The following is a 144,179-nucleotide window of genomic DNA, read 5'->3' as shown; positions in this document are numbered from 1 at the left end:
GGAATAGATAAGTAGTTACCTGTCAGAAAAGACAGGTTCAATTGTTTGCTCAACAGAGATTTTGTGTGTTCTCATTTGTCCTCTTCAGTTCCTTGTCTCTAAAATAGAGATGACTGTATTTTTTTACACATCACAGAGATGTGGGGTCCTTAAAAACAATATTAATAGTATTGGTATAAATATCTTTCTTAGACTTTGGGGAGGTTTTTAATTGCAATTGTTTTTCCACAAAGAATGCTGTTGTTTCAATATGAAGATGCTCCAATTTTCAAAGTGCTGACAGTATTTTGATTAGTAGGATTGTATTTTCTTGCCCTTGTTTCCATCAGCATGATTTTTAGATAAGACACAATTGGTCCCTTGTCTCCAAACATTGCATTTCCATAAATAATTTTATGAATTCAGAGACAAATAGTTTGAGAAGGCCGTCTGCTTTCATTTGCATCATTCTCCATGTGCTCTCTGCTCTGAGGTACGTAATGCTTAGCAGCTGCTTAAATACTAATCCCAAGACTGAATTATCTCTGTTTCTTTAAAGAAGGATAAGAACGGTTTTTATTATGAAACATACTATCTGTTGCAATGCAGGAGAGTGGCAGATATAGGCAAGATGTGGGGGTGAGCTTGCATTATTGTTCAAAGGTTTAGGGAGTTATTTTCACATTTAAAGAAACTACATGTGCAAAGTAACCCTGTCAGAGTACTGCAATAATCAAGATTTCTAAGTCAAATTTTAAAGAATGGAATATTAGCTAAGAAAACTCAGACCAAAGCTTCAAAGAGAGCATGCAGTATTTATTTAATGTTGAAGACAGGTTTAATAAAATCACAGAATCATAGAATCGTAAAATGGTTTGGGTTGGAAAGTACCTTAAATATCACCTAGTTCCAACCCTCTTGCCCTGGGCAGGGACACCTTCTAGTAGACCAGGTTGCTCAAAGCCCTGGCCAATATCCCTTGAACACTTCCAGGGATGGGGCATCCACAACTTCTCTGGGCAACCTGGTCCAGTGCTTCACCACCCTCATATTCCCAGCCACCAAACAAAACTCCTGTTGAAAAAGCAAGGAAATAAAGTTAATAAATTGAAGAATATTTATACAATACATTGATTGTCAGGGGACAACAAACTGACTAAAACCCCTACATTACAACAATATTGAAAAATATAAAGCATTTCCTGTTGCTAAAATCAGGAGAGTCTGCTGCTGGGCCTAGTATTAGTCACAGCTGTGTATGCTGGTGGTACTAAACTCCAATGACTTAAGGACCTGAAGAGGAATTTCCAATCTTAAATCCCTTTGTGAATTCTAGTTCTGCTAATGTGATGTGTAAGGAGCCCTTGGACTGTCTGCTGAGAAGGCCCACCAGAAAGCTCAGCCCTGTACCACAGAAGGCTGTCTGGCTTCTTTGGTTGCTTTGGAGTTGTGCTATGGAGCAGAGTGCTAGGGCATTATGTTCTTGGTGGCTAGTACCATTAAAAGAGATTGCTGGGATTTACATCAGCTAAAGCTGTTTTTCATCTCAGCATGTGCATTAGACAGTACATTGAGGAGTTAATCTGCCCTGGATGTTATGAAGATTTTGAATTGCTGTGACTGTCTTCAATCAACAATCAAGAGGCATAGCCTTCTCAGAGACAGTTTTCTCTTAAACACCACTGAAAGTAGCTGTGTTTGTGTCACTCTCACAGATGACTTTTCACTGATTTAAGCAACAGAAAATGCTTTATATTTTTCAATATTGTTGTATAGAGATAGAATACTGGCCACTTTTGTCATCCAAAAGTCCCTAGGGCCAGATGTATGGCTCTCACTTCTGCAGACTAACTTGATTCGCCTTTTCCTTCAGTGGCTTCTTTGACCCATTGTGTGAGACTCCAGACAGCAGCTTCTTTCCTCTTCTGATGGTTTCGCACAACACAACAGGATCCATCAGTAAACACAGCACGTTGCTTCTCATGTAGTGGGGCCTCTTGGCACAAGTTACCTCCTTGGGCTCTGAAATATTTTTCTGGACTGTCCAAGATCTTTTCCAGGACTCCTAGATAGTTGGGGTTGCCCATTTTGGCCTGTTGCATGATCAGCACTACCCACCTACTCCACGTAGCTTTGGTTGCGTGATGTGTAGAGGGGACCCTCCCTTTGAACATCCAGTGCAGCACAGGCAATTGCGATGCCAAAAGGAACTGTTCTTCTGTACCATCTGCTTTCAAAGAGACTCAAACCCCTTCATATGCTCCTAATATCTCCTTTTTAGACAGATGTATTTTGAATGACATTCGCATGAAATATAACTTAATTTATAAATCATTTCTCATTAAATACATGTTAAATACATATAATGAAAATATATTTCAAATATATTTACTGAAATGGCACTATATAACCTAGTTTACATATGTAATAAATAGGTACCTTTTCAGAAGTAATTCTTACCCCTCATTAACTTTTGCAGGTTTGGGGAGAATTAATCGCTTATGTCTGTCATGTAGGTGGCCTGGTTTTGCCTCAGTCATGCAACATCTACTAATAATGCAGCATTAACATAACACAGAAATATGTTCAGATTCTTTCTCAAACCAGGAGAATTAGTGGTCCTAAAACAAAAACACAAGTGTATTTAACCTAATATGTAGCTAGCTAATACACAATCTGAAGTAGAATTCAGTTTTATAAACAGTTGCATCAGTGAATTAGATGACTCACTGCTACAGCATTTTCTTATTATATGATTTATATTGAGTTTTGGTAAATTATTTTTTGCAGCATGTTTAATTTTCGTTTTTAAAAGTTGAATTACTGTATCATTCACAGCATGACAGATATAAAATACAGCTTTTTGTTTTTGAGAAAAAAATCAATCCCTGTGGTATAGGACTTTAAATAATTAAGAATAAATACTTTGGAGGAGGCAAATTCTGTGCACTTCACTGAGTAAAATATAATCCAATTCAAAGGCTCCAACATAAACATATGAGACCTATGTGCTTGAACTCTTTTTTTAAATCTATATTTATGTTGTTGAATATACCATTAGTTGATAACCTAGGACAAGCAGCAGTGTCATCTGAAAAAGTAAAGAGCTTGCTTTCCTAGGAAAGGAAGGCTGAAACAAAGTTAGTAACATTGGGCTCTATGCCTTTGTGAGGAAGAGCATCCCAAAGAGCTGGCAGTTTCAGCTGAAACAAATAACAACTGATGAGTGGGAAACAGATGAAATTTGAGGGCAAGGATGGATCTGAATGTCATCAGAGATCTTTGGGGGCTTCTGCCTCGTGAAACTGAGATTGGGTTTTCCCAGGCACGTAGTTGAAAAATAATGTCCCTTTTCTAGGAAATCAAAAATCTGAGCAAAGCAGAGAAATGTAGCAACTGATAGAGCCTCACCCTTTCACAGCCACTGCTGGAATACTGTTAAATTAGATTTGTTTAAGAGCCTGTGTGAAATTTCCTAGCTTCTGGCTGCAGTTCAACAAGTCAAAAACACTTCTTGCCAGAAAAGAAAGTAAAACTATGTTTTGCCAATATAAATCAACTACAATTTGAAAACTTGTTCCTGCTAAAAATTCAAAGAGATGGTAGAAGTGAGATAACCTAAGAACCCTACCATTGGAAATAGGCAGAACCGAGGAATCTAATTTGTAAATCCTGACAGCAAGAGATTTGCACACTTAGAAATCTAAAGTATTTTCTACAACTGCTTTAGAATACATTGTAGTCATCTGTTGGGAGATTTTGGTTAATCGTTCCCACTTTCAGCTGGAATCGGGAAGGACAATAGCGGTGATCCTGATTTCTCTGTGCTGAGTCTCCGGTGAGGCACAGGCAGGCAATGGGCTTATTTACTGCTTGCCACCCACTTAGCATGCAGTACAGAAACTCACTCAGAAACTCAGTAAGGAATGCTCTAATACTATGCAATTCATAGTATTTCAAGATAAATGCAGCATTACAACTGATCTCTCTCTTTCAAAGAAAAGATGATTTTACCTCTTTCTGTCCTGAGCAGGTTGCCAAGAGGCTGGGGTCTTGTGAGTTATTTTAAATGGAGGTAAACTGGCAGAGGCCAGCATATCTTAGATACAAATTAGTTTATTACAGAAAGTGTTTAAAGTCACCTTTCCTGGGTGCAAGAGAAATTAAATGGCAAGGGCAAGTTTCTCAGCACACAGGTCACCATCCCTTTCTGAACAACACTTAGATGAAAAATTCTCCCTCCGTTTTCACTCATGCCTGTTTCTAACTGCCTCTCATAGACTTTTCTCTCAGCTATTTCAGTCATTCTGCATCCCAGAGATCTGAAATCCATCATATAGCAAACGGCATTCATGCTGTGTCTTTATTTTAGGTGGAAGCTGTTTTCATTTCAGCTCTCTGAATACCTACAGAAGGATAACCATTTCTTACCTAATCCGTCACAACAACCTATTGTTAAACCCAGAAGCTTTTAATGACCTTTAGCCAACTATAACAACATCTTGGTTTTGAACACTTAGCAACAGCTACAAAATTCCTCACTGCTGCGAACAGCAGCCATATATGGCCCTGTGTCCCAAAATTTATCTTCAGCAAATGATGGATAAAGACAGATTATCCTAGTCTTTGGAGATAAAGAAATGGCAGCATAATAGTTCTTATACATTTCAGTGCTTCAGCTTCACAATGGTGTGGTGATAAACAAGGCATTGACTCAGAGTGGCCACGGGCAGACAGCAGGACCAGACAACGCGGGTGCTGGAGGAAGGCGAGCTCACTGATAGTGCGTCTTTGGAAATCCTGTCAATGGTTGGCTGTTATAAAATATACAACAAATAGTAGTATTGACTCATGCTTAGCAAAACCTTGAAACGTGATATTACTTGTCTTTCACAGCGCATTGCTGGAATACTGTTTTCTTTGTTCTGTAATAGAAAAAAAAAAAGAAAAAAAAAGCTTTTCCCAATTTATCTTATCTGAGAAGGGAATCCACTGCTCCCTCTAGATGTCTTGTGAGTATGTTTGCAGCGCATGTGAATATCTCGAAGTCTCAATCTTAAAGTGAAATCTGCACAGATGCACCTGTGGAGAGGGTCGTGATACAGTCAAGGCCAAAATATAAACTAGTTCTGACAAATGCTGCAAAACTTCAGTTCAGGCTTGGCACAGTCTTGGAAAAAGAACATTTTCAAATCACCATTTGAAAACATTCACTTCCAGTAGCCAACAAACAAGCTATGTATTTTTGGGTTGGTTTTTTTTTAACCAAGATATGTAATATTTACAAAAAAAAATATTTTGAAATATAAAATAAAATCCATGAAGGATTTTGAAGCAATGTTTATAATTGATTTGGATAAGCTCAGCTTTTAGGATTACTTTCTGCTTCTTTTTAAAATAACTGGATTATCTAAAGGATGAAGAAATCTTTGACCTATATATTCTAGTCACTGTCTTTCTTTCTTCCATTTACTTGTCTTTAAAGCATATTACAACAAGCTAACCCATATAAATGTCTTGTGGGATATATGATCCAATTTTAGTCATGCAAAAAGTACCTGTGTACCAAAGGAAGACAGATGGACAGATTCTTGTTTTAGCACACATTGCATGGCAGAAGGAAACCAGTGGAAAGCAGGACTTATATTTCTCTCTACTCCAGAAAATTACAATCACAGAATTATTCCAGAAAATTATAATTAAATAAGCAAGAGACCAAACACAAAAATAAACAGAAACCTTCACATTGCTTATCCTGATACCTCTCATATCAGCTTTGGTTACAAAGCTCATCAAAGCTATGAACATATTATCAAGGAGAAAGGAAAGTCTGGGATTTAGCAGCTTAATTTAGCAGTGAATTCCACTTCCTGTAGGGAGGATGTGACAGGCAACTGAGAGAGTAACATATGGGGAAATTGTTCTTTACTAGGAAGGAAATTAGAAGGATGCTGTGTAAGTAAACTTTATTGCAGCGCTTGTGCAAGGATGTGAAGTGACAATCCTTTTGCAACCAAGGACCAGAGCTAGTTCAGATAGCCACTCCCCAAGTCTAAGGAAATCGGAATCTCTAGACTGTGCATCTTGCCCTTGCGTGGGACTGGCACACAGTGAGGCTGCAGGGATGCACTCCTGGGGTGGCAGACAGCCAGCGGAGATGGTACGCAGGCTGTCCACAGTGCCAGTGAAGCCATCTTAAAGTCCCAGTGAGGTGAGTCTCCTGCATATGCAAACACAACAGATCCTGTGGTGGTTTAGCCCGAATCACCACACAGTTTCTTATTCACCCTCCCCCTACCCAGTGGGACGGGGGAGAGAAATTGGGAAGAAAGGAAAACTCGTGGGTTGAGATAAAAACAGTTTACTAAAAATAATAAAAACTACAAAGCTAACAGGATATAAGGATATTAATATATACAAAATATACAAAATGAACAATGTACAATTTCTTACCACCCTATGTCCGAATGACTGATACAGCCCGTCCTGAGCAGCGATCACAGGAACAACACCGAGCAGCAAGCAAAGTGGGGGGAGAGCAAGCTAGCAAGGTAGAGGGAACGATGACAGCAAGCAAGAGAGAAGAAAAGGATGCCAAGCGTGCCCAAACGGATACCCAACAAGAATGCCAGAAAAGGAATACCCCCTCCCATGGGCAACCCTCACTTATATACTGAGCATGACGTTTATGGCATGGAATACTCTCTTTGGCCAGTTTGGATCAATTATTCTGTCTGTCTTTCGCCCAGCTTCCCACATCTGCATGTTAACGAGACTTTAACGAGACTTGGAAAGCCAGACAGTGTCCTTGGTCTCATTAACAACAAATCGTATCATCAGAGTGTTTTTATCAACATTCTTCACACACAAAATCCAAAACACACCGGCTACTGAGAAGAAAATTAACTCCATCCCTGCTGAAACCAGGACAGATCCTTTTCTTCATTCTCCTGTATCTTGCCTCCACCACTCTTACGTTTCTTCCTTCTTTGATTAATGCATTGATTTAGATAGCACACTTAGCACACCCATCCTCTCTTTCATCCACATGAAATGCACAGCATGTTCAATGCTAGATGACCCAGATGGAAGAATTTCTGACTGGCCTGGAGAGTGGTGAGCTTAACTGTTAACTGGAACTTTTTTTCCACTTGCCATTCTCTGACATATTTCACTAAGAAGTCACTATTGTTATAAGCACTGGGGGAAAAAAAAAAGTGCAAAATAGAAAGAGAGCACACGCATGCTCCTTTAGTGCTCTTTGATTTCTCGTCCTCCAAATGAATTAAATGCTCCGTTCCCCACTTCTGAAACAAATACATTGAATTTAGGGAGAAAACAGACAACAGTAATATTTCATTTTAGGAATAAAGTCACAATTTTATTTTCTTAAGGACATATGAGCATTTTCCCTGCCAGATGTAGGTATTTCCAAACTGAGACAGGGGAGGGCACTCAAGAGTTACACATGGATCTGAAAGAGGAAGAAATGCTTAGTCCAACATGTAATTGTCTGAAATTATTTCAGGCTCATCATTCTTTCTTGAATGAAAAAGAAGCTCTGATACAGCCTGTTTTAGTTGACTGAGCTACTTCCTTAATCTTTGGGAAAAGCTGCTGAATCCAAGCCTTGCTTTTGTGTTTTATCATCTTTCAGCCAAGTGAAAAAAAAAAAAAAATACAACCCTTGTCAATAGTTTTCTAAGAGCACGTTAATCTCTGAGAGAAGTAGAGACATGGTGTGAACCTGACTGTAGTATTTACGCATTACTTTTATTTGTCTCCAATCAAATTAAGTTTTAGTGTCAAAAAAAATACGTTTCTGAGGTCCCTGCTATAACTGGGCTAATACGCCTAAAGAACTGACACATTTAGATAATGGATTCAAAGCCTCTTTGCACTTCCAAGAAATCTCCTGTAAGGTTATTTGCAAATTTACTAGACTTGCTCAGGACTTGGCTCCTTACGGGTAGCAACGATTCATCTTCATGCGCAAAGGGAGTGTGTTTTGTCAACAGAAATGAACAACACACATCTATTTACATAATTAATTACCATCAAGCTCACAGTAGCATAAGAAGCTGAGACAATTCTTCCCATTTTTCTGCCTGTCAGAGTGTACTGTCACAACTGAGAACACACACTGAGGTCCTTCTTTGTATAAGGACATCTGAATGGAGACTTTGTTTTAATTATAGCAACTTTTTTTGAAGCAGTGGATAATTCTGTAACCAGTGGTAATATTTGTAATGATGCAGGCTATAATCAGATCTCATGCATTAATAGAAATGCAGAGAACAAGAAGTCTTTATGAATAGATATTCATGCACCAAGTTCTGTATTTTTTTTGGAGACCTTTTACACTATCTTTCATACCACACAGCATGTAATAAAGATGGAGTAAACCTGGGTGTGCAGGTCAGTCACAGGATAGTTATGAGGCAATGGTATGCAGTGCCAGTTAGTTTTAGGACATATGAGGAAAAACATTTCTAACAGAGATGGAGAGGCCTGAATGATGCTTTACAGGCCACAGATACAGTTCTGGTCCTCCATCCTGGTCAGCCCTGATCAAAAAAAAAAGATGAGATGAAAGCAGAGCAGATCAGAGGAAGGCTATCAAGGAGCCCTGAAACACTTAAGCTGCTGAATGTCTTGCATGCAACGAATGCATACGTACTCCATCCTTAGGCCTAATCTTGATGTGCATCCAACTCTTCTCCACATCATCATTTTCTCTAAAAAGAAACCCATGTGCATAGGCTAGACAAGAATCACATTAAATGGTGCTTCAGGAAGAGGTTGGCTTCTTGGAGGTCTCCAAGAGAAGTCCAGGAAGAAGTGATTGCCTCCTATAAACACAAGAGAGGCTAAATACTGGAAAAGGAAAACAATAATTTAACTTATGTGACAATGTTGTCACAAAAACTTATGGTAAAAAAAACTGATGATAAAGAAAATGTGGCTGCAAATTAGAGTAGAGTTTCTGATAATGCTCAGAGGTGTTCAACATGAGATCTCAACTCCCAACACAACTGTGTGACAGCAAAACCAGATACCCTAGGGTAGACGGGGTTCCTCCTAGCCACCCAGATGACATCCTCCTTGTTGATGTTTTAGAAGGAATATTGCATGCAGCAGAAATGGAGCTAGGGAACAAAGTGAGGCATGGAGGAGCATGCTTGGCTGGGGAGTTCTAGAAGATTCCAGCCCATGCAAAGGTGTGGTGGAACACAGTCCAACAGCAAGTCCAAGAGCTCACTGCCCCACAGCTAAGCTCTGCTCTGGTTTCCAGAAGAGTACAAGGTTGCTGCCAGCCTTCACAGTACAGACAGACAAGTCCCCTAATGGCTCACAAAACTTGTTTCTCTCCATGATCGCAGTTTCCCATGACAACCGCGTTTCTCCGTAGGGACACTGTGCCTGGCTGCCAAGAGATGGATGTTTGTGAGTGCAGAGATTTCACTGGAGCTGGACCTGCCCCAGCAGATGAGAATGGTTCGGGTGTTGGTGGTGTCCAAAGTATGTACAAAGCCTTCACTTTCCCCAGTCCATTTTTCTGCTTTTGAAAGAAGCAACATCCAAGACTCATTGGAAACAGAAAAATTAAACATCTTTTGAATTTCAAAACAGAACAAACAAGCTATCACTTTCTCTTAAGATAATATCAGAAGCCTGCAAAAACAAGGACGAGCTGTGCCCATCTTGACTTTGTGGGTGGAACAGAAAACTGGAATCACAAGCGCACACCCTGTGTTACAATAATTTTTTTGAAAGAAATCTGGCTGCTCTGCTACCTTATCAACACAGACTCCCCAAAATCAATTGTAAAGACATCGCCATGAAAAACAGGAACGAGGGAAGCATTCCAGCCAGTTGGCCTCCCCAGGAGCCATAGCGGGTTCGGCAGCCGAGCCACCCCTCGGCGCTGCGGGGGGACTGCGGGTTATTTCCTCATCACACTGCCGCCCTGCCCTGGCCTGCTCCTTCCGATTACACACCCTGCTTTTGTGCATCCCGGCTTGCGGGGGGGAGAGAGCCGTGCGTGTTTGGCGGTTTTGTTCCCTTCATTACCATGCAGACAATATTCGGCTGTTCTCAAGGAAGGTCTGGGATCCCTGTTCTTTTCCCAGGCTTTCTTCTCGTCCATGAAAAGAGGAAAAACAACGAGGAGCCTGTTTGGCTCCGTCTGGCCAAGCTGTGGGCTGACGGTGATGTAACGCCGAGCCCGGCAGTGACTGGCTGCAGCCAAACTGGTCATGCTCTGTCCACACATGGTGCGGCCATCGGCTGCCGGCCGCCTCACACCTCGGCCCCCACCACCGCACAAAGGCTCCGAGGGGGGAGCATTCAAGGGTGAACAAAGCGCCAGCCAAGCATGAAGCTGAAGGAGATCTCCTTCCTCAGCAAAGAGGTGGCTCCCAGCCCTTTACCCAAACTCCTGTGCAGAGCTTGCACCCTTCCTGGCTCAGGCAGGGGCTGTGGAAATGACGGTGGTGATTCTTCTAAGGTGGTGGAACAGGATTTTGTGAAATTTGGGCTGGTGTGGGGAAGCAAGCACAGAAAGAAGAAAAGAAAAGAAGAAAACCAACTTTGTTTCTGTTTCCCAGGATAGAAAGCTGGATCTCAGCTGATGTAAATCAGCATGGTCTCCTTGCCTTCAGTGGCAGACATATTCAAGCATGGATCGGCACAAAAGGTGGCCCCTGACGTCAGATAACTGAAGGCAGTTTACCTCTACAACTGTTGCACAGTTCCCTGTTGGAAAGTTAGTACACGAAATGTCCACTAACATCTATTTTAAAAGAAACATATAGGCAGTGGGTTTAAAACTAGTTTGCAGGTTTTTGTCATCTTATGACATTTCATTTTGCCTAAAAAGTATTCCTTATTCTCAAATGAAAAAAAAAAAAATCCTTACTCAATCCTTTGGTGATTGCTTATGATCGACTTTTAATTTTAATTTTGAAAATTAGTTGCATTCTTATAACTGAAGATAGGTTACCACAGAAAGACACTTGATAATCCTCATGCTCATTGTGTGATCTTGCCAGACGTCTGACAGGAAGGTGCTATTAGATATTTGAGGTTCTCTCAGAGTAGAAGGTAGTAAATACAGGATTTATGTTTGTAACTAACTGGTAGCTAACGCTACTTTTTCAGTCTTTATTCTGCCTTCACTCAGCCCATCAAAGACTGACTCCCGTGGTGACACATCCAAACATTTTGTTGCTCACAATAGTTACAGCCTTTTGACAGATCCAGGGGGAATGAAAAGCAATGGAAGCTTGCAGCTTGTTTTCAGAGGGGCAAGACAATGAAAGCACATAACCAGATTTTTCTAAGAAAATATTAAACCTTAAGTGAAAGGGGAGGAGGATGAGTGGAAAGGATTAAGCACTCCATGTTATCTGAAATATCTCTCACCTTAAAACTGGATCAACTTCAGAAGTACCAGTCAGCTTACCTTTCCCAAGACATGGTATCATTTAAACCTGCATAATAGGTGTCTGACAGCATGCAGTTTCATCCTTTTAAATGCCTTCCAGAGTACTGAGTTTGAAACATGCTGTCTTTAAATTCAGTCTAATTAAAGGTTGGAAATTAATTCATTAATTGTTAATTATAATGGAAATAAGTGCCCAGATACTTGATCTGCATGCCTTTATACTCATTAAAATATAGAGTCAAAGTACAAATAAACAGTAAAGCCCTGCGAAGTAAACCCATGCTTATCACCCAGCAACACAAATATTCATTAAAAAACGCCCTCCCCTCAAGTTTTTCATCAGCCTTTTAAAGTGCTTTGAAATACATTTGTAAGCTTCTTTCTATTACAGGCCATTTCTCAAGAGTATGTAGGTGCTGCCTATTTCTGCAGCTCAATGACATAAAGTGCATGCTCATAAAGTGTAATGAACGTTTTCATTCAGGAGATCAGAAGTTGCCTTCTGGGCAGTTCAGTCTCTCATTTCCAGGTATTGGCATTTGGAGGCTGACATATAAAAAATGATGAAGCCGCAACTGAGACAGCAAACCCATGCGTCCACTATACATTCAGGGTCTGTCTCCCTGTACCTTAGTACATCTCACACGTGCACACACACGTTTACGACAGCAGGGAAAGTATGCAGCAGAGGGGCTACGACTGCACTAGTAAAACCAGAAATTAGAAGTGCTTGAAAAATGGAAAGGATTTCTCTATTAAAAAGTAAAACTAAAAATAAAATAGCCAGAGAATTTCCTGAGCCTGTCACTGTCTGGTTTTACGCAAAATGGAGCTGGGGACAGGGATGTTTGGGGTTGATTTGGTATTGAAAGGAAATTTAAAAAAAAAAACCAACCTAGAAAATTGAGAAGTCTTCCCCCAAGCAGTTTTCTTTGCTAATTATTTTGTCTTCATCATTAGACCTTTTTTCTTTTCCTATAATAACAAGCTATGTTACACAACCTCTCCCTTTTTGTTCACAGTACTTTTAATCTCCGGGCTTTGCTCTCACTGCTGCCAGCTAGCAAAGACTACAATTAGCACAAGGTGTTACCTGCAGCCCTGTGCTGTCAGGATTCTCATTAAGACTTAGTAATTCACAGTTCAACCCGATTTTACCTTACTGCCAGTAATTCCTTGCCAAAGCCACTTTCCAACCATGAAATCTGCAAACTTAACAGTGACTTCTTCAGCACTTGAACCTCTAGTCCTGTTCTGGGGATTAACCAAAGCAACAGCATCTCTTGTATCTCTTCCACCACCCCTGGTTTTTCACTGGGTCCTGTATTTACAAAGTCAGTAATTGCTTGAGCTATAATTTTTAACAACTAAACACTTCAAGCAACATATAGAAAATGTGCAGGGTGAGACCTGTGAGCTACCACTTGCCCTTGTTTTTATCTACTTTGTTATTGTGCTTACCATTGTCTTCTGTATTGTAACAATATTTCCTATGCAAAAGCTACCCAGTTTTGATTCTGATAGTGACTGAAGAGCAACAGAACAAACTGAAGATCTTGAGAACAGATTACATTCGAACTAATCACAAAAGACTTAAATAGGGCACTATGCACTTGTGAATCCTGTTTTGCTGTGGTAAAATTTGCAAATGGTTAAAAAAGAAAAAAAAAAGAAAGAAAGAGGTAAAACCTTCGTAGGCCTCCAGAGAAAAAAAAGCAGCATCTATCTGTACTTATACAAATACATGTTTGGTTGGTTTTGGCAGCAGTGTGCTCTCTTGCCAGGGAATAAACATTTCCAGTTCCAGAGAGGAAAACTTCACACTTCAGAAAGGCAGAAGGAAGCAGAGGCTTTTCATTCTGCTGCGAGATGCTGGGTTTTACACTTGTTTTGTGTGTGGGGACCCAAGCTTTCATGCTGATGGGGAAGTAAAATAGTTCTTTACGGAGTATTTTATAAAGGACTATCAATCATTCCAGTATGAGTCTGAAGTAGAAGGGGAGCAAAGGAGGGGTCATGCACACAAAAGGTTGTGTTCCAAGCCACGCAAGGAATGGAGATTTGACTGTGGGAAAGGAGATTCACATTCATGCAGACCCTGAACTTGGCCGTACAGTGCAGATAAGTGCTGCTTGGGCCCGTCATGTCCTCTCACCGAGGTCCAAATCCTGTAATGAAAGCAGATCACCTCATAATGCAGTCCTGGAAGGGGCTGATTCATCTAATATCGCTTGCTTACAAATGTACCGCGGGGTTACCATAGTTCAGGCAGCCTCATTAAAAGCAGTGCAAAACACGCCGAGCCTGAATGGCGATGAAATAAAAGCCCTATAGACGGCTGTTACACGTAATCCATTTGTTACTATGCTTCGGGCAAACAAAGGGGCACATTGTTTATCGAGCCACTTGCTGCCAGCAGCAGGACAAATTCTTATATGATTGTAGTGAGTATTTTACAACATGCAACAAAACGAAGAGCGTGCCTTCTTTGTAACGCTAGTAATTCATAACTGGGAGAGGGATGAAGGCAGAAGAGAGAGGGTGAGAGCTAAAAAGTGAAATCAGGTAATTAGTAACATCTGTACAGGGCAACATAAATTCTTCCTGATGCCGAGCACCTGGAGACCTGCAATGGAAAAGAGAAGGAATGTTTTCATGATTTTACATGCATTGCATAGAGTATATACAAAGTTTAGGATCTATTCTCTAACCACTAAATTCAAGTGGTTTACAATTTTGCATACCAGCAGGCGACAAAGTCTCACTAAGTTTGGATAGATAAAAATAGCAGGATATTCTTGAAATAAAAGTTGGTCAGATGCTGAAAACCACAATGGCAGGCACTGAATGAAGCAATGAATTTAACAAGTACAGGACCTGTCTAGTTACACAATGAAAAAGTTCAAAATAAAATTGCTATCTCTAGCTCTACATTTGGCATATATGTGAAGGCTTTTTTTCACCTAACAAATGAATGGAAAACATAGTTCACAGTCTATGTATTATTTGCTTTCTCATGCCCTGGGTTAAATAATGTAGATGCAGACTTCACAGTGACCTCACTGGACTTGCACCAGATTCTAAGCATGCCAACCTAGGTGTCAGCCTAGCCACTTAGCACCAGTTAATTCACATTTTTCACCACACCTTGCTTTCTTTTCCAGCAACTATGTCTTCAGGAATACACTCTTGTCGCTCATATATGTGAACAAAACAAAATTCCTGAAGTTGGATTTCTGAAAAGACACTAAACACTCCTTACGTTGGCATAAACAGAGAGGTGGGTTTTTTCCCTAAACGAAGGAAATGTGTGGAGATTCTTCTTCAGGCTGAACATGCAATACACTACACAGAGCCAAAACCTTTGCAATTTAAGGATAGGCCACTGGTCTGTCACCCCACCTACAATCATACAAGGTATTAGAAAAATGAAAACAAATTTAAGAAGGGGGTTCAGAAACACAGTCAAAAAAAAACCCCTATCATGAAGTTTTGTTTAGAAGCAGTATAAAATCAGTCAGCTAACTTCAGCTGAAGAAAGAGCTTTTCACTTCCCCTGGTCATGATATGACTTACCCCAGTTTAAAGGTGATGGGGCAGGGTCTCTCTCAAACAGCCCTAGCTCTCCTTCGGGAGGGAAAGCAAAGCAAACCTGAATGCAGTTTGGGGCCTCAAAAGGGAATCAACATATCCACAAAGGAAACGGCACACTATGAGATCCCAGCTGTTAATCCTACCTTTGTCCCATGAAGAGAAGTGGTGGCAAAACATGGCCTGGTGTAAAGACAGTACTAGGGCAGATATGCAAATTTCTGTGGGAAAACATCCCCTCAGAGGCATTGAGAAGCACTGACATGTTTTCACATAAATCATTAGGTAAGACTGGATCCTATTTTCCATCCAAATGGCACTCCAGAAGATAAGGGGGAGCTGAGGGCCACCTCTCTTCCATACACAATGACTTTTGCCTCTACCTTGCTGATCACACAGCAATTGCTTTTCTATATAATTATATGAAAGTAACAAATATGATTAGGGTATAGAAATACTTTTGTGTTCTAAAGGCATTTATTCTTTGTGTATCTGGGGTAAATACTGACAGTCAGGATTCAGATTTCCTAATTATTCATTTTTCTGGACTTTTAAGTTCCACAAGGTATTTGAGGCGCTGTTTGTGTCGCAGGTGGCTAACATATTCAAGAATACAAACTCCAGTGGGCTGGATTTCTGCTGCACCTGGGAGGTCCTATGGACTGAGTGAGTAAATGCAGTGAGTGAGTGGGAACTTTCTGACTGTTTTGATGGGTCAAAGCTTAATTACTGGCATATTCTGAATTATAGACTCCACTGAAAACTTGTTTTGAACTGATACTATGCAAAAAAACAATAGCTGACATTTAGCAATTAAATAAAAGAAGAAATATGATTTGGTGACAGGGAAAAACATTGGGTCTTCCAGGGGTAACTTAAAAATCCTAAGTAGAGAGATGGGCTGAGGAGAGGGGTGGTGGCTGCCCAGTGAGCTGCTAGGAGCGGGGAGATTGCGTTACTGAATCAAGCAGGGGCCCAGCACACGCACTCGGTGGAAAACCACCCGGATGCACACCCTACTGAGCCCTCTAAAGGTCTTCTGCTCTCCCCCGCTGCCTCCAACCCACTCCCCAGGCAAAATCCCTGCTCCTGCTCCTCCTTCCTCTGACTGGACTGAAGAGACAACTCCTCTCTCCTAGTAATAGCAATCCCTCCATCCATCCCTTGAGCCTCACACAGCCACATACGCTACGAATAACACACTCCACTTCCCCCATGGGTCGCTCTGAGGGGAGCGCTTCACCCATACAAATATTTAGCAGCAGTTTTCAGCAGAAAATTCCCAGAATCACATTGGATGAGACTGTGGGCTGAGAGTAATGTAAGTGATTAATGAGTCCCCTGCAGAACAAAACCTCCTCAGCTCTGTCACAAGATAGTTGCTATGGTTTTTTGACACCGCTTAGCAGAAATTTGCTTTGGATGGGGGGACTGGAGGAGGGGAGAAACTCAAAAAAATACTATAGAAAAGTCCTTCATTGTACACTGGCAATTATTCTGAGCAAAATCCTGTGCCTGTCTAGAATTTCAAGCTCTGTATAAATACTTTCAATTAGATTTAAAAAAAAAAAAAACAAATACAAAAAAACAAATGAGGAGACTTTATTAAGAACAGGCAGCTTGAAACATGTCTTGTTAGCTATCAACAAAGTCTGTTAGAAATGTTGGAAGGTTTCAGCTAGGTTGATGTAAAAACAACATCAAATATCCCCTCCTGTGAGACTAAGTTAAACGTTCTTTGCAGTGACTCAATTAAGGCTAGGTAAAATACACGCTTCATTGCGATCAGCTGCAACAACTTCAGAATCTTTTAGCGGGATATTTTAACCAAGTCTCAAGTTTCAACTGGTTTCAAAATGCTTTGTGGCAGATGGCAGTTTTCATAGGTGTAAAATATTCTAATATACAGGATAAGTTCTGCCTGAAACATCCAACAAAACAGGAATGAGAAGTTAGCCAGGGAAGGCTTTTCAAAGTGTCTAAAAATGGTTGCTTCCCATTTTATAATGCATAAAAAAGCCAGAGCAGCATGCAAGAGTTTTAAGGTACTCTGCCCATCTGGAAGAAGAGTCTTTCCGCATGTATTTTGTGCTTTTATCACCACTCCCACTTGAAGGAAGATCCTGCTAGACTGAACACTGGAGATGTTGAGCTCAATGCTTATACAAGGGCCTAGAGAAATTGCCATCCTTTAGCAGCTTCAGGCATTTCTGAATTGTCTTATAAACTCCAAAATCTGTAAGATGCAGAGTGCCTCACCTCCCAGAAACACTATGTAAGGGTTGTCCATCTATAGTCAATAAACATCAAACCAGAAGACCTGGAAGCACAATTCATTTGGGCTTGTACACTTAAGTCTGTCAATATGTATTTACGTGCCATAAATCAATGTGATATAGCAAACATCCAGGTTAGCTTGGAAAGGGAAGCAGGATAGCTGTGTTATCACATCACTCTGGGCTACAGGGGGAATTATTCCAGGAAAAGCAGTATACTGATACAGCTACTGTCCTACTGCTACCCGATGTCTGCTTGTTCAGTTCCAAGTGGGACTGCATTATGTCACAGTGAAATATTTTTTAGGTATTTTTTCAAAACCAATTTCTGAATCTCAAGTAGGATTATTCATTACTTTATTAATTAATTCATCACTTCACTAATTTCAGTGCTCCAAAGTATTTTTTTACCACCTGATGATCTGGCCCACACAAACGATGAAAAATCATAGATTATACAGATAGACAAAAAAAGCTGCGGTAGTGTATCCATTGGCATGTACGGTGTTGGATAGGCAAGGTGTCAAGCTTTATAGCATGTGGGAGTTCTTGAGAACTGCTTAACCGTTTTCAGTGGAAAATGCTGTGTCAATATCAGAATTTTTTATATAAATGTAACAGTTCCAATGAAAATTTTAATTTACAAAGATGTACAGTTCCAGGGTAGAAGGAGAAAGCATAGTCAACACCACAACAGATGCACAGCAAGTGCTCGAGGGGGAAGGTGGCAGGCTCAGGTGCAAATCCCCACGTTGCGTATCTTCCTGCCTAAAACCTCAACAAAGTCTTGGTTATATTTCAGTCAGAAATATTGAAATCTCAGGATGCTCTGCAGGATGGGAAAAACTTGGGTTTTTTTCCCAGCTCCACATATAAAACTTCTCCAGCTTAATTATTCCTGATGTCTGAGTGGATGCTTTAAAATCCAACTAAGAGTTTATAGGGTACAAGAACAGAGTATTCAATTTTCTTACCCAATGCAAGCTGGAAGACATGATGGAGGAATATTTCAGCAATTAGCTGTAACACATTTGAAAGGCAGATTCAGATCACAACTCAATAGAAATGCAGGTAATAAGAGGACTTTTCCAGACAGTCTTTCAATATAGCTCTACCACTGAAGGCAATGTTAAGTTGCACTTGAAAAGCTATAATTTGGCCACATCTATGCTCTCTTTCCACTGCTTCCCTAAGTGCTTGAGGCTGAGGTTTGCCACTTTTCCAGTGGTTTTGCTTTCAACATTTTTGGTTTTAAGCAATTCCCTTATTATGATTTCAGTCATCCCCTTACTGCATGTTCCATCCTACTTGTGACCACTCTTCCTATACCTACTTCTGCAAGAGTTGATGTACGGTGTTCAGCAGCACACTAGCAATATTCATTCAGTACAGTGCCTTCACCATTCCCACAACCATCAGAAACCAATTCAGCATACATAGTTAACATTTTTTGTTATTTTTTTCTCTGTGTGCTTTCTTTGAATTTCTACCATTGTGATATTTCACAGACAGTATGAAAACAACATTCATTTTACACTGGTTTCTCTGCAGACCAACAGGTAACAAAACTGGTAGAATTCCTAGGTAAGGTGTTCCTTCAGTAGAACAAGAAAGCTGGGGCTGACAGATGACAAGTGAATTATTTAAAACAGTATTTTTTTTTTTGTTTAAAGCTGTTGTGGTAAGCAGTTAAAAGCTGGTCTTCAGCTTTTAGAAAACAAGGAAGGAAAGCAACTGATCTTGTTTAAACAATTACAGTCCCTTATCTTGACTGGGTATGAGAGGGTCTTCCAAGAAGCTTTATTCTTGGACCCATGTAACACCTCACCTTCCTGAGACTGCTGTTTCCACAGAGGGAACTTACATGACAGTGTTAAACTAGATACTTATCCTTGAAGACACTACCTGCTCATCATTTGTCCACACAGGGAATGGACGACAAGGGACTACATGTACTTAGTTACCTATTTCTGTCTTTAGACAACTTAAAAGCTCATCACTGCAATTTTACTAACAATATGTTCACTCACTACCCTTCTCCTCCAGACATTTCAATTTCTTCAGGTTGGCAACTGAAAAACAATAGAAATTATGAGATCACATCCAGACATTACTGAGTGTCCCAATTTAAAGCAATTAACGTTTGCCTCTGGGTGCACCTTCACTTTAGGTTGGATCAGGAGCACACCTTCGAACAGAGTTTACTGATCATCCCCACTTACTGTGCATTTATCCATGTTGCAGAGTGCTCTTGAAGAGCGCTCTTTCAGATGCAATGCAGCTGACAGCTGCACTTCAAGGACACATCTGAGGTCCTCCAACTGTGTGGAGCAGTCATATCAGCTCCTCAGCACCCACTCTCCTATTAAAGAAGACAGTCCTATCAGGCTGCAGCACCTGCTAATGCTGATGTAACTCAGTTAACTACAGGAGAGAATTAAAGCACAGAAACTAATTAGAAGGAGACACCAGCCTACTTAGAGATAGATCTTTGGTTTCTGTCACATCCCTCTTCTGCTGGCTAACTGAGCTGAACTCTGAGAATCCCTTCTGTAGGCACCAGTTCTTACCTGGATGTGGGTTGAGACCTGCACATACCACCGGGGTTCAGGATCATGAAGTGACGTGGCCTCTAGGAGCCAGCAAGCATTTAATAACCAGAGAAAGTCTGCTACCTGCCAGTACTGCTACAAACAGGAGCAGTACTTCCTTCAAAAACTACTTACCTTCAAAAACTAGAAGTTAAATCCTAGAATATTTGAGAACTCTCCTTGTTTACATGCTTCAAGTTTAATTGTAGATAAATTAAAAGCTTTTTACTCCACTAGGTGGTGTAATTTGTCTTTCTGCCAAAAGTGGCCTTACAAATATTCCCCCTAACCCTTCATTCAAGATGGGGCCACAAAACGCTTCTGTCAGGAAAGGGGAACTTAACCTTTAGAACATTCCTAGATCCACGAAGGAATAAAGTAGAAACCTGAAACAAAAATATCATGGTCGCTCTATATTTCCCCTTACACCGAGGTGCCATCTAAGCTGTTCATGAGATTTATCTCATGTTTTTTATACTGCAACACTCCTAGCAGCTCTCTCCTTGGTTTATGTCTTGAATTACAAGACAATGCAGTCAAACATACTCCTGGATCTTTCCTGGCCAGTTATGCTTGCACTTGCACGAGTATAGTTACACAGAAGAAAAGCAGAGAATGCTAGCCTGCATAACAGGGTGTATCTTGGAGGATATACCCTGGCTAAATGTAACCTTGGTGGATATAGCCCTCTGGCTGAAACAAAAACCACCTCCTTGGCTGATGCCATCCAACTCTTGGCTTCAAGTGAAGTCCAGATTTTTAAAAATTATGTCTGGATCATAGCTTGCTATTTAGACATTTTTAGGCATTTATTTATTCATGCTCACTAAATAACATCTATTGACACACATAAAAATATAAAGAAATCTAGGAAGCAAAATGCCCAACAACCCATCAGCAGCATAACACTCTTCCTCGAGTTCTGTAGCTGCTAATCTGCCACATGGTTCAGCTCTCCCTAAAGTTCCACAATAAGGAAGCTCTTACTGGAATAATACCATTAGATAATTTTTATAGTGTTTCCAGGATGTCTTGTAGGTATTAAGCTTAAAGAGAAGTCACAGAACTCACAGAAACAAACTAGTATGAGAAAAGAGTCAGTTGTTCAAAGCACAGGACTGAACAGAACAAAACCCATCTGGCAAATTGGAGGAAGCTCAGCTATCCTATCAGCTGCAACTGCCCTTATGCTATCCGCCCACAACTTTGCTTGCCTGCTCTTGGAGAACAGATGCTGGTAACATAGGCATTTTTTAATGAACAAACCCATAAGAATTGCAACCAAGAAACACATCCAACACAGAGGGAATCATCAGCTTTCAGCACTGCAACTTTCTGGTACTTCCTCACAGTCACAGTCTGCCCAGAACCCCTGTTAATTCAGGTTATTTACATAACCAGATACATTCAAGATCAGCCAGAGCAGATAGCTCTAAAGTTCACATGCCCACCATACCCTCTCCAAGCACAGAATTTAAAACACAGGACTGCCTACTGTGCATTACTAATGGCATTTCTAAACATAAATGCCACTGGAGGATTTGTTTCTGAATGCAAATTTAACAAACCAACCATTTCCTCTGTGGATGACTGATGCATAACAAATCTGAGGTATTTGTGTCTACAAGTTGTGAATACTACAGACTTAGAAAATTTGTCCAGAAATATTCTGCAAAATATTTCAAGCTTGAATGGAAACAAAACCAGAAAGTTCCTCAACAGCTACAGTAAAGGCTTTAATCTCATAAAAATAAACAACTAGCAATTCGATTTGTCTCATAACCACTTCTACACCTCCAGTTACACGGGTATAATACTATCTAGAGTAGGGTCTGTATGGTCTTACATTGACCAAAGGTTCCGGAAGTATAGCTCTTGATGTGATAGAAAAATGGAGAAACATCCTTCTTGGTTATACACACCAGATAAACAGCCTTCTTAGTATTATCACCTTGTGCACACATTTACTCATGAGAAGTCATCTGTGCAACTGTAAATTCATACATGTGACAATCTTCAAATTGAGTACTAGAGTGCTCTACGAAAAAGAAACCTGAGAAACACCATGACAAGTGCGTGTTTACCTCTGCTGCACAGAGAATGCATATGCTATGTCTAATTAGTGATGTTGATCAATTTAAACCTGATTTATGGTCTGCTGAAAAATCTCATACCAGGAGACTGCTTAATAGCAGTACCAATATACATAGCTCCATCGTAAGAAAAAGGCACTTTGTGCTAGGCAAACACACACATTCTGAAAAAATGTATTAAGTATTTACAGGATGGAGGTTTCTGTTCCATTAAGTCACTTTCATGCTGTCGTTAGACTATGCCTCTAAACAGAGGTGGGTTTAAAGGCTTAAGAAGGAAAAGGAAAATTGGCATAAGGAGATACCCAATATTGGCACTGCATCAACAACATAACTGCACTCCAGTCTTAGCAAACGCGGGTTTTGCAGATTTCAATTTGCAAATTGTGACAGCAGATGGTTCAAACCTGCCCCCATACAAATCCCATCCCTGAAATGGCATTGCCTACGTTTACACACCCTGAGAAGAGAGACTTGGATTTCCAGAGAACTGAGTGAGTAACTTCTATTCTGGAATGCCTGTTACAGAGAGCACAGGACACTTGAAACAACAGCAAAGCATCTGGCCACTATTACCTAGCCAATAAAATTTTATTTAAATCTGGAAGGAAAACATGTTTACAAGAAGAAAGATCTAGGGAGATTTATTGCTCCCCTGAAATTCAAAGAAGTCCCACAGGCTCTCTGTCAGCATATCAGTGCTTGAGCAGAAGGACGAGCAAGATCTTTAAATCATAGGCTAAAGTCCATATCAGCATAAATTGCACAGAGTGCTTCATCTCCACGTTGCTTCCCGATTGATACAATCTGTGTATGAGGAGTAATCCAAATATTGGATTGCACATATTTGGCAGATCTTGCACCCCTCTTCACAGACAATGGTTTTGTCATAACTCACAATGAAGTTACTGTAATACTGTTCAAACAGTGTGCTGTGTGGCACAGACAACCGCTTGGCCATTTCATAGAGGCTTTCTGGCTTCAAGTCTTCAATGCTGTAAGCTTTAGTCAGGATGTATTCTAATTTCCAATTCGATTCATTTTTCTTATTGGCATCTCTGAGGTCCAAGTAAAACTGCCAAAGATCCTACAGTTAAAAAAAAAAAAAGGAAAGAAAGAAAAAATAAGCATGGCTGTATTGCTTTCTTCCCTGCTTCATTAAGTCTCTAGAGTGATATATTGATTAGGAAGCTGTCACTCCTCATTATTCACAACTGAATAGAAGGTCACGTCCCACCCCAAGAGCTGGGCTTATACCCAAAGCTGGTACTTGAAACGCAGTAATGGCAGGGGGATGGGGAGGAGAGGAAAAAGGAGCCACAAAAGGCAGCAGTGGCAGCGTTAAGAGGTCTCTCCCGTCCAAACTGTAAACCAAACTCGACTACACTCATGTCTGCTTTAGGAGTGAGGCAAAAGGGAGAGAATCAGAAGTTTATTTTCTGTAGGCACTGCTTGAGGGGCAGAATGCACAGAGAAAGAATGGCCCAGAGAGAATTTAAGAGAAAAGGAAAGACAGAGATACAGGAGTGAAATCTGCACAAGAAAGAAGCAGCCTGTATTAGCACAGGTCTCCAGGCACAGTCTGAGAGAAATCCCAGGCACAGTCAAGCTGCAGGATGCAGTGTCACCTAACTCAGCGAGGGCAAGATTTTACCTTGAATTACAGAGAATATCCGAGTCACTCAGAGCCAAAATAATTATACAGGATTCACTTTATCTCCAAAAATCACATGAGACTACAGAATAGAAGTATTCTACTTTTTTCCTTCTAAATTGATCTATGATTTCCTATTAAAAGTATAAACTCTGTATAGGAAGGTGCATGATTATGAAAGACAACACATAGTTTGAAGTGCTTTTCTTCATCTGCTTTTCTACACCCTTCAGAAGCATTTCAGAGACTGCAACCCAGAGCTTAGGCTATCACCAACAAACAACACTGGTATGTAAACAAGCCTAGGATTCAGGCAAACCTTTAACACCATTGCAGAGCTCCCTGCAAATAGTTTTAGGATTCTGCCCAGAAAACTTCTGACTATCTTTCATTCTACATCGTAAGAATATTCCATAGAGAAGAAGTAGTACTGGGTAGTCCTGCAGGCACAGAAAGACTGACCAAGTTCTCTTTCAGACTTCCCAGGAAGAAAAACAAGAGTAAGGACCAAAGTTCCACCAATAGCCATAATACTACAAAGGCTGACATCTCGCTGTTTAAAGTCCTAAACAATGCTTTAAAATCTTTACTTACCAGCAAGCTATAATCAAAAAGATCATATTGATACAATCTGACACCAGGGTTATTGGACTCCATTTGCCATACATTCTTCACTGGGGTTACAGCAGGTGCCACAAACAAGGAACTTACTGGCTTTTCTACAGGAAGAGGGAAGGTGAGGAAACAGTTTCTTTTCAATAATTTCCTTCATAAACACATGTTTTTGTAGAGAACTAACACAGCAAGAACCAGAGTGACTAGTTTAGATACATTAGCTTCCCCCCTCAACCCTGGGATTAGCTATATCACTGTGAACTCTTTCTATACTTCCCCTGGATAGACCAAAATCTGTGCAAAATACCACAGCACACAGTCCAGCATGTACCAATTAAGTTTTTCTATACTAGAGGCTTCCCACCAATTCAACTACCTGGGCAAAACGGTCTTGCCTATATGGAAGGTCTCTGTATTTTGCATATTTCTACTGAAGAAATATTCAAAACTTTTAGTTGCTGTCTCCATGCTGTATTTTACATGTTGCTTTATATATTTTTTGCTTTATGTATTTATGATGTTATTAGAAACACCAGAGTATTATCACCTGACCTCGAATTCACTCATCCAGACTAGCCCAGCACCTAGTATGTGAAGACTGATTTTCATAGCAACCAAAACATGAGGATGTACACGAGATTTAATTACACAGACTATGCTGGTAAGTATATTAAGAGGTTCTCCATGGAACAAAAAAAGAAGCCCTAACTATTTATTTCACTACACAAGGCCAGTCTCCACATATGAGCAGAAACTTTGAAAGCTTGCAAATCAGTAGACTCTTCACATTACATTTATCTTGAATTCTCTGGAATTTTGTCAAGAGGAAAACAGCATGAATAGAAGACAGCCTAAAACTCTACAGATAAACATAAACTGTATTTAGCTACATGCAATTTCATTGTTTACATTTTGTCAAAAGATGCAATATTATTAAAATAATTTAGAAACAGTTACTTGAGCGTGCAAACTGTAATGACAAGGCACCAAGATCAGTCTGTCCTCAGTGGAATATGCAGTAGAGGTGATGATTTTATGCACAAATGGGACAAGACATAAAAAATACGTAGGGATAAGACTGCCTTGAATACCATTTAAAAAAATATAAAAAGCCACTTCTTTCAGTAGGGCTGGGTTCCTTTTTACTGGAGATTAATTCCATTATAATGCCATGTAAAAAGATAAATTATTTAGAACACCATTACTCCAGACAGTATTTTGGGCATTGAATACGAGTTCATATAAAACATAGATAAAAGAGCCAATTAATATTTGGGGATTTTACATAAACCAAACCAATGGACCTTACACTGTTCTACGGTACAGACACAAACATTCAACCAGTTACTTGTCAGAGATCTTCTGTTAGAGACGTTAGAGTTCTCCATACGGCCATGCCCATGCTTAAAACTAAGGGATTTCAAAGCAGTAAACAAAATTTTCAAACCTGGGTGCATTTCTTGAAGGGAAATTAGCTGATCTAAGAGATGCAACAGGCAGAGACTTTATTTCCCCTGCCTCCTGCTTACCCTTATCTTAATTAACTTTGAAGCAGCAGGGAACTCAGCAGAGAGGCACAGTAATGATGCAGGAAACACAAGAACATAGAGCATGTCTAGCTGGCCTGAGAACATTCCCTTTGACGCATTACACAAAAGCAACTGGCTAGTGTAATTTGCCCTTGTCACTGAGAGAGTGGTGAGGAAAGACTAGAAATTCTTGTCTAGGCACAAGCATTCATTAAAAAAAAAAAAAAAAAAAAAAGAAAAAGGAAGCTTAGGGTGTCTCTTCTGACTTCAACAAAAAAAGACAGTCTGCCTTCCAGGGTTCTCTTTGGAAAAAAATTGGGAGCGTGTGAGGCTTGAACACTTGTAGATAAACCACAGTATTTCCCAATATCCTTTTTCAATTATTTATAACAGAGGCTAACTACTAAGAACATGCAAGAAAACATTAATTTGCTTTTAATCAAGACAAAAAAAGATGAAGGATTCAACAAGCATCATTACCTTCTTCATCCAGGAGGACCATGATACTATCTCTATGTGTATGTCCAAAAAACTGCCCCACGATAACACTACTGTATTTGCGAAAAATCTTTACCAGTTTCTCATTGTAATGCTCCCTGATAGCTGTAGTATTCCTCACATATGGCAAATATCCTATTGGTACATGTCCTATTATATATACCTAAGGAATTAGATACAGAAAGCACAATTAGCACCTTCATTTGAAACTTACACTTTTAGCTGTAACACAAAAATAGTTACCACAATTTCATAATAATGCCATCTTAGAAATGGCATTCTGAAAGCTATAAATCATGACAGTTTTGTTATACAAAATACAAACAGTAAGAATGTTTAAATTCATTATGAGGAAAAATAAACACTTTTTTTTTTAGTGAATTCAGTATATTATTGGGACAAAAGTTCCAATAATCTTTGTGTGATTTCAGGCCAAAGGAAAATTTGATCAATTATTTCAAATGAAAAAATAAGTTACTAGGGCAAGACTTAGGATTTGGCATATCAAATGGATAGTAAGAAAAACTTGTGTTAGAATATTACAGAGCCTGCATTGCCAGAAAGTCACCAGAAACATGGAAGAACTAGTTTAAACCCCTCTATCCGAGGGGTTTTTAACTTGGTTCCAACTGCACACACCAACGATAGGGTCTTATGAGGAAGGAAAATCTCTCCTTTCTCACAACTGTAATACAGTATTTTCAAAATTACAACACCATAGCAGAACGTAAACATGTTTCAAATAAAACACTTTTTCTGGTCAGATGATGAACCGATCCTAGCATCAATCAATCAAACACGAGTCAACAATTTATAACCACACTTTAAAACCTAAGTATTATAAGACAGTCTATTGTAACACTCAAATCATAGCAACTGCTGCAGCTTAGCTAAGTTTTGTAGTTGACAAACTCCTTTCTATTTTTGATACTTGTCATTACATAAAAATGTAAATGAAATATGCTAAGTGTGCACATCTTAAAATTAAGGGATAAGAGTAAAAAGAGAAACAAAAGGGAAACTATTAAGTATTCTCACCCTAGCTCCTGCAGTATTTTACGTAGCAAAGAAAAGGTATTTTACTGTCTAATTTCAGAAAATGCATTCAACGATTTTATTAAATGTTGTAGTATAATGTGCATATTTAAGGAAGAACTATTAAAAAAAAGAAATTTTGATTTTGCAGTATCTTTGGCAGCATTAATATTTTTCTAGAAGCGTGTTTATATTTTCATTGTCTCTACTTCTTTTTTTTTTTTCTTTTCAAAGTTTAAACACACAATGCTGATGGGTTCTGTTCACAACTCCTACCTTTTCTTTCTTTTGTGAAGAGGTTTCTAGTACTCCCTCCAGCCAGGCAAACTGGTTGGCTGGGTCAGTGATATTCACAGTTACACTGTTGGGGCTGTAATATAAATTCGTGTTCAGACTGATTATCCTGAGGGGTTGAGAGCTATCACTAGATTCAAACAGCTGTGTGTAGAAGCCACCTGTGAAAACAAGACCAACTTCATCTGAAAAACAAAAGGCTTCAAAGCACAACTTTAGAATAAAAGTTCAGCACTGACAAAATATCCAGCCTTACTCTTTCTAATAAAATAGAATATGGCATGTTTATTCATGCTATGCATCACCTTATCACAACAGAACATCTTAAAAATCTGTTTTTAGCAGCATTTTAGTAGAAGTTGACACTGACTTTTTTATGAATTCTTGTCTGTAATTGCCTTTGTGTTTATTTGACAGTTTTCAGATGCAATTATCCAACTGACACACAGGAAGTGCCCTGTAGCATTTCTTCCACAGTGAGAAATGCACATTTATTGAAATACTGTAAACATATAGGTTCCTCCAGGAAGAACTGTTTTGAGTTTAGTAGCCTTGTACTCTGAAAGTCATTTAACTTCAGACTGGAGTATGATGAAAAGTAAAGACCAAAGTCTTTCAATCCAAGCTCCTAAAAGTCTCCATGGCAAACAGAGCTGCTTCAATGGGTGCAATTTCATAGTTCATGGACTTCAATGGAGCCATGGCAATAGAGCTATAACAATATACCTTAACTTAAGGTCTGCCCCTTTGAGTTTTATTTTTCCTATTAGAGTTTCTACTTCCACTCTTACCCAGAGTTCCTTCTCATTCAGGACACAAAAACACAAACTAAACTTTGAAATCCCTAATGTCTGAGTGGATTGGAAACTGGGCTGAACTTTTCAGTTATTTGCTAAGAACAGAAATCATAATTAGGATATCAATATTCTCCCAGTTAAGTAAGTTGGACACAAATCCTTCTCTCTAAACTGGAGAAACAAGGGTTTGATGGACGGACCACTCGGTGGATAAGGAGTTGGCTGAATGGCTGCACTCAGAGAGTGGTGGTCAACAGCTCAATGTCCATGTGGAGACCGGTCACAAGTGGCATCCCTCAGGGGTCCGTGTTGGGCCCGGCCCTGTTCAACATCTTTGTTGGCGACATGGACAGTGGGATAGAGTGCACCCTCAGCAAGTTCGCCGATGACACCAAGCTGTGTGGTGCCGTCGACATTGGAAGGGAGGGATGCCATCCAGAGGGACCTTGACAGGCTGGAGAGGTGGGCCCGTGCCAACCTCATGAAGTTCAACCAGGCCAAGTGCAAGGTCCTGCACCTGGGTCTGGGCAATCCCAGGCACAAATACAGGCTGGGCGGGGAATGGATGGAGAGCAGCCCTGAGGAGCAGGACTTGGGAGTGCTGGTGGATGAGAAGCTCAGCATGAGCCAGCAATGTGCCCTTGCGGCCCAGAAGGCCAACCGCATCCTGGGCTGCATCAAGAGAAGCGTGGCCAGCAGGTCAAGGGAGGTGATTCTCCCCCTCTACTCTGCCCTGGTGAGACCCCACCTGGAGCACTGTGTCCAGTTCTGGAGCCCCCAACATAAGAAAGACATGGACCAGTTGGAGAGTGTCCAGAGGAGGGCCACAAAGATTATAAGAGGGCTGGAGCACCCTTCCTATGAGGACAGGCTGAGAGAGTTGGGGCTGTTCAGCCTGCAGAAGAGGAGGCTCTGGGGAGACCTTATAGCGGTCTTCCAGTACCTCAAGGGCCCACAGGAAAGATGGGGAGAGACTGTTCAGTAGGGCCTCTTGTGACAGGACTAGGGGTAATGGTTTCAAAATAGAGGGAGGTAGATTTACATTAGATATTAGGAAAAGATTTTTTACAATGAAGGTTATAGAACACTGGAACCGGTTGCCCAGAGAGGTGGTGGATGCCCCATCCCTGGAAATGTTCAAGGCCAGGTTGCATGAGGCTCTGAGCAACCTGATCTAGTCGAAGATGTCCCTGCTCCTTGCAGGGGGGTTGGACTAGATGACCTTGAAGGTCCCTTCTAACCTTAACCATTCTATGATTCTATAAATATGATCCAATTAACAGTATAATCACCAAGACTGTGATGACTTGAAAAAATATGTGCCTATTTATTATGCTCTGAAATACACATAGCATCAAAACTGAAACATTTAATCAATTTTTTTACAACGAAATTTAAGTCTTCTTGTGCATCATATGCTTTTATCTGAAAAATATTATGAGATCTCGAAGGCAACAAGATATTTCACATGCATTGGTACAAAGCCAATGATACTGTACATGTTACAAGAAGCAAGCAATAATTATTGCATCAGAAGAGAATAAATGTACCCTGAAGATAAGCATCACTATCCAAAAAGACAAGTAACTTGTCCTAGCAGAAGCATTACAGATAATTCACTGTGCTGATTCATCCCGCAAGACTTAGCTGAACAAACAGGACAAATCTATAGAAACATTAGTTCTCTAAGCCCTACCTTCACAATGCATTAGTGGCATATTTTACCTTTTCTGAAGGTATTGATTGCTTCATCAGTTAGCCACGGTTTCCAGAAATCTGCTACAGCATTGTAAACTTCACTGGTAGTTACAGGAAGCTGATCCTGTGAGAGAGCAGAACCTGGCTAAGTCTTAGCATTCAGACACGTAGACCAAAAAAATCACTCAATTATCCCACCTGACCTCTCACATAACATGTAAGCATATCCAGTCATCTCCAGGAGGAACTCAAGAAAGGGAGAAACTTCTGAACATCCAATACTGCTGATCAGGAACAAATGCCACAACTTAAGTCAGCACTGACTGCATGGCCTTGTTAATGTATTGATAAACTAATGTCAGAAAAATTTCAAACCTTAGGAGCATAGCAGAGTGGAAAACTATACATTCTGCAAAATTAATAAATATGTAAACTGAATAGTCAAAGTCTAAAAAGCAAGTCTCCTGGAGGAAAAGCTTGAACATAAGCTTCTTTTACAGAAGGTGAATTTTTCAAGCAACTTGGGGTTTATAGCAGCTCCCCAAAACTTCACTATAGCCCTCAGAAACATTCTGGTGAAATTCATACATATTTCCATGATATCTTGTAGTTCTAGTAACAAAGCACTTAAAATGTAAATTAAAAGTTTTGTCAATGTTTTCTCCCACTGGCTCTGATTAGGACTGTAGCACTTTTCAATCTGAGCCAAGCAATGCCCATGCACCACAGCCTGGTAAGAGCCATGCTCTCATCTAACCCTGACAGGAAGATCCCAGCCTGGCCTTGCGTTTCCTGAAATGTCTGCTTGGATTCTTGGTGCTAGAAGAAACAAACACATCGAAAACTAGGAACAGTATTACAGTGCATGTTTTCTTAAACACAAAATTTGACCTAAGATCTTTGAAACTAAACCTGCATTATTAGAGGCTTAGGCACTAAGTCTCTGTCTAGGAGTAGTGCAATCAGAAGTCTGTTCAGACATTTGTTGCTTGCAGCACACACATACCAGTTATTAAGAAAGCTTTGAGCCATACCAGTTCAGCCAGAGCTAACAGTCACTAACAGACGTAGCAAAACCAGATCTCAGATAAGAGGTCACATTATGGACTGAAGGTGGTTTGGACCCAGGCAAGTCAGCGCTCTGTGAACTTGTGGATTAGACAGCAGTTTGGGAATTTGTTTTAAGAAGGGACAAGGATCTGAAACAAATAAGACTATGCAGAAAGACTGAGGTCACAATATACGATCCGAAAGGTACTCCAATGCTCGATTAACTTGAGTAGTGTTTTTAATAGGCTCTGCAAGAAAAATCACCTAAGACCGTTAAATTGTTAAGACAGACAGGTCAGAACACAATACAGAGCAATAAAATTCTTTGGTGCATGGTGAGCGCGCAGCTTTCACACTTGCTCTACAGCAGCCTACAGTGTGCGTGCGGCTTGCTCCACATTGCTTCCGGTCTACAGAACATTTGCCAAGCGTGTCCATATGAAAACAGACATGTTATCAACAGCAAAAACAAAAAAAAAATCCAACAACCTGAAATGACCCCATAGTGGGGAATTTCTGATTCCGTGATATTTTTCAAACATTAACAGAGAAGTATGTCAGTTCAGTGCATTGGTGAAACCTGCTGTTTCAAAGCAAAGTATCACAGAAACACTCCTGTGTGGTCTTGTGCAGAGAGAACTACAACAGTTAGACCAGTCAATAGCCTGCTTCAAAATACTATTTGCTGCCCATCTGCCCCTCCTGACCATCTTTTTTCTATCTGCAGATTTAATTTCACAGGTAAAACCTGTATTTGCTGGAAAAGTCACTTCATTCTTTGTCTACAAGGTTATTGTATACAACTTTTTTCTTCTATATCAAAGGAGACCGGTATATGATAAACATTCTTTGTTAAGACTTTTTAAAAAACGAAACAAAATTAAAACAAAACACTGACAACTTCAGTTAAGGTGTTATTTATGAAAATACTTTACCAATGGTTTCTGGTGAACCAACCTGGCCCCCTGTCAGTGCACACGACAAGCTGAAGTTGTACTACCAAATTTAGAACACAAGAGACTCAAGTCCCGGCTTGGTTTGTGCACTCGCATTTCCAAAACATGTTTAGCTCTTATTTTGTCTCTCACATTTCCCTTTCCTCTCTCTAAGCATTTCAGTTACTCCCTGATTTGGGAATCACTAACTCCAGTAACGATACAGGCAATGATACAATCACATACTACACCAAGATACACCCTGATAGGCCTAATGAGTAACACAGCAAGCTGGAATAAAAGTCTTCGGGGGTACGAGGGGGTGTTTACTGAATTCCCATTAAGAATTTCAAACAAAGTACTAGAGTTGACCTGCTGCACATCCCTTCTGATCCCCTCAGATCTAATGACAGAATTTGCTTCTCAGCCCTGCGTGCTGCCAGATCAACTCACAATATGCTTTAAAGGACACATGAAGCAACTGTTTACTTTTGAGCTATGCCAAGAAAAATCTTTGCAGAACACTGAAAGTAAAAAAGCACTGTCCTCAGTTGCAATGGTGCACACACCCAGTAAATCATCAGTGCTAATATTTCTAAGTGTCCAACAAGCAAAGAAAAAACAGACATGTTTTTAATAATAGTGGAAAAACTATGGGAACATTACGAAAATTCTGCCATTAGTCTGATTTTTAAAAAATCCAGTGATGTCAGCAGACAGATTTCCAGTAGGCCTTGAACCTTACCATGGGCTCACACATCCATTAAGGATGTCATTTCTGTTATCTTAAGTGTTTGTACACACATGCATGACTTACACGCTTTTTTTTTTCTTGCTGCGTATTAACTACGATGAGATCTGGTGGTTCTAAGCCATGAGGAATGATTAGCAGTAACTCTGCATGACCTCAGGCAACATACAGATTCTACCTGGCATGAACATTTGCTTGGGTAACTTAACACAGAGAGAGAGACATACTTTCTGTTCTTGATTGGAATCATCTATAATTTTAAATGCTAACTGGAGAACTGTAGAATGCTGTCTCCAGAATAATAGTTACATAAATTTAACTCTTTATTTTTCATACCTGTTTTCTGAGGGGTTAGGAACATGTTCAATATGATACATAAACAAATTTCTAACTTGTTTTACCTGTGGCCAGTAGTCATGATTGCCCAAGGCTGGGAAAACCTGAAGATCTGGAAAGAAATTACGAATTGTAGAACTCATATTGCCAATGATGCTAATGACCAACTTTGTGGAGAGTTCTTTTACAGGAACATGAGGAGGGCTGTCTCTGGAAAAGGAAAAGGCTTTATTGGCAAAGGTTTATTAGCGACATAAGGAAACACAAAAAAAATTCTGCAGACACATCTACATTCTAGCATGTAATGCTACTATAGAATCTTTAATTAAAATCATATAATTGCCTGAAAGCCTCTCTGCAAATGCTTTTTAAAAAAAAAAAAAAAAAAAACAAGTAGAGTAATGTTTAGCCCATGATTCACATGTGTCATAACTAAGATTTCTTAGAAATTAACTCAACTCCATCATTGAGCTACTATGCAGTTTGGTTTATGTATCTTCCATCACCTGCAGAACCTTGGAAGTTTAGTTTTCCCCTTTTAATTATCAAGCAACTCATATGCCTCCCTTTCACACTTCTTTCTCCAGTGCCACTGCTAAGGCACACAAAGCCTCACAGATAACACCTGCATGACAGAGATATTATTACGCCCATTTTCTAATAAGGAAGATCGGCACAGAAAAGGTCAGTGTTTTACTCAACAGGGGACTGCACACATGCAAAATATTGCAATGAAAGACTGTGAAACCACACTTTCTTTAGAAGCACATGCAGCTATGACTGATAATAAGAAAGAGAAAGAGAGCATCTACAACATTATTATCCTCCCATCGCTAGCTGCTGATCTAGAATTCAGGTTCACCAACCCTGAATGGCAACTTTATACACTTAAAAAAAACCAACTCAAACATAAGCTATAGTATCGCTTGATTCTAGTAACCTCTTACAGAACCAAATAAAATATAGTTATCTTCTAAATATAAGTATCTTCTACAAAGGGATGCACTTTAGATTTAACGACCTAAAGACACAGAAAATCCAATACCTCGCATAGTAGTTAATTCCAGTCAGTTATCCCTCAGACCTCTCTCCTTTTGCTTTTTCCACTTCCCGCCCTCCCTGCACCATTTCTATTAACTTACACTAATACAGTCATGTGGTAAATGTCCCAACGAACAGTCCAACAACATCCAGAAATTATAACAGAGATTGAAATCTGTTCCTGAAGACTTATATTCTCACTCAGTCTTCCACTTATTAGCTATTCGGACAACTAAAGGGACTATTTGAAAGTAGCATTTGTGAGATACTAAACTCAGATCTGTTGGTGCAAATATAAACTTGTGAATTACTGCATTACATGGTGATCCAGCTGTTAAAAGCTTTAAGTGTAGAGTGACTTGAACACTTACCCAGTCCAAATCATGAATGAAACCTGCTGTTTTGAATCTTTCATGAACGCAAATGCTGACAAAATAAGTTGATATGGAGAATCACACAAAAAGTCTCCAAAAGGGCCTGGGTCGGAGGCATTGGCTCCTTTGGAAGAAGAACAAACTTTGGTGCGATCAGGGGTAATATGATAAGTTGGATCTAAATGTAGGTCAGAGACATGCCAGAACTGCCCTGTTTTCAGAAAACAAAGATTAAAGAAAATGCATTATTTGCATTTGAACTGGATATACATGCGTAATGCCAAGTTTGCTCCAGTTTGTCTACTGCCGTTCCTCTTCCAAGTTTTGAAAAGGAGAAAAAAAATTTACAAATTGTTGATTAGTCCATCTGCTAAGTGTGGGCAAGTTCTGCACTCCTGACAAGAGTCCTTCACGTAGTCTGCTTAGAAAAACTGAAAACAGAAGCAGAGGCATAGGTTTAAGCTATTCAGCAGAAAAAAAAAAAATGGAGGTTGGTAGTGACTGGAAAATAGGGTCGTTTTCATTAATAACAATCTGGAAACTGGAGAGTAGAGGAGGCGATAGAAGGACTTCTCCACTCCATCTGAAAAGAGAGGGAGTTGCATTTTAATTATTTTTCCAGATCTTCTCTGGCTGGAAGCTAGTCTAGAAACAAAGGCAAGAAACGGCATGCGTGCAAAGATTTCAAAGCTCCTCTTCTCAGCCGCAGTAGCAAAGAAACCAGGCTTCTCACCAGAGAGAGGTGTGCTAGCCCTACCTATTCACTAATTTCCAGGCTGACACATTCTCAGCCACTGCTACTTAGCACTGCATGCAAAATGGAGCTGAGAAGCACAGGAATATGGTGAACAAGGTGAATTAAGCTTGTATTAGACTACCAGCCTTCAAGTTTCACGTAAAATAAGTAATTTCTTTCTTCCCGTTTCAAAGCACTTGGGAAAGGCATACGTTTGCCTGGAGTGGTGGTTGTGAAACCGGGACAGATACAAGTTGGTTTTTCCCAAAGTCACATGCTCACTCTGTGGCAGAGCAAACACCACGCAACAGGACCCCATGGAGTTTTATTTCAGGAAGCAAACACCAGCAGCAATCTTCGAAATCTGCAAAACTGTGACTCCTACCAACACAAGGCAGAGAAACGTCTGGACACTCCTACTGTTTGGTCCAAGGCACATGAGAGTCACGGGGCATGAAAATCCTGTGGAGACCGTTCCGGAGCACTCACCTGTGTACGCTACAGTCCCATGGATCACGCCAAGCTGAGCATGTGCGTGTTTGCTGCCAGCCCAGAAACCAAATTTAATGTTCGCAGTGTGGGGCTCGGCACACGGCTCCAAAGGCGGGACAGGGCCCACCTCACCTGCCACCGTCCGGAGGGCCGGCCTACCCTGCCTAACTACACACACCCCCCACTGAACTCCCCCACACGGGAACAGCGGTGTCTTTACCGATCTAAAATTCACACAAAGTTGAGGTCCGTTGGGACAGGGGCACCGCCGGGCCTCCCCCGCCGCCAAGCCCCTGCCCTGACAGCACGGAGGGGCGGGCAGCACCCCCGGCCGGGCCCCCCTCAGCCGGGCAGGCACCGCGGGCCGCACCAGCCGTCCGGGACCCGGCTGTCCCTCACCCGCCTCCCCGGTCGCCCCCAGCCGGGCCTCTGCCCGCCCTCACCCTGCGCCGGGGCGGCCCCGCTCAGCTGCTGCCCCCCCACCTCGGCGGACTCACCCGTAACGACTCGGGGCTGCGGGCCGGCTGGCGCCGCCTCCAGCGCGGAGCACAGCAGGGCCAGGCCGAGGGCCAAGCGGGCGGCGCGTCCCCGCAGCAGCTCCATGCTGGCTGTGCCGGCAGCGCCGTGCCCGCCGACGGTTGCTCATGTGACCGCCCCGGCCTCGGAGGAAAGAGGCGAGCCCGGGGCGGCTTGTGCAAGCCCCGGTCCCGGAGGAAAGAGCCGAGCCCGGGGCGGCTTGTGCAAGCCCCGGTCCCGGAGGAAAGAGCCGAGCCCGGGGCGGCTTGTGCAAGCCCCGGCCCTTCGCTGCCTCCCCGGGACTGCCGGAAGCCGCCGCTGCCACCGCGCCCCGCCCGCAGGACTGGGGGCCAAAAGCTTGAGGGGGGCGGCGGGGGCAGCTGCCGGCCGTGCCGGGGTGACCTTCAGGAGGTGCCACCCCTGAGTCAGCGCTGAGACGCTGAGGACCTGGCGTAGGAGCCAGGCCGGCCGCGGGCAGGGCTAAACCGACGGCACCGGCAGGTCTGAGGCGGGCAGCGGGAAGGCGAGAGGCCCTTCCCCTCTCGGCCTGTGGCCTTTGGCACCCGGCGGGCCTGTCCCTTCGAGCCCCGGGCTCTCAGCAAGGGGTTAGGGCTCTGCGAAGCGGCTGGGACCTGTGGCTGAAGGGCCTTTCCTCCCATCAAGAGCCAGCGGTGGGGCCCCACCGGTGCTGCCGACCGGCAGAGCTGGGCCCTGCAACGCAGGAGTCCTGAGCATCTTCTGGAAAGAAGGTTTCGCACAGTGTAGGTGTAAAAAATGGATCCTGGTTACTTAACACGCTTTAAAATAATAATAATAATAATAATTTTGAAAAGCTGAGGAAATACGCTATCAAGTACACCTTTAATACAGTTTAAGGAAAATGCTGAGATGTGTTGTACATCTGAGTCTCCATCGCTAAGGTTGTACGGTAGTGGAGCTGCTGTGGATGGCTGCAGTCAGCGTGGTTTCTGGTGAGGAAGGGAACATGCTGTCAGTTTTAGGAGCAGACCAGAATAACGATGTCATGGATGCCGTAGCTGCCCCAAAATGTCCTGCTGCTCACTGTGTTCAGATCTGCTTTCCAGGGCTTTGCGAAGCTGTTTTACCAGCAGCTGAAAGTCCCCTGCGTTGACATTTTCCTCATTTTTCCACTCCTCCAAGTGGTGCCACAGGCACTTTGCAGGTACCGCTTCTCCATTTTTCTCTCTCTTATTTAATTTGACACTAATATGCTTCATCTTTAGAATAGCAAAAGACATCACCAATAAGGTTCGTTATGGTTTCATGTGACTTATAGAACACACGTATGTAGGGAAATGTAACCTTTGTTTAAAAGGAACTGTAATGTAAAATAGTTACCTTGAGGGTTTATTTGTAAACCAAGTCTTAACAACCTGTTTTTGCATTCCTTTCCTCATATTTAATAAAATCCTTATTTTTTTAACTCATAATTCCACTAATCACTTGTCATGAAGATTAATGCCAGTACTGGGGACCTCAGTCTGTTTTCCTCAGTGACGAAGGAAAAGCAGCTGCTTCCACCTTTCTGAGAAGGAGTGGCTGGGAAGAACAGTCGTGTGGCAAACACACCCACAGGCAAACAGGCAGCAATGGAGGGGAGATAGATGAAAACTGTATCAGGTACTGAAGCCGAGGATTAAATAAGCTAATAAAACTGAAGAGCAGAAGATGCTATTTAAACATAACCTGCACTATAGCAGCTAAAGCAGCCCAAAACAGAGACTGCAGCTTCATATACCACTGGAATAAGTTCTTCTTTTCAGTTCTGATGAAAATAAGTTAGCTCCTAGATTTTAAAAATATCAATATCCACTAAATAAAACATCTTTATAATGGTTCATAATTAAGGACTCATGATGCTCCCCACGAGAGAAAACAGGCTTGGATATTCCTCTCAAGCAGCTTCTTTGTGAAAAAGTAAAGCTAAGAACATTAAATTTTGAATTTGTGTTGGTTAGATATCTGTGTCTGAACTTCTATCAGGTGAGATAAGCTATCCATGTTATCCTAGCTATTCAGGGAAGCAAGAAGCCACTTCCCGTGATACCACATAGCAGATCTGAAGGATGGCATGGTGCAGTTGGAAGTGGCCTGGGAAGTTGGACAGGAAACCCCTTCTGCACTGCTCTCTTTGCGGTCACAGACCCTTGGCTCAGCTCTGCCTTTGAAAGGCTGTAGGTAACTTCACCTCCACATGGCCCACCAAGTCAATGTGTCAGAAAACATGGACTCTTCCATCTTCTCCCCACCACCAGCAACATGTTTCAATTTTCCTAATAATCAGAAGTGTAAGGGAGGTTTTCCCACACTGGTCTTTTAGGGAATATTCTTCAGGATTAAGGTTTTAATTTCTCTCTTTTAAGCAGTATTTTGAATTCTTCATAGTGCAAATTGTTATCTGCTGTACATACTAGCTATGAAACTACAGCTCAGGGAGGGGAATCTCAGAAGGTCTACCACTGTTTTTCTCTTTGTTTCTTCCCACCCCTGTGGAGACTCATGAAAGTTAAGCTTTGTACTTGAGGTTCTAAGTCCTGCCCTTTATCATGTTTGTCCTTTCCTCCCATCGTGTGAAATACTTCAGTCTTTGCACTTTGATTTATTTCAGTCTTTTGTATATTAACCTAAAAAAAAAAAATCAACAAAAAAACCCACCAAAACAAGTGAAAAACTCTCATAACTATTAAAACCAAAACTACAGGATCCGCCCCCCCCCCGCCATTGAAAGCTGTCTGTCTCTTGGCCTTAGCACACACTGGATAACAAGTTCCCCATGAAGAGGAGACCTGGAACTGGCTTGAGCCTCTTACTTCTCTGCATATATATATATATATATAAAATGAAAAGAGGGGTTTTAGATTTCTCCAGCAAAAAGCCACTGAAATAGAGTGAAGGCAGTTTTTCATTTCCCATGTACTCAACATCACAGAGAGAGGCTGCTGCAGCATTGTGTACCGCAGGCTTTTCTGTTGTTAAATGAGAAAAAGGGACTTTCAACAACTCCCTCTGGAACACTGAAACATTAGCCAATTAAATGCAAAAGGAGCACAGGTTTAAAAAACTTTTTAATTTGTTTGATCTGCATTCCAAAACAATTCAAATATGTTCCATTTACTGTAAAAAAAACAGAGGCAAGTGTTTCAGAAATTTAATGCCAAGTTTAACCTGTTTCACTATACAGCACAAGCTTGCCAATTTGATGGCATAAAGTTTTTTTTAAAAAAACCCCACCCCTCCCCCAAAAAACTCTTTATTAATCTTTCATGCCAGAAATGTGCATTTTAGCTATGTTCGATTACGCACAGTACATTAATCCATCCAGCAGAAGTAACATCTGGACAGAGGTCAGGTAAACTCTACGCTTTCTCATAGTGGCGAACAGCAACCACATCACCAAAGGTGAGAGTCTGCAAGTCCAAGGAAAAGACAGACAGGTTAGATGCTGGACCATTTTCTGTAATAACGTAACACATATTCAGAAGTCCATGCTAGAGCAAGGTTGGTTTACGTTATGTAATTTACAGAAAAACAAGTTGGTCTCAATTATTGGTATTTCAAATTAACAAGAGGCAAGACCTCAAAGTTACAGATCTCATAATAAATTTAACTTTCTCCTTGCTATTTTCAAATCCAAGAAGCACATAATGCACATGTACAAGGCAACTACAGTAAGACCAGAAATAACTGCTTAACTTTTCTAGTTTTGTGAATGTAACTTCTTAAATACAACATTGTCTTAATACAGATTTAACACTTATTTTCCCAAAGCAGATCACATTGCAAAATATGCCATCTAAAATCCAAGTCTTCTCTGCCCATATTCTATACTGTTATGCACAGGCGTGCGCTTAAGGAGAATCTTGTATTAAAATAAATGCATTCTGTGCACTTACATAGCTATAACTACCAAATATTTTAGTTACTGCAGTTGTGCTGAACACTAACTACAGTTATGAGCTTTGGAGGTATTTCCTGAAGTGGAACAGGCCACCTCATCGTGTTCAAATTCCAAAGGAAAAGTTTTCTGTACATACATGTAGCCGTTTCCAAAAACAAAGCATGTGTTTTTCCTTGAATCGCTTGTCACATTGTGTTGCACTGACCATATGCTTTACAGTTTAATTATTTGGAAGTCTCCATCCATACAAATACTCTGAAGTATTTACAAAACAAGCTAACTGGTTTTCTCCAACAGCCAAGTCAGAGATCAGTATAGCTGAGGGGGTTTTATTTCTTGAAAGTTACATCTCTGTGCCAAAAATAAGCATGAGAAGTGCGACCCTAGACATTAGATAGTCATTTACACTATTATTCACCCCATACTCCTGTTCCTGAGAAGTCGGGAAAAGCACGTAAATTTAAAACAAGAGTTTTCTTCATGCAATTGCTGTTTATCATAGTTTTTAACAAGATAGGAGGAATAAACCCTTTATTTTTAAATACAAAAATGCTACTGCCTCCTGCAATATTGTAATTTTATTTTCCTAGAGAGATACTTGTTCTGTGTAATTAAATATTTATGCATGCGTATATAAAATAAGTTTTAAAGAAATCTAAATTAGCACTGGCAACAGATCATTGTCTATATAATCAAGAACTTTGTATCTTTTCCAGCTCACCAGGACTTTTTGGGGTTTTTATTTGCTTGGGCATATACACAAACTCTAGAAAGAACATACACACTCTGGAAATCCACAGGCTGGCCTGCCTAAAACCACTAGCAATTTCAGTTGTCAATAAAACAAGATGCAAAACAAACAAAAAATGTTAAAAATTTCTGTTAGCTTTCCCCACCAATTAGTTTGTGTATAAGTAACACTTACTTGGTTGTGTATACGTAACACTTATCAGTTTGTGTATAAGTAACACTATCTGTTCATAAAGCTTAAGATAAATGTAAGTGAGGCGTACTACCAGTGTATGGGAATGTTCAGTGAGCTTTATACTTACCATTACCATTTTGCCATCCTTTATTTCTCTCACAAAGTTTGTCTCTTTGCCGTCCCACTTCTGTACATGCACTAGCTTGTCTCCATCCAGGGTCACAACCGACTGTGAGATACCAAGAAATACAAAGACATTCATTTATTTGGGGTATTTGGGATTCTGCTCACACATTCAGCAGGCACTATTCTATTGAATTCTCTTCAATAGATGGATGTGGGTCTAGAATGATAAAGCAGCCCCAGCCATTTTAAAGCCAAGACCATGAATCATCCTCATTTTAAGCATGAACTCCATACAATTCTTGTTTGTGTCAAGGGATTTAAAAAGTTGTTTCCTTTGAGTTCCAGTCTCACAAGAACCACTGTTTCAGATGTGCTTTGGGATAACTTTATGTTAAGCCCCCAGAGATGCAGGGAAGAAGGCGTTTCACCATTTCAACTGGAAAAAGTTATGCCAGACAGTATCTGGATTGAAAGAAAAGCAGGCAGCTAACACAATAGACACTGGAAAGAAGGCAGGGGGCTGGCGATGTAACACATTGTTTCACACAAGACACAGTGTAAGCAGATAAGTAAGACGTAATTCTAGTCTTTTTTCCTGTCCCTCACAGTACTACAACGGGTAGTAGCAGAAGTTACATTTTTTTCCTTTGACCCTTCCAAAGATATAGCCGCGGGGGCGGAAAGAAAGAAGAGAAGGCACTGCAGCCCCAGAGTTCACTTACTTTGCAGTTTCTGTCATCGGGGGTAGTTTCATCGAATTCCTCTCCAAGTTTAAAGCTGATTTCTGTGTTTTTGAAAGTGCTTTGAGTCCTGATCACTACTTTGTCTCCCTCGCTGCTGATAATCACAGTGGGTTTAGTCACATTCCCCACCTGCCGCGTCGCAAACCCCACTCCTAGACCGCCGAGGGAAAAGAGAAATCCATCAGACATTCGAGTTTTCACTTTTTTTTTTTGCCAGGCGTCAGGCTATAGAATTTTTTCCGCCGCTCTACAGCTTGACGGTATCACAGTGAAAAGCTACTTTCTGCTTCGTTTGCGCCCTTACACCTATAGCACCCACAGGCACTCACTCCCCCAAGATGCAGCCCTGTACCCCCACCCCACCTCCCAGCATCGTGAGGCGGAGCCCCGCTCAGCAGCAGCACGGCCGCCCATCGCCTCTGCTGCCGGGGGTCTCACCTCCTCGCCATTCGGCACCGCCATTCCTTTGCTAGTTTACCTGCAGGCAGCATCCCCCCTCTCCCACACGCTTTCCCCTAGCCCGGGGGCTCTCTTGCAAACACACCTCGCACCTCCCGGCTGAACGACCCCCATCAAATTAGCTCTACCGAGAGCGGCACAGCCGCCCATACCTCCCCTGCCTCTGCGAATGTCTTACCTACACCTATGCTACTGCGGGGGGCTTTTTAAATTTTTTTTTTTTTTTTAGGATCTCCTAACCGTGCCGCTGCCGCTCGGCCGTACCTACCCAGCGCCTTCATGTACTCGTCGAAGTTGTGGCTGTCTACCAGCTTCCAGGTGCCGCAGAAAGCCTCCACCATGGCGGCCGCCTGCCAGTGCCGAGACCGGTGACGGGCAGCTGGTGAAAAACGCCGCTGCCGTCCCGCCGCCCCGCATTTAAAGCCGGCGCCCGGCGGGGGGCCGGGAGGCGGAGGGGCGGCCGCGGTCCGCCCCCAAAGCCGTGCCGGTAGCGGGCGGGCGGCGCCTGCCCGCCCCGTCGGGGGACGGCGCTCCCCGCCCCCGTCGCCCCCGTCCCGCCGGCGGGGAAGGGGCGCTGGGGGCGGCGGCGAGGGCCGCTCTCCGCAGCTCGGGGCACAGAGCAGGACGTGGAGGGGGAAGGGGGAGCGGCAGCCGGCCTCACCGGAGCCGCCCCAGGGCCTCCCACCCGCGTTGTCGCCCCCGCTGAAGCAACGCCGGCAAAAAAGAGAAGCCGGCACCAAACGTGAAATGCTCTGCTGGCTAAAAATCCAGGGTGGCAGCGCTGCGGCAGAACACCACCACTAAAAGCTTTCCCATGGAGATTTTCCAGGCCGGTTTGGCATTGCCCAAGCGCGGATCCCTTTCCCTCAGCATCACATGGCGTCTGCACCGATGCCGTCTGAAACCGGCATTGGCTATCGCTGGCTGGAAGCAGCATCTTGCCTCCACGACGGGCAGCACCTGGAACCCAAGAATGAAGAAGGAAGGAAAAGAGCTTAAAACTGTCTCATCTAATACGAATTTTTTTTTTTTCTGCTAGAGAGGCAATGTTTTCCCTCTTCCAGTTGTTCTTTGAAATGCATTGAAGGCGCTAGGTAGTCATCTCGTCTCTCGAGGGTTTTTCAGAAAGCAGCCTTTCTCCGTGGGACAAGCCATGGTGTCAGCTTTTCCAGACCTACGGCTTGGGCGGATTCCAGAGTTGTGAATCCAGCTCTTCAGCTCTCGTAACAAAATTCGGGAACTGAGTGAAAGAGACTGCCTGTGACTTAGGAGCAAAACCTCAACAATTTTCTGGTCCAGTCATACTAAATATAACTAATTATGACTATTTTGCTAATACTTTCAAATTAGGTTTTTACTGTCATTTGCATTTCTTTCAGGCTCTTGTAGTATGGCACATTCTTTGGGATGGGATTTTAATTTAATTTGCCACTTTTTCACTTGTCCTCAGAAAGAATTAACCCCTCTCTGAAATAACCCCAGGAATATAATCCCAATTCCTTTTACCACACAACACAGTTTTCACTAGTCTTGATAACCTAAGGCTATGAGCTGGTGCATGGGTTTCTTTTTAATCTTCCGTCCAGTTACTTTGAAGTACAGAGAGAGACACAAAGTGCCTTCCTGCAGCTGCTCCGTTTGTCTCTGACTTCCTCTTCTGACCTGCACTTCTGAGGCTTTTCAGCTAGCACTCAGAAAGCCAGGGAAAGTAAGAGCATCACTTGAAATAACAGACTGCCAATTGTTGCTCATGAGGCTGAAAGGAAACAAGTCCCTTTTTTTTTTTGTCGAAGTTGAATAATGCTATTTCTCCAAAGTTTGCAGAGAATACCAGCCTTACTGGTGCGTCTCATAGGGATGTCCACTAACCTATTGTCTGCAGTCAGTCAAACTCTCTATAATGAATGAGGAATATGCTTTGTGATTGGCACTGTCATGGCATGGGGCACACGGGCTTGATATTGTGCATGGGTATCATCCGTGAGTCCAGTTCAGTTTGGGAATTGTGTTTCCTCAATATAGTGAAATTATCAAGTATTTAGTAGTGTTCACCACCCATAGCCGAACTGGGCAGCCATGGTCTCACAGAGCTTCATCACTGGCAGCCAGGCAGCTGACATGCAAGTACATGGAAAATGACCTCACCACTCACCTACTTAATCTGAGATGCATCATAGAATCATAGAACCGTTTGGGTTGGAAGGGACCTTTAAAGGTCATCTAGTCCAACCCCCCTGCAAGGAGCAGGGACATCTTCAACTAGATCAGGTTGCATATATTAAATCCTAAATGATTTTACCAAAATCCTCATGAACTGACAGTGTGCCCTCTCCCAGTACTGACAAGACAGAGTTATCTGCTCATACAGAAGTTTGCAGAAGCCCTGGAGCCTCTGCTGATCCTTCTAGTGCAGATACGTGCACAGAGCCCTGGCAGAGCTCCTTGCTCTCTGTGCTCACTGGGGCTTGTGTAGAACCAGCCTCTCAGACTTTGTGTGATATAAAACTCCAAATGTGATTCAGTGCCACTGCCAGTAGCTAGACTCCTCAAGGACGCTTCTGCCTTGCACCTTGTTCCAAACAGCGCTGCAACCTGGCCCTTGGGAGGCAGCCACTTCAGGATCCTTCGTAATTTAAGCAGTCATACGTACACTGATGGCTGAGTTCTACCAGGATTTCTCAACAAACTTAGCTAATACAAGTACCTACTCTTAAGAAAAATATATTATTTAACACTTTGCACCATGCTTTGGATGTAAAACAGTGTCTCCTCAAATGTTCACATTCCTTCTGCTGCTTAGCTAGATTGCCAAAGTCATCCCACCAGGTCTGATGATGGTGAGATCCCACCTGTCTGTGTTAGTGATAATTTGGGAGCAGGATAAATCAACAGTAGGAAATGGTACACTATTGACACCTTGTGGGGTGACAAGCCACAGCCAAAAATGTTTTCCATGGCATCTCATGCCCTAAATTTGCTTGTGGATTCTTATGTGAGAGTTGTGTTACTGTCAACAGCTAGTGCAAGTCATCCTGAACTGTATAAATGCTTTCCTACGGCTGGAACAGAGATAGCAGTGTGAAATACACTGACCTGGTGTGCATTTTAGGTTGCTGCGCAAGAGACCAGCTTGGAGTTTCTTTTACACTGTCAGCAGAGTTTGAAGGTTTTAACAGACTGCATACTACTCTGTAAAAAGCCGGTGTGACGAAAGACATCTCTGGAGATTCCTCTCTGAACACCCAGGGACTCATTCTCCTTGACACTAAACTCTTTACACCACCTGAGCAGTGTAAGTAGGCACATTTGAATTCTCTGTACAAGATTTGCTTGAAAGATTAAAATGCTGTGGCAAGACATCCCTGTGTAATAAGTAATCCTTGCTTCCAAAGGCCATCCAGGGTGAACATCGGACTGTGCTAACCTTCAGCCTTTGAATACGGGACACAAAAAACTGCTTTTGGCTACCTTTCCCCCCTGTTATACCCCTGCTTCACATGCCCTCAGGCATTCAGAGTATGAGGCTCTTGGCCTCATTCAGCCTTTGTTCAGTCCTTGAAAAAAAATAATTCACTTGTTCAGAAAAAAAAAAAAGGCCACCCCACGGTGACCACCAGGCTCCTGTGGTAGAAAAGTCTGACCAAGAGGTTCCCTCATGCGTGGATTCCTCATAATCAATGTCAGGAACTGCTGAGCATCTAATCACCGCAGCCAGTCACTACGGGTTTAGTACTCTGGTTATGGAAATGGAGTGAAATTGGTGCAGCTAATGTTTGTAGTTTATCTATACTTCTGCTGTGTCCCTCTCTGGATCCAACACAGGAGGGAGACTCTTGCTACACCAATTCGGTTAAACCTATCCTTTCACCATCCTTGCAGTACAATAGTCAGGAATAACATCTTACGCTGTACAGTTTGATCAGTAGTTAAGGGGATACTATGGTATAAGACCTTCAAATAATTTAGTGATGACTGCATTATTCAAACATTTCTGTATCTGGGGCAACGAAGGCCCTGGAACTGCAGAGCATCTTGTACCCATGTCTGCAACAAAGGGTGGCAGTGACACCAGACCTAAGTATGCTGGTACAAAAGCAGACGTAGGCACTCAAAGGCCTTTTATGTATTGAATTCCATTGAAAGCTGACATGATTCAGGGTCCTAACTCACTCAGGCATTTTGATAATCTTTTAGCACTCTGAAACATATAGAAGGCTACTTTTGAATTAAGAAAATGGAAAATAATGTGTAGGTGAAAGTAGAAGATATTTCTTCCATTTGTGAACAGCAGACTAGGGTATTCTTGGCACATTTTAATCTTGTCTAAAGCCCTGCTGTGAATCTCTACAGCTTTGATCTCAGTGTAATACAGAAATGACCAGATTTTCGTAGCTATTGTGTCAGATGGGATGATGTTGCTTCAGGGCTGAGTGTGATCTGATTTTTGGTGCTGCAGAAAAACCTAATGTCGAACAGGGCAGCAGAATGTCCTTAACTAAAATTATCTCATGTGTCCTCTAGCTGTCTAAGAGGTTTGCTGATCCCCCTAATAAAAATGAACTATCTCAGTGCTGTCGGTGAGTCACAGAAAATCACTAGGTTTACTCTATTGATGGGCAACTCTTTAGAAATCCCAGTTTAAACAAGAGAGATAAATGCCTTATGGATAAGACACCCAATTATGCCGCTGCACAAGCAAGTGCTCACAGAATGGCCCCAGGTACAAAGCAGCTGCATCAATCCAGTCTTGTGCTGTGTAAATACCATGGGAAGAGCTTTACTGGAAGGGCGGACCAGATGATAGGCAAGGTGCAAGGCAATGCAGGCAGGAGCAGGGAAGATGTTTTTATACCATATCCCTTCTAAGAGCACGGCATACCTTAGGCAAAGCTTGGGAGCGTGTTCAGCAGGCTTCCTGCCACTGTAAAAGCTCAACCAAAATAATGCCAGAACGGGCTAACATTAGAGCACAAGTCATGTTAAGGTCTAATTCTGGTGTCTCTGGCTAATTGGTGAAAACGAAGTGGCCTGTGATCATGCATTTCATTCTTGTAGACTCTCTGTTAGGTTACAAATTGGTGTGACATGAGATTAGGAGAGTCCTGGAAAGTAAATACCTGCTCATTATGAACTATTAGACATTTATTCGGATTGGTTTAAGCTGAGAGGACAGCTGGTCTACAATAGTTTAAAGAAGGAAGCAAATACTACTAAATATCTCCAGGGTCTTCTCTGCTTCTTAAAGGTATTTGAGGGGCTGTTCTCTGTTGTCTAATATTACTATATCTACCATGTAGAGGACTCAAGTGAGAGGCTCTCCTCAAAAAATTAGCCAGCCTCTTTCCTGGCTCTCAGTTCTATTTACTGAAGATGCAGTTATTTTAACTTTGTACCATTAGGCCTTTGTTTATTTTAATATTTGTCTTTGCTTTCTTTGTGTTTAAGAGTAGAAGAACCATTTAAAAGCTCTAAAGTGTAACAGAAATGTCTGACACTGGGTGTCACTTACAAGAGCTGTCCAGTTATTGTAAAATCAATACAAGAAATCAGCTTTCCAGACTTACAATTTCATCATGGCCATATGTGAGGTCATACACTGAGGAAGAAAAAAAATGCAGTCTTATAAATAAGCACCTGTCTATTCCAGAGGTAATAATGGCTCAGAGAAATTTAGAAGGTGTACGAATAAGCTGAACACACTAAGTTAAAATAATCCTTATGTGCATAAATGGAAAAATAGCACATAGGTTTAAGGAGATTAGATGATTTGCATTTGACTTGTTGTAACTGATTCTGGAAGACTTGTGTAGATTTGGTGTTCAGAGCAGTCAAGTGAGGATACGAGTTGGGCAGAAACACACTATTAAGGTCCAAGGATTCTGTATTACAACAAATGTAGGGAATGATTTAAATAATAATCAATACAAATTTTACAGTATTAAAGGTACAGGTGATCTCTAAACATCATATTCTCTTTTTGTAGCCCTAACATACACCATGGAAGGTGTCTAACACTTGGTAAGTGCAACAATTTGGAGTTCAGTATAACTGATATCAAGCTAAATCCTTGCAGCATAACAAAAGACAACTTCGCAGTCTGCAAGGGTGGATTTAAGAATTGAAATAGCTCAATGTACCTTCGTTCTGTTTGTCCATACTGAAGCACTCAATTTGCTGCGATATCCCAAAATTGCTCTCAATAGCAGCTGAGATTTAGACAAAAAGCAAAATCAGTTTTATTTGATGGAATTACAAATTTGAGAAAGTAACTACTGGATATGGAAAACAGATGCAGAGTAATAATTCAGCTCATCAGCTACCTGCATTTGGATATTCCCAGGGTCCTCCTCTGCTCCACTCAGCTATGGACTGACAGGCAGAGTCACAGCCAGCTGAAGCCAGAAGTGATCCCTCAGAAGCAGCTGGAGCCACACTCCTCTGGGTTTGTCTCCTCTAAATTGGAATCTGTCACCTGGAGCAAGCCTTTTCCTCTGAAGTTCTAAAATAGTAGTGGGTTAGAGGGAGTGTTAAGGCACCCCCGATAAATGTCTGAATTCCATAGTCTTGATAAATAATTTAGTTATCAATTTATGGGCCTGTTGTTGATGAAAAAAATGCCTGACACAGATCAGGCAGAACTGCTTTCGAAATGAAACCTCATGCTGGGTGATCTAGATAGAATTATGCACCTGAATTGATTTATTCAAGAGTGCAACTATATCCTTGCTACCTGGACTTGTGCAAAGCTTTTGACACTGTCCCGCACGACATCCTTCTCTCTAAACTAGAGAGGCATGGGTTTGATGGACAGACCACTCGGTGGATAAGGAGTTGGCTGGATGGCCGCACTCAGAGAGTGGTGGTTAACGGCTGAATGTCCATGTGGAGACCGGTCACGAGTGGTGTCCCTCAAGGGTCCGTGTTGGGCCCGGCCCTGTTCAACATCTTTGTCGGCGACATGGACAGTGGGATAGAGTGCACCCTCAGCAAGTTTGCTGACGACACCAAGCTGTGTGGTGCTGTCAACATGCTGGAAGGGAGGGATGCCATCCAGAGGGACCTTGACAGGCTGGAGAGATGGGCCCGTGCCAACCTCATGAAGTTCAACCAGGCCAAGTACAAGGCCCTGCACCTGGGTCGTGGCAATCCCAGGCACAAATACAGGCTGAGCGGGGAATGGATGGAGAGCAGCCCTGAGGAGAAGGACTTGGGAGTGATGAGAAGCTCAACATGCGCCAGCAATGTGCCCTTGCGGCCCAGAAGGCCAACCGCATCCTGGGCTGCATCAAGAGAAGCGTGGCCAGCAGGTCGAAGGAGGTGATTCTCCCCCTCTACTCTGCCCTGGTGAGACCCCACCTGGAGTACTGTGTCCAGTTCTGGAGCCCCCAACACAAGAAGGACATGGACCAGTTGGAGAAGGTCCAGAGGAGGGCCACGAAGATGATAAAAGGGCTGGAGCACCTTTCCTATGAGGACAGGCTGAGAGAGTTGGGGCTGTTCAGCCTGGAGAAGAGAAGGCTCTGGGGAGACCTGATAGCAGTCTTCCAATACCTCAAGGGGGCCTACAAGAAAGATGGGGAGAGGCTGTTGTGATAGGACAAGGGGTAATGGTTTTAAACTAGAAGGAGGTAGATTTAAATTGGATATTACGAAAAAATTTTTTACAATGAGAGTTGTAGAACACTGGAACAGGTTGCCCAGAGAGGTGGTGGAAGCCCCATCCCTGGAAACGTTCCAGGCCAGGCTGTATGAGGCTCTGAGCAACCTGATCTAGTTGGGGATGTCCCTGCTCCTTGCAGGGGGGTTGGACTAGATGACCTTTGAAGGTCCCTTCCAACTCTAACCATTCTATGATTTATATATTGGTTTGTGACAAAGCATTGAGTAATTTCTGAGTTTTCATAAATCTAAATATGCAAAGTTCCTGGAACACAAAATTCTAGAGCAACTTGAGGCATTGCAGGGTTAAGAGATCTCATTACTAGCTTTAAATAGGGACTAGTACCAAGACAAACTTGGGGAAAACTTTGGTCATCCCAGCTGTTTGGAGACAATCCCAGAAAAACAGAAGAGTGGTCTCTTCAGTCTGGTATACAAAGCTCCAGCCAGTGGAAGTCAAGCCTAGAGAAATTTGTATTAAAAATGAAGTGCATATTAACTGTGAGGAGACTTAACCCCTTGACCAACTTTCAAACTGCCTTACTAGACTTTTCATCCCTGCAAGTTGTAAATTCTGGTAACAACCACAGCTATTAGACATGATGCAGGAAGTAATTCAGAGAAGTTCCATATCCTGGATTATGCAAGAAATCACATGAGATGCTCACAATGGGCAAGTCTAAACCAGGAACCTTAAAAGCATATCCCAGTTCCTGAGTGTGGGTTTGTACTTTGCCACATCCAGAGTCTAATATGGGAAAAGATGCAAATATGCACAGAAAGGAAAATAAGCATGTAGTCCCTGGCTGGATAATCATGGGACTCACTTTCTGGACTGTACTGCAGCAAGTGCCAGTGGGGAAGCATAGATGCATCCACTGTTCCTTTAATTCTATGCATCCATGTGTACATATTTCAAAATATTTCCCTCTCAGTGTGACGGTGGTAAACATAACCCAGACCCTCTACGTATCACAAAATCCTTAACTAATCTTGTAATAGTTAAACAAGGCTTTTAATAGCATCTTCCTTCAGACCTTTGAAACTTTCTTGAGTGGCTGATCAGCGCTGCAGCCAGAGCTCAGAACATCCAGAGTCCAGACCCAGTGGAGGGTGCAGGAGCAGGCTGACTTGCTCATACCACAGCTGGCTCAGCTGCTCTGCTAAAAAAAGGGCTATGGAGAGGAGACACAGCACAACTTTCACTCCTTTAACTCCATCTCATTGTCTTTTGTCTCCCCCACCCTTAAATATACTCCTTCTTACATGTCAGCATTTAATTTCATGCTTTATAAATTTACCTAGAAGTTTCCATTCATAACAGCCCACAATAATAAAAAAAAAAAGATGTGAAGTCAGAATTCAAAGGCTGTCTGAAAGAAACTTATTTCAACACTTTATTATATTGCAACACTATCTCTATTTGCATAATCACGTTTGTTTTTTTTTTTTCCCTAAAGAAGCTTTCCCTCTCTCAGTGCTCAAGACAAAGACTATTCAGGGACTGGCTCAAGACTCTTTAATGAGTCTGCCGGATATATAAAATCTCTACTCGGTACTTTCTGGGAGGAATAGCAATGAGTTGTCCTTCTAGCATCTCAATTTACCAAATATGGAGGCAATTAAAGAGATTAGTTTCTTATATTGGGTGTTTAAAGCCCTAATGATTGATGTTGGGCATAAGGAGGTATAAGTGAGTGAAGCAAGGGGTGGGCACTGGAGAAGGGAAGTGAGTAGATGGATGTGAAGTTTGAACAGAGTTAGATGAGAAATTCAGAGGGATGGACAGAATAGGATTGTTGAGCAAATAAAGTAGAAGATGGGTACAAAACTGGTGGGAGTAACAAGCAGGTTCAAAACCTGTAGCTCTCCCACCAATATACATAGGGCAGTTTTCCTGGTTTTTTTGTTTTTTTTTTTTTTTCACTTAAAGGGTGCTTTTCTTCCGTGGTGCATAGGCTGCAGTTGCTCAGCCCCTGCTCTCTGCTGGGAGTCAGAGGTGGCCCAGGTGGTTGCGAGGAAAACCTGGCTCCTTGGCGTATTGGGCAGCTGTCTCCGGGTGGCTGCCGGGCCACGGCACTGCTGCTGGGGAACCGGGGGTGTGCAGGAGCCACAGCTGTGCTGAAGAGCAAGGAGTAACGTTATTGTGGATAAGCCGCTTATTTAGCTGGCCAGATGGACACCGGTGCGGCCCGTGCGGAAGGCGCCTCTGAGGGGAGTTCACCCGCTCTCCGCCGGCTGCTGCAGCTCAGCAGGAGCTGCCCGAGAGGGTGTGGTGGGGGGAAAGGGCGGCACATTTCACACCAGTTTCCCCCATGCTTTTGAGAGCGCGGGGCCTCCTGGAGCCTGCGAGCCCTTCGAAGGAGCAGAGGCCGCGACAGCAGAGGTGCGAGGGCTCGGGGCTGGCGGGACTGGACGCAGCCACTGAAGCCGAGACCCGGCCGGAGCGAGCGGGCGGGCGAGGGCGCCCTCTGCCGGCTCCGCCCGGAGCCCCCCGGGAGGGCCCGTTCTTGTCCAACCGGCGCCGGGCGGCCGGGGGGCGTTGGCACAGCTGCCGTTGTTTTTCACGTTGCTGTTCATACCAAAGGAGGCCCAAACTCGCGCATTTCCGATGGGGTGAGGCACGGCTTTGGGGAAGGCCAAGGCTCGGCCGTGTGCCTGACGCGGGCTTGGGCGCCATCTTGTGCCCGCCTGCCGCCGACACGGCTCGGGGCCGGCCGGCCTGCCTGTCAGCCTGGCGGCTGCGGAGCCTTCGAGCAAAAGGTGCTCCCGTCCCCTTAGGAAACTCAGTGCACTATTAGAAAACTACTTCTGGAATAGTACTAGGGGTTAACAGCAGTTTACATGTTCCTTCTTTTTCTTTACCCTGCTGATGTGTCATTTACAAATGTGCCCAAGGGATCTGGAAAAAAAAAATAAAATGCATAGGAAGGTTCAACCAGTCTCTCACAGATTAGCTTTTCTGTACGTTGTATGATAAGCACTGGATTTACAGCATCAGTTACTGCACAGCAGAGTCTCAGAAATAAAGCACTGGTAAGGATTGTCTAAATCTTCACATCAGGGCCGTCTACATGGCAGCCAATTGCTGAATATATGTTTAATCCAGAAAAACCCACAGCACCCACGCTTTGTATCAACAACCAAAACCACCATTTTTCCGTCAAACGCAAATCTTGCATTAAAATCCAGAGATCTGGTGTTAGGACACGGCACAGAACAGAGAGGACTGATGGCCTTCAGGCCTCCTGTCACTCTTGTTTGTATCTTGGGATACGAACTCGTCCCCACTGGGCTGAACAGGGAAATAAACTGAAATAACAAAATAAAATAACAGCTCTCAGCATTTTTTGCTAATTACTATCTGAAGCAGAACAGCTTCAGGTGGGGAAGACTAAACAGAGTTCTCCAAAAAAAAAAGGTCAAACCCAGTCATCTATGGCAGTATTTGCACCCTAGCCCAAATTGCAGAGCAGGCATCTAAAGCTGGGTAGGCTGCAAGTCAGACTTAGACACCTGTTTTCTGACAGAGTTTACAGGTTGACAATGCTTTTGGCTAGTTCAGCCCTCAGTGCCAAAGCCCAGCACCTTTCCTTTGGCCAGGCAGTGTGAGGGTTTCCACCAAGAGGTCTCGGTCTCCAAACCAGAGGCAACATGCTCCTGCTGACTGGGTGAAGAAGTACACTGCAAGGGGCAGCGGGAACGCGCACCACAATGGCAGCCCTGTGGAGTGGGAAAGCTTCAGCTGGCATTGTTTTCCCAAGCTTACATCAGCCATTGGAGCAGCGTTCTCAGCAACGCGTGATGTCTGCTGTTTGCGGTCACTCAACTTTCTGAATACGCAGACACCAGAATACTGGACTCTTAGTGAAACCCGTGAAATGAACATCTCAGATTACTTGGAGACCTCTCAGCAGGCCAGCTTGCACCCTCTTTGCACTTCTGCTCTCGAGCAGCTGCCTCCCAGGTGATTTTGAAGTCTCTCAAACTGTCTCCCTTCACTTAGTTGCACAAACTACCTGGCAGGCCGAGGATCCCACTAGATGGCAGGACAGTTTAAGCCCTTGCTGTTTCTACCCAAACCATTTTAAAGCAAGTGTCCTGGAACCCCCCTGGCCTGTGCTGTGTGGAGCCCGGGGAACCCACATGCACCAAGGTGGGTCTGCAGCTTATCCTCGCTGAGCACAGCAAATATAACCTGTGCCAAATCGGTGGAGAAATCCATGCAGAAATCTCTGTTCAATTGCTTTTCATGGGCTTTATCACATATAGAGCACCAGCAGACAGAGAAGAGGAATATGAACTAGTCCTAAGTTCTTGATTTGCTAAATCTTGAAGTATTCCTATTTATGTGTGATATACATAAAGGATATTTGGAATACTGATGGTAAAGTGTAGTTTAAAACTCTTCTAGCCACTGCTCTGTTGTCATTTTTAACTAATGCAACTGCAGTTATGTTATTTTGTATGATTACCATTGCATGAAAGCTGCACAATAGAGAAGTGGCCACTGTGAGTCAGAATGTAGGTCCATGTAACTAAATATGAAGTCTTGGATAGTGCAAACATATATGATATTTCCACTGACTAACCTCCTTGCCTCCAAGCATTTGTGTTCATGGACTTTCTGAGTTGGGAGAAATTTTTCGTGTAACTCATGACTTTAGTTTAAGTTACATACAATTCACACTGTAGTTAGTACAAAATCAATCTTTGTCTTCAGTGACAACTAGATCTGGCCTGTACATTGTGGTGCTATCAATGATTTGTAAATTTCTTTTAAAATATACCACTTTGTGAACAGCTTTGCTTTGCCACCCATTTCATCCATCCAAGCTTAGCCTATGCAGTATTACACCAGAATGATATTATATGACACAGATCACAGAATCATAGAATCATTAAGATTGGAAAAGACCTCTGAGATCATCAAGTCCAACCATGAACCTAACACCACCATGTTCACTAAACCACGTCCTGAAGTGCCACGTCTACATGTTTTTTAAACAGCTCCGGGGATGGTGACTCCACCACCTCCCTGGGCAGCCTGTTCCAATGCTTGACCACTCTTTCAGTAAGGAAATGTTTCCTAATATTCAACCTAAATATCCTCTGCCACAACTTGAGGCCATTTCCTCTTGTCCTATCGCTAGTTACTTGGGAGAAGAGACCAACACCCACCTCACTACAACCTCCTTTTAGATAGTTGTAGAGAGCCATGAGATCTCCCCTCAGCCTTCTCGTCTCCAGACTAAACAATCCCAGTTGCTTCAGCTGTTCCTCTTAAGACTTGTGCTCCAGACCCTTCACCAACTTCATTGCCCTTCTCTGGATACACTCCAGCAACTCAACATCCTTCTTGTACTGAGGGGCCCAAAACTGAACACAGTATTCAAGGTGCAGCCTCACCAGTGCCGAGCATAGGGGCATGATCACTTCCCTACTCCCGCTGGCCACACTGTTCCTGATACAAGCCAGGATGCTATGGACCTTCTTGGCCACCTGGGTACACTGCTGGCTCATGTTCAGCCGGCTGTCAACCAACACCCCCAGGTCCTTGTCTGTCAGGCAGCTTTCCAGCCAGCCTTTCCCAAGCCTGCAGTGTTGCATGGAGTTTTTGTGAGAAAAGTACAGGGCTCGGCACTTGGCCTTGTTAAACCTCATATTGATAAACCTTATATTGATAAAGGTATTAAACAAGATGGAGATAGCTGTATGAGGAATGATAACAAGTAAGCTTCATTTTAAAAAGTGCTTAATTACTTCTCTTAATCTCTTTTAAATGAGAACATTCTAATAATCAGTCCGCTGCCTCAAAACCTATTTAGTCCTATATTGCCTTCCAGATAACAAATTGAACTTTTCTGGTTTATAGCCACAAAAGATGTGCCTTGGCATGTTCACCCACCCCTTACCTGAAGCTTCTGATCAAGGGCTGACCCAAAGAAAATTACCTTCTTAATGACATCTGGAAAAGATTGAGGCCAATTTTCTGTATATTCAAAGTACCTAAATTGTTCTATATATGCACAAAGAAGTTACAAGGGTATTTCCTGGGTTTTTTTTGTTTTTTTTTTTTAATATGTAGAATGGCTAGGAATGAATAATTGCTTCATTAAGTTCTAAAATTTGGAGACAACAAAGCTACCTTTTTTTTCTTGGTACTAAAATGAATTTATTTGCTCTATAAAAGCCCAGGTTAGTGCTGTAAGCTGATTAAAAAGATGCTATTACCTGTGCCACACTTGCTGGAATGGAAATTGGGATTAATGCATTATAATACCAGATTAGCCTTAATAGAAATTTGCTGCTGTAATTTATCAAGGTAATTAAGTATGTACCTAATTTTAGGCACTAAGTAGTTCTATTGACTTCTGTGAAACTAGTCTGCATTTAAACTTAAGCATATTTTAAAATACTGTGCTGATTCAGGGCCATAACTTTGTTGCCCTGTGGATTAAGAAAATGCACTGTCATCAATTACCCATTATCTGAGCTAATGGGAAGGTGGTATAGCCTGGTTAATGGTTGAAACTGGATAAACTGGCTCAGTGAGAAACGTATTCAGAAGCATTTAAGTTGTTCTATACAGGCTCAGCCAAAGTTCAGTATAACTATTACCTATCTTCAAGATACTAACAAGAAAATGAATCAGAACTTTCCCAACTTCAGCTGTACTTAAGACAGTAACCCTGCCTAAACACCAAACTACTGGACAGCATGGCATAGAGACCCCCAGACAGCTCTAAAGGGGCTAGCTTCTCTCTGGCTGAGTCAAGCATAATACACAGGTAATAAATTCTTATGGACCAAAGTTTATACAGCACAATCTCTCCCACACCAACCAGTGTTTGTGGTTCTGTTTATACCGGTCAGAAATATGCCGCTGGCTCAGAACTGGAAAGGTTTATTTGACAAAATCCAGGGCATAACTAAATATTCCTCCTCTATACCTGAACTAACTACAAAGAGCTCTCGCATGCAGCCTAGACTAATAATTGTTTATACACAAACTGTACATGCATGTGGCAGAGTATTTCTGCATCTGTACCTTCGTTAATCTGCAACTAGATAATACACAGGCAAATAAGGACTGTATAATGTGACTCATATTGTAGATGAAAATTGTTTATCCTGCTTTTAACTGAGTTGCACTTTAAATCTTTACTTGTAAGTAAAGACTTTTTATTTTAAGTCTTTACTTTTTAGGCATTTTTGTTAAAATTCTTCTTTCTATTCAGCACTTTCTCAATTATAGGTCCATACAGCTCAAGTAGAAAGTAAGCACCATTTTTCCAGTGTTGAGGACTCTGACTAGTTCTAAGCTGTACATCTGTGAGCAGTTAACTCCACGTATGTATATAGCTCTGGAATGGTTTTTTACACAGAGTTTAGCACATGAATAATTTGCTAAATTCAGCTGGTTCATAATGGGTGTTTTCATAGTAAAAAAACTACAAAGCATCTTAGGCTAAAAAGATCCTTACTTTAAGTATCTATTCTTGTAACTCAAATTTCAGTTTCTGTATTCTGTAAGAGAAGAATCTAAATATATCCAGTGCTGCCACTGTGAGAGGAGAATTCAATAGAGGCCATGACCCAGAAGAGCACTTTTAGCATATGCTCCACTTAAAACATATAAGGAATTCTGTTTCAGTAATACTCAGCTACTTGATTTCCATGGGATCATTTTAACTTCTTAAAATGGAACAATTTTATGTAGTGTGATGGTATAAAGGAGGCTGGTATACGAGAATGAGACTGCAACCCAGAACAAGAGTGTGTACTGAAAATACAGTTAGCTCCGAGTCCCGCTCCACTGTGGTTCTCAAATCTGGTCCTCCAGTGTCAGCTAGTTCAGTCTCTCAGACTTTTTAAAGCCACCTGTTTTGCTCCAGTGGAGTAAGTTATTTTACCTTTCTAAACCTGAAAGTAATTCTGGGATGTTGCACTTGTTAAATTAATACAGGTAAGCGGAGGGAACTAAGTGTCAGTTCAGTTGGATGAAATTGAATGGTTTACTGAATGGTCCCCAAAAGACAGTGCATGAGTAAACACACACTAGGAATGGCAGGTGTGCAGAGAGGCCTCTTACAAGCTGGCCTCTCTGCCAGCTATAAAATACACAAATATTTTATAGATGGAATACCAGTCCAATGTGGAATGTACCCATCAGAGACACTTCCTCCATCTGGCTACGGCCCAGCAGAGAGATTGTGTGGGCAAATAAAAGCTTCTGATTGTCAGGGTTGGTTGGTATCAAGAAGTACCTAAAGGGCTGCTGCCCTAGGCGTGTCTGTACCTGAATCTTAGGTCTCCTACAATAAGGGACTGAATGCTAAGTATTTTCTTGAGGATGACCTCCGTAACAAAACAGTGCCTTTAAGTAGAGAAAAACATTTGCTTAAAAATCTTTGTAAAAATCATAATGATTGAAACATCTTCATCATCAGCAAATAATAAAGCAAAAACCAGATGAAATAAAAGATGTATTACAAGGTTTTAAGTCTTGTCATATAGGAGAAACATCAAAGAATTAACAGAAGACAGAATAGATGATAGCTATTTAATTTCCACAGTAAGATTAAACAATTTTAATCACTTACAAACATGGCTACTTTATTTTAGATACACATGAACAGCTACATATTCAGCCTGAAAACAGAAATTACAGAAGTGGCAAGACTGCTAAGAATGGGAGAACTGAGATGATCTGCCATAATCAAATAGAGTTTTAAAAGAGAATGAAAACACGGGTGTTTGCAAAACCTTTTAGAGACAGGAGGAGGAGAGGAAAAAAAAAATTTTCTTTTATTTCTTACACTCATCTACATATGCCTAATGAGAACAAAAATCTCAGGAGATAAATTACAGATAATGTCTGTAATCTAATATATACTTAATATAATCTTAAGGTGGAGAGAATGAATACACCTCTATGTAAGAGAGAAAGAAGCTATTTTGGGAAATTAAGAAACAGGATTTTTATTTTGAAGCAATCATTAGTTGGTGGTACATCTGCTTGGTATACTAATGGAAACTGTCAAAGATTAGTTAGAATGAATACTATAACCACGAGAAAACCCAAAACAAGAGATAGATTCTTTAGTTCTCTTCTCATTTGGATGTGTAGAACATTGATTTTGAAGGATGACAGTAGAAAAAACAGTTCCGTGTTAATGTCATCTAGGTACAAGTGTGTTGTGAAATCTTGTCTGTGCTGCTAAAGTTGTTATCACACTTCAGAAGAGGTGACACAGGGAAACTGGAAAGTCTGTCGATGGGTTTCATTGATCCAGCAATCCTTAGGTGTTAGGAATCATTGCTTTTTCCTTCCGCCTCTTGACTTTCCAACAAGGCTTTGGATGATGGCACTTCTCCACCTTCTGCTCCTTCATCTAAAGACAAGACATAATTAAACATTTGTACCACACACATTCTCACAGCTATTTTAATGCAGCCAAATATTTGGGTTCACTGATCATCTCTGTTTGGATTGGCTCTTTATTACCACACTCATGGGAGCTTTAGAAAGAGAGATTACCTCGGAAGATAAAGAACTTGCAGAAGCATCCTCCAAAAGCAATTTCCTACTGGGGTTATTTGCCTGCTCTTTGCACATGCTGATCAATGTGCATTTGGTTGTAAAAAACAGATTGGAGATAACTTTTTATTCTTGTTATTCTTTTTTTTTTCTGGGTCATTTCCAAAGTCAAGTTAGAATACTGCATTCATCTGAGCATCACTTGGTTTCAGGTAGATAACGTTACAGTTTATGAACATGCCAGTTATCTGCCTGACCTTCTTTGTCAAGAAATATCAAAGAGAATTCACCCTGTCTTCACAAGATGAGGGGATGTTTTTTTACTCTGATTTGGAAGCTCACTCTTCCATAGGTTAGAGTTGAATGCTTACATTACTAATGTAAGTATGGTTGTTAGATGACAAGTTCAGGCTGTCGCTTTTGATGCTCAAATTCTCTCACTGAGAAACAGGAACTCCTCTTGCCTCAATATCCTTGCAAAGCATAATAATCTTCAGACTACCTTCAAATACCACATGGTATTTCCAGTGCTAACAGAACAGTTTGTATACCCCAATCTCAGACAGCCTATAGCTTTTGGGGGCAAAGAGAGGTCTGCTCAGCATATCTGTCTTCCACTTCAATAGTCATAATCTAAGGGGTACATTTTCAGCTGTTTGCCCTGGAGACTTGCCATAAAATACCACAAACAGTCAAGAGTTACATATCCTGGTCTCTACATATCACAGCAAATCTATACTACTGTACACAATTAATCAGCTAAAGATCTTGGTAGAAACTACTTGACGTTGTAAGTCTGTTTAGAGGTTTGGAGGCTTCAGAGTTTTATACTGGTGAATTAATTCAAGAATTGAGTTATTTGTCACCCTTCAGCATTATGTAGCTCACCACAGTTGAGGAAAGGGAGACAGAGCAATTTTCTCTACTGGCTGTTTCTGTGCGGGGTTGGATGTCTAATATAAGTGGAGTCTGGCAGACAGGGCAGAGGAAAACAGTTTGTTAGAGGAAATCTAATCTCATAGTTGGTAGCACTTAGGTGTGCAACAGGTGCTAAGCTGCTGAATGTATCAAGATAGTTATATACAGTTGCCAAGAAAAAGTTCAGCAAACAATAAAGGTTATTGGCAGCATGGCACCCTAATGCAGATTACTAGATGTGGGAGATGAGTATAGCCTTTTTGCTCTCAAACTTCTTGCAGACTTCTCTTCAACCTTGGATCACCAGTGACACCAATCAACTGTTCAACATGGTTGCAGTATGGCCTCCCACTAGACCACCTGTGGAAATTCTCAGGCCTCCAAAACTTACGCACCATCAGAGGATGATCAGACAGGATACAGATGGTGAGAGTTAGGCTCCAAGATAAACAGCTGGTGCCAAAACCTCTCCTGTCTATCTGTTGTAATTTAGTCCTGCTGGGACTAAGCTACGCAGTCTCTTATCATAGAATGGTTAGGGTTGGAAGGGACCTTTAAAGGTCATCTAATCAAACCTCCCTGCAAGGAGCAGGGACATCTCCAATCAGATCAGGTTGCTCAGAGCCCCGTCCAACCTGGCCTTGAATGTTTCCATGGATGGGGCATCCACCACCTCTATGGGCAACTTCTTGCTCACTCTCCCCGCCCTCTGAAGGAATGGGGAAGAGATAACAAAAAGCTCGAGGTTTGAGATAAGGACAGGGAGAGATCATTCAAGTTACCATTACGGGCAAAATGGACTCACCTTGGGGAAAACTATTTATTTATTATTAGTAAAACCTAAGCAGGATAATGAGAAAGAGAACAAGAACCAACTTCCTCCCACCCCTGCCTCTTCCCAGGCTTAACTTAATTTCAAATTATCTCTACCTCCTTCCCCTCCTCCCCAGCGGCAGAGAGGGGAATAAGGAATGGAAGTTGCAGTCAGTTCATCACATGTTGCTTTATGCTGCTCCTTCCTCCTTGGGGAAGAACTCCTCACATTCCTCCCCTGCTCCATCGTGGGGTCCCTCCCACAGGCTACAGTCCTTCATGAACTGGCTGCCCCAGTGTGGGCCCTCCACAGGCCACAGCTTCCTTCAGGCATCCGCCTGCCCCGGCGTGGGGTCCTCCATGGGCTGCAGGTGGACAACCTGCTCCACCATGGGCTGCACCATGGGCTCTAGGAGAATCTCGGTCAGAAGCAGCATTATTCCTCCCTCTCCTTCTTCACTGACCTTGGTGTCTGCAGCCATTCCTCTCAAAAAAAATTCTTCACAGTCAGCTCAGGCAGACGCTTCTCAGGTTCTCTTCACATCTCCGTTCCACTTCTTGCAGCCAGGCTGGGCAGAGTTGGGCCCAGTCAGCCGCCCGGCGGGCGGCTGGAGGGTGAGGCCTGCAAGGCCCCCAAGGCTCGCGCCTCCCCCTCTCTGCCCCTGCCTCTGCTTCACTCCTTTTTTTTTTTTTCCCTCCTTCTTAAATATGTTCTAACAGAGGTGTTATCACTGTCACCAATGAGCTTGGCCCTGGCCAGAGGTGGGTCCACCCTAGACTTGTCCAAGTCCACTGGACAAAGGGGAAACTTTTAGTAGCTTCTCACAGAAGCTGCCACTGTAGCCCCCGCTGCACACAAAACCAGCACACCAACTCATGAGAATATTGATTTGGTGCAGCTTGCAAAGTACATGGAAATTTATATCACACAGCTATGATCCTTGTATATCATAAAGAAGGAAGCAAAGTCTCTTTTCTCTGTCTCTTTTCAGACAAAAGGTATTAGCACATCCTGTTCCTGACCTTTCAGTATGACAGCAGTTGACAGCATTTTAGAAAAAGTATGATCCAATGAGCATTAGCTAAATCTGAAGCAAGATGGAGAGAGTCCTCCTTGCCATTTCCCATAATCTTCACTGAATCTTTCAGAGTAGAAAAAAAAAAAAAAAGGCATACTTTATATAGCCACATGTTCCATCTTCTCCGCTTTTCTCATTTATCCAACTTCTTTGTTCTGAGCTGGAAATGGCTTTCATTTTTTAACAACTTGTTATTAAAGCCAGAACAGGCAAAAAGAGCTGCCTGGTAGAGCCCCAAACATTTCACGAACAGTTACCCTGTCACAGCATTTGAACTTCCAAACTTTCCTTCCATTTTGATGAATTCTCCTCATTTTGCTTGCTGTTTCATCAGAAGTTTAACTTACAGTACAATGAGGCTGTAGTTCCCATCTGATACTTGTGGAATTCCCAACCCCAAAAAGCATCCAAGCAGTCAGAGTGGACCTAACTGTATCCTGTATTCATTTCCTATTATCACTACCGCAAACTGCTGATAACAGAAACTGCTTCCAGGCATGCTGTGGCAGAGCTATATGTCAATGGCAAAAGCCGTGCTCTTAATTGTTCTTCAAATCCTGGCAGTGCTGGTCCTTGTATTTGTAAGAAAGCATCAGTATATTCTGCTAAAACTAATGTAGCTGTGTTTCATGTCTTCTTAATACATTGGATGGGCACCAGGAGAGGAGGATTATTCTGTCTAGAGGGCTAAGTATTTCTTTTATGCTGTGCTGTAACATTTCTTTTAACAAGACTTTTACACTTTCATGTTTATTTTTATGCAGGGAAAAAAAAAACAAGATCAAAGAGAGAAATTTTGCATGCTTTAAAAAGTATATTCTTTCCAACTACTAAACTTTCCAGAGGCCAAAATGAAACAAACACGAACTTATCTACAACTGTTGTATTCCTTTGTGCTTTGTTAAACATGGTTAACATGGTGCATCACCCCTCAAGGTTCACAGCTCTAAACAATACAAAGGTCAGTTATACATAACGTAGCAATTAATATTTCAGTGGGTTGGACTGGTCACTTCACACAGCTTCTGACACTAATAACAATTTAAATTCCCATGTACCTCCCCTTTGACAAGGGAAACAGTTCTCTTCTGCTGGACCCTGACCTCTGGTCATGGTGCATGAACCTTGCCAGGTGGAAGAGCTATTTGGAGTTTTAAAAACCCATAATATTTGAAAATTAATTATACTTTGGAATAGATTTCCAGTGCTCCAGTCGCACACACCAGAAGGATAAAATCTGTAGGGACATACTTTTCATATCCGCAGGCAAAAATCTCTCCTCAAAACAAAGGAGTTTTATCTGGACTCACAGGGCTCCCAGCTTTACTTTGAATGTACTCTGGCACAGTGCTGGCCACCCTTCCCACCTACTCTTCCAGATTCTCCCAGTTCCCCTCCCTACTGCTCTGCACCCTGGGGGTATCTGACCTTGTTATCTTTCCCCTTTTTTATGTCCACCCTCTCTCCTTCATAAATCTTTGCCCTTTCCTTTTGCAGAAGTAATGCCTTCTTCCAGCAACCATTCGGATTCTTATTTTCCTCTCTTTCCCAGATTCAAGCCAGGATATGGTCATTTGGTTCCTTCTCACTCCTCCTGGAAATAATTTCTTAACTGCCCAGCTGTCCTTTGATGGGCCCATGTTTGGTTTGGATTACAGAACCCCAAATACATGAAAAATATTAAATCACCAAAGCAAGAACAACTTGTAATCAGAGGAATCCCCCCTCCAGCTTATGGTACTTAAGGAGGCTGCAAACTCAACATCCTGCAATTGCTTCAGGCAACGTACAAGCAGGATGTGCACCCTCAAAGCCTGGGAATCCCTCCTATAATCTCCTTCAGTTCAGATTCGCAGACCCTCCACTCCTCAGCACAGGCCTGTCTCCCACTCTGCTGCACCCAAACCATTGCTGCTGCTGGATGTGGGACCACCAGCTGCAGTGGCATTTGTCACAGCAGCAACAGGGATGGGCATGAGAAGAAAAAGTTACCTCCAAATCAGAACCTAAAAAAGTAAGGGCAACCCCTGCTCAGGGCCAACCTAAAATTCTGACTTCATAGCCATTAGAAACCAGCTTTTTCTGAGTCTCTGAAAATCCCCCTGAAATGCCCCGAAAGTAAAAAGAACTCAAATGCAACGCTGCTGTTGATTTGACCTGTGCTAGATCAACAGAGCACCTTATCAAATTAAAGGACATGGCAAAATAGGACACTGGTCTCAGACAGCAAAATTGGAAGCTTACTAGCAGGAGTAAATCACTGTAAACCCTACTCTTAATGTATATGCCCAAGTTAGGATAGCTGTAATTGGATTAACAGTGCAGTTTGCTGTCTTGTGCTGTTATCTCAGTGCAGGAGTAGATCCTAATTTATAGCTGGAGTGATGGTTTTCCAAGCTGCCCAGCAAGGTAACTGTGTCTGATCTCCCTCAGGGGAACTGGAATTCAGTTCCCAGCACCCTTCCCCAGGCTGCTGAACACTGAATCTGTGGGTGGACATGGCAGACTTAGTCTGGGTTAAAATTAACTTGTCTCATCAGGAGGTACAGGTGGTAACTGCTTTGGAAGGTTGAATTTAATCCTAAATTAAGAAAGACATATTAGTACTGACATCAAAACTGCACGGTGGCAGAAGTTTTAAGGAGAAAGCAAAGGACAACTGCATAAATATGTCTGTTTCTTGAATGTGCAGCCATTACCTTCTGAAACAGAGAGCTCAGCCAGTTTCTGTGGCAGGTCTGAAGTCCCAGCACCAGCTGGAGAGCCCAGAATATCCGGTAAGGCGTTCCGGCGGCCTGCCCGTCCTGAAGCTGCAAAATCTGTGACCACAGGCTCCACATCAGTCATTGCTGACTCCTTTCCTCATAGCAACATCTGCATATGGAAGAAACATAATAAGAAAATAGCTGTAGGCCAGATGGATGCTAATCACCTGCTCAACAATACAATAGCCACAGGCTTTTCCCAATGCGTCTTTTGTTATTAAAAGCCATATATTTCAATACCCAGTGCCAAAACTTTCTTTGTGCCGCAGAAGAAGATAAAAGAATCTCTGTGCATTTCCTTATGTTGCCATTTGCACATCAGACTAGCACAACGAACAGCTCTGTACCTACAAGAAACCTGTGGATAGGGTCAGCAACAGCCCTTTCTGCCAGGCACTTGTGTGTCATTTAAAGACCTGATCCCTCTTTTTAAGTGGTTTTCCCATATAACTGCTCAGAAAGGAACCAAAACTATTTTGTCATACTGTCTCATACTGTTTTCTTTATTATGAATCTTGTTTAGATTCTTACTTAGAATCTTGTTAGAACAAACTCTTTTCACAGAGGAGCAAATTATACAAAAAAGACCTCTCAAAAACAAACTAAAACTCATCATAAAATTTCTTTATCCTGCAGATATCAAACCATTTGTTTTCCTCTGTTCCTCATTAGCTTGGTTTAACCTCAACTTGTGTACGTGACTGTTATCTAATAAATAACTGAATCTTTCAAATAATAGAACCAAGAGCGCTCTGCTCCCTAGATCCCTGTCTCAAAGCCCATTGAATCGAATAGGAAAACTCCTGCTGCCCAGAATGGACCTTGGGTCAGGCACAGAGGTGTTTGCAGGATCACACCCCAGGGCACCAGCTGAAGTGAGAACGCCTGGAGAAGGAAGCGATACTTAGCTGCAAGTGGCACAGAGGGACAGTGTGTGAAAACTGCCATTAGCAACTGTATTATTAAGAATCACAAAGGACTATTGTACCAGAACTGTACACAATCATTTCTGATCATTAACAATTTCTAATATTTAGCCAAGAATTGTTCAATTAAAAACAGTATTTACTTGTTCTATATGACTCCACTTCTGTGTGCAATGTGGGAACAGGAGTGTTGTCTCTGTAAATACAGTCAGTGCTTTGTGTGGGAAGGGATACAGATGGGGCTGGAGACCAATCTGATGGAAGGCTGTCAGCTTTTGGTTGACAACTGGCTGTATTTAGAATAAGAATTGGATAAGGAAAGTCTGAAGTATTTTATTGTTGTTCATATAAGCAGCAAAGCATCACAGTCCCCTTTCTAAAATTCTGCTAAGGTTGGGAAATATCCGTGCTCTTATTTCATGGACAGAAAAACCGAGGCAGGTAGAGATCGATCATGACTTTCTCTGATGTGCAGGAAGTGAAGGGCAGAAATTTCATTACTGATGCTGACCTGGCATTTCCACCACAAAGAACCTTTTCTCCCTCAAAGTGCCTTTCAGCTCTGTCACTCCAGCAATAAGAATAAATATTCTTAATCTTCTTTGTATCTCTAAATACTTTGTAATAAAATAAATGAATCCTTCTTGGCAAGAAAAGAAGGCATGAGTACAATCTGCAAGTCTGAAAGGTGACTTGAACATGCAAATAAACTGCTTTCTTTAATCAAAGTCAGTAACTGAAAGTTCTGATCTGGAGATTTTGCAGAAAGTTCCTGTCTTTCATTAAAACAGTCAGATCGAGTCCAAATGAACCTTTCCATAAGTAGCAAAAATATAAAATCTGTACATGTACATTCAAGAATGCAACTTTGAGAAAATATACACAGTATATTTATCAACATATCAAAATTCTAGGTTAGATATAGCATTATACTATGTATTCACTAAAATAGGTGAGGTCAGCACTTGACAAGAAACACCAAAATATGGAGAATGAATCCAAATTTACAGACACAGTCTCATGGCATTTTGTGTTCATATTTATTTAACTGTAGGTGTCCTAAATATATTTGTCTACATGCTAACCAGAGCAAGTAAAGAGACTGTAAATTACACTTCAGAAGAAAAAATACACAGGATCTTCCTTTGCTTGGTAAAGCTGTTAAAATTTGTTCTCAATGCCAAAATACCAATGTTGCTGCAGTTCCTGCCCATTTCAGTTCAGCCAGTTAGTTGTTGGGACAATATTGTTCTGAGTTGACTGCGGTTCACATAAAGATCTACAGAATGATATTAACATCAAAACACACCAAAGACTCTCAAACTTGTTTTGTGGACTTGTGTTTTTTTTCTCTTTTCTCTCCTGCATGGACGTTTTGGTCCCTAAACTGGTTAGTTTTTCAATGGAGAAAATCTGTTCTACAACTCATACTGTATGAAACTACCCTCTTCTGTAGTACAGTTTCATCTCACCCGTCTTCTGCACTTGTTTCAAATCCCTCCCATTCCTCTCTAGTTCAAATCTTTCTCCCTTTGATTACATCAAATCTCACTTCGTTGCATAATACTAGGTAATCCAGGACAATGACGAAGGACACAATCTGATATGATTTCATGTACATGAATTTTGTTTTATGCACTTGACCAAAAAACTGTGCAGAGACAAATCTTGGAACATCCGTCAGAAAGAAAATTAGCTGATGATTATCCATCAGTCAACCAGTGGCCAGACCTCAAAAATAGCTATCTAAAAATAATAAAAGTACACCATCCTTTATATATGTAGCAGTTACCACTATGTTTTCACCTTTGTTTTTTCTATGCTACACTTAAGGTATTAGAAGCTGAGGACAAGACTGAGTTCAGAAGTTAAGGGCTGCCCACTGCGCTAGCACAGAATGTTCTCTCAGTGTATTTGAAAGATGAGGGACCACCCCAGCAGGCTTAGTATTGACATTACAAGTCAAAACTTAAGTCCATTTAGGTTCATATAAATCAAAATTTAAGTATACTTGCAAATGTATGACAGACCATATTCAAAATAGCTTGCCGCTGTACTTTAGATAAATGGGATTTCATTCTTTAATGTTCTAAGGAATTTCTTCAGTTTCATTCTGATGCTTTTTTATAATAATATTTTCTACATCCTAGTAAGGATGTTAAGAGTTTCTTCCACTCTTCATCTGTTTCTACCTTTATTTTTTTTTAACGTATGTATCAGGAAATAAGTATCTTTTTGGCATCTTCTTGCATCTATCTTGTAGTATTTTTCATGCTTCCTCACAGGGTAAATAATAATCACAATGTGCACAACATCTGTTTTCCCAGTGCTTCTCCTCCTCCCGCTGGCAACATCTCCTTCAGCTTCACTGAACTCATTTTCCCGTAGCCTTATCCAAGTTAAAGACACTTATCTTGCCAATGCCTGCATGTGATTGCTTCTCAGCTTCCGAATTACTGTTGTCATTTTTCTCCCATGTCACTGCTCACCAGACTAATGGTGTGCAGCTCTAAAAGAACAGTGACAGATTTCCGGAGCAGAAGGTTCCCTACTTCCCCAGCTCCCTTTTTTACATAGCAAAAACCAGGCCACCCAAAAGCAGAGGCAGACTGGATGGGAAACAGAGTTGAGCGGGGAAGCACACTGTTTGCAGAGGGTCAACAGCAGGAAGGCAGGTGGATCTCCCAGAAAATCTCTCCTGCTAAAACTAGAGGCCAAAGGCTTTGACTGGCAAGATAAATAATTTAAAAATATTCCAGCTAGCACTCCATCAGTACTCCATGGCACCAGACTAACTTTGTGGCTGATGACTGGGCCATGAAACAGTGCAAAGGGGTTTTCAGGAGTACTAGTTAACCTTCTTATATACGCCTCTGAAATCCCTGCGATACCACCCAGAATGCACAAGAGACCACTCGGGTGTCCAAGGGTGAAGGAAATGCTCTCCTTGCTCAAACTAGCTACAACCAAAAGTCAATTACTGTATGTATCAGACATTCAAATAGGTGTCCTCAGACAAAGCAATGGCAAGCAAACTACCAGTGGGTTTTTCTCTAAGCGAGACAGCCAGTTTGTTAATCTTTGAATCTTGTTTTCTTGGCAGCATAGCCAGCCCCTTGGGAGGAAATGAGTCACAGAAGCTGGTGAGAATTTATTTAAATAAATGACAAAGGAAAAGAACAAATAAATCTCCTGAAACAACTTGTGTTGAGGATCAAGGGAAAAAAATGCTTTATAGTGCTCGGTTGTAGCAGGTGCCACGGTCCACATTAAATGTCAGTGCTGTCTCTTTCTCACCCTATCTGTTAGGTAGTAGATAAATCACCACCGTACATATTTGCGAAAGCTCTTTTTTTTTTTCCTGATCCTTTTACTGTTTTACACAGAGACAAAATACTGTTTTTGTTCTGCTTGGAAGGACAAACTATCCTCAGAAAATGTCGAAGGTTCCTGACATTGGTATTGTTGCAACTCCACGAACCAGACTGAAAGACCAAACACATCACTTCTTCCCACTTGGGCACTTATCTCTAAAACTTTTCTCTTAGGTCTTACAAATAGTCTCTGCACTATCAGAGAAAGCTACACTTCCCAAACACTGTTTCTTTTGAATGCCCCTTAGCAGGAACCAATTGGAAAGCATGAAATCCTCTCACAAACACCTGAAAAATACAGTAGCCAAGTAGGACTTTTGGAGCCAGGTTGATTGATGGTCTCTTACTGTAAGATGCATTTTGGCATCTTACTTTATTGAGAAAGAACTTTAGTCCTTTTAGTTCTGTTTAGATGTTTTTTATTTACTTGTTAAGTAATGTTTTCCAAGCACCTTTAGCCCAAAAGCCTGCAGGTTCCAAAGTTTCTAAGTAAGGAGAACAGAAAACTCATTGAATGAAGTGCTTCCCACTTGCAACTGAGATGAAAACCACATCTCCTTGCTATGCAGTTGCCATGCTTTCACATCCTCTTCTGCTGCAGTCGCATCCTGACGGCTTTGCTTCCTCTTCCCAAGAATCTCAGAATAGGAACACTCTCATTATACGTGCTTGTGTAATCCTTATGCTTTATCCTGAAGCATTACTGGACCACAGAAAAGGCAAAAAGCTAGGAACATTCATGCTTTTAAAGAAGACAGTCCAGAGGTGATGACGATGACTAACAGTAACCTGTGCACTCGCATAATAATTTTTGTAGAGAAAGATTTCTGTTACGTGTTTTTTCACATCAGTAACATTCGTAATACACTTGTAAGCCTAGTGCTGGGAAGCACACAGAAAGATAAGCAAGCAATCTTTACCATATCTGCATCAAACACAGGAGTCTCAATTCTGTTTGGGGCTTAGGACAAGAGACCACAATTTCTTAATACACAAAAGCAATATTGCTAACTATACAAAAGTTAGCAGTGAATCAATCACCCAGAAAAAAAAAAAAGTAAATTTGTTGACTTCAGTTTTTTTTAATACATCACTAAATTTGAAACAAGAGTTCCTTTTATTATTTCATGTTAGAAAGATGATTTGGGTTTCCTGTACCAACAGAGATGGCCTCTCCAGTGCATGTTCTTTGAAAAATTCATAAGTTGTTTTCCTATACAGGGAAGCTAAATTATAGCCCATCTCAGTAAATCTACAGTGCAGAAGCATGTCCGAGTCCTTCTACATCTTCTGCCTCAGTCTGGATGTTACAGCCCATGTAACACATTCTGTCTTTGGGATGATACTTGAAAGCTTGGTATATTGTAAAACAAGTTTTCATTTTTGGTTCTTTGCTGTGTACACAGATGGACAGACATCTAACACAAATATCTTGTGTGTTTCTTCTGCTCTGGATACAGGACAGAGCAGAAGGGCAACATCCTTACAGATAATGTACAAAAATGGCTTCCATACATGATTTTCCTAGTCCCAAACTGGTCAGACTTGGATACCAAGATTACACCATTCCTCCATTTCCTGCCTTGGTGCTTTCAGAAGCATTGAACAAAGGTCCAAGATCTTGATCATGTTGTTCAGATGCTCATCAGTTTGGGGTACAGAATCTGAAAACCTTGGCCAAAGCTGTAGGATAAAGACAGGAGCTGACAAATTTTGCACCTTGGTGAGTTCAATTCCTAGATAAATCTTGTCTATGCTTTCATGAGAAATGGCTGAAGATGCGGAATTAATTTTATTAAGTATTAAGGACCATCACAAACCTCACCAATCTCCAGCTCAAATGAAACATAAACCTTGACTTTTGCCGTCTCCTGTATACAGTACCTACAATGCATATGTGTGCACTTGTATATATACTGCAGCTGAAGCACTGGTGTAAGCCGTATGCCATGCCAACATTACAAGGTATGGATGGCATGAAACCACTTTCTATACAAATGAAATGGCATAGACTTTTTTCTTCCTCAGACTGGTATTTTGAAACTTTCAGTTGAATTTTCTGATCACTTCCATAAAGCCAATATTATACTCATGGAAAAGACAAGAGAAAAAAAAAGCTCACTCACTGTTTTTACGTTTCTGGAGAACACACACATACCATGACGCGGTTCACCCTCTGCCAGCCTGTACAGAGTAGAACAGCTTTATTGTGAGCTGTGTTTGACCCAGAGCACACACACACAGTACCCTGATGCATGGAAGAACACATTATGAAGCTAATAGCAATTGTAAGTAATGGTACAATTTTCCCATTGTGAAAGAAAATAAGGAAGAGAGGGGAACGGGTCATGATAGTGACAACTAAATCAGAAGTCATCTGCAGCAAGTAATAAATGAAGTGACATTAGCTGAAGGCAGTAATACCAAGCAAGCGAGCAAGTAACTTTCTAAATGTCCCTGGGTGACCAAAAGCAATGACAGACATAAGCTTTAGTCAGCTTCATAGGAAACACAACAGGGAAGAAACTCTAATGCATCAGCTATGCTGGCAAGAAATAAAATGCAGTCCCTACTATGGAATAGGAAATGAAACTCAATGAAAACAAACCAATCAACCACCCTAATTCTTCTTCTTACATTTTGGCCATTCATCCTCACAAAGTTTTCATTTCCTACTGCAAAATGTATAAATATCACCTGTCGCACATACCTAGATATACACAGTACACCTTCTTGAGTCCAGCTATAGAGGTCCACCCCTCCTTTCTTACAGTTTGCATCTGGCCTGAAATCCAAGAGAAGTCTACCCGCCCACAGAACCATACTTCAGGAGTAATTTAGGAATTATTGAAAAATCATTTTTTAAGGTTAATTTTGCAGCTACAACATTGCAGTTAACTTGTATTTGTGATTTTTCACTTGGCCAAGGACACATAAGGAAATGAGTATCCTTATTGTACTACTTAGTTTTGTTACTAGTCATGCATGCACAACACCCTTCGTCCAACCTCTCCAATCTCCTTGTTTCTCAGCCTTAGAACTGGGAATTCTTTAGGGAAGAATCAAAGGACTTTTTCCATCTATTTTGATACCTGCTATCTCAGCATCCCACGAATGCTTCCTGTAACACAGACAAGGCAACAGCTATGTAAGCCAGCATATGCGTATGTATGTCTGTACTGTATTCTTTATTAGAAGCAGTGAGGGATCTGGTTCTCTGCTTGCCAGGTCTGTGGAAGAAAACTACTCTGACAAAACCACTGGAACCATCTGAGGCAGCAAACAGCTTGTGGCATACTGGAGGAGTCCACTCACACAGTGCACTCGAGTAAAGCAATTAGCGCAGTGCAATAGAAAATGCAATTGAAAGGAGATTGAATTTACAATTTAGCAGAGCTATAAGAATGGGACAATCCTTTGCACATAACGAACACACCTATGTACCCAAATTCTCTTACTGGAGAAAGCCCAAGTCTTCTTGAGATCTTACTGACATGAATGAGAAACATTTCCATCTACTTCAGAGTGAATTAAAAGGTACTGGTATGGACAGGAGGTTCCCAGGGATGCAGATCCTTGTGGAAGTGCTTACAGAAGAGAAGGAGCTGCAGAGAACGAGGAGTTGCCTGGTAGCGACATGTGGGCAGAGAGAGCTGAAAGTCAGAAGTACAAGGATGATAGAGAATTAAGAGGCATGGGGAGACTGTAATGGTGATTTTGTACATAGCAAGAGGGGAAGATTAACTGAGGGTCTATCTGAGATAAAGAAATTACATGGCAAGCTAAAGCAATGCAGGAAGAAAGGAGCCTCTGGAACCTTACTGAGGAAGAACAAAATCAGTAATGAGGAACTCCTTCGGAGGGCAAGCAAGATGGAGGCAGGGAGGAAGAGTGGCTTGGTAAAGTTTGGGGAGCATTTCAGGAGACCAGCCCTGCTGGAGGATGTGCACAGAGATGGGCACTACAGAAAACCTATGAATCAGCAGCAACTAGCTAGGTAGCAGTAAAACAGACTTTTTTGTTTGTTTGTTTGCATAAAAGATTATGTGTGTAATTATTCCAATATGCCCACATGTAGAAAACCTGAAAAGTCTGTACCAGAAATACAAGGACAGTTTACTACACCAAGGAATATTTCTTTTTGAGGAGGACAAAGTATTTTTTTTTAACATGACATGTGCCACAATGCCTAGTTAACTGAGTATGTAGTATTTGTGATGACCTTTACAGACTGATGTTGTGCTGACCCCTCAAGAGAAGAAGCAGCTGCAATGCGAGCTTCCACACAGACATTCCTCTTTTTTTTTGCCCTGTCAGCAGCTCCCTTCCAGGGAGAAAAGTCCCTGTGTACTTCAGATTCAGATCTCCAGAGGGTCTCCCAGAGGTAGAAGTGGGTTTGGTGAAAGGGTGCAACCCACCGCTTCTCTCCATGTAGCTGTTGGGTGGTAACAGCCTGTCAGTGAGCAGGAGCTGTGTGTGAACTGCAGCAGGCACCTTGCTAAGTCCCTAAGCTTTCAAAGCATGAGACTATTTCCATTAAAAAGCAAGGACAAGCTCTCAGAAGCACTTTAGTGTTTTAGTTATGCAAATGAAAGCTGACTTTTGATTTTATTATCTTTGTCATGGCCAGATAACAGTCCATAACTACATATAAAAACAGATTAATCCTATCTTATTTGTATGATTCTTCCTCCTTCAAACCTCCTACCTGTATTTTTTATGGCCTGGATCAGACCTGGAGAGCACCCCTCCCTATGTGTGCACTGCTTCTCCAGTCAGCTTCAGTTGCACCTTACTGATGTGGAAATACTTGTGTTTAGCGAGTTCTGCCTTAAGGCTTCTTTGCCTGAACATACGAGAGGATACTCTCTGTCTTGTAATGTATATGGTTCATGTCTGATAAACACTTTGGAAAAGCTGAAGCAAATATCCTGGAACCATTCTTCTCCTTAAGCTGGAGTAAAATGTTCCTATTTAAATTTTTCATTTCTGCATCCTGGTTTCATAGTGCCTAACACACATAAGGAGAAGTTACTTTTTCCAGACAGAGAATTACTCATAGCAGTCTGCTCGAATTAATTAAAAAAAAAAAAAAACCCAAACAAAAAAACCCCACACCCAAACATCAAACAAATGAAAAACAAAACAAAATAAACACCAACAGACAAACAAAACCAAAACAAAAAAATCTGAAGTGAAAGTTAGTAATTAATTGCTACTTACTCATAATGGTCTGGATATAGCATTTAAATCAGACAGCTTAACCCTCAACCCTTTATTGCGCAATCAAAGTACTAATAAAAGCTAATTTTATTTTCATTAGGATAGCAAGCTGCCACAAAGCCGGTTTGCCTTTGTCATAAGTGAGTCTGTAAATCTAGCACTCCAAGTTTTTATTATTTGACTAGCTTCCTTACGCACCAGCCTGAAAGGGAAAGCAGTTGACAGCTCCAGCTATTTCACTAGCGTTTACTGTTGATGAGAGCATCTCTTCCACCCTGTTCACAAAGAGCAAATGCCAGCCCAAGAGCTGCTAAGGCATCCTGTAGACATCACCCCAACACTTCACTCAGACATGGTTCTCAGGGTCTTGGCGGTCTTTGCTTTCACCATGAAGCTCTGCATAACTGTTTCCCCGCATAATTATTTACTTCGTCTCTCGCTTCTTCTACTCTACAAATGATCCTGAACTATTCTTCTGGCTCATCCATGAATGCTTCTGGAAATCCAATCCAAACATTTGACATTCTTCACTGGATAGGATGCTGGAAACAAAATCATGTTTGTGCAACTCAATAAATGTTCAGTTAGTTAATAAAATATTTTATTAACTCAGTTCAAGGGTAGTAAAAGGTCTTTGATTTTCCAAATATAAGCAAACTAGAGCTGGTCTACCCAAAAGTTTTTCCAATGACATTTTTCTAACTAATAAAAGATATTTTCTCTCCCTAAAAGCTTTATCTTGACCATGTTCTTAAGCCACCACAGGTGCTGGAAATTTCTACAAAATCATTTTGGTTCACTTTGCCCTCAGTGGAAGATGAACCAACAGCAACTGCTGTGCTTTTCACAGTAATCCGATGAGTTTAAGTGAGCCTTGGCAGAAAACAGACATTTGGGATGTGAAGTCTAAGACAAACAAAATGGAGCTGACCCCCAGCTGCAAGTCAGCCTGGTGCACTGAAGCATCCTTTAATGAGTTACTGAAGTTTCCTACTGCTGTGCTTGACATGTCAGTTAACATTCACAAAGATGAAAAATCAATAGGACATATGGCTACATTTTGAGAAGTTATGCTATACAACTTTTCTGCACTGTCTTCTAAAATTGTGTTTTAAATCTGGACCCTCAGTTCCCTGCTCTTTGTGTTCCATTTATATTTTATTTATGCTTTAGCATATATTTTTGCTTCAATTACAATATTTCTTCAATACTAAATGAATAATTTTTAATTTTCATTTCATTCTCCAACATACATCATGCCTACCCTAATACAATTCCACTCAAGTCACATCCTCTAGAGCATACCTGTTCAATCTTGTCAGTAGTCCTGCTTACTGACTTTAATGAAATTACCGGTAGAAAAATCTGTCCCATCCCATGGTGACTCACCAAGAAAATAGACTGAGATTTGAGACATGTGTCTTCCTTCAGCATTATAATTGAAGTTAAATAATGACCTTGATTCACAAGACTTCCCAATTATATTTACTATATACTTTAACTTACAAATAAAAAAAATCAATTCAATCAATTACAACTCACTGAAACACATTCTGATAGTACAAGTTTACATTTTGATCCTGCAGTTACGCATGTACGTAACTTTATCTAATTGCAAGGCTTCTGTTCCTTCCATTGAAATTTGATAATACAGACAGGAGACAACAGCACTAGGAATACGCCCTTTAATGTTCAGGATCTTCTTTAATGTTCACTGAGTCAGATTTGCTCCACTCAGATTTGGAGATAAGAGTTGTCTCCAGTGGATCAGACACCTGCTGATACAGACCCTGGTTATTTGTCTGCACCAGAAAGTCTGTGACTGCACCTTAATGGTCAGAGACCGCAGGGTATAGAATCACAGAATCATAGAATAGTTTGGGTTGGAAGTGACCTTTAAAGGTCACCTAGCCCAATCCCCCTGCAAGGAGCAGGGACATCTCCAACCAGATCAGGTTGCTCAGAGCACTGTCCAACCTGGCCTTGAACGTTTCCAGGGATGGGGCATCCACCACCTCTCTGGGCAACCTGTTCCAGTGTTCTACATGTGTTTACAGACACAAATAACTAGAACAAGGCAAGTCTTGGATTTATTCCTCTGACAGAAAATTTTGAGATTGAGGGGGAAAACTTATCAAAATTTTCCACAGAATAGGGAGGTGCAAAGATCTGAGAGCACCTTGTCCTTAAATTTTCTGGGAGTAAGCCAGCTACACTCTGGTCTGCTGAATAGCACGGATGGAATAGAATTTCAAATAAATGAAAAAAATAACCCCAAACCCACAATCTCTTGAGGACTAATGATGGAAACAAGTAGGCTATATGATTAGCCACAGCACACACTAAGAACTTTTTCCTTGCAACTTATTTTGGATTATTTTTATGCTTCAGGTGAAGGGTTTATCTGCAGTACTACGCTTGCTCCTGCCTTCCTATTTTTAGATGACTCCATTTGTTTCCTCCACGCCTCTGCTGAAAGGATACGATTGATCACAGCGATTTATAAACCCCCCTGACTTTCATGCTATTTCAGACTGACTCTTTTTCCTATGAGAATAAGCCTAATAGGTGAAATTCATACTAGTTATAAGCCTGAACAAGTCAGTGGAATTACATCTGGGATTCATTTGGCTTAATTTCTTTAGCCTTTCAATATACTTCTGTATTATGAAAGTATGAATCATCTCTATTACCCTCCAGTGCCCTTAGCCTAGGACACTAAAACAGCCTACCTACCTTGGAGCTTCACGGTTATAGACTAGTTCGATAAAATAGACATATTTTGATCAAAATTCTAGTAAAATATTCTAAGGAAATTATTTTATGGTCTCCCTACGCTTACTCGGCAATTGAGGAAAATTATTGTCTCTAAAAAAGTAAGCCCTAAAAGCAAATCCCTACCTACAAATATTATAGCCTATCTCCTGTTCAAGAACAAACACCAAACAGTCGTTCCAAGGCACGTACTGGGCTGGCAGTCAGATAATTTCCATACAGTTGAATTAATGTATTTTAAATTAATTCAATTAAAATTATCTCTAATTAAGGCAGATGCCTTTAAAAGAGTCTTTTCCATTTTGGTAAATGATCTTTCAGTAAACATGCCCTCCTATCAAAACACCTGGATAAAGTGCTTCAAATAAGGACCAAAAAAAAAAGTGTATTTATATCTGTCGTGGTTTTGCTAGTGAGGGGGGGCCTAAGGTGGTAGCTTCTGTAGGAAACTGCTAGAAGTCGCTCCCCTTTGTTCAGTGGACTCGGCCGGGCCTAGGGCGGACCTGCTGCTGGCCAAGGCCAAGCCGATTGGTAGCAGAACGTCCCGTGATAACGCCTCTGCGATAACGTATTTAAGAAGGGGAAAACAGGAAAAAAAAAAAGAGAGAAGAAAAGATGTGAAGAAGCTGAGCGGGGGCAGAGGCGCAGAGGGGGAGGCGCAGGCCTCATGGGCCTTGCAGAGGCCTCTGGCTTCTCGCCAGGCAGCCGACTGGGCCCGACTTGGCCCGGCCCAGCTGCAAGAAGTGGAAAGGAGATGAGAAGTGAATAAGATGTAAAAAAAGATCCTGAGAGACATCTACCAGCCTGTTGTGAGGAACGGCTGCAGATGCCAAGGTCAGTTCAGAAGGAGGGGGAGGAGTAATGCGGCTCCTGGCCAAGATTCCCCTGCAGCCTGTGGTGACAACCATGGTGGAGCAGGTTGTCCCCCTGCAGCCCATGGAGGTCCACGGAGGAGCAGAGATCCACTTGGAGCCCGTGAAGGACCCCACACAGTGGGAGGTGGATGCCTGAAGGCTGCTGTGGCCCGTGGAGGGCCCGCTGGGACAGCTGTTCTGAAGGGACTGTACTCCGTGGAAGAGATGACCCACGCTGGAGCAGTTCCACGAAGGACTGTGGCCCATGGGAGGGACCCCACGATGGAGCAGGGGAGGAATGTGAGGAGTTCTTCCCCCGACCATGAAGCAGCGACATAAAACAACGTATGATGAACTGACCGCAACCCCCATTGCCTCTTCCCCCCTGTGCCGCTCGGGGGGGGAAGGTAGTAGAGATAATGTTAAGCTTGGGAAGAGGGAGGGGTGGATGGAGGTTATCTTGTTCTCTGTCTCATTATCCTGCTATTTGTAGTAATAAATGAATAGTTTTCCCCAAGTCGAGTCTGTTTTGCCCGTGACGGTAACTTTAAGGATTTCTCCCTGTCCTTATCTCAAACCTCGAGCCGTTTTTCTTATATTTTCTCTCCCTGTTCTCTCGGAGGGTGGGGGGAGTGAGAGAGAGACTGCGTAGTCTGGTCCTGATCGGGGCTGAACTACGACAATATCCCAAATGATAATGAGGCTGTGAAAACAACCAGTAGATACAGGACCATTTAAAAGATGACAGAGTAGAAAGTTAAAGTGTGCTTTTTATAAATGACTTGAATGAAGTACAGCTGGACCCTCAAGATATTTTTAGTTGGAATGTCACCAGGTACAGAACTTTTATTTAACTTTCTTAATCTAACCAAGCCATTGACGTCTAAGGAAAAGTGGAGGGATGGAAACCAAAATATAGGAAAGCCATCGAGTCTTGTTCCTATTTATCATACAAACAACATTAGTTGGGAGGTCCACATACTGAATCTTTTGATTTTACAAGTTTAACAATCAGCTTTCTTTTTCCTCATCTCTATTATTTTTAATTTAACATTTAGTCTGATATATTCTGAGTGAGAGTTGGCTTTAATTTCGACGTGTCAGACCAGAGCCATTCTCCCACAAGAAGCAGCAAAAGCAACAAACAAAATCTGTCTGAGCAAATGTTTTTACTTTGCTTTCCTTTGGAGAAGAATTGGATAGGATTTTCCTACTGAAAAATTGGTTTCCATCATAAAGGAATCCACACTTCCACTGCACAGGGGTCTGTTGGAACCATGCTGTTTCTGAATCATATTAATTTTAACAAAACTTTTTACTAGGTCCAGGCAAGAGAGAGCCTGCCAACTGCGGCCAAAGAGTTGCTTGGTTGTAGTTAGGGGCTGGCACAGGGTGGGAGGATGGTCAGCGTGAATTCCTACAGATTAGGCAAGTGCTTTAATCGCTAGGCTCTTTGTTTCCTCTGAAGTTCTCACTTGCTGGTTTCATACCTACAAGCACACAAACACAACCTCACTGGGTTGCCTTGCCCTGGAAAGAGACCGTGTACAGCCCCAGTGGTACAGCACACTTCCTAAAATGTTAGGAGGCCAGGAAAGCCCAGACCTTGCTTGGCTTTATCACAGCAAGGTGGTTCCTTTGCGCTCTCATTTCACCCTGGAACCAACTGGTCAAACCCTGGCAGCTACACAGGCCATGTAGGAGACTGGGCATCCTCCACCTCAATTCTTCCCTCATCTCTTCCTACCCTCCTATAGCAGCAAACACCTTCCCTCCTCTTTATCTGCCCTTCTAGGGCAGCACATTCACTCTCCCACCAACAGATACACCCCCAGGACACTCACTGCAGGCAGAAAGTCCCAGTGCTTCCCTCCCCATCCAGCCTCTCCCACCCTGCACCCACAGGACCCACAGCAAGAGCCTACCCTGTCCCCGCAGAGGCTCTTCCCCGGGCAGCACCACACCTGAGCCTTCTGACAGAAAGTCAGAAGTGGGAGCAACGCAACCCAGAGAAGGGGAATTAATCACATCTGCCATTTCACCGGCTCACTGAAGGCACTCTGATGGCACTGATGCCGAGGAATCAGGCGTCCGAAAGAACTAATTTCCAGTCGGTTAAAGATTACTGTTCAGTGCTGACACTTCGTAGCCTTCTGATTTTATGTTTAACTGGAAATATCACCCTTGCAAGCTCCTCTGAAGATTTTGCAGCCTCCATGGCATTTAGCCAGTGTGTATATGCACCTGTGCAACATGTTGTGAGAGTTCAGGAACTGCTGAATGCTCAGAAATTTTTTTTTCCCATCTGCAAAGCTAATGACCTCTTCTAAAATGTCTATGAGCTCTGAACATTTCCTTTTTTAGCTTTTAGCTTTGCCAGCATTATCATTTTACAGCCTGACACTCAGCAGTGTAAATTAACCTCTCTTCTTTTTTTTTTTTCCCCCATGCACATTCCGAAGTGGATTTTTTCCCCCCATTTTGTCTTACTAAGCACAGACAGGGAGAGAAGGAGGAAAACAGACAGGCATTATCACCCAGTGGATCTTGGATCTTTTTGCAAACTGATACTTTTGTTTCTAGACAGATTGAAACCAACACCAAGATCATTTTGAAGGACACATTCTACGAAGATGCACCTTTCCCAGAAACACACAGACCTAATGGCATTGTTTAATGGAAATTCCAGGGGAGTTTTGTTTGTGAAAGTCTGGAGTTGAGCTTTCCAAAACAAAAACCTGTAAATTATATTGACTGGCAAGTGGAGATCATTGGGGTGCTGTGCTGATGTTGTTGTACTCAGAACATTTACCTCTTGTTTAATGTACTGGTATTTACTTCTTCATTAAGACCTGTATCTTTGAAAGGTCAAAAATAAGAAGGATGCTCACCATGCTTTCCTGTTGAACACATATCCTTAGAGATGGTGGATTCCTTTTTTCTAAACTCCACTCAACACTGGAGGTGAGTAAAGCCTACACCTCCTCCCTAGAGTCTTGCATGAATCTGGATGGAGAGCTGCAGGTGACCTCTTGTTCTTGAAGAGCTATAAAAGACTGCACGCACAATGGGAAACATGTTTCTCTGGACTTCTCTGCTACATTTTTATGGCTTACTTTAAGATGAGCAGTTGAAATGTTTGTTTTATTTATATTTTGTTTATTTTTCTCAAAAAAAAACCCCCAGAAATAATTCTGAATTTTCTTGATTGCAGATAAAAAGATGGGACCTTTCACTGAACAGACCTGTATGCTACAATTATTTTGAAACTAAGGGTCACATTCTGTTCCTTATAACATCAATCCAACCATGATAGATTTGTTCAATGAAACAGAGATTTAGGAGAGAGCTGACAGCAAATAAATCTTTGCTGATATCCCTCCACAAAAGCCTTGCTCATTTATTCGGATAGGGAGGAAAAAAAAAAAAGGCAAGAGTTGTTCCTGCCTTAGAAGTTTTAACACTCCTTCCTAAACTGTAAAGAGCGCCTCAAATTTGGGAGGACCGGGTGAAGACCCACTAGGCCAGGTCCAAGCACAGGCAGCTATTTGTGCTTAGTTCAGAGCTGTTCATGGCCATCTCAGTTCTCCATCTTAGGCTCCTCCTGGCCACAAAGAGCTCCAGAAATGTGTCTATGATTCGGATGTCTCTACAGGACACACATGACAATCTGTGTTTGAAGGGCCACACGAACAGTGGCTCTCCCCGGTTTCACCCAATGAGTCCTTCTTCCCCTCTGAAGAAGGAAGAGACGCACCCACAGAGAAACTGAACCCATTGCTGTACTTCTCAGCAGGGAACTCCCTAAAGCACCGACAGTCACAGCCAAAGGACTTTTTTTTTTATCTAACCATATTTATTATACTAAACAAGATTCTTACTCGTGTGTCAGTGGAGAGCCTAGAAAAACAAAGACAACTTCCAAGGTGCGTAAAGCCCAGTGAGCAGGAGAACACTGGCAAAGCTATGAACATTTAAATAATAGGGAACTTTTCCATTTGCTTCGTTTGTTCAAAGCAGTATAGAGACAAGCACAGCTCTTTAACTGAAGTTCATTAGGAATGCTAGATGCTTATGAAACCTTATTAAAATAGTTTAAAAACAGCTTAAAAGAGGTAGAGAACACAAATTATAGAATACAGCAAACAAGAGCATAAGAAAAAAACCTACTTACAGGACAGCAAAAAGGGGCTGATGAATACCAGAGACACCCAGAAACAACTAGAACGTGATCTCAGCGTCTGGCTTTCAGCTGACTACAGCAAAACGCCAAGGGAAAGCTGAACTGTTGCCAAGAGGGAAATGAAACTTGAATACATTTAAAATAAATAAACAGACTACAAATTCACAAACAGGAGCACATGCCTTACAGGTAGACTTTTGCACTTCAGCCTTTCCATTCAGGCCGTTTATGGTACAAAACCAGGTCCTTAATAACCATGTAATGAAATGAATTCTCCGTTCTCCCGTAAAGGAGGGTGAATCTCTCAGTGCTGCTACATTCACCACAAAGGTGGCAAATGCTGCCTGGACACCGTATAAGAAAGCAAGCCGTCTCTGTTCAGTGGCATTCTGCTGTCTGAAGCGATAACACATTAACTATAACATAAAAACTGCTTTCAGACTGTTATGAGATAAATAATACTATCCCACTGCCTTTTTGGCAAATGTCTACAACAGAGTTAATATTTCAGTGTCTACACATGGAGTTTCACAGCAGATGAAAAAGCTACCTGGAAATAACCATACTGCCTAATTTTGTATTAGCTGTCAGCTGATTTGCATGGAGAACCGACCGCTCTGTGGGGAAAAGGGTCACCTAGTATGACTGGCCAATCTGCCCAATTCTGCTCCTGAAAATGCTAAGTACCTTAAAGTTCAGAGTTCAGGTATACCATCAGCCCCACAGCGTGGTCTTTCTGGAAGAGGAGCTGGGCGTGAGCTGCAGAAGAAAGCTGCTGCTCAAGCTGTGGGCAATCACAGAGAGGAACAAACATCCAGGAAGGTGATGGCAGCTCTGGCTTCTGCTGTCTCCTCAAAGATAGCCTGCTACCACAGAACTACCAGAGAAACAAACCACCGCTGGAAAAGCCTCCTAGTTTTTAAAAATCAGAAAGGCTGAAACAATTCAAAGTTATACAAATAAAAAAGCTTCTTGTGTGCAGAGCAAGTCAGCAGGGGGAAAAGGGGGAAAGGAACACTGAAGAAAAATTAACTTCTCAGTTGAGGAAATGACTCAACATTTTATACAAAGGCAAGTTAGTCTCCACCTGACATTTTTTAAGGGTTGGTCACCCACAGGTGGGAGATACGGGAGAATGATGGAGTTTTATTTACCACAAACAGGTTTCTTCTTCTTCAGGACCCAAGTTGAGTAAAACTCAACTGCTGTACATCCAGAACAATCCCACAGGAGTTACATTCCTCTGGATGTACACTGGGGCAATTGTGTCTTCCCACAAACTGTTCACCTCAGCCATTTATTTCATTACTAACATGAAAACAGGACATCTCAGTGGATGTCAGTGGGATCATAAAGTCAGGCAGCAGAAACAGAAATTAATTTGCTTGGATACATATTCCTTTTTTGTACTGTGTCACCTTTATTTCAAATGTTTAACCTAGACACAAAAAGAAGGAAAAAAAGGAAACAATTTGTTTAAATGGATATATTAACTTAATCTTCAAGTCACTCATGTATTTATTTGGGTACAGTATGAAAACACAATAAAGTCTACACCAATCTATTGCACAATTCAGCACTGGCCCAATATAACCTTTTCTTCCCCATACTCTCTCTTGGATGAACATTCTTCCCTCTGTATTTTCATATTAAGTGATAATACTTCATGACACCCAGTACAAACTTTGTGAAGGACTCAGAGAACCCCTGCCTGTTCCACAGGTATTAGTCATAAAAAATGATGCTCTAGAAAGTTACTAGAATAACAGTACACAGATGAGCATTTTGAAGTAGATTTGGGCTCGTTATGGAGAGATTACTGGATTTCAAAATACTGCAAAGTAAATTGTACCACTTCTCAATCTCCACCTCAACATTTCTGCAACAGTAGCTGATTCAATAAAAAGAGCATAATTTTACAGGGAAAACTGCAATCTTCCCTGAAGCTTTAAACACTCCAAAATTAGTTTTCTTCTTGTGCTTGTCTATTATGCCTACTTTATTGATTGTGCTTAATTAACACTATGCAGAAGAAATGACATAACTGTCCTTGGCCATTGGTTACGAGATACGCTTCATTTATTTTACAAGTACAGTTGGCAAGTCAAAGCGAGGATGGGTTTCTAATTAAGAACCAGGATCTGAAGAGACTAGCATGAATAAAGGGAGACAGAAAGTATTATTACGGTCACACCTACTTGTGCTGCAGTGGTGGCAAAGGAAGTATGTGATTGCCACCACGCTGATGCGCACACACAACCCAGCTGGGTTAATGCATGGCTAGAGCCCCATTAGCCCTCTTTACACCCTATTTTCTTTCCTTCTATTCCCCCTCCTTTCGATAAATCATGCCTGGTATCAACAGGGAAGTACAAAGTTATGAATGTTATCTCAAGTTAAAATGCTCTCTTGTTCCAAATCTGTTGCTCACCTGAAAACCAAAGACCGTGTTTTTACTTCAGCTGATCTATTACTGGACAAACCATTGGTACAGTCAGCGCTCCGAACCACATCCTTAGCCTGAAATGCTTTCTTTGCACACATGCCCTTTCAAACCTGACATTTTATGTGTTGATTCTAGCTGCTTCACCTACCTAACACCTAAGTGTTGAGAAGAGGAAGAAAGCAACATGCACATACAAAAGATCTGTTGATGGGTTCTCTCTTTGTTATTTTAAAGTTCAAAAGCATATCTATTATACATCTTTGCAGCTCTCCAGGGTTTCTACCAGCTAAAGGATAGATTTTTCTGAACTGTTACTGCAGCTTCCAAAGCTGTGACTCAGCAACCACACTTTCACACTTAGAAGTTTGGCAAGTGGCTTGGTGCCAGACAAACTAATGAACTAACAGCTTCCTAATACGCAGCCAGATGCTTTAATGAAAGTATGCCCGTTACATATGTAAGGGCAGATTATTTGCTGTAAACTCAGATAAACTTTGTTGGTCTTGCAGTGGTGAGAGCATTCAGAATCTCCCAAACAACATAATGTTTGGGTTGTGGAAAGCCTATTCTGGCATGTCATCACTTATTAAGAAACAACTGTTGCATTTCTCATTTCAAGAAATGTACTTTCCAAATAATATTGCTGACACTTTTATTTGCTGACTTTACTTGCTGAATTCTACAATAAGAAGTTCTATTTATTCTTTTTTTAACAGATGACAAAACTTGAGTTCAGTGCACTTGAGAAGCTCAGTTAGGTCTGAACCTTTCCATTTATAGACCAACCAAGTTACCTGGCATGAAGTTTTAAAATAAATTAAAATTAGACTATGAGATATATTATTGGCTTGATGTCCAGAATGCTCTTAAGGTTTATAAATAAAATGCTTACCTATGCATATAAAGGTATTTCAGGTTATTTGTCATTTGCATTTATTTCGTATTATTAGGTATGGATACCTCCACATCTCCAACACTGAAGCCTAATGACATATGCTATCCAAATTCTTTCTTCTCTAAATTCTGCTGCCATAGACATTAAGGTGAGATGACTTCACTGGATATGGAACTGTTCAGGCTCACACCACAGCTGATGAAAAAAAACCCTCTCTTTGAAGTGAATAAAGGTGGAGTAAAGCCTACTGCAAGCAGCCATATGCAAAGTCAAGCTTTTTGTGGACTGTCACGATGAAGGTCCACTACTGTCCCTGGACCTCATATTGCCTCTTTTCTTGTTCTACACACTACAATTCTTCATAGGATCTGAGAGTGGATTTTTCTTTGTTCTTCAGCCAAGAGCATGTACGTGTATTAGACAGGTGCCACGACACTGTTGATTGAGGTACCAGACCTGTAAACTATAAAGAAGCCAAATTGCAAAACTAGATGCCAAAGTTGGATGCTTCAGAAAACCACTTCAACCTACAAAACTCATACTGGAAAAGAGAGCCACCTGGAACTAACCAACAAGTAATACCTGGGAGAAGAGCATGCCTCGGGATCCTACCCATCAGATTTTGCCTTGCTCTCGGTTGCCAGGAAACACTCACATCTACTCACCACTCACTTCAGCTAACGAAGAAATCATCATCTCTGCAATGACTCCTTCAAATCACCAGGCAGGGTTCATTCCTCCTTTTGAAAACATGCCCAGAGGAGAATACTTAGTGATTTGAAGAAAAACTGCTTTGAGCTTCAGTCTCCTAGTTGAATTCTTTGATCCCTAGGGAAGAGATTAAGTTGAGCAATAACACCTTCCACTGTGCAGAAGTACTGTCACTGAAATTCTGCTCTTTTGATGTCAACGTAAGTTTTGCCCTAGTCTTTACACTTTTCTAATGTAATGCTTTCTTTGAGGGGGAAAACGTATGTCACAGAAGTTGGTGGTTAAGACTGGCATTTGTCAGGCTGCCACTTGAAACACAGAAGAAATATATCATGCTTGAAACCTAAAGACTGCTTCTGTAATTTATGCAGTGACTATTTCTTATACAAGAAGAAAGAGGCCTTGGAGTCAGTCCAACATTCACAATTTCCACATTTCCAGCTGAGTACTGTAATGACCGTGCTCATTTTGTCCCCACAAACAATGAATTCTTACCTATCCTCTTCTCTATTTAGCTCCCAGCTGGCTAAATAAAAAGTGTCCACAGCACTGAGCTGTTAGAAAGAGGTAAAAACACACATGAGTAAAACCAGCACAAAATTAAACCAAAACACTGGATGTTTATTTAAGTAAGACTTGACACTAAAAACATTGACCATGCTGCAAGGAATTGCTGTGTAGTTATCTGAAAAAATATTTTCCTTGCATTGCCAGTTATTACGTTAGCAAAATACTGATAGAGAAAGCACTAAAGAGGACTCCAACAAGACGCTGTTCTCTTGGAGACAACAATTGCAAAACATCTTAGGACATTTACGTGCTTCTTATAACTGACAGTAAATGAGATAAATCACAACACAGGACTGCTAATCTGATGACAGGACATTTGTAATTGCCTCTGTTGCTACATGCTATGTTGACTCATCACAACTAATAGTTTGATTTTTCTTATCCCCCTAGGGAACGGTTATTAGAATTTGTCCCTGCCAGTGAGGAGTTACCGCACCCACAAAGAAAGGAACAGGATTAAAAGAAAGTTGAAGACTCAGTTTTCAATTGTGTGTATTATTTGCATGTACTAAATTCAAACAGTGATTATTTACTCTGAAAAGAGTTTTTAGACAGTTTTACTACAACTAAACTCAGGAAAAAACTATGCCTCTCGACAGCCTTTGGTGACATTTAAATGCATTACATACATTAGTTTGTCAGGAATACAGGAGTTAGAGTCCTGAAAATGTAAAGGAGGTCAGTGTAAGCTGTTAGACACACAGTATTTGAGAAAAACAGACCACTAACATGTCCAAAATAAACAGAAGATAATTATGTAAATATTTTTGAAACTCTGAGCATCAGTTTCTGTGTTTATCATTTCTACATCACCCGTGTGTGTCCTACCACCACCTCAATTCCCAAACACTGACAAGCCACACTGAGTTCACCAGCTGGATCATCACATCGCAAAGTCTGAACGGATGCCAACACAACCTTCACCATATATCAGAAAAGGGCCCTTGTTTGGTTCCTCTCACCAAATACAAAGTCTATTTACCCAAGTTCTGCAAAGGCCTGTTCACATTGCTTTTTTGGAGAGAAGTTCTCCAGCACATCCCAAGTTAATCACTGAAGTCGGTGAACTCTTAGCAACTGCTAAGAAAACAGTGATGACCAATTGTCAAGGCTGCATAACTGGATGAAATGGAGTGACTGTTGATAGACAAACTGACGATCCTAGTTTGCTGTACAGCCAAGGTCCTCTGTTTTCTGGGAGATACTCTTTGCCCATCTTATTGTCAGCCAATTTAGCAAATTTCAGCTCCAAAAGTAACATTTTTTGGGGAAAGATGTAATAGCAGACATTTAACGGTGGCTCAAAAAGAAAGTGTCCTTGCTATATACTTTATCACAATTTTAAAAACTTTACATGTCACTAATCCACATTAGAAATCTGACCTTTGAGTCCATTTAATTTTAGGAAAGAAAATAAATTCTGCCATTTTCCTAACTTTATTTCACAAGTATTATTAAGTCATTTCAAACTATTCATGGGCACATTTGAGATTATGTCTTTTCTGTATGGATTCTGACTGCTGCTGAAGAAACGCACCACCTTTCTGAGTTTTCCTCTAAGTCACCTGTGGAGGGGAAGTAACATAATTAGGAAAAGTATGAACTAGTTCAACTTTATTCTGTTTAGTCTTCTAAAACAGAGTTCTGCATATGAAAATTAATTAGGGTCACTGCTTCTGGGACAACTAAAAAATCTAATTAAACCAAAGCAAGGAATCCTACTTGACTTTGCCGAATACTTTACCAACAGATCGGGTGCATGAGACATGAAGAAAGGTCTGGGGGGAAGGAGACTCCGGTGGCGTCTCAGAGGCCTTCGCTTGCTGATGCTTCCTTCTGAATATAATTCACAGATAAATTTAGGGATATGTTAAAATGTCGGTCTCCTGAAAAAAAAGGAGCAGTTGCCTCACAGTGAAAACAAGTTAATAAAACAAAGTCTTTCTGTTCAGATGGGAGTAAATGGATGAGGCAGCCAAGAGGAAATCAGTAGCTTACACTTCCAGCACTGGTCAGAACCGTCTTCCTCACTAAGCAGATTTACAAGGCCACAGGGATAGACTGGCATCGGTTTGAACTCCGGCACAGAATCAGTCAAGGTGACGACTGGGTGTGAAACGTGTTTTAGACTTTCTCGACGCAGGAAGTCACTCAGTCTCTTGCCAATGATTACTCTTTTATTGTATATAGCTTAATTTTTTTTTCTATCTATCTGTCTTTTTGCCTAAATGAGCATGCATCCACCGTCTTTGGCTCATTTCCTGCTCTCAGAAATTGTTCCACTTTATTTTGGACCCTGAGTACAAGTTGTTTGAACTTATTTGAGGCTAGAATATTCAACAGAATTATTTCTTCATTTGCTGAAGCAGAAATAAAACTTAATTTCTGTTATACTAAACTACCTCAGCTAGGTGTTTGTTGGAATGCAGTTCTTCTTTCCTGCTACTTATTGCTATAGCTTCTTGCCAGCTATCATTTTGAGATGTTAAATACTAGCTTCCAGATGAGCAGCAATGCTAAAGACAACAGAACATCATTCTAAATAAAATAGGTGGCAGCATGAAAGGAAAACAAACATTTTCCTGCTGGGACAGCTGCCAACAAGTCTTGGCTAAGCAACTTCCTTGTGAAGACAAGGTAGAGTTTTGTCAAAATAGGGCTTTGTCAACATCTGAAAAACAGCACACTTTTCCTCACGTCAAGGCTCACTTGGTGGAGAACAGCAGTGATATCCTGCATTACTTGTAGGCATCTGAGTTGGAGTAGACGACCTCCTGAGGTCACTTCCAACCCTGCTCCGGCGTGGGGTCCTCCGTGGGCTGCAGGTGGATCTCTGCCCCTCCGTGGACCTCCATGGGCTGCAGGGGGACAGCCTGCTCCACCATGGTCGTCACCACAGGCTGCAGGGGAATCTTGGCCAGGAGCTGCATTACTCCTCCCCCTCCTTCTGAACTGACCTTGGCGTCTGCAGCCATTCCTCACAACAGGCTGGCAGACGCCTCTCAGAATCCTTTTTACATCTTATTCACTTCTCATCTCCTCTCCACTTCTTGCAGCCGGGTCAGGCTGAGTTGGGCCCAGTCGGCTGCCTGGCGAGAGGCCAGAGGGTGAGGCCTGCAAGGCCCACAAGGCTCGCGTCTCCCCCTCTCTGGCCCCGCTCAGCTGCTTCACATCTTCTCCTTCTTTCTTTTTTCCTGTTTTCCCCTTCTTAAATACGTTATCGCAGAGGTGTTATCACAGGACAGTCTGCTACCAATTGGCTTGGCCTTGGCCAGCAGCTGGTCCGCCCTAGGCCTGGCTGAGTCCACTGAACAAAGGGGAGCGACTTCTAGCAGTTTCCTACAGAAGCTACCACCTTAGGCCCCCCCTCACCAAACAAAACCAGAACAGAGGGTAAGATGGCAATAGTTACCAAAAGTTTTCAGGTTGTGCAGCTCACATTGACAGGTGTGCAAAAGATGGGGAACTATCAACTGATCCAGCAGGACATTGTATTTTAAGAGCCTCCATCTTTTGGAAACTGTGCACGGTGACAGATTTCCAGTTTGGCTGTGAGACATGTAGAGCAGAGCATGTGGTACTCCACGCATCAAAAATCAGGGTTTTTTTTTATTCTGGATGGGGCTGGCACTGAGTCTGGTTTCCAGATGGTTTTCTGTAGTGTGTTTTTGTTCCTCAGAGGAACACAGCAAAATCAGAAGGGAAAGCCCTTCCCCACAGACAAACAAGAAATCAGGGAAATAGAAGTAAAAATGCAAAGAATAAGGCAATAATTAGTAACTTAAGTCATTTCCCGTGTCACAGTTTTCTCAAGTAAGGAACCAGCTGTGGAAGCTCTCACTTCTATGCCAAACAAATTCAGTGTTTGACTCTTCTGCCTGTAGTAGCTTTGGCTGGCATTTTCCAGTCTTATTTATACAGTTAGATGCAAAGCAGCCAATTAACATGCTTGTTTTTTCCTTTATTGACAAAACATGGTCTTTGAAAGGACAGATGCTCTTGTTTACCATCCCTTCAGATTACAATCAGTCTCCATATTGGTGCTTGAGCTCTATGCTATACAAAGTCTGACTTCTTTTGCTCTTTATCTGCTTTGGATATTTAATTTTTCAAACTGCTGGATGCCTGTATTAAGGTCTGTTTTAATTTATTTTCCATATTTGGAAATGTTCCTTATAGCTCATTGATCCCAAATTCAGTCATGAATATCATTAAAAGTCAATGGCAAAATTCAGTCTAAGAATTTGACCCCTGGAGTAACTCTGGCTTCTAAAAAACTCCCATGACAGCTGAAGGGCATACACTTGATGCAGTGGGGACATGACAAAGCTTACTTAAAGGACTGCCAGCTACACTCATCTTTAACTATTTCACTATGTTCTATTTATTGATTGTATAAGAGCCCACTTATTACCTAGCAAAAGACAGCTCAAAGGCAATAGGGGATAATGTCAAATCAATAAACTGAAGTGCAATGTACAATCAAATGCCACTTTAACTCCAAGTTGTAGAACTATACACCATTGCACTGCATAGCTCCAGTACACAGGAGGACTCAATCAAGTGTTTTAATTTTTGCATGCTTAAAAACATATACTTAAGCACTCTGTACAACCAGGGCCATAACTGCTTATTTTACCTTATTTCCTATTTTTGTCTTTCAAAATAGCAGTTGCAGGCTTAAGAGAGATCACTAGGACAGACAAGGTCCAAATAGTCAATTTGCCAGTCTTAACTCTGAAGAGTAGTGAGTATTGTGACTTCTAGAAATATTGGGGAGAGCTGAAGTTATTTAGCTACTTAAAGGATCAAGCCCTATTAAAATTGCAGGAATGTGCAAGACTTCATCAGAAAGGTTTCTTTCATCATTAAACTCCAGGGAAATCTTCTTTTCTAACAGTAGACCTTTCCCAGACACCCGATCTCCTCTAACAGTCTGATACACTGACAGACAGCAACCTGATCTAGTCAAAGATGTCCCTGCTCCTTGCAGGGGGGTTGGATGAGATGACCTTTAAAGGTCCCTTCCAACTCAAACCATTATATGATTCTATGATTCTAATAAGCTTTGCGAACTTATTATTTTTCATCTCTATAACTATAACTTCCTTGGCTTGAAGCAGAAACCCAAGAATCTACAGGCTTCGGTAGCCAAAAGGTCAAACTGCCTTTGTAGGGACATAAGCAATGCATGGACAGAGCAGCCAATTAACCTGTGCCCCAACCTTGCAGAAGTTTATGAACAAGTGTAACATTACTACCGGCTGCACTGTAAAAAAAAGAAGTGTGTGGCTGCAGTGTTAGGACCCAGGAAATACAAAGGGTGAGCAAGCAACGTTTTGAAGTGTAATTTAATTTTAATCACTGGTCGGAGATATGTGGGAGGCAGACAAGGCGTTTTGGGCCTGCCAGCATCTACAGTACAACCACACAAATGCTAGCCTGGCAGTAAAACACATTTTTTTAAAATGGCCTAGCACAAGGTGGATACAAGTGGAGCCACAGGGACATCAGCAGAGCACCGACCAGGCCTATCTGCTAGCCCGAGATGAAGAAAGAGCCACCGACTCCAAAGGGACTGTGGAGGAACAGTGGTCGAAAGGACCTAGTCCTTCCTCTTACACTGTAGAGCCGATCCTGCCTGTTTGTCAGACAGAAAGGGAGAGGGGAGAGATATCTGCCCTAAACATCAGTATGCAATCATTGGTGGCTTGCAGTCGCGAATCAGCAAATTCACACGGCTAGACCTGGGCCTGAGCGAGGCTACGGCTTATTTCCGTACAGATTATCGTACTGTGCGCAGGATTTTGTAAGCACAATGACAGTCTCTGACATCCTATCTAAAAAGAGTGGTCACCATAGTAACGCCTGAATCACATGGCACTGCATACCTGATACCAATCAATCTTGAAAACATCATTTTAAAGAAACAGACTTCAGGAAAACTGCAGATGGAGGTTTCTTGTGGAGACTAAGAAGATGCTCTCTTATAACAAAAATCAAAAATTTACCTTAAAATCTCATTTGACTCTCCCTCCATACATCCCATTCTCTATCAGCTTACAAAAGTGAATAGAAAATAAAAAAAGAGTGACAAACAACAATGTATAGCTGTCATGTAAATGATATGTTGCATTTTTCCCCCAGAGCATTAACTGTGACTTCTGAAAATACAGCCATGCTCTGGTTGCTGAAACAAAACATAAACTTGCCCACCATTGTGCCTCTTCACCTTCCCAGGGCAGCAGATTTCCCTTCAAATGTTAAAAACCAGACGTTTCATCAGCTTCTTTCTCCCTTTTTGCTTTCCCACTCTGCCATTTTATTTAGTTGATTAGAGTTGTGTTTCTCTGCATGGGTAAAAGAAGAGGAGCATGTTTAAGGAAATTATGTTTGCATTTAGCTTAGGACTGTGGCTTTCGGATGTGCATTCTGCCACCAGCCGTCAAGACACATCCAGCAGCCAAAGAGTTGAGGAAATTGCTGATGTCTCTGAGGTTTTCAGTGGGTTGCTTTTTTTAGTGAGTTGCTTTTTTTTTTTTTTACAGCTCAGCTTCAGTCTAGCAGCCTTTGGGCTACCTGTCCTTTACCTGTTCCAACAGCCTGCTGCCTTTTGTCATCTTCCAGTACAAGAAGGGGACCTACAGGAAAGATGGGGAGAAACTCTTCAGCAGGGCCTGTTGTGAAAGGTTGAGGGGTAATAGTTTTAAAATAGAAGCAGGCAGATTCAAACTAGACATCAGGAAAAAGAAAATTATAATGAGAGTAGTGGAACATTGGACCAGGTTGCCCAGAGAGGTGGTGGATGCCCCATCCCTGGACACATTCAAGGCCAGGTTGGACGGGGCTCTGAGCAACCTGATCTGGTTGGAGATGTCCCTGCTCCTTGCAGGGAGGTTTGATTAGATGACCTTTAAAGGTCCCTTCCAACCCTAACTATTCTATGATTCTATGATCCTAGCAAGGACACTGCTACAGATTAATGAAAATAATCCCAGTAAATAACCCACACACAAAGTTCAACCAGCCTCAGCAGTATTTCCAAGATAGACTTTATATTTTCTGTTTGATTCTATCCCAAACTATCACTACTTTCATTATTTGAAAGTCTACTTCTTTATTTGAAAGTCTACTTCTTAATTCTCCTATTTCTGTTCAGATGGGTTCCATCTTTGTCATCTTCCATTCCATCTATATTTTATTTTTCAAATAAGTCACAGCTATAATCATTTATTCTGACAGGGTCTCTCCTTTACTTGATGTGATTTCAGAACAGCAGAGCCGCTGAATCTGCAAATGCCATTGACTGACAAAAGTTGGATATCCAACTGCCATAATGCAAGTAACAAATTTGCTTAGAAATTCTTTCAGCATCCTGGAGATTGGTGTAAAAACAACAGGAGTAGGCACTGTATGACTCTAAGGACGTAATGAGACATCCTTTACTAAGCTTGCTGAAGTCACTAGAACCTGCCCCCCTTTGCTGACCCACCAGAACAGACTACGTGCACGTGAACTGCTGCCACAGGTTGTTCCAGCTCATCTGGGTGACGGTACACTAAGACAGATGAGGAAAATGCTCTCAAAACTCATTCCCAGAAAGATGGTCACATCCAGGACTATTTAAATTATTAAATGTCCACTTAGAAAAAGGCTGGAACTATTCCTGTTCAAGAAGAGCGCTATCGAGATTTTTGTAATAAAGAAAGTGCAGTAATTGGGTGATTATGATGTAAACAAGGCAGTTGTTAAGATAAGCACTTGTATCACTTCACATACATCACAACTGAAATGCCAAATCGTACTTGTTTTCCTTAGGTAGGAAAAAATTCCACTTGCCTCTAATTTTAATGTAATATTGGCCTCTATCCTACAGGAGCAAAGCGAGCAGCAGAGATAGAACTGAGATGCATGCTGTTTTCAAGCTAGAAAAACAAAGGGAATTGATGATATGTAAACATTTATGGCAGATGTTGTCTGCCCCCAGAATGTTGTCATGCAATAGACACCTCCCAGCAGCTGTAGGAGGTATTTGTGCTATCCATAACGCTTTACAAGTCAGTGCTGGAGACCATGCAGTCCTGTTATGCATAAGGAAGCTGGGTTTTTAATCTGCTTTCACCGAGTGTGGAAGTTACATTTATTCAGCTGTGGTTCTGACGTGTGTCTCACAGTAACTGGCATTATTGTTCACACGACAACAAACTCCAACAGATAAAAATGTAATGTTCCACAACCAAAATTAAGATGTCACCATCAGTTTATTGTGTTTTAAGCTATGCCAGGGACAAATTATGGATTTCTAACTGCACAGGAATCAATAGGAGAAGAGATCTATTGGGTTTTGGCAAGGATCAGAGACCAGACTTCGATTATTCTGAGTATCTTTTGCAAAGGTGAGTGGGAAAGGAATATCACGAAAGCACAAGTGAGTTGTTACAGCAATTGAGAAAGCTGCCTGTGCCCTCCTGTCCTTTACTAGCCTGTAGGAAGAACTCAAAACCTGCCTGTCCCAAATCCTTAGTTTAAAGACAACACTGTAATCCATGCAGTGAAACACACAAAACCAGTCTACCCTCTCCCTGACAGAGTTTTGCTGTAAATAACTCATTAACCACGCAGTACAGCCTGGAAGGCATTTGTACACAGGCACCCAGGAAAAACCCAGTTAAGGAACAGAGCATCGCATTATACTTGCCACTGCAAAATGAGGATTCATTTGTTTTCTGTATCCATTTATAATTTCAGGGTCATCACTAAAAACAAACAGTGAGAGTCAAAAACTTCACAAATATTTTCATTACCTTCTCTAGGATGTCTTCATATGCTTTTACTCACAGCAAGATCACAAATCTTTCACTGTTATGCAGCTGACTCGGAAACACTGTTGAAGCTGTCAGCACTGCAAGTTTTGAAACGTGTGCTTAACTGATGCTTTCTGTTAAGGCTGCCTCCCTTTCCTACTGTCCTTGTGTGTATGAACTTCAAATAACAAATACTGGACTGTGGACACAGTGTGTGCCTTTTAGGCTGGGTTTTTTTTAGTGCTCCCTTCGGAATACAATCTTTATGTGAACACATCTTTATGTGAGCCACATCTGTGGCTCTTTTTTATCCCCTGATGCTGTACAGTAGAAAAAAAAAAAACCCTAATAAATAGTTTGCTAAGGAGTTATTTATACGAGTACAAACACAAAACCACTAGGTTTGGTAATATGTTTTCATTTTATGCTAGTGTAAACTTGTAGTGAAGTAAAATCAGCATGCTAAAAATTTGCCCTATAGAAAGCAAAACACAATCAGAACAGCAGATCAAGGAAGCAAAAGAAGTCAAGAATCTGTCTTCTTTCAGAATCAGTCTTGCATCCCTGGCACTTATGGTAAAGATTTTTTTTTTCCCCAGCCCAGTTTTAATTTCTAAGTCTCAGTACTCTTGGCTAGAAGTGTTGGATAGCTTTTTTTCCCTTCTCTTTCTGTGTCTCAGAGAAGAGCAGAAAACAAAGATAAAGCCTGGATTCTCTGACAGGGTTTGTCTTCATACTGTGATTGATGGGGCTGATGCTGTACTGAATTTAAACTTGCAAATGTCAAAAACATCATCCCTCTGAAGCCGAGGAGGAAGGGCACCGGCTCAGCCCAGTGCTGTAGGTAGCACAGCCCGAAGTTGCTCCAATAGGCTCAAAAACATTTGAAGACAGAGGCCTGTCTCCTAAGAGAGGATCTCTGGTATTAATTTACCTGGAATTTAGACTCAATGAACACCAGTTCCTAGCTGTGAAACATAACAAGAATTGCTACCAGCTGCAGCTCAGTGCTCCCCTTCTCCAGCTGCATCAGGGAAGATTTTTGGCCACACATCCCTGGTGAGAGCCACCTCCCACAGTGAGCAGGAGAGGGGCAAGCCACAGGAGGGGACGCTCCCTGCCAACCCCCACGCAAAGCTCCCTTTGTCCCCTGACACATCCCGAGCTATGGGGATGTGTGTGCCTTACCCTCACCCGTGGTTGTTCCACATGTGAAGAGGAGCACCGTGCAGAAGCCTCTAGCTAGCTGGCCAGTGAAACACGGGGGATGTTTGGCCCATCCTGGATTTGGAGCATCCCTTCTTACAGGGCCCGAGTCTTTCTTTAGATCTTGAATGTGCACAGTTTAGGAGGCCACCTCCCCACCTCATCCTCACTTCTGTCTGTGTTCAAATAATCTGAACTATACAGAGTAAAATGAAACTTCTGGGGGATTTGAACATGACTTTTACTGAGAGCTGTTAAATGACAAATACTTTCGAGCACCGCCTTAAGGACCCAGGTGTCTGATTTATGCACCACAGACAGTCATGACAAATGCTAGTGCACTCTCCAAACACTCATCTGCCACTGTTTTCCCAAGGTAGCCGTGCCCTTCCTAGTCATTCTCAAGAGAAAAATGTAAAAGGCTACTGACATGTCAACAGAGAAGAACAAAATGGCATCTTACAGCTACTCTTTTGATTTTTGTTCACGTGATGTTTCCAGTGAAGGCATAACCACTCCTAACTCCTGCTTCTTTTGGAATGAGGAGGTGAGGCACAGATAGAAAGAGGCAGCCTCTAGACACTGCTAAGTAAGTGTTTTTCATACACAGAAGCCCTCACAATTGGGCTCTTTATGTACTCACCAGTTGCCTCATTCTGCCTCGAGGTGAGTTTGCATCTTTGTCAGGAGCAGCCTCCAAAGTACTGACCTCTACTGAAAAGCATTTTATGCCAGCTGTTGAAATCTGTAGGCTCACTGGCTGAGTACAGCTCCACTGCACGGGAGGGACCAGAACTTAAGTCTACAGACAAACCCTTCTCCTTCAGCTTCCTATCTATTCCCATGACTGCAGTTACAGCATTGCTTTGGCCATGAGAGGCCAACTTGCTCTTTCTTCTGAAATACATAAATATGTATCAGTTTAGACTGTGCAGTACTTTTACAGGACATCTTTAATGTGCACGCAGAGAAGCTTTAGAGATTCCAGTCTTTTTCTGAGAGGTTTATACATGGTCTTTCCAATAAAATAAAATAAAAAAATCCTTTATCACAATTCCTCCTGCATCCAGTAGAATTATATTCATCTGGGTGACTGTTCCCCACTTCAGTGTGGTGCCTACACAGTCCTTGGAGACTTTAAAGAAAAAAAAAGTTGTCTATATTAAAGAAATAAAGATGTGAAGTTAACATGGATTGAATATGTGATCCGACTCATGCTGAAGCCAAAAGGAGCATTTCCAGGAGCTTAGATGCAGGACAGGGCTCAAAGTGGGGGATTTTGTTACTACTTGGACTAGCAGTGAGGAATTCTGCCTTCTGCAAAGCATCTTTGAACCCTGAGAGGATGCACACTGACTTAAGCCTCCTCATACAGCCTGTGCTGAACATGAATGATATTGGCAGGATGATTTCCACATTGTAAAGTCATATCTATCTCTCAAAAATGGATGGATTTTTACCGTTCCCAGACACAGAGATATGTGGGCTCTATGTCTGAACAGATAAAGGAGGTCAATTTAATTTCTGATCCCATGTTGTAAACTATTAAGCTACACAACTTGTGTTATGAGCATTATTTGCAGTGAAATATTTAAAAAAAAAGACATTTCATGAGTTCTTTTATCGAGTTTAAAAAATGTCTATAGCTGATCAGTAGGTTAATCTTACACTTAAGCCACATCTACTTACAGTTGTAGCTCTTTCCTCTACCAGTAACTTGCATAAGCAAGGACATTCTACTATTTTCAAAAGAAACTTCTCAGATGAAGAGAGAAAAAATCCTTTTCTGTACTCAGTGTTGCTGCTACTTGTTAATAAATAATCAATAAATATAAAGCCTTATCAATAAATATAACCTAATCAATAAACCATAATCAATAAAGATAAACCCTTCTATGACGAGGTTATAGTATCGATGGACAAGGGACAACCAACTGACGTCATCTACCTGGACTTGCACAAAGCATTTGACACTGCCCTGCATCACATCCTTGTCTCTAACTGGAGAGACGTGGATTTGGAGATGGAACACTTGGCAGATAAGGAACTGGCTGGGTGGCCGCACGCAAAGAGCTGTGGTCAGTGGCTCAATGTCCAAGTGGAGACCAGTGACGAGCCACATTCCTCAGGTGTTGGTATTAGGACTAGCACTGTTCAACATCTTTGTTGTCGACGTTGACAGTGGGATAAAGTGCGCCCTTAGCAAGTTCGCCGATGACACCAAGCTGTGTGGTGCGGTCAACACGCTGGAGAGAAGGGATGCCATCCAGGCTGGAGAGGTGGGCCTGTGCCAACCTCATGAAGTTCAACCAGGCCAAGTGCAAGGTCCTGCACCTGGGTCAGGGCAATCCCAAGCACAAATACAGGCTGGGTGGAGAATAGATTGAGAGCAGTCCTGAGGAGAAGGACTTGGGTGTGTTTTTTGATGAGATGCTCAACAACAAGCCAGCAATGTGCGCCTGCAGTCCAGAAAGCCAATCACATCCTGGGCTGCCTCAAAAGAAGCGTGGCCAGCAGGTGAAGAGAGGTGATTCCACCCCTCTACTCCACTCTCATGAGACCCCACCTGGAGTACTGCGTCCAGCTCTGGAGCCTCCAACATAAGAGGGATGTGGATCCATTGGAGCAAGTCCAGAGGAGGGACATGATAATGTCCTCCTATGAGGACAGGCTGAGAAAGTTAGGGCTGTTCAGCCTGGAGAAGAGAAGGCTCCAAGGAGACCTTACAGTGGCCTTCCAGTACCTAAAGAGGGCTTATAGGAAAGACAAGGAGAAACTCTTCAGCAGGGCCTGTTGTGATAGGATGAGGGGTAATGGTTTTAAAATAGGGGGACATAGATTCAGACTTGATATAAGGAAGAAATTCTTTACAATGAGGTTAGTGGAACACTGGAACAGATTGTCCAGAAAGGTGGTAGATGCCCCATCCCTGGAAACATTCAGGGCCAGGGTGGACAGGGCTCTGAGCAACCTGATCTGGTTGGAGATGTCCCTGCTCTTTGCAGGGGGGTTGGACTAGATGACCTTTAAAGGTCCCTTCCAACCCAAACTATTCTGTGATTCTGTAAGCATTTCAAACTCAAAATCTCTTCTAAACATTCAGGAATGAGCACCCCAAAGAAGCTTGTTTTCAGCAACAGAAAAACATTTTTTTTCAAAACCAAGTTAGTCTACATTAATGAGGCCTAATTAAGCCTTTTTCCCTTAGCAATCCTGGCTGTAAGTACCTACTGAATTACTCACTGGTTTGCAGAACTGCTGAATATCTGTACTTCTTATGTGGGAGCTCTAAGAACTTAGGTTGAACAACACAGTGTAAAAATCATCTACTGTAATTAGGCTTTAGTTTTTATTACAGAAATTCACATGTTTTTGTTGATATGTATTTTCTTCACGTCTTCAAATACAACATTAAAGAGCTCTGCATTCCTCAATGAGATCTTAGAAATCACCAGGACTGTTTCAGTTTCTTCCAGAGCTGTGACTAGTTCCTGTTTCATTCTCTTCTTCTGAGGCATCTCAATGTATACCTTCTGAAAGCAAAAGAGTAAGCAGATGATGTGAAGGGTGTTCGCTGCACATAACACCCTTTCTCACCTCAGTACTTCTCTGTGTGCTGAGAGGCATGTGAGCAACACTTCTGCCCTCGAAACTGCTTACCCTGCAAAGCACTGGCAACATCCCTATATACCTGAAGTGGACAAGAAAGCAATGGCTGCAGCTGGGGTAGGGACAAGGAGACAACTACACCAGCTGACAGAGGGTGATGAGGAGGTAGCAGTGACAGCCAAAAGAAAGATGAATTATGGCAGCAGTGAGGCTTGGCTTTGAGAAGACTGTAGCTATCATTCTGGATATCCTGTCCCTTGGCTAAGATCTCTGTCAGAAGACAACACTCTGCAAATTCCCACACCTCCACAGATTTACGGTTTGCTTTCCATTACACATGATCTTAGCATTTCAAATGTCCACAGAATCAATAGGCCACAAATCTCAATTGTTTCCACAACAGAATTTCATTGATGTCATGTAGGTAGCTTCAGGGAGCAATTTCTGGATGTCTGCAGGAACTCTATCCTGGATCTGAAAACTGAGTTCAATCTAAAGAGATGATTGAGCGGTCCAGGAGTTAATAAATGTAGAGAAGGTCATTTAAAAAATGGATGGAAGTAAAATCTGTCTACAGCTATTAAACACAAAGATACTGCATCTGGCTCAAGTAACCTGTGAGCTGCTGAGCACTGGGTTATACAGGACATGTGCTAAGCACATGGAGAATATACAGGGGGAAGTACTTTTCATGTCTTCATAGTGTTTTTCCTAGGCACTTATTTTTGGCCTCTCTCAGCAGCAAGACACTATGTAGTAGATACCCATTTGATCTGAACCAGATCAACTGCTCTGGAGGAAAATATAAAAAAAAAAATAAACTCCCCACAAATGAAATCCCCATGATGTCAGTTCAAAGCAAATGGAAAACTCCCCTCCCATTCCATACTAAAGAGCAGTCCAAGTCATTTAGTCAATATTGATTTAAGAAAATCCATGCCTTTCTAGACACCCAAGCAGTGGAACTGCGCAGCACACCAAGGTTTCCAGTCTGGTGTTTGCTGCCCAGTGCTGTGGCAAGGCAGAACACCAAGTTTCTAATGAAGAGAAGACCACAAAAAACATTTTAAGTTTTGATTTCCACTCCCAGAAGCTGGTGTGTGAGACCACCTGCAACTAGCCCCACAGCAATCCCCTGCAGAGGGGAAGGACTGGTCCCTCCTATGGCAAGGGGAAGTCAAATATGTCTGCTGATTTTGGAGAGGCAGAAACCACAACCTGAAAGCGAAAAATTACAAAGGTATTTTAAGCTAATAAGACATTACAGGGTTCCAGTGAAAATGGGAAAGGATCCTATTAGCTGTTCATTCAGTTTAGGTTTTTGATTTCAAAGAAGCATTAGAGAATGAAAAAGCACTCTAAAGATTGAAAGAGCTCAATCAGAAAAGAACATAAGATTATCAATTTTGTCTTCCTATTGAATCTGAGTGACCCCTCCACTTGTGCTGAACTCTGCTGGAATGGTGTAATGGGAAGTTTCACAGTGCACAAAGAGAGGAACACAGAGGTTTTTCCATACCGTGACCATCCCTGAAGCCCAGCAACTCTCCGCTGGTGGCTGCAGAGGCAGCCAGGCAGTGCTGCAGGTTGCCCTTCTGAAAGGGCAGCAACAGGAGCAATCAATTCTTAAAGCAGTGCTCTTGAAAGCAAGGTGATGCTGAGGAAATTTAAAAGTCAAATGCCCCAAAGAAACCTGCTTTCCTGCCTACAGAGACATCCCTGACATCAGGCCGTGACAATTTACGTGCTGCATCTGCCATAAATAAAGCTATCAGCATAGGTGTGAGAGCTGAAGTCAGCAGTTCCAAAACTAAATTCCTCTTTAAAAACCTATGATTAGAAGGAAAAGGATGTCAGAAGTCCAGACCCACCCTAGCAGCAGCTTGTGGTCACTTGCCAGTGTTCAGCTGAAGCAATCTGCTGGCACACCAGGGCTTGCCAAAGGTTGAATGGCATTTGGAGGTGAGGGGAAGGTGGTCCCCTGGAAGACAATAAACCATATCTGATACCTAAAGACATAGAGAGGGACAGCAGAGGAGGAAAAAAGTTTTCTTCAGTCTTTGTTCTTGCACTGTGCAGGCCAGACACAGCAGTAGTCTAAGGTGTTCCCTGAGGGTTAGGACTGCACCTCTTAGCTCTCCCTTGACCAAGAGCATCTCTGCAAAGGCAGGAGAGGTAAAACAGGAATTGTTAGAGCCCAGTCCTAACTCCTGCATCCTCCATTATAGCTTCATCCATCAAACGGGGTTTTTACAAGTGCTTCGCAATCCCTCCTGCAAGACTTCTTGGTGCTATCAGTAGGGGAATGCAATTTCACACATCAAAGAAACACAGTAGTATTTGCATGTAGCAAAGAACAACAAAAAAAGATGCATAACTGATGCAAATGGCAGATGGATGATAAGCCTGAAGACTTGATGATAAGCCTGAAGAGAAGCAAGTGTGTTTGAAAACTACTGTCCTATGTCCAGAGTCAGTACTGAATCATTTTTTTCCCCTCCCTAATTTCATGTCACTTCATCATCACACTTTCTCCTCCCTCTCCTCCACCCAAACTGTTCTGCACAAGAGCCTATCCGTTGGTTAGAACAAGGGTCTCCACCATGCAGCCTCTATAATCACATTTGCTAACATTTCTTTCAGCCTAACAGGCTGCAACTGACCATGTGTTATTCCACATTTGGTATCACTGAGATCAAACCTGAAACAAAAGAATGTGAGGAAACTCTGGCACACTGCGTATCCAAGGTTGTCACATTGATTTGATGATAACTGACAGTCACCTCTGGATTCAGTGTGCTGTGAAACCAAACCTCAGGCAATCTGGTGGTGTTCTTGCTCTTCTCTCTGCTATGTACACCAATTAAATGATGGGAGACTACTTATGCAGCTTTTAGCAGCCTGTAAGTGAACAAAATTCTGATGTTAATTCACCAGGTATGAATTACCTGGTCCATCTCTCCCTCTCAGGTATGTACAGCAACAGCATTCCCTGTGCTCATTCCAGGAATTAAATCTTCCCTTTACCCATAGTCAGGAAAAGGACGAATGCACGGGTTTATTCTGAGCACAGTTCACATGTCAATGCTCTACACAAGGATATGTTCGGGCCACACATCAATCAACCATACAGCTTTACAGCGACAGGCAGGCAGACCTACAGATTTTTTTTATTTGCCCTTGGTATGGAGGACAACAGGAAAGAAAAAGCAGAGCAAGGGTACCACTGCACTGCAGAAATCCATCAGAGAAGCTAATGTAGCTGGGCACAATTTGCAACAGATTTTCTGAATTATGTCAGAAGCCAAATTCACCCTCATGTACCCTCAAGCTCAACAGGGCAGACAGGCACAAATACAAGACTCTACCATTCAAGTCCTGGGTGGTCCATTCCTCAGGCCTTGATGAGCTGTGGATCCAAGCTGCCTAAAAGTATCTCTTGAGGCAAGAGATACTATCTCTTCCTGATGGAGCTGCTACAAAGTTCTTCTAAAGATGCTCTGCTTCCAAAGAAATGCATAAAACCCCAACAGAAATAGTGCTGCACAGGGTAGGATCCATCTCACAGAAATGAAGAAGCACATGGCATAGTCCTCAGGATTTCATGTACTCAGCCAAGTTCCTTTCAGGATTTTATTCAACATGAGAAAAATATTCATGCATAGCAATTCAAGTATGCTCATTCCCACTAAAGGATGTTCAAGCTCTACAGCCACGGTCTTGTACAATGCACTGAGTTTTCTCTTACTATTTGTCTTTAGTGATTTTTTTGCTTCTCTGAAGAATTCAGAAGGCAGCACATAGGAGAAGAGGCAGCAGGTATTCAGCAGTAGTACCAGTCTGTTAAAAGCACAAAAGCTACCCTGCCACAAATACCACTGGTCAGGGGCTTGTGCCCAATGCTCAGGCTCTTCCTACCACGCGTTCTTCTTAGGCTGCATCCGTCAGCCAGTCCTACACTGTCCTCTCAGTTTTCACACTCATTGAATTTCATGAGTGAATATTTGATTTTTCAGAGATGTATGTTTCGAACACATCCGGGAACTGACCGTCAAAACACTCAATATATATATGAAAATCACATCTGGATGAAGAAAAAGGGAGGAACATCTACAAATAAACTACTCTCCTGGAACTGTGGTCTTTCAACTACAGATTTGGAGGCTGAAAAATGGGTACCAGATATCAAAAACTGACATAGACAATATAATTTAGTAAAAGGAGAATGAGCTGCAAGTTCACACTAAGTCTTTTCCCAGTGCAAGTAGAAATTTTCTTTGAAACTGTAAATGACTATAAAAAGAAAAATCAAAGTCAGGATATATCAATAGCCTTTCTAAGCTTTCATGCAGCAAGGAAATATGCCGAACATACATACCCAGGAAAGCTGCATTAGGTAGAATGTGGTTTCAGGTTGCTTAGTAAGCGATCCGAAACAGTTCAATGGAACTGGAGTAGCTCAGTAGCTGCAGAGAAAAATAAATCAAGTGGAACAACGGTGCTCAGTCGGTGTGATGGCAGAACACTTGCACTGTGCAGCATGTTTTACATACATGCCAATAAATGTTTCTGGCATCATGAGCTTTTTCACAAACAATTAATTTCCATCATCACCCTCTTGGCACAACTGAATCCAGAATACATCACTCATTTGCCTCATTAGAAGCATGTAAACTCCTCAGTCTTTCAAGAAACTTCTCTGGGGACATGTTTGTTTGTTATGCATTTTGAAGGCTTCATCTCACAACTCAGAAGGTAACATTTTCCCATTTTAGCAAGGACGAGCTGGACATCCATAAGAAAACCCATCGCTACCTCACGGATCCCACAGTTGAACGATGGCCTCCAGCCACAGGGAAACACTTCCAATGCAGGATGCCCCATAACCAACTGGGAGGAGTCTCACCACCAAACCACAAGGTAGAGGGATCTGTGAGGTGCCACAACGTAGACCCCGGCATGGATCAGCCCCAACTGCCAGCTGTGGCTCATCAGCAGGCTGGACAAAAGGCTGAAGAACAGTGCAGCGATAGGGGCCACAAATGGCCACAAAAACATGAAACTGAGGAGGGGGTGTGAAGCTGAAGCCAACGGTGTGAATGCTCAACAAATGTGATACAACAAACAGTAGACAAATAGAATCATAGAATCATAGAACGGTTAGAGTTGGAAGGGACCTTCAAAGGTCATCTAGTCCGACCCCCCTGCAAGGAGCAGGGACATCTCCAACCAGATCAGGTTGCTCAGAGCCTCATCCAACCTGGCCTTGAACGTTTCCAGGGATGGGGCATCCACCACCTCTCTGGGCAACCTGTGCCAGTGCTCTACAACCCTCAGTGTAAAAAATTTTTTCCTAATTTCTAATCTAAATCTACCTCCCCCTATTTTAAAACCATTACCCCTCGTCCTATCACAACAGGCCCTACTAAACAGCCTCTCCCCATCTTTCTTGTAGGCCCCCTTAAGGTACTGGAAGACCGCTATCAGGTCTCCCCAGAGCCTCCTCTTCTCCAGGCTGAACAGCCCCAACTCTCTCAGCCTGTCCTCATAGGAAAGGTGCTCCAGCCCTTTTATCATCTTCGTGGCCCTCCTCTGGACCTTCTCCAGCTGGTCCATGTCCTTCTTATGTTGGGGGCTCCAGAACTGGACACAGTACTCCAGGTGGGGTCTCACCAGGGCAGAGTAGAGGGGGAGAATCACCTCCCTCGACCTGCTGGCCACGCTTCTCTTGATGCAGCCCAGGATGCGGTTGGCCTTCTGGGCCGCAAGGGCGCATTGCCAGCTCATGTTGAGCTTCTCATCCACCAGCACTCCCAAGTCCTTCTCCTCAGGGCTGCTCTCAATCCATTCTCCACCCAGCCTGTATTTGTGCCTGGGATTGCCATGACCCAGGTGCAGGACCTTGCACTTGGCCTGGTTGAACTTCATGAGGTTGGCATGGGCCCACCTCTCCAGCCTGTCAAGGTCCCTCTGGATGGCATCCCTCCCTTCCAGCATGTCGACGGCACCACACAGCTTGGTGTCATCGGTGAACTTGCTGAGGGTGCACTCTATCCCACTGTCCATGTCGCCGACAAAGATGTTGAACAGGGCCAGGCCCAACACGGACCCCTGAGGGACGCCACTCGTGACTGATCTCCACTTGAACATCAAGCCGTTGACCACCACTCTCTGAGTGCAGCCATCCAGCCAACTCCTTATCCACCGAGTGGTCTGTCCATCAAACCCATGCCTCTCTAGTTTAGAGAGAAGGATGTCGTGCAGGACAGTGTCAAAAGCTTTGCACAAGTCCAGGTGCAGATCTTTCTTCCCTTCCCCAAGTCCCATGCTCTTGCATGTGGAGAAGAAGGTACTTGCTACGCTGCACATCAACATCTGGGATTTGTTGAAGCCCATTCTGGATTAGTTGGATAGCTGCCCTCACTACTTAATCCCAGTGAAACAAACACAGAAAAGAAATCAGGGTTACATAGTAAAAATGCCTTTCCAAAATCAAGTCATGAAAGATAAAAAGAAAGGTTTAAATGAATTTCTGAATTAGAAGTAATCAGTTCGGTAGTGTAGTAGAAAAGCTCTTTTGATCTGTTTGGTTTTCTCTTTGGTTGGTTGGTTGGTTTAATCTGAACCATCCATCAATCTAAAGCTCTGCATGACTCCTACAATGCTGATTCAAAGCAAGGATTAGTGACAAATCTGTGCCACCTCAGATCCATTAAGACTGCAAGTTAGTGGATGGGAAAACAGCAGATGCATCTGGTGACTAAAATAAGCTTTCCTACAGATCTCCATGTTTGATTACCAGTATATTTTCTGGTGATACAGATCCACTGGTACACTGTAACACCAGAGCTCTTCCTGAATTGTGGAGATGAGAACAAGATCGTTAGTGGTAAGTCTTTACCACCAAAACAGAAGCCTCACACAGTGTGATTCAGTACTGCATATACAGTGCAAAATAGTGCAAAACCACTGGTACAATTTTATTCTTCTGAATAGTGAAGATACTTTAATAAACCCTTATTAAACCCAAACATCAGTACCAGCCCCAGCATTAAATTGTTTAATACAGAGCAGTCTTTCTGCGGGAAATTTATGACCAGAGGGAATGTTCTAGCCTTGGTATTTTTATAGCATCTAGTCATTTTTTCGATGGAGGAGGGGGAGATCCGAGATCTCAAAGGCTATTAGAAGTGTCCTCTACCTTGAAAAAGGAAAGTAACCTGTGTCAGGACACCTGACGCAGCTCCCGAAACATGAGATGACAACTGGGAACAACTGCTGTCGCCAAGGCACATTCATTTAGTCAGTCACCACTCTCCTCAATGGACGAGGAAAGTATTCACAAGGTCTCGTTAGATTCATCCTACCCATTTTAGTTATAAATCCAAACCACCCTGACCTTTTATCTCGCTCCTCTGCCTGGTATCATCGATAACCATTGTCAAAGCTATCATGAACAGCCCCAAGGCCAAATAGTACGCACCAAGGGGGTCCTCAAGCCCCTTCCCCGCGCCGCAGACCTTGGTCCCTGAGCTGCCCGCTGGCCTGTCACCCCAGCGCTGCCCCCTCCCATGGGCAGCTGCCTTCCCCAAGGCCTTCAAGTGAACATCCCGCAAACTCAGCACAGATGAGAAATACAGACCATTCATGAGCTATTTTCTGGCAATTTATTACCAAAAGCAGCTTGAGCCGAAGGGAAAAAAAAAAAATAACTGTTATTTTTGTTCCTCTAATTTGGAAACTGAGGGTGCAATTTCCTCCAGAAAGCAGATGCCACAGAATTAGTGGTGGGCTTTTCCTGGTATTTTGTTCCCAGTTTAAACATTCAAATTGAAGTCTCAATAAGTGTTTGTTGAATGTTTAGCACAGTTTAGCTCTATTTTTATGTATCATTTCAGATGTCACAGTTCACCAACAAATGCTGAGCACCACGGTTGTGCAGGGTGGCATTTCTCCTAAGAACTACAACTCCAGAGCTGTTATTGGAAATGCTGCCTTCTCCCAAGCGGCAGCTTTTCCCCTGAAACATAATTAACAATATAACACATCACCGCAGCTCCTTCGCAGTTTTCACTTGCAAACAAACTGGTGCTAATCTCAATCAGATCCCAACATCGCTCTCTCCTCATCCTCCCTTCCTCCTCACCCTCCCTTCCTCCTCACCCTCCACCGCTCAATTCAGAGACACAAATCTACAGGAAAATTTGTGAAGACACTTTCTAAAGAGATGCAGAATGGAGAACAGAGTGTCTGCTATGTTCCTCACTCAAAATAAGCCTATGTGCCTTTTATACAGTCCATATGCTTATTTTCTTAACAATTTTTGAAACTCCCATACTGATACCAGACATAACTGTGCTGTAATGTTCCTTCTTCGGCTTCAGGTTTTTTTCCCCCCAAGGATTCACTCCTCTGAACAAACCCAGAACAGCTCCAGCTGCTCCCAAGATAGGTACTGGCTGTGCTGGCGCTGTGCAAGTGCAAGTCCAACACCACTGAGCTGTTTTTAGCTCCCATGCTGCCGGAGGCTGAGCATCTCCCGCCTCCCACATCACATCCCATTTAGTGAAGAGCGATCTATCCTCATGCTTTTGATCTCTATGCTCTCATTTACGAGATCAAGCCTTAAAAAGGTCTCCATCAAAAAAGCATGTCTCTATGTGTGCTCTTACCAAGGTCTTTGCCCCAGAAGATAGGAGAGGTCAACGCAGACACTAGAAAATCAGAACTGGGTCATATCTTGCAGATATTTTGTTCAGCTGTCTAGATTGGCTCATTGTGTGACGGAGCAGTTCAGACTGGCACGGGAAGAGTGCAGCCAGATCCCCCTGACAGCTCCTGGTAAGAAATCTGAACAGAAATCCCCATTTTGGGAGAAGTTTAATTTCAAATGGTATTTACGTCCCACTTTCAATGGGCTCCTGCTTTTCTGAGCTTCAACTGCTGGACCGCCTCACTCATTACAGACACAACTAACCGATCCACTGCCATTGATACATCAAATGTGACTCCCATCAGATGGAAGCTCGGGCTGTCAGCCCCACTTTTCTTCCTCTGTGAAATACCAGCTTTAGAAAGTCTTAACAAGAAAACAGATCACAGGAAATGTCCTTTGCTCCAGAGACGGCGGTGCTGGCTGTTATCTCTGCTCCTCAATTCTCAATCAGGAATGGCGCAGGAACACATGCATTCATTCCTACCCCGAATGGTAGTTCTACAGAAAGGTCTGGACTGGAAATCCCAGCTTTTTGATGGCTTTAATCAAGTGGAAACAAGGCACAGAATCGGGATGGGGGCGAGTGGTGGTGGGGAGGGGCTGTCCAAAATTCAAACTGACCTTTTTAAAATCTGCTTTAATTTACTTCTAATCTTACACACCTTTTCCTACATTCAGAAAAGGTACAGAAATGAGGCCAAGATAGAAATTTAAATAACAAATTACCATTTCCTTTCAAAATGTCTGCTTACAAAATTTCCATAATTAAAATATTTCTAGTAAAAGCTGATCAAGTGATTAAGTGTACCTAGAAAGTTTCCTTTTTAAAAAAATTACATCTCTGAATCTCATTTTTCAGTTCTTCCAGAGTACAAATTTTCATTTAATTTTAAGGAATAGAACTTCAGGTTCTAGGTTTGATAGAAATCTGAAGAACAAGCAACTTTTAGGATCATCATGGTGTGAAGTTTTAATGGCTATTTTTTGGTATTCAGAATCAAGAGGTAGATGTCACTCCATGTGGGCTGGCAAAATAGGTCAGCTGGGTAAATTTGTTCAGCTTTCGTCTACACTCTTTAGACGCTTCCCAATTACTACTCCTTTCTAAAGAGGCCTCCAAATTTGTTTGTTCTCTCTTTATGTGACATAATTTAACTCTTTACAAAGGCTGGCTTGTTAACCAGTCACTTAATTAACACAGTGAATATACACTTGAATGTCTTATTATATCCATTGAAGACAGCTAAGTTTGTGTAATGACATTCAATTTCCATGTTAAGATGTATGAATTCTTATAGTTCACTCAAACCAAGAAATTGTCTCTTCTTAAATGTGATTATAGTAAGTAGGTTTCCATTTGGGATTATTTTAATAATCAGTAAAGGTAAATGAAATTGTATCATTAATTAATATCTATTTATTTTACTTTCAAAACTTGCTAGAACAGAAACAATACATTGAGTCTATTGAAAAATCTGTTTGAGAAACACATCGTCCCATTTATTCTGTTTAAGTTTGAAGTGCTACTTCCAACTACCTGTAAGGAATGAGAATCTGAAAAGACAGAAGGAACATAAAAGTGAGTTAGCCCATTAATAAAAGGAACTGCGTGGACAGCAGTTCTTCACTCTCTTCAAACTATAAGTAATAAAACTTCAAATGCAAAACAGAAAAAGCTAGCATTGCCTTTTCAGTACATCTTCTTCCTACAAGTTCTGGCTCTATGCTATATGCCTTCCACATTCAGGTGGAGAGCTTCCAACCACAGGAATAACAGGATGCTTCCATTAGGAATCAGCTGAGATTTATTTTTATTCAGTTCTATTCCTTTCACAATTCTAGCTTTTCTAGCAAACAAATGCCATTTCAAGGGAAAATAAAACAAGTATTCCTCCAACCCTCACACGCTCATCTTCTTAAGCTTTTACTAGCTCTCCGAGGTAAACAGCAAGCGCTTTTAGTGACAGTTTCTGAGTAATGATGGGGAAGAGCGAAGAGGTGTTTGAAAGCACCACTGGCTTCTTAATGCAAACCCTTTTATACTACTCAGGGTACACGTGTTCAATCACTGTTTATGAAACAGCTTTGACAACACAGAGAGGAGCTTTTTGCTTGATGTTTGTTTAAGTGAGGCTGTATCTATTTTAGAAGCAATTGCTTTTATTTTACTTTTTTTTTTTTGTTAAACAGAAGCAACCCACGGTCTTAATAACAGATTAGTGGTGGCTGTCTTCTCTGGAGACTTCATTATCATGACTGCACTCGAGCTCTTCTAAGAAGACATTTAGAGAAAACCTAAGAAGGGTAGTAAAGAATTTATAATACCTGAGCTTCCCAAGAAGAACAAGCAAGACATATTAGAAGAACACCATCCCCACTGAGGGACCTTTCTTTAAAATGTCAAAATCACATCATTGTACATGATGCCTAATTCCAGGAAAGCAATAAGGATCAGCGTTTCATTTTTTAATACAGGACATAAATATCACGTTAACACTTGAGCAAAACATGTTTACACAAATCCTTGCATATTTATGGTACTATATTGTGCCTTACAGAAAGCTTTTCTCAGGCGAATAAAAGCAGTAGCAAACTGAATTAGACTTGGGAGCCTGAAAGAGAGCAGTGCAGCACACTTAGAAATCATTTTACAACATTGAATTTAACCATATTAAGACAGATTACATTGGCAAGATATTTATGGCAGGGACTGCAGCCACTATGCTGTTGTAAGCATCTATTTGTTATTACTTATTAAAGGTCCTGTCACTGGCCTTCCTTCAGTCTGGGAAATAAGGGTCCCTCATTCCTGTTATATTTTTCATGCCTAGATGGTAACAAGGACTTCGCAACAACTTTTCAGAGGCTCAGCTTCGAACTTGGGATGACCAGGTCGCAGGACAGCTCAGGCTGGACAGTAGCTCAGGAGGTCCCTGGTCCAGCCCTGCAGCAGCAGGTTCAGCGCTGGGGTCAGACTGGGCTGCTCAGGGCTGCGACCCCTCAGGGCTGGAAACCCCCCAGGATGGATGGGGCCAGCCACAGCCTCTCTGGGCAGCCTGCGCCTCTGCCCCCTCCAGGAAGAGCCTTTTCCTCAGGTCCCAACTCAACCTCTCTTGCTTGGTCCAGTCAGTGCCCCTTGTCTCTCTGGCTCCTTCTTCTTGACCGCCTCCCCACAGGTACCGGGGGCTGCTGCCATCTCTCCCCTGAGCCAGCCCCATCCCTCAGCCTCATCTCACTGGGCAGCTGCTTCAGCCATGACCATCATGCTCATGATACTCCAGAAAACAGCTCCTTCCCCGGAGGAAAGTGCACCCTATTTTACTTGGGAGCAGATGAAGGTGAATCACATTGACAGCCCTTGTCAACCCCACAGCATCATCTGATTTCTTGTGTCAGGGATGGAGCTGTGTTCTTGTGTCCAAGCCCGGCTCTGCTACGGGCAAGATTACAGCTAAACCAGTGTCTTGTCTTCCAGTTACAAGTCATCTCTGTAAAAGCATCCTATTCACACTCTGGAAGAAGTGGCAACAGAAACGCAGAGCTCTGCTCAGCCCCTCACTTCCAGGGTGGCTTCCCTTTTTTTTGCAGGACCGTTTATAAAGCCAATCCTCCAAATTTTTATTCATACAGCAGCACAAAAGCTCCAGATCTCCCACTATATCCTGGATTTACATTAAGATGAAGTGTCCTATGTTTGCTTAACACCTTGGCATATCATCTCCCAAATCTAACAGTGCTATTCACCACTGGCCTAAGCCCTGAGAAATGTAGATATACTTCAGGCATTAGGAAAACCACATCCTTCTACTTGGTACCACGGGGAAATTCTGGTTATATTTCAAATACTATTTTCAGAACCGCTTGTTCACTCAGAGACAGAATTTCTAGAAATCGTCTTCCTGTCTTCTGATTCCTTTAGTCCTCCTATCTAACCAAACCCAGTCCACAACAGACAGAACAGACCTTCCACGTTTTCCATATAAATACTTACTGGGCAAATCCTACCAACACTATTTAGTGGAAACTCTCTTAATTAAGGACTGTAAGATCCACCTTTGTAGACAGAAATTGCTTATGAACAAAGCATACCACATATTGCCCAAGAAGAAGCTATTTTTCATGAGAAAGAGGAAGGGCGCAGACTCACCTTAATGATAATCTCTTTGGCATCACACAGTGATACATCACAGAGCACTCTTACCAGTTAAGATGAAGTAACAGCTGCCAAGGCTTCTGCTTCTGTCTGAGCAAAAGCAAGATACCTTGTAATGAAGAAATTATAAATATCCATGGGTGAGGTGCTCAGCTAAAGGATACAAATGACACCAGATTCAATACCAGGTGAAACAAGTACTTAAAGGAGATGTCAAGCCTGAGCAAAAGGGAATACTTTACCCAGACAGAATACATAATTGTGTGAATTTTGTTTATGCCTGTCTGGTATCTCAGCCTCAGTTGCTAGATATTGTAGAAAGATCATGAAATACCACACTTCCAGGTGTGTTCTGTAGTGTACATGAACATACACACACCCACAGAGCTTCCATGTAAACACTCCTTAGCATATAGGACTCCAAGCTGTTTCCTAATCAAAATATGTTATGTCATAGAGAAAATGTACATGCTTTAATGCAATATTGTCCTGTAAGTATGAAGAAGTAGCACTATTAAAAGCTCTGGGCACACAACCTGAAACTTCCTCCCCCCCTGGTTCTCCTCATTTTCATTTTTGTTAGTTCCTTTTATTTTAAAGCCTGTCACACAAGTACTGCTAACCGTGTTGGATTTGCACCTAATAGAAAATACTGTGAAGATTATCCAAGAGACATTATGCTTCAACAAGTAGCCAGCAGATCGAGGGAGGTGATTCTCCCCCTCTATTCCACTCTCGTGAGACCCCAATTGCGTGACCCCAATTGCGAGACCTCAATTGTGAGACCCCTATCATGAGATCCAGACATCCTGGAGCCCCCAACATAAGGAGGACATGGACCTGTTGGAGAAAGTCCAGAGGGCCATGAAGACAATCAGAGGGCTGGAACACCTCTCCTATGAGGACAGCCTGAGAGAGTCGGGGCTGTTCAGCCTGGAGAAGAGGAGGCTCTGGGGAGACCTTATTGCAGCCTTTCAACACTTTAAGGGTGTTGGAAAAATGGGGAGAAACTCTTCATCAGCGCCTGTTGTGATAGGACAAGGGGTAATGGTTTTAAACTAGAAAAGGGTAGATTTAGATTAGACATAAGGAAGAAATTTTTTACAGTAAGGGTGGTGAAACACTGGAACAGCTTGCCCAGAGAGGTGGTGGATGCCCCATCCTTGGAAGTGTTCAAGGCCAGGTTGGATGGGGCTCTGAGCAACCTGATCTGGTTGGAGATGTCCCTGCTTCTTGCAGGGGGGTTGGACTAGATGGCCTTTAAAGGTCCCTTCCAACCCAAACTGTTCTATGATTCTATGATCCCATGATTCTAAGTTAGACAGGAATAATAATCACAAAGTCCAAACCCAGAGATCTGATGGCATCTGAGTTTGTCTTGTGAAAATGGCTTACATACTCCAGTGATGCTCAGTTTAATACTTGTTTTTATTGACCTACTGACCTCTATTTAGGCAAAGAGAGTTGCAGGATGTCGATCCGATACAAGGCTGACTCCAAAGGACGGATTTTCATTGCAGAGAAGGAAGCTGTCTCTATCCAAGGGGCGTTGAATGCAGCATGTCTTCCAAGGACATTTCAACAACTCTGCAGCTGCATTACTGAACACAGTTACAGGTTACTCAAGGAGCCTATGGACAATCTTGTGCATTTCCCACAGAATTGTGTAAACTGGTTTCAAAGGAAATTGAAAAAGGCTAAAATAAAAGGCTGCCCATTTGCCCGTGAAGGCTGGAAGGCAGCATAAATTGTTGCCCTGTTCTGCATCAGCAAGTGTTTAGGTCTGCAAACATAAACAGTACTGTGTACCACTTCACCTTCCTGTCAGATGGAGTATGTGCACAGGAGGGGGAAAGCCAACAGATGCGTTGCTATCATTATGTATGCAGTAAATACTGCTTAATCTGGATTACAGAAGAAAAAAGCAAGAAGCACAAAATGGAAAGGTTTTTAATTAAGAGTTGCATCCTTGCAGCACAAGCTAGCACAGAACTGTCCCCCACCTCTGGGGTCAGCAAGGAAAGATGTGGGCTACATATCAAAGCAAGCACATGCAGAAAATCTTCTGCCACGTATATTCAGTGCTGAATACCCACTGTCCCAACGCCTCAGCCTGGGTGCACTGGACACAGCTCCTCGTCCAAAGGCCGCTCAAGGTACGCGTCTTCCCATGTGCACTGCAAACCTGACCCAGCTGGTAAAATCGTCATCTCTCTTTGCTGACGCTTTTTTTTTTTAGGCTATACTCAGATGTGCTGCCTTGGGCGCAGCTGAACTCTGTGTATGGCTCCTGCTCTCAGCCCTGCTGCTGCCTTTCCCACCCCAGCCCACCCCTGTGGCCTCCGGGCAGGGGCCACGTTCCCCTCTCTGCAGGGTGTCACTGCTCTTGTAAGGGCAGGGGTTTGCACACTCTACCCCATCTGCAAAGCACTTCAAGTTAAACGCTTCTCCTGGCAGGGTTTTAAGATCCTTTGGACGCATCTTAACTAAAACAGACTGAGTAGCACCTGCCTATGCCATGACACCCTGCATGGCTGGGAGCGATGCAACTGCTGGTGAGGGGTACGGGGGTGAGGAACTGCAGGGGAAATTGCCTCTTAAACTAGCTGGGAGGCACCCAGCCTGGTGTGATGTGCTGGTGGCAGCTCCCCGGGGTGCGGGGAGAGCTGTGTGGGGCTGTCAGGAGGAGCCAGATCCACGCGGTGGGGAAGGATGGATGTTTCACTCCATCAAAGTGCAAGAAGATGAGGCAGGGCAAGATGTGACATGAGCATATGTGCTTGTTCCCAGAGAAAAAGACACTCTTGTGCACCTCGTTCCTCCTCTTGCTAACATATAAACCAGGAGAACAAAGTCAAACGTAATCACTATACAAGCACGGTGTTCTCTCTTTGGCACGGAATGCAGGCTTTAATAATATAATATAATATAAACTATTTCTGAAAGATGCAAAGGAGACCTTCGCGCAACTTGAATGCACATGGATATTTACAAAGAAATCAACATTATCCACTAAGCACTTTACTAAATTGGTTTCATTTATAGATGTATATTCACATCCAGAGAGCAAGCCCAGTTGATATGATTTTTGCAAAAGGAAAAAAACTAGCAAGTCAACTTACTACACTATTAAAGCTCTCTACAACACAAAACAAAACAAAAAAACCCCACCCACAGCAATTTTCTAGGGAGGTAATGAAAGAGAGAAGAAAGGCAAGTATTGTGATGGTATTAATGTTGGAAAGACAAGGAAGGAGAAAATGGATAATTACCCATAAATATAGCTCTCAACCTTAGTTATGTAACAAATAATCAGAACAATGATAACAACTTAAAAATCAATAAAAGCAACATGTATTTATAAAGGTCTTGCTGGATAAACTCACAATACCTTTTCATATTTTTCCTCCATTGTCCTTCTCCTCTCATGACATGGAGAGAGTGTTACAGCATCCTGCTATGCAGAGCAAGCAGGAGAGGATGTTTGGATGCAGTCGTAACCAGAAGAAACAACAGTGGCAGTAGGAAGCAAATTAAAGTCTAAGCAAAAACCTGTAAGCAATTCAGAGAAACTGATTGTGGAAGAAAGTAGGTTTTATTGCGACCACAGTAATCAAGTGTTTGTACTGAGCCAAGATAACAAAAGAAAATTACTGCACCATCAGCTATCAACCCTATATCCAGAAGTATTACATTATGGGCTAGGAAAGCAACAGGTCAGTTCATGCAGTTGAGGAACAACAGCATTTCTATATATCTCATCACCAGAAACATCTCGGACAAACAGATCTTATTTTGAGCTGACTATGGAGGAGAGAAGGCATGATCAAAACTTTCAAGCCTGTGCACTCTCAAGAAGCAGAGAAATTGAAAAATATAATCACTAACCTTGTGAGTAGCAGCAGCTATGAAGCTCAGCATCCTATGGAGCACCCACACAAATTTTCTGATGGCTAATAAGCTGCATGCTTGCTAAAGCTTTTCCCTCAGTGGGAGCATCAACCTCATCTCTCTCATCTCCCTAGTCACCAGCAGTCTTGGGGTTTGTAAGGATTTCATCACTTTGAATTCTCTGCTCTTCCATTTATATTGGTCGAAATTGATCCACAGGGGTAAAAAATTACTCTGGGGCAGTGAGGGGAGACTATCAGTCAGACAGCATTATGATTATTTTAGCTTCATCTCCTTAGGAAACCAGGTTGAAAAAAAAGTACAGTCAGGACAGAAGGGAAGAAATAACAAACAGAAATTTCAAATGGGAAAACTTCTAAAACCAGAGTTATTAAGTCAAGTACAGACAACATTTTTTTTTCACGTGAGGAAAGCCAGATTTTGGAGCTTTACACAAACAGATCACCATTCCTGACTTTCTAGGATTTCTGCTAAGCCATACTCTTAGGCTGCAATGAAAATCTGGATGATCCCCTTGTAAAAATGTAAATGCCAGAATCTTAATCCATTCCAACACAGATGTTTCACTGTCAACATACTTCTACCAGACAAGATCACTTGGGTTTATTTTTGTAATTCTCCCCTTTCAGTGCTGGTGGCGATGCCATGGGTCTGAGTGGTCAGTCTGAATGCCACAGAGTGGAACAAACCAAGCCACCAATCCTAAATTCTGCATTGTTTCACTGCTTGCAAAACTGTTTGGGAGAATGAGGAGCATGCTAGGGAGACACTGCAGTGAACAGAGGCTCTTTGACCATCAAGATATGGAGAAAGCACATAAATTTCCCTCCTGTTTCCCCCAGAGGCGGTCAAGAGGGAGCCATGCCCAGAGAAGTGAGCAAGGTCCCGGAGCATCTTCACCAGAAAGAAAATGAAGCCCAGCAGAAAGCCCTTCCTTGCAGGGGGGGTGGACTAGATGACCTTTAAAGGTCCCTTCCAACCCAAACTATTCTATGATTCTATGATTTTGAAGCTCACATATATTTTTATAGCATACTGATATACATTATGCTGTTTCGCTTAAATGTGTTGCTGTCACAAGTCTAAGACAAAATAAAGTGGACTGGTCTCTATTCCAATGGGGTGCATTTTAAAACCAATCTACAGAACTAAACCTTCACTCCAACGGTACAGTAAAGTTGTTATGTAAGTTATTTGGGTATTTCTAGTGAAACTTCAATTTATCTTACCTCCATGTATGTAGTTTTTATCAACCACAAAGTAACATTTGATAAACATCGTAACACAAACATTCAAGTTCATAATTTCAAAGGGCATATTAGTAATTGAAGCAAAAAAAAAACCCCAGACCATTCTTGTCCCCATGACTTTTTTAGTGAGGAGAGGTAAACAAAGCATCGTGGTCTTCCCTTCAGCTGTTTTCAAGGTTTCTCTTCTGATCAAGTATTTAATCCAAACCGTTTTTTGCTAGCGACAAAAGGTTACAGTGTGTACATCAATATGCCCTATAGATTCTCACATCAGTAATTCCCAACCACAATGCCCCCAAAGGCAGCTAGGATTTTCTTGGAATGACCAAAGTCTCATTATTTTTCAAAATTAAAATCTTGAAGAACTGGGTGTATCTGTACCAATCGGACAAACAGCACGCTGGAGATCATTTTATCTATCACTTCAGGAACATGTTGAATACTCTTCTACTTCTTCCTTTGCTAAAAGCACTTGCCCGCTCTTTAGAGTCCACAAGTAACTTTTAACAAATGCAGGCGAGCACCACTCACAACTGAATTAAGAAAAAAATTCTCCTGCTGCCAACATTTTGTTGCAATCAGAAAGAAAAAGTCTTGCCTTGTGAGTGATCAAAGTACAAGGACGCTCCTTGCAATCACGGAAAGACGAAAGTCAATTATGTATTTCAACCGATTTTCTAGCAACATCTTTTGCATCAGGGAATTGCACATTACTCATTCATTACTTTGTCGTTGCAACTTTAATTACGGACTTCACACACAAACGTTACTTTTCAGAAATGTATTTCAATACAACTAAGTGGTGCCATTCTGTAAATAAAGCTGATATTTTTCCTCTCTACTCTTTGCGTTCTTACCCCTGATTAATTTCACCATACAAATACGATTTCAGAAGGGAGCTGTGGACAAACACAGCACCTGGCGCACCTCTGATTGCTTTCTACTGGAGAAAAAGTCATTTTCGTTTTCTTGCTGAGGAGAGGCGGTCTACCTAAGAGAGTCACGACCACCTCCCCTCATCCCTTCCCAGGGGTCAGTACCGAAGGTTAACGAACATTAAACCCGTACGGGGGTACACCTAGAGCGGGGAGGCACTGACAGACCACCCGTGACACATCCACGGCCACGCAGAGCACCTGGGGGCAGGGTGGGATCCCGCACCTCCCGCCCCACCACCCCCCAGGAGCCCCCTCAGCAGCCACGGCATCGCGTCCCCCTTGCTTCTCCCCGACCCCCAGCAGCGCCCGGCGCCCCGCACACCGCGACCCACAGCAAGCAGCGGCTGCCAGGCCCGGGGTGGCGGGCGGTCCGGAGCCGAGAAGGGTGCGCACTTCGCCGGGACACCCCGCTCCGCCGGGGTTCGGCCGGACTGGAAAGCTCCGGTCCCCCCCGCCGCCCCTGCCGAGTTGTCCCCTGCCGGCACCCGGACCCAGCGACCGAGCCACCCCCGGCGGCCACGGCCCCTTCGCCGCACCCCCGGCTTGCCCCGCCGCCCCCCCCACGCCGCACTCACCCGGCGCCGGAGGGGCCGCTCCCGCGGCCGGCGGAGCTCTGGTCTCTGCCCTCGGCCCGCGCAGCGCCGGCAGCCGCCGCCGTGGCGGGAGGCGGCGGGCGGCCGTGCCCGCCCCGTGCCCGCGCCCCCCCCCCGCGCCGCTCCCCCCGTCCCGGCAGGGAGCGGCGGAGATGAGGGCGGGCGGGGTCGGGGCCTCCCCCGGTGCCCCTGAGGTGGCCGCAGCCGGGCTCCCCCGAGGCTGGCATGGGGCACTGCTCCCCAAAATACCGAGTGTGGGACGGCCCAGCTTGCCCCCCTCACCTCCCCCCCCCTCCCCCGCAGCTTGCCTCTGCAGCTGGGAGAGGGGACCTGGCCGGGACCCCTCCCAACCCCTCCACCTCGAAACAGCGTGGGTCGAGGGTCCCTGTCCCCCCGCGACCCTCCCAGAAGCAGAGAGCCGCCCCTCTGACAAGTGATGGCAGCGGGCAGAATCGGTCCCGGTGCCCGGTTACCCCGAAATAGCGGGGAAAAATCCAGCTCTTACCTGGAGCCTTCTTCAAATATTTGAGTCTCAGCTCTTCGGGTTACACTTTTTTTTTTTTTTTTTGGCTGTAATCCCTCGAACTGCACCAGCAAAACGACACAGGACATCCTCCCGCTCTTGCCCAACGCAAGCAGCTGAGGTCTGACAAATCTCGGTGTGGAAACAACGCAAAAAGTTGGCACCTGGACATTGCCATATGTGACCCTTTTTTGGCTGCAAGCTTTATTACACTGCACAGGGAGAGGCCATGGTGCAGCTGCGCTCCTCTGCTGTGAGACTTCTGGCCTCTGGGACATGCCTTTACGCAGGAGCTTGAAAAAACCCAACCTGAGCATGAAATCAGCAGTCTTTGCTTTTTTCCTCTTAAAATGTTGCCCTGTTAGTAGTATACAAGTTCCATATCTTAATTATTGCGTTTCAGTTGGAACACCAACGTTAACATCTGGCATCTTAGAGTCTATCAAGGCACAATCACACTCCCTTCAGCTGGATGTGTTAAGACCATATGATACCGAACTGGCTTTGAAAGCTTTTTAAAAGACCTAGACATTTTATGCATTGAATTTTAACATAGCTTTTCCCCCTTGTACTAAAATGGCTCTGGACGATCTAGTTTGAAATCCCTTTAAAGTGTTTTGAAAATCTCACGACAAGCAATCCATATTTATCTGAGCCTTTATCCAGCCATTTCCCTAGATCCAGTCCTAACTGTATCACAAGGGAACCTGCACAGAGGTTTTCCATTTATACCTGATATCTCGAGAACCGGACAGATTCAGCTAAAGATGGGCATCATGCCTGGGCTTTTCACTGATTACATTACATCCAATGTCAAGCTTTTTATGATATTTATCTATGATAACAAATAAAGGGAGTTGGATTGTTAGAATTTTATTTTATTTTGAAACAGAATTTGGTGTTTCTGAACCTAAAATCCCTTGGGTTTACTTTTTACGTTTTTCTGGTGTGACCTTGAATACTTAGGATCTATTTTTAAGACTATTTAAGCCATGTTATTACAGTAATCCAATTTACAATGGGAACTTTAAACACCTAATAACTCAGGTGATGGCTTAGAATTGGTTGATTAGTTTGTGTTCTTATTAGATCTTTCCAAATGTCCTCTTAAAGTATAAGAGCTGTAGTTTGAAGTCATGCCAACACTCAGTCTAAAATATTTTTCTTAGAATATAATTTATTATATCTCCTTTAATGATTAGTCTTTTTGTCATTTATTTTAGTATTTGAGCAGATGGTTTGATTTCTCAAAAAAACACTTAAGACTACTATTTTTAGCTTAATGATGAAAATAACTAGCAGATGTCTTTCATTTTCTGGGTTATAAGAAAGGTTTATTCAGAAGAATGAACCTGCAATTATCCTCCTGTGAAGCTAGTATTTATACTATAGATTTACATTCAGCAGCTTATTTTTCCAGCAGAAACTTGAATTCAGCAGGCTAATCACCTACAGTGCTTCATTTGTGTGAGGACACACGAGGAAAGAAGAATACACCCAATCATCGTATATGTCACTATTACAGATCTTAGTGCCCAAATACAGTCCTGGACGTAGCTTGGTAATATTGTGTGAAGGCCTTGACATCTTTCCAGCTCATCTGGATGTCTTCCAGGGGAAAATCCAGCCTGCGTGTTCCCTCAGGCTGATGCAGTGGTAGTACTTCTGAGGTAGTACGAGATGCTGGTCACCTTTCCTCACACAGCTGGTGTCTGCCATGTACAGGTGGGATTTCATGTGTGATGTTTGGTATGGAGTACTTCAAATGCCTGTTTTGAACTAGACCCAACATGAGCGCCTGGAAGAGCCACAGATGCCGATAAGTGAGATGGTCACTACATGGCAACAAGTTCATCAGGGATCTGCATGTTGCCCCTGTGGCACTGAGAGAAAAATCCTTTCTGCACAGCAGCAAATCAGCTACCTTAGTGATGTTCAGTAGTGGAAAGCTATTTTGAAGCAGCTGGAATCAACTTATTTTCTGCTTGTCGTGGTTTAACCCCAGCTGGCAACTAAGCCCCGCGCAGTTGCTTGCTCACTCCTCTGCAGTGGGATGGGAAAGAGACTCAGCAGAGTAAATGTGAGGAAACTCGTGGGTTGAGATAAAGACAGTTTAATAGGTAAAGCAAAAGCCATGAATGCAAGCGAAGCAAAATAAGGAATTTATTTACTCCTTCCCATCGGCAGGCAGGTGTTCAGCCATCTCCAGGACAGCAGGGCTCCATAATGCGTAACGGTTACTTGGGAAGACAAACACCATCGCTCTGAACATCCCCCCCCTTCCTTTTTCTTCACCCAGCTCTATGTGCTGACTACAATGTCATATGGCATGGGATATCCCTTTGGTCAGTTGGGGTCAGCTGTCCCAGCTGTGTCCCCTCCCAATTTCTGGTGCACCCCCAGCCTCCTCACTGGTGGGGTGGTGTGAGAGGCAGAAAAGGCCTTGACTCTGTGTAAGCACTGCTCAGCAGTAACTAAAACATCCCTGTATTATCCAAAAACACAGATCCAAAACATAGCCCCATACTATGAAGAAAATTAACTCTATCCCAGCCAAAACCAGCACACTGCTGTGTGCAATGCCTTGACGGAAACACGGTGCATCCCACTCAGAACCACACTAGAGTTTGTCTTCCTTTTTTTTTATCATAAACTGCTATTTCTTTGATTTATTTTCATTTTTCCCTCCCTGTAGGAAAATCAATGTCACTTGAAAAACTTATTTTGTATCTGTAAGACTTGCTGAGAAACTTTTCATGTTGTAGCTCTATGCAGTTTCTATATTTTTAGACATCTGGAGGATTAGGAAAAAATCCTAGTGTACTTTAATAATATTCACGCCAAGCCTGTCTTGTTTTATATTATATTGTACATTCTGTTGAATGTTTCAGATAGAAAATAATATAAGATTAAATCCCAAAGAAGCTTCTAATGAAATCAATTGCTATCACAGGAAACAACCCAGTGAGCAAAATACTGTAGATTACTATTTTTGAATTCCAGTTGAGAAATTTATGAGGAAGGTTATGTTCTACTGTAGTGCCTAGAAGCCAGGGAACGCTCTCGATGGCACAGATCCTTGTTAGTCCTGTGACCATGTTCCATGTTCCACCTGGGATCTACAATTTTTAACATAAACAGGATATACATAAAGTAAAAATGAAACAAAAGCAAAATGCAGACTTTTACAATTATTTTGCTCCCTATGCAGTGCCCCCCTCCAGTTGGCACTGGTGATGCCAGCTGGGAGAGAAAGAGGACTGCACCTGTGGAGCAGTGGGGAGCTGCAGGACCACCATCCTTCTCTGTTGGCCACCTCACTGGACGGGCCACTGTCCTGGTTTCAGCAGAGATGAAGTTTTCCTCTCAGTAGCCAGTGTGTTTTGGATTTTGGATGTGAAGAACGTTGATAAAACACCCTCATGATGAATTGTTGTTAACGAGACCAGGGATACTGTCTGGCTTTCCAAGTCTCGCTAATGCGCAGATGCGGGAAGCTGGGAGAAAGACAGAGAGAATAATTGACCCAAACTGGCCAAAGAGAGTATTCCATGCCATAAATGTCATGCTCAGTATATAAGTGGAGAAAGTGCCGCCCATGGAGGGTGCAGGCATCCATTTTTTGCATTTTTTCCATCTTGTTTCTTTCTCTTGCTTGCTGGCATCATTCCCTCTACCTTGCTAGGTCCCTCTCCCTCCTTTGCTTGCTGCTCAGTTTCGTTTCTGTGATCGCTGCTCGGGACGGGCTGTATTGGTCACTGGGACATCAGGTGGTGAGAAATTGTGCATTGTTCATTTTGTATATATTAATATCCTTATATGCTGTTATTATTGTAGTTTTCCTTTGCTATTTTAGTAAACTGTCTTTATCTCAACCCACGAGTTTTCCTTTCTTCCCAATTTCTCTACCCTATCCCATTGGGGAGGGAGAGTTTGAGCGAGAAACTGTGGCTAAACCACCACAGCCAAGTAGCAAACCTCCTGTCAACAGCCTGTCCTTGAGCTGGGGCAGAGCTGTGCTGAGCTGGGTTTTCACAGGATTTGAGTAGCCACAGTGCTGGGCGTAGCAGTGTATCAGAGGCTCAGCTGCCTTTTAAGCTGGAGGCAGATTCTTGCCTCAGTAAAGGCTTCTGAACTCTCTCCCTTCTTCCAGAGAGCTGGCTTTAGAAAGCTGACATTTTGACTTCCTTAACAGCACCATTTTAAGAGATGCAGAATAAATGAATATTCCTTGTAAAAAAAAAAAAATTCTTAGAGGGCTATAAATAAGATGACAGAGCTAAATAGAAGAAGAGGCCTTATCTGAAGGTAAAAGGCATTTTTCAAAAAGCGGAAGTTGTGTACAAACAAGGGAGCTTACATAGATCATAAACCCAGACAAATTAGGCTTAAAACTATAAACAAAGATTTCGAAGAACATACTTGCTAAAGGCAAGTATAAAAGTTACTAATAAAACCTTAGATCACAAGAACTAGGAGTTTTGCAGAGCAGAGAGATGATTTTGGAGTAGGAGGATCACAAAAAAGGCCACAGAAGAGATGCTAGCACTACCAAAGAGCTTGAAGATATTCATATCCACACAGTTTCTTAAAAAAAAAAAATCACATCTGAAGAGTTATCTCACATTGAGTGGTTGGAAGAAAAAAAAAAAAAGCTCAAATAAGTAAAATGAATAATAAAATCAGCTGGCCTAAGTCCTATTCACCAAGAACTTCCTAGGGAGGTCAGATATTGAATAGCTGTTCCACTAGCCACAGTGTAAACTTCCCATTCAAATAGTTTTTGAAGTCAGCCAAATAGAAGGTACCAAATCTTGAAAAGGGCTCCAGAAGGTATTTGTATTTGAGGCAATCCCCTTAAAAATATCCTGAAGAATAGTATCAGTTGGCACCTGGATAACTCTGAACTAATGGGGAAGCATCAGCCTACCTTTTGTGGAAGGAAGCCATGCCTCCTCGCTATCTGCTGAAGGCTTCATCAGGCTCCATCATATGTAAATAGTCTATACGGTGACCCTTCCTAGTTTGCATAGCACAATTACTCTCAGTGGTAACATCTTTTTCTTGTTGCCATCGTACCCTCATGCTGAAGGCCCCCCAAGAGGGGACCTCCAACATATTGGCCTCCAGCAATTGACCTCTAAATTAGTACAAAGCAAGAGTTAACTACACGGAAGTTGAAAGCAAGTATGAAGCAAAAATCAAGCTTCTGATTCATGAGATTGCATGTGTGCATCCAAATACATGCAAACTTCCACATGCAAGCATCCTGTCATCTGTGATACAGCATCAGGCTTAATGTCTTGCTGCGACCTAGAGCAGAACTGACACCTATATATGGGCCTTGCACTGAAGCATTGCAAGGAGAAGGGGGGAGATTACATTGCCTAGACTCAGAAATGTCTACCCAGAGGATCTGCCGCTGAAATGTGTGTTCATATCAGAATGACAAAGCCAGGGCTTGAACAGAGATGCTGCTTTTTCAGCCCGGAGTTGGCCCTGACAGGTTGCATGTGAGATGTGCCCTGCAGATATCCAGCTCTTGCCTCCTACCCTTCCTCATCTCCAGGCTCCCATACGCATTCATAAAAGGATTAGAGCATTTAAACAGCCTGGTTACAAAATTGTATTGAAACATAGATACTGATGCAAATTGCACAGCCTGTTGGCACTGTATGAATCATGCCAGGCCTAGAATGAGTCTACATTAATTCCAAGTGTGCTGTATTTCCATTTCCAAACTAGTTCTCTTTTGATATTCATATTGCAAGTTGCCTTCATTTAGATTATTTTCTTTCTTTTTGCAATTTTCCTTTGTATCTATTAATGTTCTTGCCAAGTCTCTGTATACACAGCTAATTTCCAAAGCTTCCCTCATCCTGTTCTGTGTTTGATCTCCAGTTCTTCCAGAGGAATGTAAACAATGGCAATCAGAAATTGAGATAAAGAAAGAGGCAACTCTTGAGCTAGCCATTACAGACAAATCCTTATTAGAAACAGAACCAAAAGAATCAGGAACAGGTCCGTTCCCGCTGTGAAGCTGCTTTTGTGTGGCCCAGACATACATAGAGTTGACTTGTGCCCTACCATTTTGGTCATCCTCACTTCTTTCATATCAAAAGCACCTGCTGCCCTTTGAAGCCTGTTCATGCTTTCTAAGGGAAAGCGAGCTGTTCCTGCGTCACCTCTATGCAAAACACAGGCATACATGTGGCCTCACCAACAGCACGTACACCATGCCATCAACAGCAGTCTTTTCTCCAAAGAACAGAGAAGAAGAACACTTGTAACAAATACAGTTGTTCACAAATCCCTGGCATAGCCTGCTGGGTGAAAAGTTCATTAGAAGTCACATTCAATTAAAAAACTACTGTCATCACCAGATGTGTGTATCCTGAGGTACAGTTTAATATATGTCAGACACAGCCAAAATGACAGGATAAATGGTGATTAATGCTTAGCTGACTATTTCACAAAGCATCACACCAAGTAAAGGAGTACTTCTGAAATAAACAGCCTAACCTGCATAACTTAAGATAACTGGGGTGAAAATATGGAATAAGGGAAAAAATATGACGTCCAGAAAATACAGAGACTTGCAATGTGTTTGCAGCCATTCCCCAGGCTGTGTTTCCGTGCTTCACCCAGCTACGGAGGAGATATCTTCTTTTCAGATCAATAAATAGACAAACATTTTGTTCTGAAGTGATAAACCACAGTAACAGAGCTCTAAGTCCATTCCCCAAAAGACAATTAAGGCAAGGTAGAGTCTCAAATATGAGTTGCTGGACTTCTGAATAGAAGCCGCTTTGCATATAGGCTGGCAAGACCAGAGGTGGTGGTGTTCATGCGCCTTTCCAGAGCTTTGTAGAACGTCTTCCAGGCCTAACACATATTACTGCGATGTTACAAGTTAAATACAGGCAGCTGAGACTGCGTTTTCATTACACGAGTGTGCTGGCAGCAACACTGAGTTAAGGAGTTCTTCTGCCCCCTACACCTACTTCACAGACAGTCAAATTGAGCTGCATGAAATGGTGCATCATCTCCTCAGCTGTTCTGTAGAGCTGACTGTGGGCTCGTGCTGTAAACTGGAGCAGCGAATGGGGCATAGGGTGGGCCACAGGCACTAATGAATATTGCCAGAGTGGTATCATGAAAACATGGTCTCCACTCAAGCTCTGCCATACTGCAACCACCTACCTGTGCTTAACTTAATTGTCAAGTGGGTCCTCCAGAACTGGGCTGACCATGCAGAGCTATGCATTAGCAGAGTGTGCTCAGACATTGCCCTTTGCTGGGGCAAAATGTCCAGATTACACACTAACATTTAAAGAGAAGACACTCATTCCTTCCATCATACAGCTCGTAAGTTCTTAGTGGAACAGAAGCAGTGCAGAAAAGTTGCCAGGCCATTATCTGTCTCCTAATAGTTGACTTTTGCAGCATGAGGCACAGGAAAGGTACAATGCAGGCACTGGAAAATTGCCATCTGCCTGCTTTATAGTAGTGAGAAAAACAAGGCAAATTGCTTTTGTTTTGTGAAACAGTTTCTTATCACTCTTTGGTGTGCATGATTTCATCCTGTCTACTCTGTGACCCCAGGTCCTTTGGTGATAGAAATTATTTAGCAAGTTAGGTCAGCTGGAAGATTTACACAGTTCCTGATATCTGGGGTATCAGATTTTGGTTCAAATACACCTTCAATGCACCAGTTCCTTTTACATTTATCTTTTAATTAATTCTTCCTCATTCTATTGGAAAGGTACAAGGAAGTCAGAAGACATTTACTTGTACCGCTGTCTGCAAGGTGTTTCTTAATGACTGAAGTCAGTTCAGCCTCCCAGAGCTGCTAACACAGGCTGCTGCAGTAATGTCACACACTGTATGAATTCCTGGGCTGAGTATTTTCACTTTTTCTGAGCTATCTGTCCTCTGCACACCATAGCAGATAGACAAAATGATCATATGGGACGAGAACGCCAACCAGTCCCAGCTGGAAATTTTCCTTCAAGGAGCAGTCTTGTCAGATGTCCAGAATAAGGGCTAATTACTGAAGAAAGGTGCTAAAAAGGCAGAGAACTGTGAAAATTAAAAAGTTAAATACAAAGAATAACCTCCAGTTTTCTAACTCCAAAAGGGACAGGTTGACAGCATCCCTCTTGTCCCCTTCCACAGTTCCCTCTTCCAAGGGTGTTTGACCTGTCCGTCAAACCTGGCCACGTGAAGCATGTGCCTGTCACAAGCACACGTTGCTCAACCCACAGAAGGGCACGTAGCAGTGGCACATCCCTTCTGCCTGCACAGGAAGCACGGATGTGACAGAGCACAAGATACAGCATATGCAGTCTGACAGCAACCACAGCCAGACGGTTCTCCTGGCATCAGATTAACTCCACCAGCAGTAAGGACCACTTGTCTAGCATCACATGGCGAATCAGTTGCAAGAAATAATGCTAGAAGAGTTACAGCATCCGGTTCTCTCCTATAATCCCCAAAATAACACAATTCTTCATTTCCTCAGCAAATGACTGGACACTGTGTATTGTCATTAGTTTATGTTACAAGTACACAGGCTACAGTGACATCTCTGTCACGTCTTACTTCTCATCTGATGTATAATGTATTTGATACTTCTGTAACTGCATTACAACATTATTCTCTCCGTTTTCTTTTTTTTTTTTTTTTTAAAGCACAGCAAGTGATAACTTCTCTTTCAGCTAAAAATTCTCAGGGCTTTGGAGCACTGCTCTTTTCAGAGTGACAGTCCCAGATAAACAAATGTCACGTTACGGTACCCAGTTTACCTTTGTTGTCACCAAAATGCCAGTTTCTTCCTCAGACTTTTGTTAGCTAGGGAGCACTCTTCAGTAAGCAATACATAAAGGACCTGGAGCTTATAAAAATATAAAACAGCCTCTCTATGGCTGCAACAGCTAGAAGAGCAAACAGACCCTGAGATGCATTAACGAGGAATGAAGCACATTTCAGTAGGGAGACAAAAGACAAGAGAAACAGCATTGTGGAGAATTATCTGCATGTCAGCACAAGGTGATCAGAGAACTAAAACTATTACAGGCATCCAAGCACGTGACTGTCTATTAATTTGGCATTAGTTATCATTTTAATTTGGTATCTGAGTAATCTGGAATAAAAAGTTCCAAATAAAGAAGACACGATGCAAGTAATTTGGAATTAAAAAAAAAAAATCAGAGAACAGAATGGACTTGAATCTGAGTTCCCACTTGAGATGTAGAGATCATTAAGTCAGGGATGATGTAAGCAGCAATAAACTTGCACTGTGTCTTCCTGGGGGGTATTCATTTCACGGCTGGCTCAGAGAAGTCTCCAGGGAGAGAGCACATGGATACTGAAAAGCAGCAAAAAACAGTTCTGAAGAGGGGTGAAAGGACATTTTGTTTTAAAATAAACGCCAAGAGAATATGCTTCACAAAAGAATATCTCAGAATGAATCAGCTCTTTGGAGTGCATCAAGTTAGCTTTACAAAACAGACTGTTTCTATGTATTCACCATTCAGAAACCTTCAGTGAATCAGTGAATTAATTTCTTTTGGGAAATTTCTCAAAAGTGCCTTGCCAACATTGCTGGAGAATTAATCTTTATAATTCAGCTGTCAAGCTGTGTGACTGATCACCTACAGTCTTATTCTTGCTCCCTCATTAAATGGTATCCGCTTTAAAAAGACTTTTTTCCCTAAAAAAAAAAATCCTCACCTAGTCACAAAATTAATCTCAAATTTAAGCAGCCTTGAAGATCAAAGTTCTTAACTTTGTGTTTATTAGTCTCAGCCAGAATTACAATTATCTGAAAATACTAGGAAAGTAAAAGTTTTGTTCCTTAGAAAGCTTGAGGGGAGAACATACATAGGGCATAGATGATGGATTTGAAGATACAGGCTGACCCTCTTAAATAACATTATACAAGATTCTCCAGGCTTCTGTAAAATGGGAAAATTAATAATTTAGAAAATCATTAAGAGAATGATCACTGTGGATTTGGAGGTCCAAAACATTATACCAGGTGATGAGACTGCAGGGGAAGACATTAAGGATGGACATATCTGAGATTTTATCAGTTCTGAGGGAGGCAGTTTGAGCAAGAATCTAGCTGATAGAACGACCATCAATGAAGGCTTGGGAATAGAGATGAGCTTTTAGGAAGCAGAATTGAAATATTTCTCCCCAGATGGTAATTAAAATGTGGAATGTCCAACCAAAACTACCAAAACAGTTGCAGCAAAAAATCATATTCACATAAAAGCTGGATGTAGTCAGACGGTACCAATCAAATCCTCATCCAGAATGAATGAATGGAGGTATCTCCAATTTATTCATGTGTCATTAGGATGCCACAGCAGTGCCTCTGTTTGCAGACTTTCTATGATTGTGAGAACAGCTGTAATCATTCACACACAAGTTTGATGGCTACATAAATAGTGCATGTGGTCCTTCCATAATTCAAACTTAATATGAAGTTCCTGCCATGACAACTTAGCAACAGTGAAGAGCTTGGTTATTGTAGAATACAAAATTTTCAAATCTTCTATGTAGAAGTCTGAGTTTTTTCCCACTCTCATAATCCCTGAAAGATATGTTTCCTCTAATTGTCCACTAGAAAAAAATTATTTCCTCTTCAGAGTTTTAGACATACTATGGGACAGTTCACAATCTGCAGAGGTGGCTAGTCTTCTAAATTAATAAACCAAATGATCTGCAGAAATGTCACTGGAAAGCTGGTTTGCAACGTTGTTTAGAGTTTATGCGATGGTTACTCACTTGAATGTGCTTCTAAATTTAACAGAACTGCTCCTATAAGTAAGTCTTCACCTAGAAGACAGGCAAAGTGGTCCTTACTGCATGGGAAGTGCCAAATACTGACTTACATTGCTCCTGGTTTGGTTTCATGCAACACAACAGAATGTGAGTTTCCTCTACTACACTACAGGTGTGAAACATAGAAATATATAGCAAAAAAGATCTTTGCCAATCAGAAAAACTGATTTTTTAAATTATTATTATTTTAATTTATTTAAGTCAATTCAATTTGATCGTGAAGGAAAAATATTTGGAACCAGAAAGTGAAAAGAGCAAAAACCACAAGCCCGGGACTGTACTATTGAAATATGGGTTTGGGTGTAAACTAATGTTAGCACATCATTCATAGAATTGCAAAACAGCCCAGACTGGAAGGGACATCAAAAGATGATCTGGTCCAACCTTTTGTGGGAAAGGGAATTAATCAATTACAACCAGTTATATGATGAATTCTTTTCTAATTTTCCATGAATGTTGACTTAGTGAGTCCCATGGAGTATAAATGTTAGTGCTGGCGATATTAAGTATATCAACAAAGCATACAAAAGCAGAGATTTTAACCATTGCATCTTATGCTGTTGTCTTTTCAGCTTTTGTAGGATAAATGATATGACATCCTTGGCCTATACCTTTACTTTCACTGAAAATTTTCTAATTTTGATGAAAAATTATAAATGATGGGGAAAAAATAAGTTTTGGGATATTGTGGGGGGATATTTATTTATTTGGTTTGTTGTTGTTTGGTTGGTTTTTTTTAATAGAAGCCTAAAGGGAAAGAATGTCTAGTAGAAAGAAAAAATACTTTTCACTGAAAAACGGAAACATAGGGAAAACATATTTTCCAAACTTTTTAGTCTGAGTTAGCACCTGTTAGAGTATAGACCCATATCCAAAGCAAAAGTATGACAATAACTTACTCAGAACAAAAAAAAAAAGCTGATGGCAAGATATAACTTCCACAAGGTTTTCCTCCATTTTAAAGAACTTCTAAGGACGTTTAAGTGTGCATGAACCTTTTAATTATTTTGCTTGTAAATATTAACTGGATAACCACGTAATACTACAAATATCAGGAGCTGAAAATAAACTATATGGTACCAAACATAAACAGTAAAAACTAGATGAAGCTAGCTTAGGCTGGGTTGTTCTGATATGCATTCTTGTTGTAGGCGGTTCTCCTCCATATTAATTATATTTGATCTTATGTCATCTATGTTTTCTAGGATTTTCCTCCTAGATCACACCGTGCAAAGTAAGGAAGCACTGGTGCCCTAAGACTCCCTTCCACAAAATCCCCGTGAGACGGTCATTGATGTGCCAGCACAGAAGTACAAAGGATCTACAGTTTCCTCCCTTCTTTTGATTAACCAGGGCATGAAAGTTTCTGGGACTGACCTTTTTCCTGTCCTGCAGTCAACTTTAAAAGTTCTTATTCTGCTAATGGTGTATCAAGCCTTGACAGGAGAATGCTAGAATGGTTTATAAAATCGTTCCCATTCTCCTAAGTGTGACCATCTGTGGCCCTTTCCCTAGAAAGATGTGCATAAACACTTGTATGAACATGAGTTTCAGCAAGAATCAGCAAATACAGTGCCTGGATATGAAAATACCTGTTACTAAATGAAATGGTAGGGATGTTACCTGGGGTCCAGGAAGGCATCTGTCACCAGCTAAGCCAATAAGAATAAAAACATAACACTGTAAATTCAATTTACAAGCATGGTATAAAAATATTCATCATGGGCTTAACATATTTCTTTTGCACTAATGTCTATGTTTTATATATAAAGGTATGCTGCATATTTATACACCCAAAGCATGTCACACGTGCTGGTACTCCACAATGTGCTTGTTTGGATGTGCAAGTCTGGATTCACCCCATCTGGCTGCAGTCTGCAGGCTGCTCTCCACTTTCATTCTCCATCATTTGGATTAGGATACACATGCAGAAAGGAGATCGCCCGCCTCCTGAAACATGTCTCCAGTCCTGAGGCTTGGACTCCTGTTACCAAGATGCCAGAGTCCAAAACTCTCTCCTGCCAGACTCTGTGCTTAAATCAATGAGAAAAATAGCAGCAGGTTAACTATCATCTGCTTGCTGACTTTGTAGGGAAGCTTGGGGAACCAGATGTTTATCTGGGGCACATAATTTAAGAAAGCATTAAGAAAGCTTTAGATTGGCCTTCAATTTTTTGTGTTGTAAGAGACAGATGAGAACATTTCTGGGCCTTTAATTTACCCAGGATGATGGATGCTGGATAGTGACATTTAATCCATTCCGAGCACTACTTGGACCTTTCTCTTTCACCATCTATGTCGTTGTGAAACCACCACTGACCTCCTTCAAACTTGTTATCTCATCTGCCTCACTTGACACACTGCTGTCACAGATTTTGCCACCCCAGAAAGAAGAGAAATTATATTTTATTCTTTTTCTTGGAGCATCAAAATTAAAATCTGCCTCTGTTGTTCAGTAGCCTGAAGCTGGCTCTTCTTACCTGGATATTGAGTGGGTAGGCAACAACAACATCTTTATCTCTAAACCTCTGATTCATTGCTTAGAGTTGGCAGAAAATCTCATTGTCTTTTTTTTTTTTACAAGACTTTGCATGCCCATCCAAAATAGGTTTGCTACATGGAGATAGGCAAATGCTATCTGTAACTTGGTCAGCTTTTGCCAGATTACTTTGACCAGAAACAAAGCTGGTCTCGGGGAATTCCAGAAATGGTGCGAAGCTGCTGAAAACCATAGTGCAAATCCCTACAGGAGACAGCCCAACCCAGGCACGACTGTCCTAGCTTTAGCCCTAGAGTAAAAATAGGAGTTAATCTGGGTCAGCATTGAAAGGTTTGTGTTAGGGTAAGTGTGAAACGGTCTGGATGCTCAGGACAAGCTGTGGTAAGAAGTAAGATGACAGTGCAATGAGGAGCTGGCAGAAGCTTTCCTGACCGTGCTGCTGACTACTGCAGGCTCTGGACAGTCAGAGGAGCTGAGAGTTGCTGCAGGCAACGTGGTGCAGGAGGGAGGTCAGGTAGTATTTCTTTTAGATGAACACCTTTTCTCTATGGTTGACACACATTGCAAATGGCACATGTTGTCACTGAAGACAGATGTTTTCCAGGGTAAAAGTTAAGCTGCCATGCAAGTCAAGAGACAAGATAAGAAAAATTTTCAATCTCAATCTGAAAGGGTATCAATATAAAATAAATAATTTATATAAAATATAGATAGCATATCAAGCAAATTTGCCATCATAATATGCTGGGAAAGCCTGGAAAACCTAAGAAAACAAACCTAGACCAGGCAGTATTTATGTAATTGATCATCAATGACTTACAAAATCAATGCTTGTAATTCAGTTATGTGAGATGAAACAGCAAAAATCATAGAATCACAGAATTGTTTGGGTTGGAAGGGACCTTTAAAGGTCATCTAGTTGTCCTGGTTTCGGCAGGGATGGAGTTAATTTTTCCTCTCAGTAGCCAGTGTGTTTTCGATTTTGGATGTGAAGAATGTTGATAAAACACCCTGATGATATGAGTTGTTGTTGATGAGACCAAGGACACTGTCTGGCTTTCCAAGTCTCACTAACGTGCAGAAGCAGGAAGCTGGGTGAAAGACAGAGAGAATAATTGACCCAAACTGGCCAAAGAGAGTATTCCATGCCATGAACGTCATGCTCAGTATATAAGTGGGAGTTGTCCATTGTGAGGGCATCAATTTTTCCATCTCTTTCTCTTGCTTGCTGGCATCGTTCCCTCTACCTTGCTGGCTCACTTTTGCTCCTTTGCTTGCTGCTTGGTTTCATTTCCATGATCACTGCTCGGGACGGGCTGTATCGATCATTGAGACATTGGGTGGCGAGAAATTATGCATTGTTCGTTTTGTATATATGAATATCCTTATATTCTGTTATTATTGCAGTTTTCCCTTGTTATTTTAGTAAACTGTCTTTATCTCAACCCATGAGTTTTCATTTCCTCCCAAATTCTCTCCCCCATCCAAGTGGGGAGGGTGAGTAAGAAATTATGTGGTGACTTGGGCTAAACTACCACACTAGTCCAACCCCTCTGCAAGGAGCAGGGACATCTCCAACCAGATCAGGTTGCTCAGAGCCCCATCCAGCCTGGCCTTCAATGTTTCCAGGGATGGGGCATCCACCACCTCTCTGGGCAACCTGTTCTAGGGTTTCACCACCATCATTGTAAAAAGTTGATTAGCTTGCTGGTTGGATGAGTGGGAGTGGGGCATGCCATTGGGATCCAGGCTTCACTGAGTGGTCTTCCTATCTGCCAGTTCCACCTACCCATCAACTGGGTCTTTGTTGCCTGCGAACCAGAAAAGGTTCTGCTCTGGTCCCTCAACAGCACTTAAACACTTTGAAATAAGTTGTGAGTCTGTTGATAGAAAGTCTCTATTAAATAAATAAATAAAATTATTGAGATTCCAGTGTTTTTCATTATAACAAATTTCCACATGCAGTGTACTGAACCAGATGTATGCAACCAAACCTTGCTGTGCTTGGGCAATTTCATACAGTGTTGAACATATTCCAAAGCAGTAACAGAAATAGCAATGCTTCTGAATGCTTCCTTCAGCCCATGGCACTTCCATCATTGTTACAAAGCAACTGCTCCAATACCATTACTCCAGTGCAGAATACCATGAATGATGAAACTCAGATATAGCAGTGAAAAAACACTGTTCTTCAAACCAACCTGTCAAGTCAAAAAAGAAAAATCACAGAAGGATATTTTTGTTGTTCAGTGTATTTTTTCTTTCATAGTATTAAATCAGTTTAACTTTGGTTGCTGCAAAATAAGTTGCCCATCATCACAAATAAACAATTGTTAAAAATTAATTCTGTCTCTAAGCATTCTTTGAAGGTTTTTTATTGTAAATAGGGACCTAAAATTAGGCATGACTTCTGGGTGGCCTGAATGTTCTGCTAGCTGGAGGTCCAGAGAATCAGAAAGTTCATCTGAAGTTATTGGGACTGCAGAGGACTAACATATATATTAATTTAGGTATTCATCTTTGAAAATGTTGATTCTTTTTCTCTCTGTTTAAAAACTGGTTCCATATGAAGTCAAAGGATTCTGAAAATAAACACTGATTTATTCCCTAGAACTCACTGATCACTATATCCATGCTGTCTTTACTGTTAGGTTATACTTGCACACCCACAATTTGTTCCACTCCAAAAAATAGCAGTGAACTGTTCTAGCTTGCCAAGAGATCATCCTGACAGCTTAACAGACTGAGAGAGCAATTTGTCCGTTTAGGACACAGACATAAATCTTTTCTCCTAATAGCTTTTTTTAAGGGACAGGACTGCTTGCTTCTACACCTGAACCTGCCACTAACATATATATATATGGTCGCACTGGGAAAGAAGCTGGGAAAGAAGCTTACATTTACAAAAGTTGACTTAAATAGTGTTGCTCTCTCTTACGTGAGTTTATACAGATGCCAAGTTCGTGCTGTAGTCCGAACTTTCCTCATGTTCAGTACTTCAGTGCTTGTGGCCGTGCGAGTCGCTAAAGCACACCTGTACAAATTCCACCTTTGCTTTCCCTGCACAAGGGCAGCTCTTGGGTTGAAGGATGAGGGCTGACTCGTGTCCCTGCAGTCTCCCCAGGCTCTACAGAGGAGACCTCTTGCTACAATTTCTCAAACCGCAGGACTAGCGTTCCATTCTCCAAAACGTTCCAAAAACAAGAGGACTGATAGATTTCTGCATCGCCCCTTACACTGTACTGCAGCAATTAAAAAACCAGACAACAAGGGCTCAAATTTTCTAAGTTTGATAGCCTCCATAAAAGAAACTATTGATGTGGAAATTGTTGTTCTATTTTTAAATAAAATTATTAAGTTACGTAAGGAAGAGCCCTTTTATCGTTAAAAAAAAGGAAATATGGATACTTTTTATTACTCAGTGTATAATTTTACACTTAGCTAAGAATATCCCAAAGGCTGCGCTAGGTCAGGGTAAAAGTCGTCTTATCCAGCATTATGTCCCTAACAGAGGTCCCTAGCAAATGCTTCAGGAAAGGGTGTACGTGAAGAACATGCAGGTGGTGCTAGCTCTGCCATCCCAGTTCCAGCAATTACCATTTTAAGGATTTCCTGAATAGAGGTTGCAACTGGAGAATTACGTTTAATGGCCCTTGATGGATCTTGCTAGTAGCTACTAATCGAAAAGGGAGCCTCTTTTGTCATTTCATGACTGATTAGTTGCTTTGAAAGCTCTCAGTGAGGACCTCGTGTGAGGCTTTTTAGAAATCCAGGTACACTGTAAAGTCAAATCACCCTCATTCATATGCTCAGTAACTTCTTGAAAGAATGCTATTAGGTTTGTGAAGCCTGTGTTCCCGGGAAGCTAAGCTGTGCAGGTGCCCCTGAAGCCTTTAGAAGAATTGGCATCACATTTGTTGGCCCCTGTCCTCTGGGACAACTGCCAGAGCCAGTTAAATAACAGCTAGGGGTTCAGCAATTTCTTATTTTAATTTGTCTAAAATAGCCAGTGAACAGCATCTGATCACACCACTGTTATTAATTTATTTTAAATTAGCCATAGTGCCTGAAATATCAGTCCTAAAGGCAAAATGATCCCTAGCTGTTTCTTTCTTGTTGCTGCAACAAGTAAATACTTGTATGGAGGAAATACTAAAATCCTACAGCTTTACCTCCTCATGATTCCATTTTAAGAAGATTAGAACCTCTGCATTGCCACTCCTTATATTATGCTTAGGAGAAACTCATAATTGAGGGAAACACATCCTCATTGTCTTTGAAAATGAAAGGAAGGTCATTAATAGTACAGACTGGTAACAGCTGATGTGTATGTGTAGCTTCAATAACATTGCTGGAAATATAAAAAAAAAAACGATTAAAGAAATAGATTATCTTCTGTAAAAATATATCAATTTTCTGTAACAGGTTTTTTTTTGGTATGTATGTATTTTAAGGGTTATTAAAAAAAACCTAATGTCAATAATCAACTGGCTCCAGATACTGCTATCCAGAAGAGACTGAGCAGACACTGTCTAGACCACTATCTTAGAATCACAGAATCAGAGAATAGTTTGGGTTGGAAGGGATCTTTAAAGATACCTAGTCCAACTCCCCTGCAAGGAGCACAACTCTTTGAGTGTGGCCATCCAGACAATTCCTTATCCACCCAGTGGTCTGTCCGTTAAATCCACGTCTCTCCAGTTTAGAGATGAGGATGTTGTGTGGGTCAGTGTCAAATGCTTTGCACAAGTTCAGGTAGATTATGTCAGTTGCTCTTCCCTTATCCACCAACACTGTAACTCCATCGTAGAAGACCACCAAATTGGTCAGGCACGATTTGCCCTTCGTGAAGCCATGTTGGCTGTCATCAATCATGTCCTTATTTTCCATGTGCCTTAGCATGGCTTCCAGGAGGATCTGCTCCATGACTTTCCCAGGCACAGAGGTGAGACTGACTGGCCTTAGTTCCCCTGGTCTTCCTTGTTTCCCTTTTTAAAAATAAGGTTATCTTTCCCCTTTTCCAGTTAGTGGGAACCTCAGTGGACTGCCACGACTTCTCAAAAGTGATTGACAAGTTAGGAGGCATTTATAAAAATTCAGGAAAATTATTTGCCTCCAAATTAGCCATTACTAATAAAAAGAAATCAGTAAAAAACAAATGGCTGTGTATCTACAGTGTTGAAATTAAGAGTGAAGTGCCAACAAATTAATTGGAATTGCTGGTATAGCATAAAGATCCATGGCAGTTAATTTCAAGTAACATAATAATGCCTACAGCTGCATATGTGCATGTGTTTGTGTACACATATATGTACATCAGTGTGCAACAAGAAGCTGTGTAATTACATTCATACATATCCCTGGAAACGTTCAAGGCCAGGCTGGATGAGGCTCTGAGCAACCTGATCTAGTCGGGGATGTCCCTGCTCCTTGCAGGGTGGTTGGACTAGATGACCTTTGAAGGTCCCTTCCAACCCTAACCATTCTATGATTCTATGATTCTATATTAAACTATATACATATATCTACATGAAAAATGAGAAACAACAAATATTCTGTGTCTGTATATATGAGGATAACTTATACATAAATAACAAGATAGTACGGCATTTACTTCTGGACCAGTTTTTGGTAAATCTACTCAGAGTAAAAGCCAAGGAAACCCTGCCTGCCCGCAAAAGAAAATAAAATAATCCAGTGAAAAGAGGCAGGTTACCATTTAACACTGAACGTGCATGAAAGATGGGTAGGGGCAGCTTTCACAGCACTTTCTGTTCTTGTTCTGCTGCTGATCAGTGTTTATTCATGGGCAGGGAGACAGGGCAGCGGAGCAGACACAGCCATCCAGCGTGCACCCTGGGAACCCTGAGCGCAAGCTGCCCTCCAAACCTGAGCTGAAAGCTGCCTTCAGCAAAGCCAATGCGACCAGATCTCTGGTCACTGAGACTTGAGACTGGAGGCAGCCTAATGCAATGCCAGCTGTGTCCTCAGGTCCTCTCACACACAAGAGCTCTCTGATACACAAGCCAGGATGATTTTGAAGAACACACGTGGACCCAGGTCTTTTAAAATCTCACTGACTGACAAAAAATAAGGGGAAAAAAATCATTCCTTGATGGATTCCATAGGCTTCTTTAGACTTGGATGAATAATACAAGCACAAAGCTTCTCACCGTTGGATGACTAGGCAAGACTGGAATAGACTGAAAGCTGTCAGTGTCGGGTTTTAAAGGCATCCATCACACACTGGTACAAGGCTAGCAGCAGTCTCCAAAATGCCAATTATTTAGAAACACTGAACCACACTACGCTGCATAGATTGAAGCAGTTTGATTTTATTACAATTTTCCTGTTAAGAACATAGAGTATTATGTAGCGATGTGGAACTGTCTTGTTAATTTACCCTTGGAGAATATTTTTTTCCAAGCAAATAATAAAAGTAACAGAGGTAGAAATTAGTTTTCTTCTCTCACTTGCAATGACTGTGATGAGGCTTAATGGGAGCGTTAATAACAATCTTGACCCAATCTGCATTTAATCTGTTGCCATGAATGCAGTGACAGCAATTTGCACAATATGATGATTTTTTGTTCTTTGCTTCGTGACAGTAGCTGCATGAAACAGTTTCAGATTATTCACTCTTTTCTAAAGAAGGATTAAATTCATACATATTTTTTAAAAATTATGTTGTTAATCAGTTTCTACTCAGTAATGTATTTTTTTCGAGATGTCAAAACATAATTTTATAAACATACATAATAATGCTTTACCATTTAAATCCATTGCATCATTTGATTTTCATCTACATAAACAAGTATTGTTAGAACAAAAACACCCCAAACTTCTAAGAGGGAGATGAAGAGAAACATTTATTCTATAGCCTTATCTATTTATTTGAATCAGTATTACATTTACATCTAGGTCAGTCCTTTAAAAATTTGGCCTCTGAATTTCATTTAATTTGAGGTATCTCTGTTATGACTCTTTGCACAGTCCATCAGAAACAAGAATTTTACTCTTTTGTGCTCCACTTCGCGGTCACAACACAGACATAACCCAGGGTATCATAATCTGTTATCAGAGACACTATTTCAGTGTTACTTTTCATTTGAAGGATTAAGAGGAAAAATAAAAGGGATTTGTGTAGATTTCACTCAAATATAACTTAAAGTGAGTGAAATGCAGAGTCGCACTGTGTACGTTCCTGTAGACTATTTTTCTGTTAACATTGTTGAGATAAAAAACACATCTTCAAATTGCCGATTTCTATTTAATCGCTGCCAGGGAGACATTTCCATTTTTTAAGTTGCACTGCCCTCTGGGGGAGATGATCCTCAGATATAGCTCCATATCCATGTCGAGAGAACAAAAGCCTTCCTCAGTTTTCTCCTTCACTTTTGAAGGCTGAAGATTCTGACTCCTCCAAATTTTATGCTGGTGCCTGGTATGATGTTGGCATCATAGCGCAAAGATGAGACAGCCCCCATTACAGCCATTTTTAATTTGCTTTTTATTCCCTTACACATGTTCTCTTTTTTTTTCATATGTGCCTGGAAATCTGGGAAGGCCTAGAGGTGCTTTCACGTTTTGTCAGATTTGTAAGGTAGTCCATGGCCAAAGGTCTGATGCTGCTGCACCGTAGTGCTAGATGCTTCATGAAGCAATGCCCTAGGTTCTGGAGAAACATGCTCATGGCTTCTGCACAACTGAAGATGGACAGAAAATACATCAAACTCAACACTTCTCACTAAATATTTTAACTTCTGCTTACAGTGTGCATTCCTAACACGTGCATGGACACTGCCTAACTACATGGAGAACTGCTGGGCTTACAGGGCACACTTGGCATGCATGGCTACAGTCTGTACACCTGGCATTTCTCGCAAGCCTGAGGGTTTATTCTGTGTACACCAGGCAGTATGCTCTGTGCATTGTGTTCCCCGTCTCCTACTTGCTGGCCCCTTCAAAAAACACATGCAATGAACGGTAACTCAGTTACTGAGGGCAGGGATTCATGGCAAGAAGTGCAGCCTCCCTCAGTGCGAGGCAGGCAGGCAACTTGTCCACCTCCTGTCCAGAGTGATTTTCAGGATTCTCCCTCTCACGCTGTTTAGCAGTGTGTTGAACTACTAACAGAAAGCTATGGATTTGGAAAAGCCTTGCCTTAAGCATAAGCCTGCTTAGTGTACCTTGTTCTGTCTAGCTCACCCTTTCCCTCAGTAGTCTGAGGACACAAACTCAAGAGACAAAATGGTCACCAGGGCTTTTTGCTGCAGGTTAAAGTGTATGTAGCCGTATTTGGGATCCCTCGCAATGCAGCTCTGGGCTCTCTGCAGACCTAGTGTTCACTGAAGGAGCTGATGGAAGTTGCTTGTGCAGACCATGGAACAGGCAGGAGATCTCTAGTCTGGAAAAATCCCCATTTTCCAATAAGGATCTGACAAAAAGGCAGTTTTTAGTAAAAAGCTCCCTAACACAAACAAGAAAAAAAAAGTTACTTCAGCTATCTGAGTCCTGTTATTTTCAAAAAAAAAAGTTCAGAGAGTGATTAATAGACGATTAATGATCATATCCATACAGATTCAAGAGGCTAACAGGAGATCTAGGGGAAAGCCAACTGAGACAGGTATCTGCGTATGAAGGATTCCACCTCCCTTCAAAATGAAGAAAACTGAAGCACTGCAATGGAAACAAATAAAGGGCTCAAATGTAGCAATGCTGCAAGAGGCTTTTCCAGTGGCAAGTGAACTGGACTGACAGCAACTAGTTAAAAGAAACTCCAGTACAAAGGAAAGTGTTTGCCATCATGGCTGAAGGTAAGCAAACTCCTAAGCATTTCCATAGCAGCATATGAACAGCCAAAATAGACTTCCAAATTCCTCAGGAACAATATTGAGAAACAGCTGGTTTCTACACAACTGAGATTTCACAATATGATTTAAAGCTGTCAGGCAACTTGTACAACTTGAAAGTGAAATAAAACTCCAGAAGATAAATTCTTGTAGCAAATCTTTTATCTCTTACAATTTCTTAGAAAAGCTGTGTGATGAAGGAGGAGGATGACTTGGTTCAGTGAAGTGTACATAATACTTCAGTATCTTTCTGCAGTAGATGCTCCAAATAAGACAGCAGAGAGAATTAAAGAATCAGAGAACAATTATGTGATTTAACATTTTGAAAGAAAAGAGATCAGGTTGGTCTGGACAGAAATAGTCTGCCTTGGCTATCAGAGGTTTTTATAAGGAAAAAGAGCGCACTGTGAAGACTATGGGAATAATGAAGCAGAAAAAAATACATAACTAATGAAAACTCATATTTGGAAAAGAGTAAGGGCTTCTCAAAGGAGAGGGAATGGACTCCTGTTTTGACAGAGTATGAATTAATCACACAAAACCAGCCACCGTGTTAACTGCGAGCTGACGCTGAGCCTCCAGGACCTTCTGGCTATCATGGCGGTGCTGCGTAGAAGATGAACACAGCACCCTTGGCTGCCATTCGAATCCACTTCCATTACCCTGCCTAACACGAGGGGAGGTCCCGTTACACTAGCAGTGGGTCTTGCAGGGGAAGATGGCTCAGGCTCAGACCTCACGTTCAGGTGAATGCTCATCCGCACCTCGACTGCCGCCTCAGAGCAGCACTCGGAGGTGCTGACCGGTCACAGACCAAGGAGAGCCTTGTGGCTACTGGCAAGTAGACTATTTAGCCAAGGAGCAGATGCACTCAATCCCATCTCCCACTCTCAAGAACCTCCACTCTACCAACATTTTTACTTTTATAGAGACTTTCAAAAGCATTCTTAACCTTTTGGTAAGGACAAGCATGCCACATTTTATTTCAGTTTAGCATTCAATGTCCACTAATTCTGTGCACTCACCTTTCAA

The 144,179-nt window shown here is 42.0% G+C and overlaps 3 protein-coding genes across 4 annotated transcripts; all 3 read right to left on the bottom strand.

Annotated features, from left to right (window-relative positions):
* Window positions 1–22,551: 22,551 nt before the first annotated feature.
* On the bottom strand, window positions 22,552–36,631 carry SMPDL3A (sphingomyelin phosphodiesterase acid like 3A). The gene is made up of 8 exons (XM_086744240.1): window positions 36,312–36,631; window positions 34,584–34,797; window positions 33,237–33,381; window positions 30,127–30,223; window positions 27,587–27,765; window positions 26,258–26,438; window positions 24,228–24,352; window positions 22,552–23,066 (listed from the first exon to the last, which is right to left on the bottom strand). The coding sequence occupies exons 1-8, from the start codon at window positions 36,415–36,417 to the stop codon at window positions 22,755–22,757; spliced, it is 1,359 nt and encodes a 452-aa protein (XP_086600366.1). The 5' UTR covers window positions 36,418–36,631; the 3' UTR covers window positions 22,552–22,754.
* A 2,768-nt stretch (window positions 36,632–39,399) lies between these two features.
* On the bottom strand, window positions 39,400–42,926 carry FABP7 (fatty acid binding protein 7). Its single transcript, XM_086743928.1, has 4 exons — window positions 42,771–42,926; window positions 42,023–42,195; window positions 41,302–41,403; window positions 39,400–39,758 (listed from the first exon to the last, which is right to left on the bottom strand). Exons 1-4 carry the CDS (start codon window positions 42,841–42,843, stop codon window positions 39,708–39,710), a joined length of 399 nt encoding a protein of 132 aa, XP_086600054.1. The 5' UTR covers window positions 42,844–42,926; the 3' UTR covers window positions 39,400–39,707.
* A 15,787-nt stretch (window positions 42,927–58,713) lies between these two features.
* Window positions 58,714–120,509, bottom strand: PKIB (cAMP-dependent protein kinase inhibitor beta). 2 transcript variants are annotated; one of them, XM_086744417.1, is made up of 3 exons: window positions 120,401–120,509; window positions 65,215–65,389; window positions 58,714–59,559 (listed from the first exon to the last, which is right to left on the bottom strand). In XM_086744417.1, exons 2-3 carry the CDS (start codon window positions 65,360–65,362, stop codon window positions 59,474–59,476), a joined length of 234 nt encoding a protein of 77 aa, XP_086600543.1. In that variant the 5' UTR covers window positions 65,363–65,389; window positions 120,401–120,509; the 3' UTR covers window positions 58,714–59,473. The 2 variants fall into 2 exon arrangements, with proteins under 2 accessions (XP_086600543.1, XP_086600544.1); XM_086744418.1 differs by lacking the exon at window positions 120,401–120,509 and adding an exon at window positions 86,622–86,725.
* Between the last annotated feature and the right edge of the window lie 23,670 nt (window positions 120,510–144,179).

Source organism: Chlamydotis macqueenii, chromosome 3 (assembly GCF_036417535.1).
Source record: "Chlamydotis macqueenii isolate bChlMac1 chromosome 3, bChlMac1.mat, whole genome shotgun sequence".
NCBI lineage: Eukaryota > Metazoa > Chordata > Aves > Otidiformes > Otididae > Chlamydotis > Chlamydotis macqueenii.
The sequence above is the reverse complement of the archived record's forward strand: the minus strand, read 5'-3'. Positions and strand labels throughout refer to the sequence as shown.

Bases quoted from the DNA above. Each gene is read 5' to 3' on its own strand.
- PKIB (XM_086744417.1), bottom strand. From the start codon at position 65,362: ATGACTGATGTGGAGCCTGTGGTCACAGATTTTGCAGCTTCAGGACGG. The intron at 59,560-65,214 runs GTAATGGCTGCA...TCTTGTCTTTAG, and splicing joins TGAGCTCTCTGTTTCAGAAG to ATGAAGGAGCAGAAGGTGGA.
- FABP7 (XM_086743928.1), bottom strand. From the start codon at position 42,843: ATGGTGGAGGCTTTCTGCGGCACCTGGAAGCTGGTAGACAGCCACAAC. The intron at 41,404-42,022 runs GTAAGTGAACTC...GGTATCTCACAG, and splicing joins CCGATGACAGAAACTGCAAA to TCGGTTGTGACCCTGGATGG. The intron at 39,759-41,301 runs GTAAGTATAAAG...TTGGACTTGCAG, and splicing joins AGGATGGCAAAATGGTAATG to ACTCTCACCTTTGGTGATGT.
- SMPDL3A (XM_086744240.1), bottom strand. From the start codon at position 36,417: ATGGAGCTGCTGCGGGGACGCGCCGCCCGCTTGGCCCTCGGCCTGGCC. The intron at 34,798-36,311 runs GTGAGTCCGCCG...TTCTGAAAACAG, and splicing joins GCAGCCCCGAGTCGTTACGG to GGCAGTTCTGGCATGTCTCT. The intron at 26,439-27,586 runs GTAGGAGTTGTG...CTAATTCCTTAG, and splicing joins CTTCACAAAAGAAAGAAAAG to GTATATATAATAGGACATGT.